Genomic DNA, 143,345 nt, shown 5'->3' with positions numbered 1-143,345 from the left:
CAGGATAACTTTTATCCTTTGCAATATAATATTGCACTAAAGAGATGGAACACTGGCCATGTTTTGCCTTCCTTTACCAGGCTACAGTGGGCTCCCCAGTATCAGTGGAGGCAGAGTGGATTTAGGACACTCATATTCTAAAGGTTCAGTGGATTTGAAGGCTGTTATATATCAGCTTGCACTGAGTTTTCCTTCAGGTCTTCATACAGTCACTATGATTTTTTGGCTCTAAGCACTAGTGATTCACCTGAATTGAGTCATGCACAAGGCAATGCGGCTCTGGAAGGCTTCCCACTGCAATTGCTGTGCTCAGCAAGTCCATGAGGTGAGTACAAAGGATCTTGCAACTGCTAAGCCTTCTAGGGAAAAGGAGAGGCTTAAAAGAAGTTGAGCAGTCACCTGCACTGATCACAACCATAGAGTTTATAAATCAAGTTTAGCTCCTTTGCTGGAGAAAAGCAGCTTCTGGATATCTAAGACTTGAAGGGAGTGGCATAGATAGAAGATTAGGTTTGGGGGCCAGTGCTGCATGTTGGGAAGGTAGGATGGATTTCCACAAAAATGTCAGAAGCCAAGGAGCCAGAGAATAATAGAGGAGTGACTCCAGAGCCCACCCTCCTGCAGCAGGCATAGGGCAAATAACATAGGCTGGAGGGATGGGTAAACCCCGGTTAGAAAGGTGGAAGACAGAGATACCAAGAAGGCAGCAGAAGCAGCACCACTCAATATCTAAGGAGAAAACTGGCAGTCAGTGCTGCAGGTGACATTACTACTTAAAACAGAGAGTTGAAGGAAATACAGCATTCACCAGCACCTGGGGTCCAATGCCCATTTCGACTGGCAGCTAAACTGCTGCTCTTTTCAGTAAGGAGTGATAGAACATAGCAGGGTATTACAAGACTATACAAGAGATTGGATAAATAACTCCAGCAAAACCTCCCCTCACCACTGTTACGCAGCAGCTCTAATATCTTGATCAAGTATTAGGAAGAGGCTTTCTACTCACCAAATGACACATCATTTGGCCCTATCTGTGTCTATTCATGATACACATTTTTTAAATGCTTCTACTATCCATACTGTCGTACTGAAGCCACTGCCAGTTTGAACAGAATGCTACCTGTGTGCTATCAAGGTAGGATTGCAATAGGTTACACAGAGGATACAGGATCAGAGCAGTGCAGGAGGTAAGCAATTGCAAGTCCATGGGTGAATACTCACACACGCACTCCCAATGCACAGAACCACCCCAGCTGCAGATGGGAGGTCGTCAGTCCACAAAACTCGGCAACCTGCAATTCAGGTAGCATCCTGAACAGGCAAAATCCAGAGTGGCCTTAGGTGACATGAACATTTCTGGTTTGATTTTCAAGATCTGTGCTGCTTTAACCTGTTTATCTTCTGTTTAGTTCTCTGACCTGATTAAATCACAAGTCAACCAAAGAAGTAAGCTCAAAATTATGGTGCATGCCCAGCAGTTCTCTTTAAGGTATTATAATAGAATACTTCCAGTTGGAAAGAATCTACAATGATTATCTAGTCCAACTGCAATATTTGCCTATAAAAAGCTATGCATGTTCTCTCCAGAGTCACCTGCCTTGCCCAGTAGATACTCCCAGTACTTCCTTGTAGATTAGGCTTTACTCAGTTAGTTGTAGTTTTATATTCTCTTACTTGCAGTTTCATTACAAGAAGAGTTTATTTTAAAACTTGACATGCCAAGCACATGACTTAGATTGAATTTACTTAAGTTCTTTGATGCCAGTGAAGATGGCTTTCTGGGAAATCCTGCTTTATTGTGGCTTGAAATGGTGTAAAAGTCGACAGGGACCTGAAGCCTGAGGTGTAAGGACTGGGCCATATTCAGTTGCTCTGGGTTCATCCACATGCTCTTTCACTCCTTCATAATCAGAGGATCATGGAAGCCTTTTGAGGAAGAGCTTCACTGTGAGCGTGATTGACCATTGGAATAGAGTGTCCAGAGAGCCTGTGGAGTCTCCTTCCCTGGAGATATTCAAGAGCCATCTACACGCAGTCCTGAGCAGTGTGCTTTAGGTTTTAGCAGGCAATGAGCCTGCTTGAGCAGAGAGGGTGGACTAGTTCACCCCCAGTGGTTCCTTTCAACCTCAACCATTCTGTGATTTAGGTTGGAAAAGACCCTTAAGGTCAGAGCCTGCTCTGAAGACTCAGGCAATGAGAAATGGAAGGCAAGGGAGCATAGGTGGCAACTTGGCCTTCTCCATTTGATTATATGTCAGTGTCTGACTGAGGAAGGTGGGTCAAGTGTGGAAGAGAGGCAGCCATGAAGACCAAGCTCCTGCCACATCTCACTGTATTGGTGAAACACAGCACATTGCTGGAGTTTCTGAAGAGAGTGAGTTGCCAGCATTTCTTTTCCCTTCTAGTCTGTCTTAGAAGTAACTGAAAAGAAACTTGGATTCAATTCTGGGCTTGAGGCAAAGAGAGGATAGAGGGGGTTAACCCAAATGACTATGCCTTAAAACAAATATTACTAAGTGAAAATGGGTTTATGAGAGGAAGTTAGCAATAGCACTGCCAACCTCACCTGTAAAAGGTATTATGTCAACTTGTGGTTTCAGTCCTCTCTGAGATATGTAATAGGCTGCGAACTTGTTCTTTTGTTATTTGATCAGATCAAGAGATACTGATAAATAGGAAATCGTTTGGAGAGTGTCTAAATGAAATAAGGGACTTTAGGACTCCCTCATATAGTGGACTCTCAAAGTTCCTGCTTATGCTGTGATTCCTTCAGCTGTTTCAACACTAATTTCGTACGGTGCAGCACATGAATACCACCACGATTGGCTTTAAATACAAATACATAAATATTTGTATATACTAGTGTGCTTAGTTGAAAGGAAATCTCAACTGTAAAGAACCTTTGAGAATGTGAATTCTCTTTTTTTTTTTTTTTGAAAGCTAAATAAACTTGCTCTAATGCAGCCCACCAGTATAAGGCTGGCTTACCCCTGCCTAGCCATCTTCCCTTCCAAAACTAAATGAAAGAATTATACTGAAAACTGTGCCTGAATGAAGGAGGGAGGTGGGTGAGGAATTATCTCTCATGTTGATGCCAGTACAATTAAAGGGGTAGAAATAGAAACAGAAATTGCTTCTGCACCTGAATGACTGTGTCTGGGATGTGATACAGGGGTAAAACAGGAGCAGGGAATGCCTTAAAATGATCCTCCTTTGAAGGCCATTCTTGCTGTGGGATACACAGATGGTAGTTCCTTTCAGAGCACTCACTCAAAATTGTCTTATTTGGCTTTCTTACTGCTCAGTATTTCATGTTCCTCCCTTGAAAAACAAATCCTCTCAAATGTCAGGTCCTTTTCCCTTCCCCATTTCTCCTTTTTTAGCATGGAGTTCCTTAGGTGTATTATAACGCTTAGCTACCTCCCAGGTTGAGCCTGGTCCTCTGTTAACCTCAGGCAACTACATCACAACACCCCGCATATATGCAGATCAGGCTCTACCTTGAACATCACTTTAGGCTGCTCTTCCTAATGCTCATCCCCACAAGGGCGGCAGAAACTCTGTTACTACTTCATGACCTCAGGCTCACAGCAACTGAATTTTATCCCTTTCTCTTACTCTCTCCGTCTGTGCCCCACTGGGATGTAACAGCTCCCCTGTACTGGCGATGGTTTTCCAGTCTCCTTGAAGAGCTGCTCCAGCAGCTACCCTGAGGTGTTCTTTACTACTCACATTGCCCTGGCCAATTCCTTACCCTTCCAACACTCCTACTAATTTCCATCTTAACACATAGCTTCCCAAATGGCACTTTATCAACTGCTCAGAGACTCAAAGAGAGTAATGTACGGATACAGTAGCTCTTGTCTGGAAGACCAGTTCTCTTATCAAAGAAAGCTAACAGGTTAGGCTGACATGGTTGAGTTTGGGTAAACTCTGTTGCATGTTATCTCATTTTCTATTTGCTTCCACATGGGTAAGTGCCCATCCCTTCAAAGTTTCTTTCAAAGACTTTCATCCCACCAAGGTGAGATTAATCTAATCTGTGGCTGTCCTGGTCTCACCCTTACTCTCTACTTGTTTTAGGTTTGCACACAAATGGAGTGTGTCACTTGTCCTAATATTTGTGCTTCTCCAAATCAGAGGCTGCCTTCCTTTCCTGCAGAGGTTTTCAGCAGTGTTTTGCCTCAGGCTTTTAGCAGACACCAGCAACAACCAAAAAATCCTGCAACCACCCTGATAACAGGATGGTTTCAGTACTTAATGGGGGCCTGCAGAAAAGATGGGGAGGGACTCTTTATCAGGGGATGTAGAGACTGGATAAAGTTTTAAACTGAAAGAGGGTAGATTTAGATTAGATATTAGGCAGAAGTTCTTCCCTGTGAGGGTGGTGAGGCACTGACACAGGTTGCCCAGAGAAGCTGTGGCTGCCCTATCTCTGGCAGTGTTCAAGGCCACGTTGGATGGGGCTTTGAGCAACCTGGTCTAGTGAAAGGAGTTTGTGACAATGGCAGGGGTGTTGGAACTGGATGAGCTTTAAAGTCCCTTCCAACTCAAACCATTCTGTGATTCTATGAACATATGCATACACAGAGCCAGGCTTGCAGTAGACTTTCTGCAAAAGGAGGTGGCAAGTAGAAACTAAGTCTGTGCCGAGACTTTACTGGCAAGGGGTATTTTGCTAGCTGAGGAAAGCCAAAATGCTAACATGCAGTGAGATGCAGAAGAAAGTATGGCATAATTTCTCCTGTCCAGACATTGGGAGGTAATATATCGTCACTGGCCACATGTCCACTTACTTGTAATATTTATAAAGATTCCCATTGTCTTGTAGCCGAGTCTCAGGATAACAGGTTTGTTCCCTTCTGAGGCATGGAAATTAGCCTTTTTTTCCTATTTTACAGAAGAAAAAAGAAGGCATGGGGACAAGATTTGTGTCATGTAATATCATACTAGCATAAATACACATAATAGCTATTTTAAAATTTTTAGCTGCAATCTTCATTATGCACCATTTTTCACAGTGCAGTGAAAATTGCTTACTGTTACCAAAAATATAAAGTAGGTTTCATGGCAAGAGAAAAAAAATCCCACAACCCCAAAGATGGTTTCACTTACCTTTTCTAATTAGCAAAATACTTTTATAGTCAAAGCACACCCCTTACAGACATTACTGTAATCTGTAAGCACAAAATATGCATTTTAATTCATTTTAAGGTGTTTTTCTGCAACAGGTCTTCCATATTCAATATACCCAACCACATCAATGCATTTAACATTATGAAATGGTTGGCTTTCAGTTTTGCTCAGAGTTTTAGAGATGCGAGCTACTCAACCATCCCATAGAAAGCACTGTGGGCTTTTCAGCGCTATTAACACCTCCTGAAACCAGCCTTGAAAGGATGCAAGCACTTACTGCCTGTGTTTGCATTTACTTCCTTAGCTAGCATCTTGTGCTGCTTTTTACCATGAACTTCACGCAAGGCTTTTGATCCTTTGCCCTGATAATACAGTTTTTCGTTAAGGCATCCTGGCAGGGGATGTGTAAGTATTACCTCAAATGCACACTAGAGGATGCTCATGGGTCATCAGTGAGAGACAAATTGCTTCCTTCTACTCAATTTGCAGCGCTTCAAGGCTCAGGAATTGTTTCAAGGTGTATCCAAGGCTTAAACGGTGTTTCAAGGCTTAGAAAGGTAAGACGAAAACGTTCACGTAGGGACAAAAGTGTAATGTAAATGACAAAGTAGTGACAAAAACTACTCCCCCTTTCTTTTGCAATGCTATTACTGCTCAATATATATTTAAAATGTGCAGGCAGGCAAGCAGGGACTTAGACAAACCCAATAGTTTAGGGTTGAGGGCAGACGGTTAAATCACCTATTCATTATACTTTACACAGGACATAATTTTGACAAAGAATATGGAGCAAATATCAGATAGAGGACATTTCTAAATCCTCAAGTGCTGTAGCCATTATGAGAAACAACAAAGAAGGAAAGGAGGCAATTTGGGGCTGCTGTGCATTTCTGCAGTGCTGTGGAGAAGCACACACCCCACTGCAGCACTGATCTCCCACTGGGCAGTAGTTCCCAGGGCTCAGTGAAAATCCATTTCAGGGGCTCTCAGCACTCAGACTGCTGGGTGCAAGCGGGTGCTCCGTCATCCCCACCACTCTTGAGATATAGTGGGGGCATTTCTGGGTCCAAAACATCCTCATACAACAGCCTGGAGCACAGAGGCCAGCAGAAAGTTTGCAGTGCCTTCTCTCCCACTGGTAATCAGGGATCTTCTGCAGAGATTTGTGTTGCACCCAGAGCTTGTTTATATCATCAATAGTGTCTCTCTCTGCTGTGGGTTTATTTTGATACTTTGAAAGACTTTCTCTAAAAGCACCCATTTCAGCAAACAGGATGAAACCCGTTGTGGCACACTGGAACAAATCCCATGTAACAAAACACCTGGATGCAAATTTAGACTGTCAAGTTAGATTTAAACTAATAACAAACAAAAGGATTTAAAATGAAGGGCTTGCAAGTTTCAGGGGGAGTTGGAAAACCCAGGGGGGATTTTTTGGGTGTTTTTTTTAAAAACGGTTCTGGCACTCTCAAAACAAAAGAGAAAGGAAAACCCACTGTAAAAAGCCACATTCATTTCAACATGAGGTGACTAAAGGATGTCGTGTCCGTCATAACCACACTAAAACTCTGGCTCAGGTGGCTCTTCAGGGCCCAATGCCTCTGAGGCTACAGCCAGGAGAAACCTTTCCCAGTAGCAAGGCTTGCTCCAGCCTTCAGCCTTTTCATGAAGAAAAACTTTCTGTGCTTGGCCATGTCTGAAGGGAAGGTAGATTTCAGCCTCTGCCACAGTACAAAGTCACCCATCAGCTGGAGTGATGGAAGAAGCTACCAATGCCTCTGATGCCCACAGACAAAACCATCAAGCCCAGCCCATAGTATGGCCCCACGGAGAAAGGTAATAGAAACTGTACCACTGCTGAAACTTCTCTGGTGGGGAAGTTCGTGCTATTGGGTGAACTAGTAGTAGAGAAACCAATTATAAAAGCAAATTAACAGTGCTACTGGTAGTCGTGACACTCACCTAGGACTACAGGTTGCAATTCAAGACCTTGCTGCAGCCCAGAGAGCATCCTAATCCCTCAAACTGAAGCTGAAACTCCTGCTCTGAACTTCAGACCCCTCGCTCAAATTTGAACCTTTTTCCTCAGAAAATCTTTCATATAAATCTCCAGATACCCTTTCCTCTCCCAAAGATGTGCAAAATTTTTGGCCTAAGCAGCTCCATGTGGTAACAAATCCCAAAGGCTAATTGTGTGGAAAAGCTTTTCCTTTCATCAGGTTTAGATTTTCTGCCTTTTAGAGTTGACTGCACCCTTTTCCTTGCATCATGGGAAAGCAGTGTTTAATGCACAGAGCTGGAAAGAGCCCAAGACCACCGAGCCGTTGTGTGAAGACCAGCGGGCTGCCAGCAGCTTTAAACAACTGTTGATCACCACCACCAAATTCCAAACAGATTACCAAAACAGGCCAAGGCCAAACCCCTCTTTCTAGGCTATAAAAACAGATTCTTCCAACTGTTGTTACGGTGAGGAATTCAGCTTGTTTGCAGATGACAGGAGGAGCGGAGCTGTCAATCGTTGGCAGAACACCCAAGGCTTGGGAAGTTGTACCTTTCTCCTTTATTTTGCCTAGGTAGTTGCTAACATTGCAAGAAGCTTTTCAGAAGAAAATGCCAAATCAATCCTCTCTTATTTTGAAAAGAAGCAGTAGTTACTCTGACTTTCCTCAGCAGCATCTCTATGATGTCTTTGCAATGTGAAGAGGTTTCCTCCTCCCTCCCCAACTTCATTTTGTCCTCCCAAGCATCTGCTTGGGAACAGCCAGACCAAAGGATGAAGGGAAAAGCTGGCAGTGCCCCTGCTTTGCTCTTGCTAAGGAGCAGCAGCAGCTCTGGACAGAATTTGGTTCAAGCCCACCAGCCTGCTCTGGTCTGAATGGCTTCAGGTCCATCTCTCACAGGGAATGAAGCTGGGATGGCAACACAACAGTCAACTTCAAACCACATCAACCTGTGGGCAGCAGCTGAAGGACCACGGATGTGGCTACAACCATAGCAAGGGGAGTCCAGGCCCTGTCACCCTTTCCTGCTGCCACCTCCTAATAAATGCTCGACCCTCAGCCTACAGCAGAGGTGGTCTCCAGGGATGGGACAGGGTGGAGCACACCCATCTTCTCCTTAAGAAATCCAAAAGCAGCTTTGAAGAAGAGGTCACGCACCCAAATCCAGCCTTTCCAGGAGCAAGGAGAGCACCAGCTATGCCAAGTATCCCTGTTATCAGGCCTCCAAATACAGTTTTATCCATTTTTGAAGGAGGACTCCTGTATCTGGGCTCTGCAGAGCTTAGGCAGAGAACCTGGATTTGTCCCCACCAGGAGAGCACTGTGGCATTAGTGGGGAAGGCAGGGGATGCCCTTGTGCATGTAGCTCTGCCCACCTTCCTCCCTGCCCAGCCACTTCTACAGGGATGAAATAACTAGCTGATAACCCTAATGAAAATGCAATTTAAAATTAAGCATTACCACTCAAATCCTTTGCCGTAAGAATGTACAGGGTAAGCAGATTAGTCCACAGCTCTCATCTATCCTGTATTCACATGCATAAAATACACTTTTCTAAATGGCCCTGAAACTTGCATCCTCAGATAAGGATGAGACTGCTTTGCTCCCTTCCCTGAGAAGACGTGGCATGTGGGGGTCAAACGCTTGTCAGAAAGCTCTGGGGTAAATCCCCTTATATTATCAGTAGGTGTAAACAGAAGTGCTGAAAAGAAGTCAGATCAGAAAATATCTGGCTACTACACATGAAAAAGCGCTGTTTGGAGAAGTTACGTGAAGGGCAGCAGCCTTCCCAAGGCTCAAATCTGCTTCCATTTAAGTCAATAAACACAAACCTCAGCTAAACTACCTAGAGATTTCTTCACAGATCCTTCGTTCAAAACCATTGGGTGAAAGTAAGTACAATTATGATTTTGGTAGGTTTATGGCCAAGAAAAGGTAACCAGGTTATTATAATGGAAACACTGTCACTCGTATAACCACAGAGACAATGCTGAAGTTGTGGTTGAGATGAAGCTATGAACATGCATTTTTGGGGTAAAGTAGAAAGACCACACTTTTGGCTCTACAATACAGCCCATCGTACAAATAAGTAAATTTCAAAAGTCAGAGTTCTGCTTTTCTTTTTTTTTTTATTTTTTTTTTATTTTTTTAATTTCTAAGGTTGGTTTTGTTTTGTTTTTGCTACTGAAGTTTGAAAATGGCTCCTTTTTTTTGAGTGGGAGGAGGGAGGGGCCTGGACTGGCTGAATTACAGTTTTGAATACGACCTCCTTGTTTAATCAGTCTCATTTCCTCAAACAGGAATATAGGATATAAAAATTCTCAGTTATCTTTGCTTTGAAAAAGTTTTCATGTCAAGTTCAACACAAACATCTTTTCTGTACACGTCCTACACACATTTGGATGGGCAGTTATGCACATTCATAACCTCAGCAGTTAAAATTTTGTTTAAATACAACTCACCTCAGAGAGATCCAGAACAAGAAAAATGTGTTGGCCACTGTACATAGGCTTCAAAGCAAGGTCTGTTTGCATTCACATGTCATTAAAGACAATATTGATGAGTTAATGAAAGGTAAAAGTGGACCAATGCATCAAACACTTGAAAGTAAACCAGGGACAATTTTATATTGAAAAAAGAGATGCTCTGGTCTAAAACAGCAAAAAAGTTGAAGTAGCAGCAAAAGTGCAGGCAGATGCTAAGGCAGACTATACGTGCAGAGGGGAAGATGAGGGAAGAATCCAAGCTACAGGTTCTGCTTGTTGTCAGCTAAAACCATAATTTTCCCATCCCAGTTTATTTCTCTTTCTTTATGCTTATGATGCAAATACAGATTAACATGATTTTAAACAAAACCACCAGAACTGCTGCATTATTTCAAGTTCTACAGATAGTCTTGAAGGAAAAAGAAAAAAACCAATGGGGATGAGTATGTGAAAACCAAATATTAATACAACTGGTTTCTTTAGGAGCATGGAGGTGATGTTTCTCTCTAACAGACAAATGGATATAACTGCCTTGTACCTCAAAGGGTAAAAACTTGACTAGACTCAGCTTGAGGCTGGGGGATAACCCACCTCCTGTCAACATTCACCTCTGATACACTTTCAAATTAACTGTCATCATACTTTTTATGCTGCCCTCACACAGCTTTTTCCCAACTGCCTTCTATAAAGAGGTCTGTAGTCATGGCACCCCAATATCGGGGTGGAAGGGCTCATCTGGGCTTCCTAATAACCAGCTGACCCCTTCATGCTGGAGTTAGGAGCTGGGTTTGGTTTAGTTCAGCTTGTTGCACAGTTTTGCACACGCACAAGACTTGAGGAATCACACAACAGGCCTAGTTTGAGGTTTTTAAGGGATTAAGAGTTAATATAGAAAATAGCACATCAAGAACTCTGACCTGGGTTTCCTTCTCCCACCATCCCAAGCTACAAATATTTCATGCCCTCAATTCAGTTTCTGGGTCGCTCTGTCACTTCTTCCAGCCCCAGCTTCAGCAGTGGGGTATGTGAAGGAGCTCAGCTCTGTCACCCTACCCTGTTCAGGTGCTCCCAAACACACACACAGAGCCCAGTTCAGCTGAAACTCAGTTCATGCAGGGAACATATCCACACTGTCTCACCTTGCTCCGTCTGCACTTTCTGCACAGCTCTTCCCAGGTGGGTCTGCAAAGTCAGGTGCCCAGGGTAACATCCCATCTTACTGCTGGGAACAGCAGAGTTCTTTACTTCACAGGACCCAAGACTTCACCCAAATACCTTTTGCTGTTTGTTATTCTTTGTAAAAGGGGCTTTCCATGGGAGATGACAGTACTGCAGCAGTGACTTCAGCATTGTTGGTTCTGCCAGAGCCAAGAGACAAAAGCTCTCTGCTATTTATCCTTCAAACTCTGGGCAATATTTACTGTATTGCCCTTAATGCATTAGTGAAGACAGTCACTCACATTCTCTGCTTGCCGAGAAGCAAGTTAATTTAACTTGGTGATACAATTCAAAGAGGCTTGAATCATCTACATCCCTGGCTGTTGGTGTCTGGACAGACACTGCATCCATCCACATATGCATCGATAAAGACTTAAAAATAGATCATTGATTCCTCTAGACTTGAAATAACACATCTGATTCCAAGAAAGCAAAAGGCCCAGCAGGGACAAACACAGCCAAAGGGGTGCAATTCGGTGGGTTTGCCTAATGTATCTTCAAGTGGTGGTGGTCAGGTCTTCCTGCTCTCCTGGAGCTCACGGCTAGGCAGGGGACACTGAAGATGCTCTGGCAGTGCCAGCACTGCTGCCTTGGCAGGGTTTAGGTGCTGACAAACAGTGGATCAATTATTCATCAGCTAAAAGGCAGACTTCTATTACAACAGATGTTTCTCCGAATGTTTGACACTGCCCATTAACTCACCCTTTAATTTTAATTGCTTAACTAATGACTATGTTCAAGGTTAAATGAGTTTAAATCTTCATTCTTCTCTTGCGCCATTTAATATAAAGACACTATCCAACCTAACAGGGAAAAAGGAGGGAGAAGGAACCAAACCAAGTACCATCTTTGATTGGATACAAACAAGTGGCCAGTGAATCCTCTGTGTGCCTGCCCCAGGGGTAGGCATATCACTCATAACTGGTTTTCTTTAAAGCAGAGGAGTGATGGAAAGATCCCTCAGGCTGAAGGTGGCCATGGGCTGGACCTGAGACCACAGTCAGGAAGGAGGCATCATGGGGTGAGCAACCACCCTAAAGCCAACACAGAGAGGAAGTGCCTGCTCAAGGAGCTAGGAAGTACTCATTTCAAACACACTGTTTAGGTAGCCTCCAAACTGTGAACTCAAATTACGTGAATAAATTAAGTTTGCAGCTTGCAGTGGTGTTGGCCTGGCATGGTGCACCTAGGCTTCCTCCTATGCACATTTAGAGCCCATCTGAAGAGTAGAGTTTGCTGGCCAAATGGGGAAGGAGCTCCCGAGGAAGAGGAGAGCTTCACATCCCTCCCTGGGGAGACAGGGAGGGATTCATCTTCGAGGACATGACCCTGAAGAAGTTCTGGGCTGCAGGGCAGAGGATGCAATCCCTGCCTTTCTGCTGCTGTTGCATCCTTCTGGCAGATTTCTCCACTCGTTTTGTACCAGGCAGGACTACACAACTGGTGCTCAGCATCTTGGTGAGATCACAAACATTAATTTCTACAGCATGTGGAGCTACAGTCTTGCTATCTGCCAAGGCAGTAAAACCCATGCATTTTATCTCTACAACTTGGTACCCACAACGAACAAGCAATGTAGGTGCTGCTAATGCCATGGAAAGAAGCATGCCCCTGTCCCCTCACTGCTTTCCACTACAGGCACTAGAGCATCCCCACAGTGGTACCCACCTTCACTGCCAGGATCAGTACGCTGAAGTCACACTAGAAGAAAACATATGGACACGTCCTGGAGAGGCCACATCACCAGGCAGGAAGCTTTTCCTCAGCTCAGGCAAATTCACATCTGTTGATGTAACTCAAAAATAAGTCACACCATTTTTCCTGCAGAGCCAATGGATTTAGTTCAGATAGTTCAGATCTGCTCCTCACAGATCGCCTGTACCAGTGGGAATAACAAGAGAGGGAGCACCAGACTCGGCCTCCCCAGCCTGGGGAGCAGTAGCATCACAGCACTCCCATCCCAGGACAGAAACCTGACACACGTGGCCAAGGAAAGCACTTTTTAGTCTCTGTGTCTCACCACACTGAGGACATAAGGGAAGGAAAGAGGAAGCAGGCAAAAGAATAAGCACATTTTTTCAACATAGAGGAGAGAAGGAAGCATGTCTCCTTCCTTTCTGGCTTGCTTTCCATCCTTTTGTCCCTCTTTCAAAAAGTGAAGGATTAGAGATTAATGCACACCATTCTTCACATTGTTCTCAGCCTTCAGGATGTTGGTCTAGATACTTCTTGTCTGTTTTGTGAATGATTTGGAGACTGAAACGGAAGCAAACACCATACTAGAGCTACAGGAGGCCAGGGCCTGGTCTCTGCTTTGCTGCTGTGGATCTAGCTCAATTCAGCCATTGCAGCCAAACCAGGCTTTAACACTACATTCCTGTCAGGATTTTGTAAAAACCCTTTGGCTACACCCCTCACTCAGACTCAGGAAACCTAGTCCTCATTTTTTGTCCCGGAAACATTCAAGGTCAGGTAGAATAGGGCTCTAAACAGCCTGATCTAGTTGAAGATGTCATTGCAGGAGGATTGAAACTAGATGACCTTTAAAGGCCCCTTCCAATCCAAACCATTCTGTGGTTCTATGATTTACCAAGGAGGCTATAAGCAGTTGCTTCATTGCCATCATGCATCAGCCACTGCTACAATCATGACCTAGAGCACGCCCAGGCCTGGTTGTCCGTGTGTGAAAAGGGAAAAACATTAAAGGGCATCAGCCTGTCCCCCGTTGCCACAACCAACATTACACCACAGCTGTTAAAATTAGGGCTGGCTATGGTTAAACATTCCTAGGTTCCCAGGGACAGTTTAGCACAGGAGTTGCTTCCTCCTTCCTGTCAGAGTCTCCTGCACCCTAAAATGATACTGAGACAGCTGAAAACCTGTGACTGTTCAATTTCACATGCAGAAGAACATTTCCCAGCCCTTCTTCCCAGCTAAGCAATTATAAAGTGGAACAAGCCTCTTTAGTCTAGCTTCTAAACTGAAAAGAAGTTCTTAGGTTTTTCATTTCTTCCTCCCTCAAGCAGGCTCACGAGGCCATCCACTCATTTGATTTTGGCTCCAGCTCAGCAGTGTTCGGTGGTGACAACCATCAATCCTGCCAGACAGCCGATGGCACAGCCTGCTAGGAGTGGGCGATCTCAATTTTCTGCAGCTACACTGCAATTTGCGTGGCGGCTCAATGCTAGCTGGCAGGCAGCCGGGCGCTCAACATCCTCCTCCTACCCAGAAAGGTGTCTCTGCAGAGCAAGGTGCCGGGGCTCCACCATGGCTGCCAAGACCACGGCATGAACTGTGCCAGTCCTGCAAATAGATGCCAGATAGGAGCTGTTAATCCTACACATTTTGGCATCGCAAAGTTCACCACTGAGATTGATTTTTTTCCCTCACCCACCGAGTCCAGCCTGAGTGGTACCAAGCTTAATTTTACAGATGTGTCAGTGCAGCCCAGTTTTTGGCAGGAAAGGGGAAGGTTGCACCAACCACCGCTAATGTCGAGGTCTGATTACCAGCTCACCCCTAGCCTTTGGTGAATATCGGATTTCTGAGTGCAGAAGTGAGGATTCATTCTTTGTTCTTGAACTCATTCTTTCCATCCCAGGGGCCAGTGGAATGTAATCTCTCCAGATGCCAGCACCTCTTAGGAAATTGTAATATAGCAGCTATGCACTGTAAGTGGCTTATTCATACATGGAGAAAAGAATAGTAATATCCTTGGGGGATGGTTTTGAAACAGCGCACAGTGACACAATCCTGGGGACAGGCGGGATTCGCTTCAGCTGCGGATCTGTCCGCTTCAGCTGCGGATCTGTCCCCAGACACACTCATTTTCAAGAGGAGAAGCAGAGCTGGCATTTCATATTTTACTCTTGGTTTGTTTAAAGTCTTTTCTTGCCGTTTGAAACCACCAGTGCTTCCTTCCTGGGGAGGGAGGCAATGCTTTTAGGGTTTCTGTAAATAATCACAGCCAGAACAATCGGCTGAGTAAATTACCCTGTCCGCTGACACTAACAGACTCCACTGAGCTACTAGGAACTTGATCAGCTTTTTTTCCCCCCTCTTTCTACTGTTATAATAAAATAAAGATTTGCCAAAAGTCTCTCTTTGGAGCAAAGCAAAAGAAACGCCTCATGGAGAGCAATTCCAAGGAGCATTCTCAAAGCTCTCATTGACCAACTCCGAATTAAGAGGTTTGTTAAGAAGAAAAGGCATGCAGGAGAACAAGGGAGCCCGAAGAGCCAACTGACAGATTACCACACGACAAAGCTAAAAGGGAACTCCAAACCCTGCCAGCACGGCTGCCCGCAGAGCCTGCCAAGAGCCAGATGCTGCCATGGGGATAATATCCTTCAGGGTTGGGGAACTGGGCGCTTCTCAGCCTACCAAGCTGAGGACAAGGGGATGGAGGGGAAGCTGTACACCTCAATCCCATCATGTCTGCAAGAAAAAGCCTGGAGAGAGGCATAGGTAGGTCTTGGAGGGAAGAGAGAAGAAAAATAGACCCCAGGATCCCAGGGTATCTGCTTCTCACACAGAAACTGCGGGGGGGGGGGGGGGGGGGGGGGGGGGGAAGAGGAAGCTGCAAAATACACTGAGACCTCCTGAGTAGGGTCTTCCCTCCTCATCCAAAGCAAACAGCCACTCGCAGCTAGGCGACAGCAAACAGGTCAGGCAGGGGAAGAAATGACACATAAGCAAGGGAATAACCAACATGCTTTGCAGAATTAGAAACCAAACTGTACATGTTCGGGATCTCAGCGCTCACCCTGCTGCAAGCAGAGTTTTACAAGTAACCAGCTCAGATGGCTCTGTAGCGGGGTTATGTTGAGAAAAGGGCAAGTTAACACAGACACATTGGTGTTAATATTACCCCTGAATGGGAGTAGCGTAAACACAAAATATTTGTTTCGCTGCTACTGTGCAACATCTGTTTCCAATGACTTACTCATTCTCCACTCTCCCTCCCTTTGGGGTTTCAAAGTACACAAGGAAGAGGGAGAGGCTTGCAGGTAGCCGAAGCCGCTGTGCCTGCTTGGAAGTTGTGCAACATCAGAGCCCGTTCAACAGCCTTTACATGGGCAAAAGTCTGCACCACTGCACTGGAGTTTGCCCCACAGGGCAGGGCTTTGCGGGATAAGGCCAAAACCACAGACACTTTCTGTAGAAAGTGCACTGTATTTTCTGCAATTTGGTACCTCCACATGTGAACATCAGTGGGGATGGCAAACCTGAAGAATACCAGTGAAAGGCTGCAGACCTATTACTCTCCTGAACAGATTTATGAAGGGAAAAAAAAAAAAATCTTAAAAAAAATCATAATTTAAACACACATTCTAAAACCGACTGAATCAGCCAGCTTTGGCTGCAGTGCCAAAAGCCAGAGACACAATGAGAGCTCTCACTACATATATTTTTCTTCCACAGAACCCTTTAACACCAGAGAGTTGTAAAAGCTCAGGGAGTTTGTGCCAGGTCATGATGTGGAGACAGGCTCTCCCAGGGAAACTCCCTGCACAGACATTTCAGCAGTGAGGCTTTCAGATATGTCAACTTTAGAGGAGAATTAAGAGATCCAGATATCATGACTGTGCATGAGAACATCCTGAGGGACAAATCCAGGGTTTGTAGTTACATTCCCAATAACCTCCCTGCACTCCCCTGTGCTCCATCAACTGCACACAGTTGCATGACATACCGTGAAGACGCAGTAAACAGAGAAAAACACACATAAAAAGGTGTATTTTGAAAACCCATTTTCCAAGATAACTCTCCTACATTTCCCTATTCTGAAAGCAGTTGACATTTTTTACTGGGTTTGAAATAAGTGAAACAAAAAGTCAGAACTTCTGTTTTGAAGGTGAATAATAAAATATTGCAGGAACTTGCCAGTGTGCTACCAGAGGCACAGTAAAACACTGCAAGAAAGTCACTGGGCTCATACCCTACTTCAGAACAGTGTTCAGTGAGTTTTGGCATCTTGTGATGTTTGCAAATACTGAAGAACAAAGTGTTGCCTGATCTTTTACATTGTAGTTTTACAAGCACCAAGGCTTAAAAAACCTCAAAAAAAAAAACCCAGTAAACCAGGTGGCTTTTCTTGTGGAAAGTCTCAGGTGACATTTCAGGCTAATTTTAGAAGTAGCAAAAGTTTCTGATTCTGCTGATTCTGAGGAGTTAAACACAGCGCTCAAGAAGTATTGCAGTTTCTCTGCCCTATCAGAACTTGGGGTTCTACCAAGAACCACAGCATCTCGGCCCTGTTAGCACCAGCAACAAGAAGCATCAGCGCTATTACAATCATTTTCAGGTAAGACCACAGCCCAGAGCCCTGTGCTTTGATCCAAAACCAATCACCACTTTCGTGTTCAAGTTCTGCAGCCCCGGATTCCTCCCTCCCTAAAACTGTTCATTCACCAGTGCAGAGCCTGCCTCTCATCTTCACTGTCCCTTTGGGCAAGTCTTGCCCTTGCAGGAGGGGATGAAGTATCACCTGCAGGTACTGCTGGCTGCATCCTAGGCAATGAGGCACTCAGTAAGGTTGAGCACAGCAAGTTCAAGTCCCAAAACGCCTGAAGCTCTGCCTGCATCCCTCCTGGGCAAGCACTGCCACACCTGACTTACCGCACTGAGCAGGATCACTGGCTCCAGCTCCTTTCCTTCCCCAGCTTTTAGAAGGCTCAAACAAGACAACATCAGGTGCTTGAGGCTGTACCATCTATGAATATGTGGAACTGAAGAGAATTCAGTGCTTCAGTTTCATGGCACTGAAACTAGGACTGGGTGGCAGTCAAACAGCTCAGCAGAGCTCCCTCAGAACTGCTCTCCACCTAGAGCAAAACTCAACCCTCTGGGCAAGCTTGAGCTTAAGCAATCTTTCCACACTCCCCAAGAGGCATGCAGCTGAAAGTGTGTCTGCCAGGCACAGGAGAAGCACTAGGAGATGATGGTGAGCAGGTATTAATCCCACTTCACACTTCCATCAGCCCAGAGCAGAGCAGAGATATGGATACTTGCAGCAGCAAGTTGCACAGACCCAGCAGTCCCTGAGCATCATCACACCCTTACCCCTCCAGCAGTGATTTTCTCCACCATACTCTCAACATACATCAGCTGAAGCACTTGGACCTTACAGGGCAGAACACAGGAAGGACCATCATGTTCACTATTTCATTCACTTACCAACTTCACCACAGGCTACACTGTCCTACACCAGTCCAGCTCCAGTCTAACGGGTCTCACAAAGTTAATAACCACTGGTGTAGCCTGGTCCCTGCCCCTCTTTTCCTAGCACGACGTATCTGAACACCCTCCTTTCGAATTAATGTGAGAGAAATTACTTTCATTAGTAAGAGGCTAATGGGGTTATTTCTGAAGTCAGAATCAGAGGTTCAGTTTGAAGGCTCCAAGAAATGGAAGACAATGATGTTTGGGTTTTTTCCCTGAAAATTTCAATGTCGTTCATTAAAAAGAGATCAAAATTTTACCTTAAGCAAAAGGCTAAGACAAGCCCTAGGAGAACACAGCCCACTTTTGGCCAAGCAGAAGTTGCCCCCTAACAGTTTCCTAAAGAACAAACACAGCACTGAGGACTTAACCTTGCACATTTTGCAGAAGGCACTTCTGTGTGCATTGACTCAGTGGCTCACTTCTCATGCTGCCCACTTACAGACAGCAGAGTTTACAGCCTGGGGCCTCCTGTACCTTACTGGTCACGAAAAAAAAACACCCAGGGGATATTAGGATAAGCTCATTCTGCAGTTTGGCTCCTTTACCCAAGACTTCATCCAGGTCTAGTTTATAAATTGGGTCAGTTCCCCACAAAAGCACAGCTCTACAGTTCAGTCATCACGCTGCCAAGAGAGCCACCCTCCCTATCCACCTAAAAAGACAAAAGCATCAGAGATTATCGTGTGGGCTAGACATCAGGGAGAGAAAAAAGTCTTTGCAGGCTAAGTAAGGGACAGGTGGGTGCCACGTCACATTGCCTGAGGAGGTTCCCATGAGCAGGTTAGACACATACTTGTCAGGTAAAACTAACGGTGAGTTGGCCCTGCCCAAGAGCAAGATGACAGACTAGATGCTCAGACAAGGTCTCTTCCTTTCCTCTTCCTTTCCTCTTCCAATGATTTTGTGTACATTCTTTGCCAGCAACAGGGTGAAAGGCGTTGCTTACAAAATATTTTCAGAAACAGAACTGTTAGATGTGTAAGAACTTATCTAAGAAAATTATGAAAAGGAAGCCAGCTAGAGCAATCTCATCATCTGTCTTCTGACAGCTGATTAGATGTCAGAAGGGTTGAAATGCTAGTCACGGCGACTACTCCTAGCCTACCAAAACTAAGATACTTTAATTTAATTTACAAAGTAAGGGAGATAGACGCTTCTGCTCCTACAAATGTCGTTAGCCCTCCATAAAATAAAGATAGCTTCTGGTACATGAGAAATATCACAACTCATTCCTGGTCCTTGCTCAGTGCTCATTGCCATAACCTATTGCACAGATGTGATGCATTTCCTGAACACAAGATCTATTAGGTTTCCTGCCAGAGGCTCAAATGTGTACAGGCTTTCAACACCTTACCAGGTAGTTACTTTTTATACTGACTCAGTATTTGCCGCCAGTCACTGCCAAGCATTAGCTCTAGTCTTACTGATTGGTTGGTAAGTCAGTACTGCTAACAAAATTCTTTGTATTACCTGGGAGATCACACACACTTCCCACCCTCCATCCTGAAGCAAAACTCAAGCAATTGGCACACTCGAGGACCTACCCCAAAGCAAACGAATGGAATTTGTGATACCAAAGGCAGAATTGGCATCACCCTTTCTGCCCCTCTCGTGCAACCCAGCCCAGCCCCACGCAGCATTTGTCTGCAAAACCCTCATGGACTGGAGCTGCCTTACTGCCCACGGGGGAATTCAGACCCTTATTTCTTGCACTTCTGAGTCCAAGCTCTCTCACTGTGACTTTGGGAATGAAGATGGCAGTGTCTCATTCCCATCTTGTGCCAGCCAGGAAGCCCAGAGCCTGCCAAGCGCCAGCCAGACACCACTGAACATCACAAAGTGTAAGAGAGGTTCTTCAGTTCCATAGCCAAAGCCAAAACAGCCATTTGATAATTAACCACCCAGATCAAGCCAGACAAGCCATGACTATGAAGGTGAAGACCTCTGTGCTCCCCCCACACAACCTGCGGCCCTGCAAGGCAGCCGGGAGGAGGTTAGGGGCTGACCCCAGACCTTGCTCGCAGACACAGCGGCAGATGTGCCGGGCTTCCCCACGGTCTCCCCCTTGCCTGGCAGATGCTGGCCTCTCTGGGAAAGTGCTAAATGGATTCTGCTGAATCACTGCAGCAGATGGTTCGTAACACCACCTGGATAGCACAGAAAAAAAGAGAGAGATAAGGAAGGTTGGGGAACAGAGAGTACCATGTGCAGGGGCTAAGTTATCCCCAGGGATAAACAACCTATGGATAAGGTCGAAATACGAATTTTGTTTCCCCAAATTCCTATGTTATTAAGACTTACACAATCCTTTTCCTAACAATTCTGTCCCAAGGTCTACAAAACCTATTCCTTCAAAACGCATTGGGAAAAGCCTTCAAAACCCCTCGGGATGCCAGAGCCCACCTTCTGCCACTGGAAAATGCTGGCAGTACTGCCCAGCACAGGCTGCTTTGGCTGGCAGCAGCACCAGCCCTCATCCCTGCCTGTGCCAAAGTCCTCTTGCTGGGGTAGGGCACATGCAAGGGTGATGCACATAATGAGGCCCCAAAAATCTTAACAGAGGACTGGGGGAGATGTATGTGTTGGGGTTTTTGGTTTCACTTGGGGGGGGTGTATTAGGGGTGTCTCTTTTTTTTTCAAGCCAGGTGGGCAAGTACTTTACTTTTCTGCAACAGATCATTTTAAAAGGGCAGAGGAGCCAGCTGTGTACAGAAGCATGCAGCTGTAGGAGAGGAAACAACAAACAGGAAACAGGTAACAATAACCGATGTGTTTGTTCACTCTCCTCCTGTTAAACAGCATTAGCAATGTTTTCTTTTTTCTTTCTTTATTTGGGATGAAAGGAACTGCTCAGGAAGAGAACAGAGGGCTACGGTGCATACACAGAAGCTGACCGCTTGGAAAGTGCTCAGCATCCTTCCGCAGCAGTTCATCCCCACATATGAAAAGTAAGAAACCAGGATCCCTCAGTGCAGTTGCTGTGAAAGACACCGCTGCACAAAGCTGCTCAGTCTGCGGCACTTACAGCCAGGTGCTCCCCAGCACAAAACATGGAGTAATCTGAGACAAAACGTTCTCTAGGCAGGTCAGTCACAGCCCTGCTCACAATTCCTCTTCCTCCCAGGATAAGGCATTTTCACACACCAACTGCACTGTAGGCTTGACTCCATTTCACTTGAGCCCAGCTTTGTCCTACGTAGGCTGTTTTTGCTGGGTCACACCTGCCATTAATTTCCTAAGATAACAGCTGCTGCTTCATGTTCTCTGTGTGCCTTGCTCAGCAGAACATCGCAGAAAGATAGGGGCAAGCGAAGCTCAGGGCAGCACAATCCAGCCCTGGGCACCAGCAGAAGCTGGATGGCAATGGTACTACCAACAAGCTAGGCAATGTAAAGATCCTCTACCCCTCCACTGCATCTACTCCTCATGAGGGACCTCCCTCATTAACATGTCTGGAGGCTTATTTCACCTGCAAGAATCCAATTTAAGCAGTAATTATGGTCCATCTGCACAGTGCTTCCCACAGCATAGGATCCAGCTGCACCAGAGACCTTACCTGGTGACATCCCCATGAGTTAGCATGAAGTCTTTTCAGTAGTCAGGAGGCACTCAGTCCAAACCTGTGCCCCACCATCCAAACTAAGAAAAAGCCATTCCTTTGTGGTCTCCAGCTGCACGGTGGCATTCAGTGGCACATGGCCAGATGCACCCAGATATCCACAGCCACCCCTGTGCATACCAAGGACAGACCACCTTCAGAAGGCACTTAGCACTTCAAAACAAAAGCTAAAAATAAATAAAAGTGTTTCACAACACCCACCCCAAGGAGAACCAGGCTCTGCAAGGGTGGCAGGAACCCAAGCTGCTGGCATTGGAAGGACTGACCCTTGCCAACCTAAGGAGCCTGTTCCCAGCTGTAATCCTGGAAGGTGACAGCCCTTGTAGCCTGGGGTTTGGACAGCAGATGCTCCAGGGGGTCACCCCTTTTCCCATAGGGAAGGGCAGAATCATTCCCAGTATACCCTCCAGCTGGCAGGCAGGAAACCCTGCCCAGAGGGATCCCATTGCTTAGTCGGTACATACACACCCCATACCCCCCTTCCCAGTATCCACTTAACGGTCTGGTTTCTTCTCAAAGCTTTTTATATTTCACATTCCTAAGATTTAATTATGTTATCAGAACAACAGGCATCAGGATTTGGAGTGCCAGAATTCACATTAGCAATTGCTATCAACAAAGAAAATGGGCACAGCATGCCCATGCCAGAGTAGATGTGGGCTGCTCTCCTCAATCCACTCACAGTTATTTATAGCCTATTTGCAAGACAGCCACCTCCCAGGTTTAGCTTCAAGCTTGCTTTTTTCTGAGCACCCTCTCCCTCAAAGAAAAGCTTTTTGCTTTTGCACAGAACCCAGATTTGGACACATTATTGGGGGGGGGAAGGGAAGGGTATAGAACACATTTGAATGATCTTTCATACATTGACAACAGGAGGAAAAAGTGAAAACGGAGTGCCACAAATAAATAGCTGTGGGGACACCCACTCCCTCAATGGTAGAGATTTTAAATATATATATATTTCTAGTTTCTAACACTTTACCACATCACAGTAGTACCGCTGTGCATCTCCAGCAGCTTTCCACCCTCCCTGCAGACAGGGATTGAGGCATTACCTCTGCAAGGCAGGAAATCTGCTCGAACATACCTACCTTTTTTTGAGACAGTAGCAAAGCAGCAGCCACACGATAGCAAGACGGGAAAGAGCTGTGCCTCCACATCAGCATTAACTATGACTTAACCAGCCTTCAACCAGCACCATTTCCAGGCAGCCTGATTCTGTCAGGATCCTTCACCTCCAAGTAATTAAGAAACATAAGACACAATGCACGCAGTACAGGTGCAAACCTACCCACCAGCTTATTTTCCTCCCCTAAGGAGCAGCTGGCAGACACCTCCAGTATTCTTCCCCATAATCCCAGCTTCTGCTAAAGTCAACCCAAGTTTTAACATGGATGTTAGCAGGAACTGGGTCAGATACCAGCTCTTCCAAGCCTGGGAGAGATTTGGCACTTAAGAGAACCCACTCACCCAAGTTAGCTGACGTGGCTTTGGTCACACACCGCATCGCTTCTGCATTCACAGGCGTGTCACCCGGTCCCCAGCACCTGTCTCTGGCTGCAAAGCAGCATCGTCAGGGCAGGGGTGACCCAAAGCTCACTTGGGGCATCAGAGGGAGAGCCGAGGCCCTTCAAACCTCCCTGAAACTCTGGTTAAAATGCAGGAGTGGTGCTGGTTTTAGTCCTGCCTAAGGAAATGCTCAGTCAGGCTCTGACTGAGATACAGCAGCTCCTCACATGGCTAAAATCCCATGTGGCCCTGAAAAAGAAAGAAATTATTAAGAGTACATAATAGTTTTACAAACCACAGCACAAACCACCTTTAAAATATTAGTAATAATAATTAATAATAATAAACACCCGAACACCACACCCCTTCTGCTAAAGGGGGCAGGAGGAGGCTCAAGCTTACAACTCTAGCATGTTTTATTTTGTGTAAATTTATAAAGACAACAATCCTAGTCACGATTGTCACATTGTACAGCACATACCAATACAGTTGCAAACAGAACTCCACACAAAACTAAGCGCTAACAGTAGCCTGAATCACTCTTCCTGCGATTGTCATATCTAGACTAACAGTATTACACTAACACTGAGGAAAAAATAGTTCACTATAAAACAGTGATAGAACGTTTTTATAAAATATATTCCATTCCAATAGCTTTTCTACATACTGTATACTATAAAACTCTCCCACAAAAATTAGTGTCTTTAAATATACATATTTAATCTGAACTGCACCAAGATTAAAAACAATTAAAAATATCAATGATATTCTTTTTTTACATTAACTTCACAGTATTTATTTGTAGTAGAAGTCAAATCCAGTGTTTAAAATGCAGAGCAGGACTGTTCTCTACAGAGACAGTAACTGCCCCACAGTGAAACAGTTCATGAAGAGACAAGCGTTAAGTGTGCCATGTTTTTAGTACTTCTCTGTAGACTCATGAACCATTTTGAAAACATGCTCCGAGCTATTGCAACTTAAAAATAAGAGAGACACACAGAGAGATAGCCAAAAAAAGTCACCTTAAGAACAAAAATAAGTGCAAACATTCTTTTACTTTAGAAATTCAAGCTATGAGGAGTGGGAACACAAATATCAGACTATGAGAACAGCGTGTCCATGATGTAGTCAAGAACGAGAAAGTCTTTTTTTCCTTAAAGAAAAAAAAACAAAACACAACTTTTGCCCCATATTCACTGCAGCACAGAGCATGCTCATAGCATCAGTTTTAATGAATCATTTCTATACTAAGATCAGACACAAACTCATTTCAACTTTTCCCTGCTCCATATGCTAATTATTTTCTTATGGCACATCCTATTTTATGATCTTCTAAAAAAAAAATAAAAAAATAAAAAAAAACAGTAATTGAAGACTGAAATGCAAAGCAAGAATGCAAAATTAAGATTACCAGTTTCAGTAATGCTGACTCTACATTAAACCAGTTACATGTTGCTCAACATGGAAAACCCATTGTTATAAAATTTAAAGCGAAGTGTAAATTAACTAGTTTTGAAATAGATTAACAGTAATAATTCCATTTAAAAAAAAAAAAGAAAAAACAACAACAAAAATCTAATAAATACTATATCAAGTATTTTCAGGAAAAAAAAATAACTTAATTTTAGTAGAAAGAAAAATAACTTAATTTTAGTAGATTTTGTTCAGTGCTATTTCCAATCACAGCAAAAAGGAATAAAAAAAGAAAAAACTGATTAAGTAGAATAAGACCACAGTACCAAACCCACTTATGCTCAAGATACAGTACTCTCCCACAACTTTCATATGTAACAGGTTCAGCAAAAATATTTTACAGTTAAGAAATTAGAATGAAACCCCAAAATCTATAAATAGAAGCAAAATTTCACATTACATGTACATTCATATTTTAAGAGATGAATAACAAGAGGAGGCTGTAACAAGTATATCCTGATTTTCTTTAAGAGAGGAAGTACTTACTTAAAATAAAAAAATCCATCCCATATTATTTATGTAGGTAGTGCTCAGTTTATGGACCAGAGGGGGAAGGCATTGGGAAGTCTCTTCTTCCCAAGAAGAAATACAGTTATTTTAAGCACAACTTTTTTAATTAATCTATCTCAGTGCTTCAAATTAATTTTAAAACAAATGCCTAAGTTTCACAAAAGAACTTCAGGAGTGTCAGGAAAGCTGGTGAGGCAACGCTAACGCAGCAGAACGGCATTCAAAACCTCAGATATTATTATTATTACTACTATTTTTCAGTCCCATGTACATGTACCTTGAACGGGTAATTTGACTGGAAGGGAATAATCTGGTATTTACCAACATGCACAGACCAAAGGATGCTCTATTAGGCAAGTAATTCAGTTATTTGGACTAAAACTTGTTATAGTTAGAAGCAGCCTTAGTTTACAACTAAAACTGGAAAAAAAAAAAACAAACCAAAACCCAACACCTGAAAATACCCCCAAAACCTCCCCTGAAAAGATGGGACATGGGGGAAAATGCTGGGCCATGTCTTTGCTCCAGCAGTTTATCTTCATAGTGCCCCTTCGAAACACCGGCAATTGCACAGAATTTGGTGAAGAGGAAATCACCAACTTCATAAAAAATAAAACAAAACAGAATTTCAAGCTGCTGATGTTAGTATAGCAGCCAACTCCCCAGACAAGACATCAGGGCACCTCCTAACACACATGGTATGAGTTACCTTTTATTACAAAACCCCAGGAGTCCCATACTGAGAGGAGTTATTTAACTGCTGTAGGGCTGCTGTCTCCCTTAGGGGGAACAGGATGAGCCCCTGGGTATTGATATGGGAATGATAATATTCACATACTGTATTTTTCTTATGTCCTAGTGTGCATCCTTCTACATTTCAGGAGTGAATACGCTGCAGACAGAAAGAATTTTTCCATTCACATTCTATACTCAAAAGCAGCTTTTCAGTAAGTCAGCCCAGGGAGGAGGAGAATGGGTGGGGAGAGGAAATTTAAGTCAAGTCCCAAGGCAAAACCTTTGCATTCAGACTTCAGGAGCGATGCAGAACTATTCTACTATAATAAAGAGAATAAAAATGACCAGTACCAAAGACGCCGCCAGGAATCCTCAATGCCCTTTTATAATTTGGGCCAATTTAACATCTCGTCTAGCTCTATAAAATAAGAGTACATCCGCTTACTCTGCGATATGCAGACAAGTTTCTCTACACTGAAATGCATTTAAATCGCAGCTCATCTCTTTGGATGTTTCTATGCAACACGCAGAGAGCATTAGGAGAGCTTAATGGAATCCAAATTTTTCTCTGGAATTTGCTGATCATCTTTCTTTAAACTAAATTAAAAAAAAAAACAAGAAAACAAACAAGCAAACAAAAACCCTGACCACGAAGTGAATACTCCCAGTGTGAAAACAGATGCTAAACCACTGCAGAATTACTTAGATCATTTCACATTAATAATATAACATGGGTGCGCACAAGAGAAGACCTAAAGGACAGTGCTGGGAAGGGAGGGTGGCAGGGGAAGAGATGGAGAGGTGGAAGGATTGCATTAAAAGGCCTCTGGAGTGTATAAGTGTATACCTCTCCATCTTTTAAAGATCATATACCTGAAGTGAATATCACCAAAATAAAATAAGGGGGGGGAGGGATAATTCAGATGCTGCCTTTTCTTCCTGTTTTGTTTTAAAAGGGTTGGGGGGATAACAACAAAACTAAAAGTTAAAAAAAGAAATGAAAAAAAAAAAAAGAAGGATCCCACATCTCAAACCACCAAGGACTTTACAAGGCCACAATGAAATTTGCGGATATGTCTGTACAAATCCCCAGACTGCGTGAACCGTCTCTCGCACCACTTGCACCCATGGGGTTTCTCCCTGGTGTGCACGACTGCGTGGCGGCTGAGGTTGTGGGAATACTGGAAGCTCTTTCCACACTGGCCGCAGGTGTAGGGCTTCTCCCCTGAGTGAGTCCTCTCGTGCCTCTTTAACGTGTACATGCAAGAAAATGTCTTTCCGCAGAGGGTACAAGTGGGGACCGACCCGTCGGGGGACAGGCGGGTCCGGGAGCCGTCCTTGTCACGGAAGTGCGAGCTCAGGTGCAGCTGAAGGATGTGCGGACTCGGGAACACCTTGCTACAGAGGGGGCAAATGCAGATATGCCCTGCAGGCACAAGGACACCCGCAGAGATGTCCGCCGAATCCATGTCATCCTCACTCTCATCTCGCTCTTGATCTATATCCTCCTCTCGGGCATGAGAGCTGCCATTCCCCACGAACATGTGTCCTAACCCTGTCACTAGACTTTTGGCTGAATTCCCAAAATGCTGACTCTCCGGACTCCTGGCTTCACCATCCTCCTGATCTGACAGCAAGTCTTGTTCATCTTTAACAAGTGGCTCGGTACCCTGCTGCTGGCTGTCGGAAGCCAGCTGTCCAAAGACATAAGAGGGGTGTAAGGAATCTCTCCCCAGCACAGGCTTGAAAGACAAATCCAGCGCGCAGTCCACATCACTCGAAGCCAGGGGATAGTTAACAGACCTTTGGGACAAAGGTCCTGTGGAACTATTGACATTAGCCTTTGTTTTTCCAGCTGCTGTGGCGCACGGTTCTGCCTCTGTCGGCACAGAGCTGACACTTATATGATCAGAGGACCAGGCGGGGTGACTGCTGACCTTTTCTTTGCCTGCTGCTCTCTCGTATTCTGCAACGCTGAATTTTTGTTTGTTTCCTGGGTCAAACTCGTGGACCTGGGGCACTCCAGCATCTAGAAAATGCTCCGCTTTCTCCAAACCAGCCGCCTCATCATTGATCTTCTCTTCCGAACATAATTCTTTATCTTTCAACTTGCCCTTGCAGACTTTCACAATGTCATACATGTGAAGGTAGCTAGCCGCAGCCAGCACATCCTCCACCGGGAGACTGTTGAATTCCAGCTTTCCCTCGTACATGAATTCGAGCAGCAGGCTGAAGGCTGGGGCTGTGACAATGTCACTGTTCAGATGCACAATATCCCTTTTGTCTAACTGGTCCCTGTAGAAAAGATGGAAGTACATACTGCAAGAGGCAAGAACGGCTCTGTGAGCTCTGAATTGAGCTTCTCCAACTAAAACAGTACAGTCACACAGGAAGCCCTGGTGACGCTGCTGACTCAGACACTGCAGCAACTGGCGGCTATGGTCTGGAAACTCCATTCTTCCTTCATAACCTGTTCAAAACAGGAAAAACTTGAATGCTACTGTAAACTAAAGCCTCCTAGCAGCTGTAACAAACAGATCGGCTTTTTGGTAACACAAGCCAAAGAAACAGCCTTGGAGATAACGTTTACTGTTAATTGTCTGTAATAGTTCTATTAAAGCGGGGGGGGGGGGGGGGGGACACGACCGACACAACATGTTTCTCATCCTTTCGCACCTGCTCCAAACAGGAAAAACTTGATTGTAAGTAAACAAAAGCTAGTAAAGCAGCAGCCCCTCCAACCTTTGTTTCTGCCACTAAGCACTTTAATAAAATTAAGAGCAGGAAAGCGCAAACACGGGGGGGGGGGGGGGGACGGGACGACACCACCATACACTCCCAGGCTGTCCTCCCAGCAATGCTAACTCGGGGCATCTTTTAATAAAGCTTATTACTCACGTCACGCACATGCACACACGCATATTTAAACTTTAGCCTCTATCGTTATGCACCAAATCACAACAAAACGGTCGCGGCCGGCGCCAGAGAAGCGGCGTGCTGGCGGCGGGGGGGTGTGCGGGGTGCAGCGGCCGTGGCCCCGCATGCGGAAAGGGTAGAGGGGGATAGAGGGGGAAAAAGTTTCCCTTGAAGTTATTAAAAGCCAGGGAGTAAACTCAGCAGCGTGAGGACAGAGGGAGGTTAGGGCTGAGGCGGCAGCCGGCCACCCGCCGCGGTCGGGCTCTTACCTTCCCGCGGGGCGCGGCGGAGCGGCCGCGGAGCCGGGCGGGCAGGAGGGAGCGCGGGTGCGAGTGCGAGCGAGGCGCGGCGGGAGGAGGGAGGCAAGCGGGAGGGAGGAGGGAGGGAGGGAAGGAGGAGTGCTCGGTTTGCTAATTACACCGCAAGCTGGAGAGTCAGCTGCTCTGACTTCACTGCGATGGAAATGCTACCTCCAGCTGTGCGCCTTTTAATGCCATATGTTACTCCAAATCTCGCTACCAGCCAACCACAGCTTGCTGCCTTTTAAAGTTCCAGCCGCCCCATTTATAGCCCGCGATTAAATCCCACAAACTTGCCCCGAGCCCGCCCCCCCCATATACATTCGCACCCCCCCCCCCTACACACCCCCCCCACTTCCAGCCGCAAAGTTTCTCCCCGCAGCCCTCCGCGGTGACCTTCGCCGGTGCCCGGCTCCGCGCAGCGCGGAGCGGGGGGGGAGGGGGTGTGGAAACACACCGCGGAGCCGCTTTTGGGAACCCTCCCGGCCTGCAGCCGCGCTAACTTTGCAGGGAGGACTTTCCCTTGCGGAGGGGGGGCACGGGGGACCGGCCAGCTCACCGCTACTCACCGGCGTGCGACGGTGGGGCTCAGCGTCCGCATGTGCGCAGCGCTCCGCGGGTGCGGCGCGGGGCCAGCGGTGCTGTGGAGCAGGTTGTTAGCCGGCCGCTCTCGCGATACTTTCCCTCCGAGCCGCGGGTGTCTGTGTGTGTGTGTGTGTGTGTGTGTGTGTGTGTGTGTGTGTGTGTGTGTGTGTGTCTGTGCGTGTGTGTGTCTGTGTGTGTGTGTCTGTGTGTGTCTGTGTCTGAGCGTGTGCGTGTGTCCCCGTCTGGCGCACACAATAGCCCCCGCCGCCCCGGCCAGCCCTGCCGGCGGCGCCCGGTGTGCGCTGCCGGCTGCGCCCTCCCCCTCTCCTCCCCCTCCTCCCGGCCGCTGCATTGGCAGCTCCGCCGTCCCGCTCCCAACTCCGCTGCGCCGCCGCGGAGAAGGCGCGTCCGACCGCCCGCTGCAGCCCGACGTGTCGGGGGGGAGGGGGCTGGCCGCGGAGAGCGGGGCCGGGTCCGCGAAAGGACGGGGTTGGGGGAGGGTGTGAGCGTGGCCCCTGCACGGCGGCGGAGATGGGGCGATGAGAGGCGAGGCGCTCCCCTGGATTTATTTGTAGTTGAGCGTCAGCTGATAAATACCAGATGCCTACGGATTTTTCAATATGACCTTTTCGATCGTTCATTTGAATTTTAAATTTTAATTAGCTGTAATCCCATCAAAAGTGAGCGCCTTCGGGGGGGGGGGGGGGGGGGAGCGGAGGGGAGCGCGGACGGGGTCTGGCCGCGGTTCCCCCAGAAGCGCCCGGGGACAGACCCAGCCACCGCAGGGATCTGCCGCTGAACTCCGGTTGCCGGAGTTCCGGAGCCTCCGCGGGAAGCTGGAGCGTGGCTGGCGGTGGGGATACGCTGAGGGGGATGTCCCGGGAGGCTCCGGCCATGTCAGCACTAGAGCGGCTGCAGGCGTGAAGCAGCGGGTTGGGGGTCCGGGTCAAGGTTGGTGCTCAGGTTTTTGCTGTCCTTGGAAAGGAAAAGGGACGAGTTTGGGAGTCCTGTTGGGTTTGGGGGGAGCGGAGTTCTGGGGTTACTTCAGAGCTCCCTGCGAGCACCCTACGAGGTGTTGGTCAGAGTCTCTCTCCCATGTCTTAGCCGCCAACGGGTAAAGCAGGGAAACTCCCTTCCCCTGGGTTGCCTTATCTAGATCATAATAACCGCAGGATAGCAGCTTTTTGCCTTTTTTTTTTTTAAATATGTTTTCTCCAATGCACAATGGTAGTATCAACATCTTAATACATCAGGTTATCAAGTGGTACATTTGTTAGTAACTTAATCCTGGGTTTGGTTATTTTATCTTTGGGCAGTTTGTGAGAGAAGTCAGGGTCCGCACTGCTGACACCACTTTTTTCTCATGGATCTCAAGCTGTTGGCAGTGAATGTCAGGATATTTTGGTGGTTTTGAGCATTGACTGCGTCATCACAGAGCTTTTAGGTATTTGGTAATACTATCATCCATACAGTTCAAATTGTGAAACTGCAGCCCAGAACGTAAAAGTGCCCAGCTCCAGCAAAATAGTTAAAGGTCCTGCGGTTAAATCTGTCACCGTTCAATAAAGCTGAGAGCTTTTATCATTTTGTCCACAATGGCAGACAGAACCAGGGAATGGAGGTCACTCTCATGTTGAAGATGGTCTTATCCCGCAGGTGCAGCCTGATAATACAGCCTGTTTCAAAAGCAGAGCAATTTCTTCCCCAAATTAAAAGTGCTGCTTCCAGTAAGTTACTCCGAGGATTTGTTGCCTTGCAGAGTTTCACTGTCTTCATACACTGGAAATGTGAGGCAGTCTCTTGTATTCATATAAACTATGCTGCTTAGCAGAAATCCCTTATTTTGTGTAATTCGTTGTTGATTTTTCCCTCTCCCCTTTAATAATATGGGGAGAAAAAAGAAGATTAAAAAAAAAAGAACTAAGGCTCTAAGTCCTGCTTGGGTGCTGTAAGCTAGGAATAATTATCTACAATTAGGCAGTGTCTTACTTTTAGTAAACCAATTTCAATTTCACAATAAGCCTGTGGTCACTACCGAGTTTGACATGTCAGAAAACACAACAGCATTCCCATTTTCTCTAGGTATCCATTTTGTGCATTGCTGGCTTGCTTTTCCAGTCCTCAGAAGTGCTATACTCACTTTCACACCAAGACAACGATAGATACAATACAGGTGTTGTACTGATTTAACTACAGTTGTATAAAATACTGGTAGTACAACTCTCTAATGTAAACAAGCCTGAAGTCATTACTGGAGGCAAGGCAACAGGAAGAACTGCCCCAGAAACTTTGAGTGCTCCTGTGTTTCTGAAAGCCCTTGTGAAAGCACGACACGGGAAGCAAACCCTCAGCTTTCATCTCCCTGGCCCCTGAGCCCTTTGAAGGCTGACAGCTCCCCGACCATGAAGCACTGAAGAGGCTCCGTTTTCAGTCCTTCCTCGAGGGAACAGAGCCAGGCAGCAGCTGTTCGGACGATACAGAACTCTCCAACCAGTGTCTGTGCTCAGGGGAGATCAGAATCATCACGCTGCCATTAGTATGGCTGAAAGTGAACAGGAGCTGATGGAAGACATTGGGAGCCACTATGTTAGTCATCCTTGTGCAGCCACGTGCGTTCCTGGGTCTGGCTAAAACCCTCTTGGGTGCCAGTGAGCCTTATGCTGCTTATGGAGCCTTCTATAGTTGATGATGAAGCCTAGGTTTAGGGCAGAGAGAGTGAAAATCAGTGGTGCTGGCACAGCTTTCATTTGCCAAGCAAGGCTAGCCTCGCTCCTGGTTGTTTATGTTGCCTGGACACCAGCCAAAGCCCACAGAAATTAGTAGAAAACCCAACTGGATCAGGTCCATAAAGCCTGAGGACTCACTTCCATTCTTACCCCTTTGATCCAACAAGAATATATATTTACTGAGCAGGGCCTCTCTAGCCCTCTTTGTTGGCCAAATGCAGAAGTGGTAACAACAGGTTTTTCATGCGATTTAATCATTTTTTCTCTCACCACATTGGGCAGAAGCCTCTTTGTGTTCATTTCTACATGATTTTAGTGCTTTTATGTTGTTCATTTGCTTTGTTTTGTTTTATTTGTAGGGCAACTTTGTGGTAGTCCAGTCACATTTCATATGGAGAGTCAGGGCCTGAGACTGTTTAATACTTGCAGGATTAATTTAAGTGCGTTGGTCATAGTGAGGTTTATTTGCTGATGTTCTTCCAAACTTTCCCAAAGGTTGGTTTATCTCGTGCAGACATCAAAGGGCATTAGAAGGACTGAATGTTTCATTCTCTCCTCTGAAATGGAGAAATGTAACCCGAAAGGATGCTGAGCCCTGGGGTGGTAAGAGAAGGAGCTGCCATCGGTGTCCATGGATCTTCCCCAATTAGCAATCTACTCCAGTACTTACCCTGCAGTCAAATCCAAGGTCAGGATTCAGGGGGTTGCTCAGTTTGCAGTCACGTCATAAAAGTGGGCATGACCTTCCCAAAGATCTTTTCAAGCAGGTCATCTAAGACTCAAGGAAGCATTAACTTGCACTATTGCCATTCCAGACATTAATCAGAGCATACGTTGCAGTCTCCTCAGAAGTGTGCTTATGTGAGTCGTATTTTATGGCTGTCCTGCTTATTTCTCCCTGATAACAAGACCCTGTGTGAACTAGAGTATTTGTGAGTACGTATTGTAGCAGCTAGGGCCATTGTCAAATCATTCTACCAAATAGATAGGCTCACAGCACTAAGCATATATAAATTACATATTAACTTGGTTTTGCTATAACACAGCTGTCAATCAGAATGCACCAATCTAGCGACATACATTAAGAGCGCAAAGGACTCTGCAGAGGTACTGCTGGCACAGGTAGTGTTCTACTCCACAGCAAGAGCTTGCAACATCCCCGTCTGAACCAGCCAGGCATTTAATGTTACACCTGTACTTCAGCTCCCTTGTCAGCAGCTGGGATACAGCTTCCTTGCAGTTACTCATCTTCAATAGTTGCACTCAGCTTACCAAACCCTCAGCTTCTGGTTGTTTTTGTTACAATCTGCTGTGTTCTGGATTTCTAGAAATGGTAAATGAAGGTATTTTTTCAGCCTTTAAAAATACAGTTTTTTTTTCCATAAAGGGAACGCTTCTTGGTTTGCAGTGGTGAAGGAAATTTGCATGGCATTGATAAAACACACTCTCCTCTTTGAGAGGGTTTTTTTTCCTCTTTCACCCCTGCTAATCACCCTGGCAGCCATATTTTAATGTTTCTTGGGTTTCCTTTGGCACATTCAGAATATAATGTGCATCTACTTAAAAAAAATCTAATACAATGAAGCCTGTTATTTAATTCTTACGATTTGTTTTATTTAGCCACCCCAAGAATGAAATCTGAGAGCCCATGTTATAAATTAACATGTATATAAAGTAATGTGTATAGAAGTTTGTAGTGGGATATATGGAGAATGACAGTGAAAGGCCATAAATACCAGTGGACAGTAGGAGACAAAATTGATGTCTGCTTTGGGACCAGGCATAAGATTTAGCAGGCCCATGCAAATGTCTTTAAATCAGATGTTGATATTTTCTCAGATCAGCAGAGCAGCACTGGTAGGGTCCAGCGTAGTTACTAATTTCTTATTAAAGGAGAGGTTCTTAATTGGCATTGCTCTATTTGTAAACAAATAATACACTGTGTTAACAATGCACTTTATTTTAGTAACTCCCAGGAGAGGGCTAAATACTGCAGAAGTGTTTTGCTAGATTAGGCCTGGGAAATCTCACAATGGAAATACTTGCTAAGCGAAAGTATAACCTAGAATAAAGGGCTTCATACTAGCAGTGTTCTGGTGCCAGTTTAGAAGCACTCCCTCAGAAAATGTTTTTTTCCCAGGATAAATCAATTTACCTCTAACAATTAGCCTGAGCTTTGTATGTCAGACAGTTGGCATACCTATCCCACTGTCTGTAAAAGGTCTCTCAAGCAGGATCCGTTAATCTTTTGGGACTTGTGGGTTTGGCTGACCATATTCTTATAATAAGTTTTGTGATCCTCATTAGATAAACCAGCAATCTGAGGGCATAAAAGACTCCTATCTTTTCCCATGTGTGTGGCATGTAATCTCGGTCTTCTCTTGAGTTTTGCTTTTCCATGGGGTTTCCAAATCCACCCAGCCTGAGCAAATATAAACAAACAGAAGCATCCCAGATGCCAGTTAAAATAATAAAATCCTAATAATCTCACTTTTCTCCATTCCCCATACTAAAACCTTCATGAGCTACACAGTCCTACGTGTACTACATTGTCATTGCTACAGTTTCTTTGTTGTTGGCCTTAGTGATTCCCACTTCTGCCTTCTCAAACCCATCTACATAGCTGCAGCAATCACCTCTATTGCTTCTTTATCGTTTTATCAGGTACAGAATGAAAACCAAGCTCCTTGCTCCCACCTCCAAGACCCTCGGTAGTTTGGAGTGATCACACTGGCGTTACCTTTAACCCCATTCTGTACCCTCCCTGGACATTTTCTTTTTCCCTCACCCTATAACATTTTTGTGTTGTCATGTGAGGCCCCTTCAGCATGGACATCTGTCTTGCTCTTTGCCATGACTCAACCTTTCTTTGGTGTCATTCACAGTGTAGTCAAAAGGAGCATGACCAGCAGGTCGAAGGAGGTGATCCTGCCCCTCTCCTCTGCTCTCATGAGACCTCACCTGGAGTATTGTGTGCAGTTCTGGTGTCCTCAACATAAAAAGGACATGGAACTGTTGGAACAAGTCCAGAGGAGGGCCACGAGGATGATCAGGGGACTGGAGCACCTCCTGTATGAAGACAGGCTGAGGAAGTTGGGGCTGTTCAGCCTGGAGAAGAGAAGGCTGCGTGGAGACCTCATAGCAGCCTTCCAGTATCTGAAGGGGGCCTATAGGGATGCTGGGGAGGGACTCTTCGTTAGGGACTGTAGAGACAAGACAAGGGGTAACGGGTTAAAACTTAAACAGGGGAAGTTTAGGTTGGATATAAGGAAGAAGTTCTTTCCTGTTAGGGTGATAAGGCACTGGGATGGGCTGCCCAGGGAAGTTGTGAATGCTCCATCCCTGGCAGTGTTCAAGGCCAGGTTGGACAGAGCCTTGGGTGGCATGGTTTAGTGTGAGGTGTCCCTGCCCATGGCAGGGGGTTGGAACTGGGTGATCTTAAGGTCCTTTCCAACCCTAACTGTTCTATGAGTCTGTGATTCCATGATTCTAGTTAGAGGAGCTGGGATGAGGATTTTGAGAGAAGTGGCACTGGATAGGAAGGATTTTGGGGTAAGTCAGGGAGCTCTGTGCAGTGAGAACCTGGGCTTGGTATGCTCTCAACCTCTGCTTGACTCCTTTTGGAGCCTGGATGCCAAACCCATGCCTCTTGCAGCAGCCCATCCCCCAGGGATGGAAAGAGAAATGGGAGGCTGGGGAGCAAGACAGAGTTTTTTTTCTGGTCAAACAGAGCTGCTGTTTCTTGGGGCTGTATAATAGTCATCACACTGGTCGCTCTACTTCCCCCTGATGTATTCCAGGTGGAGGGGAAGTCCAGAGAGTGTCATGTAAGAAATGCAAATAAAAATATCTTTCTAGACTTCCTTCTCTTACGTACTGTCTGCCAAAAATCTTCACTCCCCTTTTTTACTGTTTTGCCTATGGATGTGCTTTACAGTTTTATCTTGCTTTTCTGGTAGAAGAAGAAGTACTTGCTGTGAGTTTACATAACTTGCCTTTTACTGCTCTGGAAATGCATGTGGAACTTTGGTCTTAATTAAACTCTCAGTGTAAGTCCTGTTTTAATGAATCACTAAAATATGTGAATAGCATTAAACTTCAGAATATGGCTGCAGGTCATGGCTGGTCACCTGGCTGGGTCTGTGGAGCACTGAGCACCTAGGTGAAGGGATGCTCTAAAACCTGAGTAGGTTTGAATTTAGCTTCAGGTAGACCCATCGGCCTGTGGAAGGTTTTGTTCCTGTCTATTGAACACTGCTCCTGCTTTATGGCTTCACTGTGCAACTAAGTGATGCACTTCATGGCATTGGGGGTTCAGGCTGCAGATTGGGATCCCAGCTATTATATTACCTAGTTCCTCCTGCACCACAGCTAAGAGCCTGAGCTCCACCTGCACTCATGGAGGAGAATGTTTTTAGTAGGTTGCTTTTGGTAATGAAATGGATGGTGAAGATGCCAGAAAACATGCAAAACCTTGGGAAAAAATACCAGTTCTATAAGACATACTCCTGATGTTCTGCAAAGTGTCAGTCTTGTCTGGAGAACCCAGTGACACTTATTAAAGAATATTTGAAAAAAAAGGCTTCCAAAAGATGCTTAACACCATGCTTAACTGGAGGTTAGCCTGTAACAGTTAATAAGTGAAAGGAAACAACCTGGAATGGTAATCACCTGCTGGGGACCTTGGGCATCTCTGGTAGGATGTTGTCTGGTCAAAGCAGGATGGGACAAAGGGACCACTGTCATGGAAATGGTGCTGATGGCAGCATTTCCATGTGCTATACAAAGGGGTTTTGCAGAAGTTGGCACAACAATAAAGTGTTCCTTTGCAGGGGAAAAAAAAGGGGGGGGGGAATTAAGAGTACAACTAAATGGACAAGGAGATTTGCAGAAGAAGTAACAGTGAGCCAAAACCCTGTGTTTTTTACTTCTCTCAGTTTGGATGACCTTCAAGACCCAGACAAGAGGATGTGCCTTGATGGTCCTTTTGGCCGGTATGACCATAGGACTTTAGTTTCTGTAGCCAGCAGCGTACACAAAGTGATGTGCTGCTGCTCATGTCTGCTTTTAATTCCACAGTCCAAAAGGCTAAGTACTTATTTTCAGCCAAGTGAAGCAGAGATAGCTTCCAGTTCAAGTCCAGAGCAACGTTCAAACTACACCTTCATAATAGGGATACTCACCAGCTCTCTGATGTGTCTTAGTGATGAATATGGGGGAAGATTTGTGACTACACACGTTTAGACCAGACTTGTAAGAAGGCAATGCAAGAAAAGTAAAGCAGAGGTCCTTTTAAGATCAGTTATGATAAAGAAACCCCTGAAATTTTGGGCTTTTGTTTGGTTATCGGAAGTTACCGAGACTCTGCCAGCTCTTCCAGCACTGCATTTGATGCAGAATCACTACTGAGAAGACTGACTCTGATGCAGAAACTGAAGTCCAAACAATCTCTCTCTCCTAACAAGGAGATCAGATTGCCAATTTAACTTATGTCTGCTGGTAAGGTGGGCAAATGTAAGGAGATTTCTATAAAGCAGAGATTGGAAAGAAAGAAATTGCAAGTTAAATGGTGTTTGAAGTGATAGGGAACTCTGGGGAAATAGGCAAAACCTGAAGAGCTGCGAAAGAATAAAAATGGTGAAGCTCTCCAGAGAGGCTGAAAACAGTACATTTTATTTACTGGAAAAGTAAGATGGGTAAAGGCTAAATCCCACAATCCCTTACTCATTCAAGGAATCCTGTTGACTTAAATACTTGTGCAAAAGCATTTTTGCGGGTAAAGGATTTGTTGGACTGCGTCCAAAGCTGGGTTAAGGCTGGTGTTTTCACAGAGGTGGCAGTCTTCCGTGCGCCAGCCCAGGCAGCGAGCGGCAACCAGGGGACCCTTTTCACAGGGCGCACCGGATAAACGAAATACCCTCCCCGCCGCTTTGCCTAAGCGTGCGGGAGCGCGGGGCAGGCGGGGGCTCGCAGGAGGGTGGCGCAGTGACCTGGGGCCGGGTCGGCGGTTACAGCTCTGCCGCGGCCGAGCGCGGACCCTCTGCCGGAGGACGCGGCTGCCAGCGCAAACTCGCACAAGTTGTTTTGGCGCCTGGCCTAGAACAACACGAGGCTGTTTTTTCCCTTCTGTGCTCCACTCAGTTGCACCGGGACAATGTGAGATTTTTAATTTTATGCACAGGAGGAAGAAAGAACGCGACCTTTTTATTTCTTTTTCTTGTTGTTTTTTGGTTGGGTTTTGGTTTTTTGTTGTTTTTTTTTTTTGTTTTTTTTTTCTCTGTACTCATCTTTATGTGTGGTGGTGTTACAAAGCCAGGTCAGCAAATACTTTATTCTGGTGACAAGTTTTCGTGCAAAGGTCACAAGGGGCAGCTGTGCGTGACCAGGGCACCTGAAATAGTCACAGACAGAAGAGAAACCCCAGGGTGCGCTGCTCTGATTCGGAGAAAACTCCCCCTTTGTCTCAGCCACCACCTTTAGCTTTCTGCAATGGGCTCCTTAGTTGAGGGCTGCTGGGTCCAGCTGAAGCAGAAAGAGGAGGAGAGCAATGAGCAGAGCAGAAGGGAAGTTTTAGGTGCTTAAATCCCTGCAGACGGATGAGACAAATCTCTCCTGTGCCCTGCTCTTGACACCAATGACTCAGGGAGCCAAGATGCAAATCTTGCACTAGTCCAGGTGTGCCTGGATGGAGATGAGTGACTCTGGACATGCACAACTCTTTCCACATCTTCAGTGCAGCCATCAGAGTGACAGCAACACCAGGAAGGGCTCCATCTGCCTGCGTAAGCGCCATCTGAGAAAAATGAAGGATGCTCATCATCCTTATCCTCCTTCAGGACTCTGTAGAAGATGCCATGAACATGCAAAGCCCCAGTGTCATTGAGGCTTAGCGCTAGACAGGTGCTCCCTGGATCAGGACCTAAATGGTTAATTTTCAAGTGTCTTCTTAGAGCAGATGTTCCCATGTGTATCCCCTCCTTCCCTCTTCTGACACATTTCCTACACAAACAGCAGATTGCATTGCTGCTGTCCTTTTGATCTGCGGGAGGGGAAGGAAAATCCCACACAAATGATATTAGTTTGCTTATCAGGCAGGCTGGTGACGGTGCAAAGGGGCATGAACCTCCCACCTCTCCCTGCCCAGATGTGTTTTCTGGGACTTTCTTCTTCAGCCTCTCCCCACTTCTGGAGCTGCTTTTAAGGTTGCTTCCCTTAAAGTAAGTCTGGAAGGAAAGAGAAGGTAAAGTTGGGCAAATAGTGAAAAAATTACAACTGCAGAACGTCTCTGTCTCTCTAAACACATGCAGAGGCTGGGTACAGGACGATCCGTCTGGTGACACACTGCTGGCACTTGTGTCCCTGTGCTCCTTCTGGGTACCAATGAATTAAGCCACACTGCCTGGTAAGGCTTAAGATCTTATCAGAGAGGAGACTCTCTTTGAGCTTGTGCCTGAGACCATTCCCAAACCCAAACTTACTGTCCAGGTTGGTGGAATGTTGACTCACATGTCTGCCTTGCCTCAGGGTGGTTGCAGAGGGATGGCTCTTGCAGCCTCCGTGCAAAGCAGCTTGGGGAGGGCTGGCAGGAGCCTATAGGATCAGATCAGTACAGGGAGATCAGTCCTTCCCTCTTTCTTCCAGGATAAGAACCAGGAACAGCAGATGAACTTGGCAAGATGGCAGATTTGGGATGAATCAAGGTGATTTTGTATGGGATTGTACTTAACGTGTGGATCTCCTTGATACAGCATCTTCAGTGCACCAATACTGCATGGTTTTGGAGGACCATGAGAAAATTTAATGGTCAATAAATTCACCAAAAGCTGTTAAATTCAGTGTTCTGGTTTTGGCTTAGAAAGTCACATAGTGTTGACAGCATGAAGAATATTCCGGGGAAGCATCACTGATTGCTCACCCTGATCTTACATCCATCTCTCTATAATCACTGCTGTTTGTTGAAGAGAAGGCACTAGACTATGTGTACCTTTGGTCTGCCACAGGATGGCCTTTTTTATATTACTATCTTGAGATAAGGCAGAAAGCTTGCTTTTGCTCTGCTGCAGGTGGTAGTTCTGAAAGTCCTCTAAACTTGGTGGAGATGATGGAGGTAGGTGTGGTGGCCACTGATTTTTCTAGCATCGTCCTCTTAATTCCTTCCTGTGACTTGACTGGTGTGAAAAAGGCAAATAATTCTGCCTGAGCTCTTTCCTAGAAAGACCAGACATCATTGTTCAGGAAGACCCTTTGGGATGCTTAAAGCTGCCAGTGTCACTGGCCTTGCCACAGCAGCCAGGTGGATGCAGTGACATGGAGCAGGACACATGCATGAACTAGCCTAACACAGAGCTGGCTGCTGCTGAGAAACCTAAACATAGCTGGTGGAATTTGGGAAATTGGATCTTTTTCTACTTTTAATTTTGTCTTCTTTCCCTGCTTTAGCACCATCCTCATTTCTAACCCCTAGCGGTAGGCTCATAGCATCAGTGCTCTCTCCTGTTTTATTTAGAGGCTTCTATAACAAACACCTGATTATTATGAAATAACGTTTCTTGAGGCAGGGATGGGGAAGCTCAAACGTGACACTGTGACCAGCCAAAACAGCAAGCCAGGGAGTGACTGGGTTAAATGCTCTAAATAACAAATTCTTTTAAACCAAAAACAATTCCAAAGAGATTCAGCATATTTGCAGATGTTATTCATATAAGAGGAGAGTCAAATATCATTAAATAACTCACTAAGCCTGACTGGCTCACTGGCTTAGAGAGGATACACCAAGCTTTGCTCTCTATTTCACTTGGTTTCTTGAGCTTTTAACCAGAATCAGGCAGTTTGCAGCAGTCAGCCCACATGTTCAGTTCAGCTCCTTCTTCTGTGGTTAAAATTTCTCAAAAGTATATAATGAAAACAGCTCTGTGTGACTGTTCACCAGCATTTCCACAGAGGCATAAAGTACTCATGGATGCTGGGTGGGCTTATGTGGCTGTGTGCATTAGGGAGAGTACATGTAGTGATGCAGGCTGGCATGGGCAGTGCCATCACCTCTGCTTTCCTAGCATCAGAACATCTGCCCCCAGTGCTGCTCTCGGAGTGAGCTCAGCCCTTTGCAGCAGTCAGGCAGAAAGTATGCACAGGCAGCAGTGGAGAAAGGGAAGAACAGGTTGTATTTCTTTCATGGCATTTCAAATGCAGCAGCTTTTCCAGTTGCATTTGGGATATTCCTTGGATGGCAGTTTTCTGATATCCTTGGATTTCATAAATTTCTGATGTTTAGTGTTTCATCTTGGCTCCAGGTGAAAAAAAAACCTTCCCAGTTCTTTCTTTCCATTTACATTTTCTTATTATTCCTCTATTGCAACACATCAAGTGAGCTCTCATTTCAAAAAGTGTGGGGTAAAAAATCTAGAGTTTAGTGTACTTTAATTTTCCTGTAACTTTTCTGAAGCTGGTAAAGTTATGAGAAGTTAGAGACTGAAAGAAAAGCAGTTGGGAAAATGGGGACAAATAAATCATTCCCATTCCCCACCGTGGCATTTCCCCAACATTTTGTTCAGCAATAAGAACAATAGGAAACAGAATTATTTATTAAGTCACCAAATGTCCTTTGTGAATGCTAAAGAAAGTGGGTTTTTTTAGTTTATTTCCATTAAGTACTGATCTTCGTTGCTGTACATTCTCAGGGTATTCAAAAGGAGGGTTGTTTTTTGGGAGCATACATTTAGTTGAAAGGACACCAGAACTGCCTGAAGCAAATTTGTTTCAAATTCAGATGAAATCAGGTGAGGGAGGGGGGAAAATGGGAAAAGCTAAAAATAAAAGCTTTGGAGAAAAGCAGGTTATGGTAGGCTCATTCCCAGCCATTAGGAGTTCAGGCTAAATATGGGAAGCAAGGATTCACCTAGAAGTGTGAGAAGAACAGGGTGTCCATCAGGCCATAATCACTCTGTGATATGAGTAGAAGCTGAAAACAATTTCTCTGTGCCTTTCCCAAAGTTGCCAGCATCCCTCATTCCCACCCCATCGTTCACGTGGTACAAGCTCCCTTTCCCAGCTGCATTTGCAGGTCCCACCAGAAGTGTTACCAGAGCTCAGGCCTTAGGTGGTTGCCCTCCACATCAGTAGACCATATGATGTCTTTCAGCATTTAAATAAATAATTTTGTCAGTTTCATTGCGTTGTGTGTAATATGTATTTATGAAATGTGTGTCCATATGATTTCTACCACTGAGCTTCTAACCCTGTGGCGGCCTTAAGTCTTAGTAGACTTACACACAGCAAGACTCAAATTCTTTAACATCAAATCATTCATTGCTTGTTGTTGGCAATAATATAATCATATGCAGGGCTTAATCCTGTAAACATACACAAGTAAAGTTACTTACATATCTTAGACTTTGGTGCATGCAGCCATTTGAATAAACTCCTCAGCCTGAAAGTGCATCTGTACAGTATTTAATGCGAAGGGTTTAAGCCAGCCTGGGGTCTTTGAGCTAAATATATAATAATTATTATAATGAGAGTATTAATGATTTGTTTGTGTGCTGCTCTTGCATCTAGTGCCAAATATTATATAGAATGCGTATCTGGGAATAATTCAGCCCTTTGTATTTTACATCTGTAATGATCCATGAGTGAGTTGCTGGATTCTGTCTCATTTGTATATGCCGTATTTTTTTCCAGAACATCTGTTTAAACCCACACTGGATAGCTGCCAGATTAGTGGAAAGGATATGATATACAGAAGACTTTTGTTTCCTCCGAGCAAGGAAAAAACCCAAGTTACAAGTTGGTGCATATTGCCGAGAAGAAGCAACTTTTTCTCTCCAGAAGCAGATGTCCTGTAGTGTTTGAAAATGAAATGTTTTTGTGTCTTGCAGGCAAAGGTTCTGTGCTTCAACAATATTGATTGTCAGTTAGTACAGGCTGTCAGCCTGCCGTGGTTAACCTACCAGTTGTTGGAGAGACAATCACAAGCAATTAAGAATCACATTTCGCAGTTTCAAATGCATCCATATTGCCACTTTATTCAAAATCCTTTTTTTCATGTTGGAAAGTACATTGGTGAGAGAGAAGTTTTCTTCTTTCCCCCTGCCAACCATATTTTCATTGCTGGCCAAATTAAGAGAGATATATATTGCTCATAAACTTGCTGCAGCTTCTTGATTAAAATCTTACATCCAGCACTCCTTTCAACATCAATCTATAATAATAAGGAGGGAGCACATTGCCTTGCATGTCTTTGTGTTGTGCCTCAGATGCAAAGCACCAGGGAAGCATCAGGGAAAGATTCAGCTGCAGAACAAGCAGTAGTGCAAAGATAAAAGGACAGACCTTTGAGGTTTGAAACATGGAAAAGAATAGTAAGATTAAAACTAAGGGCCAAAGGCTTAGCAGCTGCAGGTACAATGGTGCTGGCTATGCAGTGGTTATGGGGTAGCAAAGTGCTGAAATCAATACCAAGAAAAACATCCTACGTGGGATGAAACACAGAGTGCTATACACCCCCTGAATCAGCAGCACCTGGAGAACTTGTGGCTCTTGTCAACCCTCTGCCAAGCATCTTTCAAGGCTTTGGTAACTGGAGGTCTTTTACTGGTAAATATTGGACACTGGGCCTTGGAATTTTCTTCCCATAACTCAGTGTGTTACAAAGCCTAGTTGCCAGGCACTGTGCACATTGTGTTTGACAAACTGTGCATACAGTCACCTTGGCTGGTGGTTTTGGTCCAAACATCTGGGAACCATCTCAATCTCATAAGCCAACATGACTTAGAAGGACTTCAGGCAAAAACAAATCCTGTCTCCTTTTCCAGAACTCTTCCAAACCAAATCACTTCCTAAAAGTAACAAAAATCCATCAGTTCTTCCAAGAGAGCACACCACTCACAGCCTTGAAGAGATTTCTGACCAGCAGATGACTCTCCCCATGGGGTTTCTCAGCACCCTGAACTTCAGAAGCCCTTCTCATGCCTCAGCCATCCACCTCTCATGAGCTCCATATGTGGTCTGGGTCCATAATGCCCAGGGGAATGGGATCAGAAGCAGCACTGGCAGGTTTTGCTGGCGGGAATATGTCCCTTGAAGGACAAATGAAGTTCTGCCTTACACACAAGAAAGGCAAGTAAATGTAAAGGCCTAAGCAAAACCCTATACATCAATCAGAGATGATTGGCAAGACCTCTAGTAGAAATGTCAGCATGCACTTCACAATTGAGAGGCTCAGAGAAACAAGTTGTCTGTGAACCTGTCCATGGAAAGGGTTTCTTTCCCACCTCGCATTCCCCTCCATCCCTTCATCATTACAAAAACCCCAAACCCTGAGCAACATTCAAAGCAGAGCAAGCCAGCAATGGACCTGAATCGAGTCCCATGCTGCTGCCTTGGCAGTGAAGCACTGATGGATTAATCAAGTGAAATCTTCATGATGTAGGATCTCAGCAGAAGTATTTCAGAAATGATCAGCGATTTGGGGCAGCAGTACTAACAAATAAAAGGTGCTGAAAATAGGGAATCACAAGAGAAAAGGGAAATTATGTGGCTGAATAATATTGAAAAGTCGTTTCCCACGCACGAATGTACACAGGTTCTGATACCAAGGCTGGTATGAGTATAAAACTGAAGAGTTTTGCCTTAGTAAGACTTTGTCAATTCAAAACTTAGGTAAAAGGGGTTCCTGTGCAATAGCTCTCTTATTCGTCTCTCCATATTCATCTCTCCATATTCATCTCTCCTTCATACAAAACACAAGTTTGTGGTTTCACAATCACATTTTCCCATTTTTAAAACACATTTTCTCTTGCTTTGTGAGAAAGATACTGAAACTGCAAATGAAACTGTCTTGACGGAGGAAACAGAAATGGTTTTGTGTAGGACACATGAACAACGGAGCAAAGTAAACACTGACGAAAATAGGAAAGAGTGGTTTATTTTCTCTCTGATCTTTCATTTTTAGGGAATGTGGAGAACTTCCAACATTTCAGGCAAATGGGAAATTTGTAAACAACTAATGTAATAGCGAGTTTAGGTGTTAGCATGCAATGAAACAGTATCTTATTCTTACTGACAGCAGGATACAAAGATTTTTTGTATTAAGGACTCTTCCTGAAACTAGCAAGAATGATGGACAAATATCTTTAAATGGACTGCAGATCTTTGCATCACACTCAGCAACTGAATGTTCTACCTTTTTAATTCTTCTAGGATTAAACATTCAAGAAAACTAAACATGATTTTCCCCCTCTCCTATGTTTGCCATTGAGTTAAGTAGAAGGTTTTTATTGAGTGATTCAAGCTATGGAAAACATCAAGTACCCTGAGCATCTTATTATGATTTACAATCCCCAAAATCTTGATCCTGATACCAAAGATGAGAAACTTGGATCCATATTGAGAAAATAACTTGGATTTATGCTAATCCTGATCAAACTGTTGACATTAAGCAAAGATACTAAGGTGTAATTACATTTTCCACTGATCTATGAAATATTCATGTAATAATAATGAATACATACATGCAATCATACAATATCATCATCATAAACTGTGGTCAAATACATATGATATTTGCAATGCTTATACCTTGCTCATATAAATAAATATTCATTAGAACTAAAACTAATTACTGCATGGTTGGTGACAGCTGAGAATATTAAGCACTGCTACTGAATTACACCTTCAAAGGCAATTTTGAAATGACATTAATTTTCAAGTTGTGGTTCAGTTTATTTGTCCAGCTATGATAATACTTTTTCCAATGGAAAGAGTAATGTTTATACTAATTGTCATGAGAATGTCTAAGCATTTTCTGTGACTAGTAATCAAATTAGGGAGCTGTGAGTGTCTGTAAGTACACCAATGTTATTCTATTTTCATATTTAAAACTGGCCTTTCCCACAGCTCATTGAAGTTTATCTTCTAGCCACATGTCCCACAGATAAATAAACAGATGCTCTATATAAAGAGTTAGATCATATTTTGAATGAGTGAGGAACGTATATCATCATTAAGGGAAGCTTTGGTGCCAATGCTGGCATTAAGGTAGAGGAAAGAAAACAAGGAAGAACTTGAAATAGAGCAACATAATCCCAAGGAAGTTGTCAAAACCAGAAGAGAGGTTATTTGTACTAGAGTTGGCAAGAAAACGTTGTTTGGCAGGTTTTGCTGAAAAACAAAAGAATAACAAGAGAAAATTTTGATTTTTAATTAAAAAACATCCTTTGTTGTTGGTAGTTTTGGGCTGAAACCAGAAAATATGTTTTCTTTACCTCAATGTGCCAAGCCCCTAAGTTTTGTTTGAACAGAACTTTTTGTGAGGGATTTAAGGTGCCCAGTTTTCCAATTAAAACAATGACAAAACGAATAAAACTGAAAAGCCCCGAGAATATTTCTCTCTGTTGTAAATCTGATGTTTTTTTCTTAGTAGAAAATTTTCATGCAAGTTTTTTTTTTCACATGCCACTGGTGAAAGGAGGATATCCAGATATAGCTGATAATAGATCTTTACTGTCTGAATGCAACTAGATGACATTGTTTTTATTGTTACTGTTGTGTGCTTCATAAATAGAGACTGCAAAGACAGTTCAGGCCCAAGAGATCATTGTAATCTAAATATAAGTCTAGAGACTTTATTTATAAAATGTACAGAATCAGGGTTTTTTAATTGCAAGCAGAAATATTGTTCGTAGAAAAATACCGTGTTCACAAAAAGAATTTTAGTTTCCAGGTTTGGAAAAAACTCATGATATAAAAAAAAAAAAAAGAAAGAAAACCAAAAAAAGGAAAATTTATCTGCAAAGGCCTCGTTAATTTATCTGCAATTTGAATACAGGAAATGAGCAGACAACTAACACTGAAAATCTGGAAAGGACCAAATTGCTTCTTGAAGTAGCAGAAGAGGCAGGGAAGTGTGTGAGGGGTAGAGGGGTGATCACTGATGCAATTAGAAGGCTTATGTAGGATATTGTTTCCAGGTGATGGTTGATTTTCTAATCACAAACTTCCTAAGATACATCTGAAAGTGCAGTGTATAATAATACACAAGGCACTGGAAGGATACAGCTGCTGTTACACTGATTTGTATCTCTAAAGTACCTAGAAAAGGGTTTATTTCTGGGATGAAATCCACAAGAACCAGGGGAGCCAAGGATAGGAAGGGAGAGACTGTCTCAAGGAAAGGAAAACACCCATTTCTGTGCTATCAGTGTAGCACAGTGGGATCAAGAAATCAGGGGACATGCTGAGGAGCCTCTACCTGGTGGTACACAGGGGAGGTGGGATGTTCTGCATCTGCACTTCAGGCATCACCTCTGGAGGAGTTTGCTGGATTCAGTGAGCTGCTTTTGGCTGCCAGTTGCATTGGCCAGTGGCAGTGTGTAAAGATTTGGCAGTACGCGGCCGGATCCGTGTGAGACTTGGCTGCCTGCACCATCTTTTTATGCACTTAATTTGAGAAATAAGTACGTGACAGAAATTTCTAATGGTGTGACACAACAGAAAACATCCATTGCTCCATAGGCTGAAAACCTCCTATAAAGCCCCACATCCAGCTATTCCTATCTGAAGGAAACACCTACCTGGCACTCTGGATTTGGAAAAGAAACTTTATCAGGGAAGCTGGAAGGTTTGGGGTTTTGGGTTTGTTTTTTTTTTGTTTGTTGTTTTTTTTTTTCTGGAACAGACCATTCACACTGAAAAGCTTTGAGTTATTTCTTGTCCACATTGTGCAACTGCCCTTCTGCCTAGGTTTTCAGCAGTGCCTCTAAATGAGGCACCCACACCAACCAGCCCCTGCCAACGGGTCCTGAACGTTTAGGAGTGAGGGGCAGCCTGATCCAGGATAGCCACTTAAATTGTCTTCTCCCAGTCGTTGGTCCCATCACCACTTGCTCTGGATCTCCTGGATGGGTAGGTCTTCTGAGGGTGACTGGAAGGAGAGCAGAGGCATGGTTTGCCAAATGCAGTCAGTGGGCATTGGCAGCTGATCGGCAATCAGGTACATTCCTACCTTGCTCCAGCTCTTTCATTTATGTGACAGTTTGTGGGAAACATCTGGCACAGCAGCTGACTGACACATTTCCAGCTACAGAAAGCTGAGAAAAATCAAAGCAGCCACCAGGGATAACAAAACGTGGGTTTATGCATCTTAAGCCTCACTCTCTTCTCTCAGCCACCAGACCTGAGCCAGGCGTAATTCAGCTAAGGTCACTGAAGGACAAGCTAAAGATAGCATGAACTTTGGTTAAAATGTTCCTGACTGATGAGACAATCCATGAACTAGGCCATCCAGGTACCCCTACTTGCACCATCACTGATTTTGTGTAGGACCTTGGACAAGTCATTTTTCTTTCCTTCTCCTCCGTTTCTCTCTCTCAGTGAGGGAAACAAGACAGTGTCACACATTTTGATATCTGCCAGTGCTGTCTATAAAAGTTAAACATAACTACAGTCATTCCAGTTCCATCAATGACTGTATGTAATTCTTGGTGATTATCCAGCAGCCAAAGGTAAAACAGGACTAGGAGCTGGAAGGTGAAATGTTTTCAGTTCAGCCAAAATGTGTAAAGCATGTTTTTATGGCAGATCATGAAACACTGCAACAGCTTACCAGTGACTATGGCAGATTCTCCACACAGAATACCTACAGGCAGTCTGGGTATTTTTCTGACATGAAAGACAGAGGTTCTAGAGGACTAGAAATATGTTTTAACGTTCAGCTTTTGAAAGAACATCCAACAGCTGATGTCCTTGCTACCATAAAGATAATACTATTATATGAGGGAAACCCAGGTCTCTGCAGGGCTCAGATGAATAATCCCGTTACTGTGAGTGACATCAATTTGATGGATGGACCACTCGGTGGATAAAGAACTGGCTGGATGGCCGCACACAGAGAGTTGTGGTCAATGTCTCAATGTCCAGCTGGAGACCAGTAATGAGTGGTGTCCCTCAGGGATCGGTGTTGGGACCGGTCTTGTTCAACATCTTTGTCACTGACATGGACTGGGATTGAGTGCGCCCTCAGCAAGTTTGCCGATGACACCAAGCTGTGCGGTTCAGTTGATACGCTGGAGGGAAGGAATGCCATCCAGAGGGATCTTGACACGCTTGTGAGGTGGGCTGATGCCAACCTCATGAGGTTTAACCATGCCAAGTGCAAGGTCCTACACCTGGGTCAGAGCAATCCCAGGCACAGCTACAGGTTGGGCAGACAAGAGATTCAAAGCAGCCCTGCGGAGAAGGACTTGGGGGTGTTGGTGGATGAGAAAAGGAACATGAGCCGGCTTCAGTGTGTGCTTGCAGCCCAGAAAGCCAACTGTATCCTGGGCTGCATCAAAAGGAGCGTGACTAGCAGGTCGAAGGAGGTGATCCTGCCCCTCTCCTCTGCTCTTGTGAGACCTCACCTGGAGTATTGTGTGCAGTTCTGGTGTCCTCAACATAAAAAGGACATGGAACTGTTGGAACAAGTCCAGAGAAGGGCCACGAGGATGATCAGGGGACTGGAGCACCTCCTGTATGAAGACAGGCTGAGAAAGTCAGGGCTGTTCAGGCTGGAGAAGAGAAGGCTGCGTGGAGACCTCATAGCAGCCTTCCAGTATCTGAAGGGGGCCTATAGGGATGCTGGAGAGGGACTCTTCATTAGAGACTGTAGTGATAGGACAAGGGGTAATGGGTTAAAACTTAAACAGGGGAAGTTTAAGTTGGATATAAGAAGGAAATTCTTTCCTGTTAGGGTGGTGAGGCACTGGAATGGGTTGCCCAGGGAAGTTGTGAATGCTCCATCCCTGGCAGTGTTCAAGACCAGGTTGGACGAGGCCTTGGGTGATCTGATTTAGCATAAGGTGTCCCTGCCCATGGCAGGGGGGTTGGAACTAGATGATCTTAAGTTCCTTTCCAACCCTAACGATTCTATGATTCTATGATTCTATGAACAAGCTACCTCATGGCAGCTGAGATGCTGTAATTCTGTGGGTTCTTGCTCCTACAAGCAATAACAATGGCTCTCTATAGCAACTCTGTGCTATTTCAGATTTGCATTCTCCACCACAAGAAGTGCGGCTCCACTTCCTTTTCAAGAGATGAAGCATGCACATGGTCATAACAGTCCCCCACTCAGTTGGGCTGAAAAGCATTAGCTCGTCAAATGACAGTAACTTGATCAAATGTCTGAGCACTAATATTGAAACTCCACTAGAAATGAGCAGACTTCTTTGGAGATGTGCTCATTCTTAGGACATTATAAATGTGGATGTGATTTTACGAAGTTCAAACAGGTAGACTCACATCTTCTGCCTTTGTCTACGTAAAGCTCTCCAGCTTCATAGCCAGTTACTGCTGCTGCTATCCAAAGTTAATGCCTAAAATACCCTCTGCTGTTGGAATACACCACAACACCCCTCCTCCCACATCCAGCCCTCATACAGAATGATCTAAATGCAAAAGAAATGACAAAAAGAGTGGTTTTGGAAATAATTAGGTCAATTAGAATGTAACAAGGAAAGTGGTCTAGACATAGATGGCATTTAAATTAGCAACAAACTGCTCCATTTGGGTTCTTCAGTTCAATCAGCTATTTAATCATCAATCCATCTATGTGAATTCCTAGCAAATTAAAGAATTTGCTAATTTAACATACCCTGAAGGTGGTGACTAAATTATGTATCAATGTCACTGATGCCTGCTCTGTCTAAAGCGTAAGAGAAACGCAACCAGACTCTTCAGAGGGGGGTTTTGGTGTCATACGCTAAGGATCATACAGAATGCTTCATTTTAGAAAGGTCTGTAAGTTTAAAAAAGACACTTTGGTTCTGCATTAGCCAATCTGAATTTCATTTTAACCTCCCTCGCTCAAACCTGAGGCCCATGTACAAAGCTGCCGATAAAAGAGAGGAAACTGAAATAAATTTCATTCTCAACATGTTCTGTACTCCAGAGTGGCAGGTAGCCCTTTTAAAGCCAAAAGTAATGAACAATAACCACTTCTATAAGTGGCACAGTATAAGCAGATCTAAAAGTGGAGATGATACTGGGGACAATAGAGTTCTCTTACATGATATGCTAAGAGCCTAATCCTGTGGCTTGTATAGGACTTCTCCCATACAAGATGCAGTCAGTCTCTCCTAGTGGGGCTAACCCTTCCCTAGGTGAAACTGGCCCCTATAGAAAGCCTGTGCAAGAGTTATCCATCACACAGGTCACTATTTGCAAGCAGCACATTAAAAAAAAAAAAAAAAAAAAAAAGCATTCTGGCTTTATAATTGATGCCCTGCCAGAAGCCAAAGTGTCCTTCTTCCAGGGCTCAGCTGTGATCCTCTCATGTCCTCCTTCAGAACTGACACAGTGAGGCTGAAATCAAGCTCTGAAGAAAACAAGTATATGGTCCATCTCTGAAAGGGATCTTTGCAGAAAACGTGGGTGGGGAGGGAATGGAAGATGAGGAAGTTGGGTGGGGAACAAATGGAAGGAAAACAGACCTGGAATTTTTGAAAACTCTAATTTTATGCTGTTCAACCTGCATGTTTTGTCCTCTTTCTGGTTCACTTTCATTTTAGACTCAGCAATATGAGGAAGCCCCTACTGTGTAGTCAGTAACAGATTGAGGATTCAATCTCAGGCCCTGCCTAGAGCAAAAAAGATGGTATTATTTGTCACACTCAGTAGCTCTGCTTAGACATACCCTAGAAAAGGGCATGCTCCTGTCTGATGAGGCTGACAGTCCTATAGATCCTTTCAGGTATGGTGAATGGAGCGGTACTTCTACATGTAAGAGGCAGCATAGTTCCAGTGAGAGGTGCACTTTGTCAGCACAATGACATGGGCAGGGGTTTCTGAGAGGTCTCTTGAAAACAGGCCTACAGTCAGAGTTCACATGCTTCTTGCGTGGTATTCAAATGCCCAGAAATATAGGGATGGGTGCAGCTTTGACAAGATTTTAAAAGCAAGATAAGGAGAAATGAATAATTAGGCATCTGACTGGAGCTGAAAATTCACATCTCTCCTCAGGATTGGTGAACTGCTTTGGCTAAAATAAGATACAATTTGAATCTTTGCCAGTTGCCTCTATTAAATTGAACCTTTTTTTCCCTTAAGATCAGAGATTGCTTTGTTCAATGTTGGAGCAAGTCAGAAATTCTTCTGTGATCCCTGGAAGTTTAAGTAAGGGGGGTGGAGAAGGAGTTACCATATTGCTGCCTTTGGCACCAGATGCAACCAAGTGAATACTGCCTCCAGGTCTGGGTCTGTGTTTCATCAGGGATTCTGATGAATTAAAGAGGCTGCACAGATGCAGGTACCCACCTCACTACCTCTCCATGCCTATTTTAGGCCATTTGGCTTGATTAAATATAAACTCCAAAGAGAGGGTCCCTCTGCCCACCCTGGGGCTGGCTGCTTTCACACAGGTTTTGCCCTTCAGCCCAGGACCTTGCACAGAGACCAGCTTTCCTCCATAGCCACTTGCTGGCTTTAAAATGACTTGTTGCCTTCCTAGATGGGCCTGATAACAACTCAGAAGTGGCTGACCACAAGCCTCGCGGGTTGTTAAATCAGATCAAGCACCACCACTGCAGCCCAGAGTAGAGCCAAAAGAAGGGTTACAAGAAAAAACCCCTTTGACTTCAGCCAAAAGTGAGATTATTTGGGCAATAAATGAATACAGCAAGCATATACTAATGTGGCCAGATCTGAAATGAAAATTAAGACAATTTTAGCATTCCTTTACAGTGCCTGATTGAAGAATTTGGTCACATGGCAGGAAAGAAGGTCACTAAAGACAGCTCTTTTAACTGAATCTCATTTGTATTTTAAATTGGTCATATGCCTTTTCATTTGTGTCTTCTCGGATGTGAGTCTCCTCTTCGTCTTTATTTACATTGATCTGTTTTCATATTTGGCTTTGAATTGCAAGCAGACTTTTCTCTGCTAGCCAGTTTGAAGGGGCAGCAGAGGCATCCCCACTTAATTCCCATTTGCTTTGTGCCCAAGAGAAGTAACTTTTCTTGATGAAAGAGCATTACGGCAATTACATTGGCATGACGCATTTTATGCTGACTGGTCAACATCAGTTCTAGAAACAAACTGTAGCATGTGTTTCTACTCTTCCATTTGTCTCTGCAATCAGGGACACGTCAAATACATTCCATGTCACATCACGGACCAGAACAAAAGGTTTGTAACTAAAACAGTGGGACTCAGCCAACATTATCAGAAGTGTTGCATAGTGATGTTACTATAGCAAAACAGAGATTTCTATCAGAGAAACATATATCACACTCAAAAGGATAGCAGTGTTTGTAAAAATATGCACTACATAACATAGAGAATTTCATCATACACAGCAAGGAGATATGTTGGCGGCTACAAAGCAATATATTTAATTCATACCTGAGAATAATTTGATTTTCAGTTTTCCTCCACACTAGTTACGACATCCAAACAGCTTGTACAAGCTACTGACGGGCAGAAATTGTCAGGGAATTATGTTTTTTTAAGATCTGACTTTCTCAGCAGTTGCAAATACAAGAGCAGAATGCTGATTAGCAATAAGATGACATACGCATAAAAAAAGGACCCCAAGAATATAATAATTCAGTGCTACTTAAAATGAAATGTGGTTTTGTAAACATTACGCAAATAATGATTTGGGGAATCTAAGCCCACAGCCAAAAGTCAGGCTAAATGCATTTCCAGGGAATGTGCTGTTAGTACCTCGGCCATGATAAGATTACAGTGAGCATTTTCGACTATTGCTAACTATAAACAGAAATTTGAGCTGTGTGGGTCAATGTGGTGACTCAGCAATCAAAGTTACTTCATCCTGCTGCAGTCAGAGGACTGCAGTTTGGTTTCCAGCACCACGTTTAGGGTTTTCAGGGGGAACAGGAGATGAGTCAGGGAATTAGAGCAACCTTGCATTACTTAACTGGTGCTTGTGCCTTGATCAATGGCCATGGGAAGGCTCTGCTGTAGGGAACCCCTGCAACAGTGTCGCAGTGTCCTCCCTGTTCCAGAGCGCTGTGGAGGCTGCCAGTGCTGTCAGATGGGGGGGGGTGGGGTGGGGTGAGGGGGGGTGTGGAATAGGAGAAAGAAGGAAAAAAATATGAGAATTTACTGCAGCATCACATGGCAGATAATATTTACCTTATTGTGCATGAAGTGATGCATACTGTGTCCTAGCTGTGATGCAGGTAAACACAAAACTTTATACCCCATGGCTCAAAACCACTGCTGTTTTCAGTCACTGGTAAACTAGCATGCACACAAACCCCATGACATTCCTAGAGCTGGAGTGTGTCTTTACCAGTGTGCTGCAACATCAGGCAGGTAATTAACAAATGCCTGGATAAAATGAGCAAGGTCTTGTTTATCAATCAAGGTACCATTAATTAGCTCACATGTCAATTTTAATTGGAGTTATTTGTATTAATAGTGGTAATCGGTGTAAGTTCTATGGCACACCTGCAGGGATCTGTGCTTGCTCCTGGGCTTAACTTTTGGCAAATATACTAACCTAGAAAATATCTTCACAATTTCAAAGTACAATTTTTTCGAGTGATAACTAGCTGTGTAACTGATGGCTATTTCCTAATAGAACCTATACATGGAAAAACATCATCTAACAACTGCACCTGAAATAAAAACAGAGTAACAGTGTTACGTTAGAAACTGTCTAGCTGAAGCTGTCATAAAAAAGCTCCAATGACACATATAAGGGGCTAACATTATTTGCAAATTATAATAATAGCTTTCCACATCTGTTCTCATGAAGAGGGAAAGCTGTGTGGCTGCTGGTATTTTATTTAAGGTTTGAATACATCCATATTGCTTTACATTTTGAAAAAAAAAAAAAAAATCCATGACTCTCTTCATTATACCTTTTCTTGCTTTGTTAAAGGCAATGCTGTAGCTCAGGTTACTCTGGGGTTGCCATCATCCCAGGATCAGCTTGGGTCTCTTCTGGAACTGAATCGTCTCAGGTGTGCCTTCAATTTAAAAATGTCTCTATGAGGACAAATATTAAGGCAACCACAGCTGCTTCTGTGCTACTGAACACGCTTGTTATTTTATAGGATTGCCAGAGCTCCCTGGTGCTGTGCGGTGTCCTGGCACCTCACAAGAGGCAACATCTGCCCCAAGGAACCTATAATCAAAAAACAGAGGAGGGGGTGGGGGAAGGGAATTAATCAATGATTGACTTTCTCTGTGTCAAATAAAGGAGTGCCTGAGGTATGGAGATTCAGCGATTTGGCTAGGTTATTCAGAGTCTATAAAAGAACTCGGAATTGAAAGTAGCCCTCTTCCATCTAAATTCAGCCATGTTGAGTCATCAGTCAATAACAAGACTGATTTCCATGGCAGTAACGTTTGGAGGCTTTAATCAGGTTTCATGTCCTATTATACTGGGTACTGTGTAAATATAGAATAACAGATACTCTCTGCAGGCATGTCCTTAAACAGATCCCCGCTGATTTCAGTGGAACATTACACATCCAGAAGGATATCCTGGGGTAGATCTGATTTTCTAAATAGGGATGAGCTGCAGTAGCAGGGAGTAAAACCTGCAGGATTTATGGGGAACAGATTATAGGTAATGGGATCACAGGGGTGCCAGTGTAAGGCATACGGTATAGCAACTCTGTTGATCATTTGTTTTATTTTGGAAGAGGGTAAGTGAACAAGGAAAAATAAAATTTTTCAGCGGGAGTCTGGTACCTATATGCTTTGTATCTGAGTACTGGTGTTTTACTGAATTGCAAAGTTTTCCTGCCCAAGGATAAATAAAAAACACTTAACTGCAGCAAAGCTCTTCCATTCTTTTCACATGAATAGTCTTTAGCAAAGAGTTATCCTTTTGCTAACTTAAAAGGTGGGACAGTGAAAGGTAATTGGAAAACAAAGATGCTATAATGGGAAGAACCGTGAGCACATTTGGAGGACATCTGCTGAGATGTTATCTGTGGCAAAGAAGCCCTGCCCATTCAGTGACATCATTTTCTACACAACGGCCAGCCTGTCCTGGCAGGCTCAGGGGCTGCAGTGGGACACTGTGTGAGAGCCAGGCTGGATGCGGCAGAAAAATACAGTGAGACTGATTCCCTCCATGCTGGCAACAAGTATCTGGCCGAGGAGCAGCCACTTCTCTTTAGCCAAATGGAGATGATGAGGCTGAGGACAATGGAGACTGCAAGGCAGGTCAACAGGTTGATTTCTTTCACAGTTGCCTTCATTATTTTAATACTTAGCGTGTATCTTAGATAAGCACCAAGAAGCTCCTGCAGAGACTGTGCTTGGCACTGGACACGGACATGCTGATAGGTAGATCCTGTTCCACACAGACCCAAAGGGATGGTTATACCAGCTCTTGGTGAACCCAGCTTAATGCATAAGCCATTCTGTTCAAGGCTGGGATAGCAAGTTCAACAGACAGGAAATGCTTGATGACTCGAGGTCCAAGAAAACCAACATTATGTGCTGAGTACAGTGAGGGACAGGGTAGGGAGGGCAACTAAATAGGTACTTGATATATCAGCACGCATGTAGGGTTTTTTAGCCTGAATTTTGCAGTGTCTGTGGAAATGCCTGATTTGTATTCCTAACATCTTCTTAAACTTCTCCTAATACCTTCTTAACTTCTGGATACCATCAGTTTATGTGGCAGCAATGTTTTCAATACCTGAATCTACATTAGCATGTTTGAATCAGGAGTGTGCTTTTGAAGCAAATCTGATCATACCAATTTACTGTGCTTTGGTTTGTATCATGGGCCAGTCTGGGAGTACATAAACTGGGCTCCCTTCCAGTGAACCTAAAGCAGTGAGATCCTCCAGACAAGTTCACATGAACTCTGGCCACCACTCAGCATGAAGTCATGGGACCCCATTACAAGCTAGCCCAAATCAGCCTCACTTCACTGAAACAACTTTGGTGTGGAGGCAGGGTCTCAAACACCCCAGAAAACCAGTCCTCCGGGGCCACTACTGCTCACGAAGCCTGAGCACGTCTCAGCTTGTTGTCCACAGGAAACTTCAGGCTGGTGGGAGAGAAAGAGGGTTTGGGCTTGGAGAGGAGCCCTGCCCCTCAAAGCAGGATGGACATAACTCACTCAGGCCAGAGAGTGCAGTCACAGTTCTATCTGTAGGCACAGCTAACAAAACCAGCGTAGATGTAGCCAAAGGCTAGAAAAAGCACCTGACAGTTTTGTGCAATAAGAAATCAGGCAGAAAATAAGACCTCAGTGACTTCACTGAGTACAAGTGGTAGCATGAGCTCAAAACTGGTTAGACATTGAAGAATCACAGGAGAGAGATGCTCAAACAGTTACACACCCTACTTCCCCCCACCCCCTGCAATATATATTATATATATAAAAATATTTATATTGTATATAAATTATTACCAGGATTCTTCTTTCATAGGACTGTTTCTTATACTATAAATAAAGCAAAAACTCCTCCCTCTTATTGCTTCATAAGCCATTGCTTTTTGGTTGATGTCTGATTGGCATGACTGCAGAAATGAGGACACAGCAGGGCCGTGAAGTAAAGAGAACACTAAAGATACTAATTTATCTTTCCTCTCTTCTCCTGCTTTTATTCATGGTAGTGTCATCTCTTTTACCTATGAGGTGTGAATACAGATGAAGGCATCACTAAGTGCAATTTTATGGCTGCAATAGCCAGAGGGTCAGACCAGAATGATGCTGAAATGGTCACTTCTGCCCTCAAAAGTTCCCAGACTGTACATTTTTGAGGAGGTGATTCAAAGTTTCCTCCCACAGGTCATTGGAATTTCAGCATTTTCAGGTATCTTTCCAGAACTAAGAACTCATGACATGCTACTTTATAAGCAAGGGGGAAAAGTAGCAGACTTCAGTTCCTTCAGATCAAAGACTGTGCCTTCTGATGTGTCTCTACAGCACCTAACAGCTCCTGGTCCAGATTGGGATTTGTGGTTATTACTGTAACAACAAAAGCAGCTGCGGTGGTGTATGGGACAGAACTGACATATTTGCTATTTTTGTATGTTCTGTGTCTAACTAGCACATTTTCTATGCAAACCAATTTGGTTCCTGTTTATATACCAAATTCCCCATAGCACGTTTGCTGCCTCTTGTCATGGCTATCATTATTCCTGGTGAGGAGCACTGTATTGATCCCACTTCAGTGTTTGTCAACAGCATTCGTGACCAAGACAGAGAAGCTCTTTGCAGACTGTGAAATGTGCCTTCTTCCTCCAGCTGGAGAAAGCACAAGCATGCTGCCATCCCAGAGCTGTCCAGCTTTAGCACCCTGGAGACCAGGAACAGAAGCTGGAAACCAAACGTAAGCCCCCTGTCTGACCTCTCCCAGGGCTTTTAGCCAGCTAGTGGGAAGAGCTCCCAAAAATGCTTCAGCAAACAGACATCTTTCAGTTTGTGACTCTTCATGTTACCAGATTAGTTAACACCTAGTCTTGTACGAAATTCATTGGAGAAGTACAAACAAAATCATACATTTATATATTCACAAGACGTATTCCTAAAAAGAAAAATGAAAATTTTCAATATGATGCATTTATTGTTTTTTTCCAGATAGCCTGCTACTGTTTTGCTATTGAGAAGTACACCTTCAAACACTGGGGTTGTTTAATTTCAGAAGCATGGCTATGCTTATTATATTTGCTGCTGTGAAACACACTTTTAATTTGTATTTTTATTGAGCTAGATTTTTGACTGAGACCAAACCTGTTTCTTTAAAAGCTGTTAGTGCCTAGACTGAGATACTAGCTCTGTAATTCCAACACAATGTCATACAGACTCTTCCTTTGAGTACAGCCCACCTTTTAAAAACAGAGGAACAAACCCACTGTTGGACCATGAAGGTGTTGTCATTACTTGCAGTCATGGATCAGAACTTAAGTCTACTGGGGGTTACCTCAATAATTCCACTTCATCTTACCATACTAGAGCTTCTTCTTATGCCTGACTGGCTAAAACCTATTTATATCCAAAGTTGCATAATTTCAGTGTTTTAAAGTAACTTTTAAAAGTTACATTGAATTATATGTTACCTATGTAAGTGTTAAAAATGGATAAGAATAGGAGTACCTGCTCTTCTGGCGTGGTATCGATACACTGGCAATCGATTCTTTGCCACTAACCATCACATTCATTATGTTCGGATAACATAATATGAAGTTTAAGTTGATACACCTTATCTTGAAGCACTTAATAAACTAGAGTCGACAGCTGTGAAATTTGAGGAAGCACTCAGGGAAACCTAGGGACTTCCCTAAAAATTACAGTTTAGAGACTATAATCCCATTGATGATAACTGAGTAACAAAACCAACATTGTCTGCATTCATAACAATTCTTGAGTAATTTCATTGTTCTCAAAGGAAAAAAAAAAAAAAAAAGAAGCTGCTTTTGTTCATTGTTGATACAAAGTCACTTTGTTGTTGCAGACCAGGCACTTCCTACTTCACCTGGGTATTTTTATCCACAGTACTTTGCTGTGTTTGAGAGATAAGTCCTTACTCCAGACTGTGAATCACACTTCCCCCTCAAATTCAGAGAATGTCAGATCCAGATTGGGATCCAAACTTTCTAGTTTGGGCCTGTTTTTCATCATGGTAAATCAGCAGTCAGAAATTTAAACAATCTGTTCATGTTGAATTTTTTTTTTTTTTAATTGCACTTCCTTTCTAGCAAACAACAGAGGTTTATTTTCTTCTCTTCAGGACAGAAAACTGTTTACTCGATGACCTTATTTTTTAAACTGCTGCTTCATTTGTAGGGGGAAGTCCTAACGACCTTGCTCACCATGCAGCCTGGGAGCTTATCAATCAGGACAGGGATTGGCAGGAAAACAAGAAAGCTTTCCTGCAATCAGATCTATTATCAGAGATCCCCCTGCCTGGGCAAAAGTGTCTTAAACCAGCGAACATGCTCTATATTGCTACACGGAACTGCAGTCTGAAGACTCAAAATTAGTTAATAAATGAATTTTCTTCTTGTTTTTGTTAAGTTCCATACACATCCTCTGAACTGCCTACAGGCTGTGCACACTGGTGATTAATTTAAATCGTATCTGTAATGCCTGCCTACATTTTAATTTATACTAAATATTCTGTACATAATGCACGGTAGGTTGAAATGTAATTACAAACCCAGATTTTTCCTTTCCATTACCTTTGTGTCTTACAGGGTTCTCACAGCCAGTTCATTCTGCCCCAATATCAACAGAAATCTTTCCACTGACTGCAGCAGATGAAGATCTGCCCCTAAACTAGGTAACTGGGCCTGTACCACAGGGTCTGCTTATTCCACCAAGTTGCCCAAATGGTACATTTTTAAAACCGTGCTGAAATATGTCCTAATAAACCTTAAAGAGAGATACAAAAAATACCACACTGGTGTGTCCCAGCTCTGCCAGGAGGAACTGGTCTGTTCCTTGGTGGGAAAAGAGGCCTTGCTGTTTATTTCTTTGCCATGAAGAAAAGTGAAGCTGTTCCGCCTCTGAGTCATCACTGACTCCTCTAGCACACTGGCATATCCAGTGATCCATTTGATGCTCAGGAACCGTCTTGACATATATTATTAGACAGATGGAGTTGACCAAAACAGAAAAAGAAAGTGAATTTCACTAAATGTGTACAATCATTCAAATTATGTAGTAGAAAAGCCTCTTATTAGATCAAATAAGTTTGCTACTAGTGCAAAGCAGGGTCATATTCCCTAGCTTTACTGCTATAAATGCATTCTATGTACCTTTGTGCTGTTAACAGTGCGAAGCTGTGGGAAGATGTGCTGTTGTCTAAATTCCAGATAGCTTGTGATTGCAGAAATGCGATCACTAGTGATCATATGTTTCCGAAGAAATCCAATTAATTCTTATAACCCAGTTAGTGTTTATGGCACCGTCAGTTAGAAAATAAAATCCCTTACTGACCAAAGAGGGCAAATTTTGATACTGGAACTGTGGAGATATAATAAATCTGACAACACCGTTTTTCAGAGCTCTTTAAAATCTTACAATATATTGCCATGCTGTAAGCAACAGTTCAAGTAATTTGTGATTTTGAGACATTCCTGCTGCAAGAGCTGGATGGCCTCAATCACAGCAAGGCAGTGGGAAGCGCACCATCCAGACTTGCCACTCGGGCCCCTCTGCCACCAAGTCCTTGGAGAATTGCTTAACCTTTCCACACCACGCAGCCCGCCTGCTGTGGAAAAGGATATTGAAATATCCTCCAAGGTACAGTGATACCCGATTATTTATTCAATTGGTATTTCGTGGGTGCAAGAGAAAGCTCTGAGGACAAGGTAAGCGGACTGGCACCCCATGCTTTCAAGGAAGCTTGCTGGTAGCATCCCGAGATTCACAGGTTCTGGCCCTTCCCAGAGGCTGAAGAGCCAGGGGCTGCCCTGGCCTCTCCTCTGCGCAGGGGTCGGTCCCCTACTTTTTGGGGTAAACTGTCCACGTTCTGGGTACCAAGCTCCTAATGCCGGCGGTTCCCGCAAAGCCAGGTTAGGAGGGGCCGTCACACCGCGCGGGGCACGGCGTCCCAAACGCCCAGGTCAAGGGCCGGGCCGGGCCCCAGGGGGTGACCCTGCCGTCGGGCCGCCCGGAGCCAGGACGCGCCAGGGACCCGGAAACACCGCCCTCAGGGCCTGGGCCCGGCCTGGTGGGTGGGCGGATGGGGGCGGCGAGAGGGCCGAGCCGCCGGGCGCTGCCCCGCAGCGCTGAGGGGAGCTCCGAGGGCGGCGAAGAGGGGCTGGTCGACGAGGCCCCGGCGGCGGCGGCGGCGGATACCCCCCTCCCCGGGGAGCGGCGCGGAGCGGGACAGCCCCTCGGCACGGTGGGGCGGGCGGGCAGAGGCGCGGCGGCGGTAGGACCCGGCGGCCGCTCCCCGGAGGATGTGAGCGAACGCTGCGGAGACGCGTGTGGGACGAGCCCGGCCTCGGCTGCGGGAGCTCGGCCCGGTGGTGGTGGGGAGGCGGCAGCAGCGGGGCTGCTGAGCGAGACGAGGGGCGGCCTCCCCCTCCCGGCCGGAGGCAGGGCAGTGGCGGAGGCGAGGCGGAGCGGCGGGGGAGGCAAGCCGGCAGCCGGAGCGGGCGTGTGAGCCCCATGGGCCGAGCGCCTGCGAGAGGGGGAGGAGGAGCCGCCCCGCCGCCCGCCGCCCGGGGATGGTGAGGAGGCGGCTGCTGCCGGGAGCCCATTGAGGCCTTCGCTCCGCACCCGCCGGAGAGCCCGCCTCGCCAGCCTTCCCCTTCCCCCCGCTTGCTCGCTGGCTCGCTCCCCCCTTCCCTCCCATTCCCCTGCCTCCTTCCCCGGCTCCCTTCCCCTGCCGCCGCCACCCTCCCATCACCTCCTCCCAGGCTCCAGCCATGTAAGTGACCCGCTCCTCCGCCTGGGAAGGGCTGGGGAAAGGAAGCGGCGGGCCGGGGCCTGCTCCGTTCGGCCGCGCTGTGCCAGCCGCATTGTGCGGGGCCGGGAGGGGAAGGGAAGGGGGCGGCCGCCCTCCGCCTCTCCCGGGCGGTGGTTGCAGACCCGCCTAGGCCGCGACGGCGGGTGAGGAGCTGCCCCGCCGCTCCACCTGGGCACCGCGGGGCTGCGGCTCTCCGGGGTGGCCGGCGGGGTGGAGGGGTGAGGGGACCCGGGCTGCGGGCGTCCCCGGCCGGCGTCCTGCCGGAGGCGCCCCGGGCGGGCAGGAAGCTGTTGGCTTCCCAGGATGCGGTGGATGAGAGGGCGGGGGATACCCGCGGCGGCCCTCGGGCCTGTCCCGGTCCCTTCGGAGCCACGGCTCTACCGTGCCGGCCGGGGCTGGGGTCGCCGGGGACCTGCCCGAACATCCCACGGGAAAGAGGGGGTGGTGGTGGGACATTTCGTATATTGTGGGAAATAAAGTAGCCAAGTGTCCCCTCCCTCCCTCCTATTTCTACCCCTTCCCACGCCCCCATTTTTTCCCCTTGTCTTCTGTAGGCGCGTTGTTCAGCCTAGCTCCGCTTTGCGGACCACTAAGTGTTTGCCGACGGGGGTGTGATTATCTCCGTGGGCATTTGGCGTGGGTAGGTGGCTGTGCGGCGTTTGTGGACTTGATACTGTTTTTTTTTGTAGTCGTGTTTTGCAGAACTGTAGGAGCTGTGTGCAGCTTCCCCCCCTGCCCCTCCAGGTGGAATTCTGCATTTGCCTAAATGTTATTTGAGAGTTGTAGGACTTTTTGTTCTGTTCCTCTGTAAAACGCATGATTATAATAAAGTATATGAACGTGCTGGGGCTTACATATTTTACTGACAGTACGCTACTGATGTTAATGTAGCTTGCACCTTATAAATATTCCCACCACTGCCCGTCCCCCGGGGGGGGGGGGGGGAGTATTTAACTGTTTTTGCTTTGTTTTCCTACCACCTCTAACACATAAGGAGCAAATCTCTGATTTGCTCGTTTGTTTTATTTATGCCACGGAGGGATGTACATTTCAAAATACAGTTATAAAGGGGAGTTCCTAACACTTAATTCAGAAGAATATTTGTTTACAGGTAAATAACATTGACATACTGCATGACTCGTAATTACTTTTATGTAATAGTTAATTTCCTGATGACAGCCACAACATTTGTCTGAGTTAACAGATTTAAAGACACTGTGAAACTACTTTTGATTTTTTAAATAGGAGGGTTTGTATTGTATGCAAGGTTTATAGAACTGTTTTTTAGTGTGCAGCAGTGGTAAATTTAAGAATTGATGCAGTCTCAGGTAACTTGTAGCTCCAACATTCACTTGTCGTCTTATAAAAACGTTCTGTAAGTGATTAAGAATTAAACAGGTTCAGGACTGGCTTGATTTGTTTGGGGACAGAACAAAACTTCTCTTACAAAAACTTTAAAATGGAATTTGATTAAATGCATCTCATATTGGTACAGGCGTTCTTAGCAGCATGGTTCTTAAATTGCATAAGTGTAAACTATAAAAGGACTTGTTCTTGTTTGGGAACATAAAGAGGATTTTGTCTGGGCTCTGTCTTTGACAGAGAGGATATGAAGAAGTCTCTTACCTGGCATCACTCAGTTTTGAAATAGGCAGTTTAGTTTGTCCTCTTAAACTGTAGCTGTGGTTGTAGCTTTGACAGCTGCATATGGTTAACTCTGGTCCATCACCTGAACAATATTAACCTCCTATGTGACAAGCTGTACTTGCTTCTGTGAAATACCAGTTTAGACATGGTGTCATTTGTTATAAAATATCTAGTAGCAAATACAGGTGGCCACACCTAACTTGGGGCCCACAGTGCATTTTTGTAAAGCAAACTAAAATGGTGGAACAACCTGGTCCTTCTAAGCTTTCTTGAAAAGCTATCTGCCCAGATTTGGTAACTTTGTCATGGTGCAAAGCTACTGGGGCTTAGAGGGCCTTGAACGTGCTGAAGCCACTGCTGCTCCTGCAAAACACCCTGTGCAGCATGGGAGATATACTTTACTGGTTGAGGCCTGGTAGGGACACCTATCTGTACTCAGCTTGAAATGTTGGCTGGAGCCCAACACTGTTGTGTCTGTGATGTTCAGCTGCAGTTGACTGTCAGCTGTGAGTTTACCCTGGGATCTGGGGTCAGCTGTGGTAGGAGAGCTTGGGTTGCTCATGATATCCCATGTAATGGGCCTGAATACACGCCCCATTCTCCAGTTCTTGTGTTTCTCATGACAGTGTCATGTGGCCAAGGTAGGCACACGCGGGCAGCTGGATCCTTTTTTGCCTGGTCCTCCTGCTGTGTGTTGTAAGAACATGTAAGGATGCACGTTAGGGCTTGGGGTGTCCTGGGAGCATCAGGATTGTGCCAAACCAGGGTGGTGGGCATTGGTAACTGATAGTGTGATGGGCCAAGTATTAATCCAGGAGCATGCTTTGCTGTAGCCTACTTTCTGATCTGGGCTAACTAGTACAGCCTGGATAGTCTAACATGCCAGGTGAGGCAGGGGCAGGGCTGAGGTTGGTGGGTCTCATCCTCCTTCAGTCTCTTGCTTCCTCTCCTTCATGAAGATGAGGTGATTATCATGGAGGTTCCTGCATCCTGTAAGGTTCGGTTTCTGCTTCAACATTATGGAAGAATTACTTTTCTTCCCACCCTGCTTCAGGATGTGAGTAGAAATTAATATAAATTTCATCTTGGATAGAGGGCAGGGAGGACAGATTCATGTCTTGATTTTTGTAGAGACAAAAGAAGGCGAGCATAATAAACAAGAGAACAAGAGAAGGAACCTTAATGCAACTCTCCCAAATACGGAAAAGATGATTCTGCTCCACCTTCTGTTGGGTGGTTGGTTTGACTGATTCCTTAAAGCAGGTTTTGCTGCTGCAGTGTGTAGGGAAGTGAGTTGTTATTTATGAAAAAGTTAATAACCACTAAGGAATTAATATATGCATAAAACCAGCAGCACTGTGATAGGATGCTGATGTCATGCCATTCATGACTTACTCCACTTCAGCTCTGTGAGGATACTTTGGTGTTGAAATAGGTATTACAGAAACGCATATTGAAAAGCAAGCAAACAGAAGACTAAGAGAAAGAAAGAGTTATTTAGCTTTTGACAGTATTCAGTCCTATGCAGACACAGGCTGAAGCAGCCAGGTCATACTTACCTCAGATGCCCTCTGTTCACTGGGAACCATTCCTAGATGGCCATACATGAGGACTGTTAATCATTCCTCTCTTTTTTTTTTTTTTTTCTTCCCCTCTAAGGATTTTATGGAAAAGGAACTTTCTCTGGTTTACACATCTTCAGTAGTACGTTGACCTGGAGTTAACTTGCTCTTCTATTCCGAGAAATTACTCTTACTTGTTGCCACTGTCTTGAATAGAGTCTTTTACTAAAACAGATATATTAGGCACAGCTTGAATGTGTGTTTTGAAATATACCAGGTACAGCAGGTTTGCTGCTGTTGGAGCTGTGTCTATGAACATCTTGTTAGACAATGAGAAGGGATCCTCTGTTCTTCACAGTGTGAATTAAAAATAGCTTAAGTTCCCCCTTATAAAATAAGTGCTCTGGCATAGCTGATTGAAGGACCCAGGTGGAGCTCATGCTGCAGGTTAGTGCTGGATGACGTTTAATGTTTTCCTGCTTCCTTGTGCTGTGGTACCAAACCTTCTGTGCATGGCTCCTTTATAATACCCCTTTACCACCTCTCTTCCTTTGAAGGAGACAGGCAGATAAAGACACAACCCTGATAGCAGGGCTGCAGTAGCAAGCGGGGAGTGGTTTTTGGGTAGATATTGTAGGGAAAAGGCATTCCAAACTTCCTTGACACAAAGAATAGAAAAAGTAGTTCCTCTGGACTTTGGATTTTTTTGTTGATGTGCTTTTTTTGGGCTTTATCGTCATTCAAATTCAGATTACCAGACGACCGTTTAGCCCATAGAGCAGGAGGCTGCCAAGTGGCAATCTTGGCAAGCATTAACGCAGAAACACCTGGAGTAAGTTAGCTGCAGATTGCAGAATTTTGTGCCTTTGTGCTTTTTTCTGGTTTTAATAATAGGATTGTCCTTTCTACAGACTAGTTTGGCTTGTAGCTTCTTTTTTTACTTGTGGTTATTGGAAAGGATATTGATTTTTTTGAATTTTTTTTTTTTTAATCCCCCCAATGCACCTAGATTGCTGAATTCAAGACGCAGAGGTAGGTTGCATGGTCCCTGCATTCTGTTACAGCACAAGGTTAGAAGTGTTAACTTTCACACTTAAGTGTTGTGTTTCCAGACATTCAATCTTAGCAGTTTTGTTCAACAGTTTGCAAATTGCTCAGTGCTTAAACCAAGCCTCCAAACAAGGTCTAGTCTCCTTTTGACATTAACAAGTAAGTCTAGCTCACATGACTACTGTGCATGCAGTTTTGAAGGGAGAATGAAAGCCTTGAATGTTCACCAGGTTCTATCCTAATTGCTCTGGAACTAAAGGAGTTTGTTCCAAGTAACTCTGGTAGCTGTGGGTTATTGAGCTTTATTCTGCAGGCTATGGTGTTCTCATATTTATTAATGAAATTAAGGAATCCTTACATATCTCTTGTGCCAGCATCAGTTTTCATGCATTTCCCCTCTCTAGGCAAGCATCTATTTCTTGGAGTTGATAATTATAACCGGTGAGATATATCAGCTTTGTAATTAAAAAAACCCAAACACTGAACACCTTGTTTCTGGGGGGAAAAACAGAAAATAAAGTGTTACTGGAAAAGCCTGAGGAATACTGATAAACAATAAAATTTCATGGGCTAAGTATGAGGGGAATGACCTCCCTTCTCCTAGTCCATTTCTGCTGGCAGTGATGGAATTTGTTCAGACTTCACTGCTTTGCTTTGAAGGCTGCCTGTTTCAGAGCACTGATGATGTATGGTACAGAGCCCTCAGTTCGTGCTGTGGTTTCAGTTCTAGGTTGGATTCATTTTGACCACCTGTTTCTTCCATCCAGGGTTGTGGCTTAGTGAGTTACGGGGAATTAGTTGCTTTTTAATCTAGTATCTGATGGATGGCTATCATCTGCAAGCTCAGAGATAATCGATGCATGCGTGCCAGGTGCATACAGAGACTGTATATATTTGTTAGGTGGGAACGTGATGACTTTCTGGTTGGAGAGAGACTCCGGTAAAAGTCGGGTCTTCGGTGGTGGGTTACAGATGCTTCTGGATATTGTTTTATTAAACTTCTTGGTTATTGCTGGGAACTTGTCACCAATTACAGTTTTTGATCACCCAAGTAATACCAAATTGAATTGCAGTATGGACACTTTGGAGAGCACAGATGTCATTAAAGAAAAACAAACCTAAAATTTGTACTGCAAGAAGAAAAATAATCAGATCCAATTTAGAAAATAATAAAAGCTAATGCATTTGGGAAGAGATTACTTTCAGTGAGGGAGAGGAGCGCGAATAACGTTTCTGTGGTAGTCAGCCATGAGCTAGACATGTTTTCAATAAGATATGGCAATTTTGAGCTATTTAGATAAAAATTGCCTCTCATAAACCAGAGGGCTAAAAATCCTAAATTGTGTTTAGGTGTCTTTCATTGCAAGAAGACAACAGCAAGCTGCAGGCATGTTTGGGGAAACGCAATAGGAGAGGTAGGAATTACAAATGTGAGAGAAGACACTTTTTGAGGAGTTTTGGAGATCTGAGGGGGATTAACAGGATGATGCCAAAGGTAGAAAAATCTGTAGCAGAGTCTTGGGAATATTTACTGTCAGAGTTTATCCCCAAGATGCACTGTGTGCTAGTTGATAGACTGCTACGCATCAGACTGTAGAGCAACCTTCCAGAAGAGGTTCTGGAAATTGTCTTTCTGGGAAATACTTGAAACTGGACTTTCTGAAATCTCGGAACTTTTGTTGTTGTGAAGAGTGAGGTACTGTTAGGAAGGTGGAGGTCTGCTGGGCAAGGTCTTATGTCCACCTCTGATCCAGATAGTGTGTGGTGATGATGAGAGTCTGACCGCGACTAGCCTGCTCAGTGAAGGAGCAGGACTTTAGCAAGTACATATTTTGGTACCTCCGTCTGCCAAGATATAAAAATCTTTGTGAAGAGCTACAGCCCTTATTTAAGATTTGTAATAATAGTAATAATAACGCCCCACACACACCTCCCTAAACCAGCAGCCCAGCAATGAAGGCTACTCCCTGTTGTATCCCTTACTGTACATATGTGACATACTTAAAAATGATGGCACACTCTTCTTTTGATCTTTTTAGAAATAGCTGAGGAGGAGAAAAACAGAAAAGAAACTTCCGTCCCTTTTGTGGAGCCTCCTGCGGAAGTTCAGGAATTTCAACAGAGTGATCTTTGGGCATAAACTGGTTTTTCAAGAGACATTCCTGCCATTATGAATGAAGTAGCAATAGTGAAGGAAGGGTGGCTTCACAAACGAGGTAAGTGTCTCTTCGCTTTAGGACAGCAGACTTTCTCTTGTGCAGCCATCTGTCTTTTAGCAGCGTATCTTGAAATAGTCTGTTATTTTCCTCTTCACCCTAATAGGAAATGGCATATAAGGAGCCTGTGTGAGTTGCTCTCGAATTTGAGAAGACGCACATACAAGGGGTTTTCTTTGGGTGTGTTCATGTCTGTGTGTTCACCAAAATCTGTGTTAACTGCTTTGAAAATGGTGATAAAGATAACAACTGAAGGAGATGGTACTTAGAGTGTTAAGGGTTAAACTGTAGCAAATTATTTTGGTCTATATGTAGGTCTGTAGCTTTTCTTTCTGTGTTAGAAGGTAGAATTGTCTTGAGGTGAATCTTCATTTGAACAGTGAAAAATACACCTGTGTTTTGTGAGCAGTGCTGTGTTCTTGCAGAGACTTGCTAGGAAATGTGCTATTTTGTTCGTATTTGAACCGCTCTTGGTACCAGTGTCCTAGATCAGAAGAATAGCCATGAAATTATGCATGCTGTACATTTCTGTTGCGCCACTAACGGCATTTGATTTTTATGAAAAGTCTTAGTTTTTAGCTGGGTTGCAAAACTGAAGTAGTGTAGTCACAAGGTACCGTTATGCTTTTTGTATTCTTAAATGTTTTATTCCCCAGACGGTGGGTTTGTTCTTTTTCTGGGGATAGAGGGGTGCTTGTTTCTGAGTACTACAGCATCGCTTCTATAAGCTACTTACCCGTTTCTTTGTATTCTGTGATAGTTACTTGGAAAGGAGAGAGCAGTGTTAGGTACTTTCCATAATATCTTATTTTTGGACCAAGAATAGAATCTGTGTGCTCCAGCAGTAGGAAAGCTTGCATGGTTTTGCAGACTCAGGATTTTTCTAGAGGGTTTGCAGCAACTTGCCTGAAGGTGCAAAGGTGTATAATTTTTCTGGAAGAAAAGGGAAATAAGTTATCATAACCTTGATAAAGGCTGATGGTTCTTCTGCAATCGTAAGAAATTTCTAAGAATTTAGAAAATGTTGATAATCTGTGTTTTAAAAGGTGAAAACATTTCTAACAGCTGGATATACAGCTTAGTTTAGCAAACTCAAGTCAGCTGATGCTTGATGTAAAAATGTTTTGATAAAGTTGTTTCTGTTGAGTGTTTGGGGTTTGTTTTGTGTGTGTTTGGGGTTTGCTTTTTTGTTTTGTTTTTGTTCTGGTTTATTTCAGTTAAAAATGCCTTTTCACTCATTATTTAAATAACTCATTTGATAATTCTGTTGTACGAAGTCTACCTTGTTCTGATAACATTTGAGAATTATGCTGTGTTTGAATAAAGCAGGAGAAAGAAACACTGAATTATGCTTCTCATTCTCATTTATGAATCTAGAAACTCTTCAAATGGGAGATGTTTTTATTTATAAATGACGTTTTAGGCTGAGTTTTCTTTAACTGCCCATTGTTACAATTTTTCTGCACTTACCTGTAACTTTAAAAATAACTATTTTGTTATTTTCAGGAGCACTGTACAAACATTTGGGGAAGAAACATCTCTTTTGGAAAGTATGAAAATGGAATTGTATTTTTAGGGTGATTCAGAAGCAGAAGTGTCTGAAACTTTAAAACAGTCATGTTGTATTTCAGACTTGTCTGTATTTACATTTGAGAGTTGAATTTTCTTTCTTTCGAAGTTTGCAATAAAGCTACTTTCAAGTAAGACCTCTGGAAGAGGTCTTAGTAAAAGATGCCCTGGTTTTGAATGCTAGGTTTCCTAATCTTTTTAACCTGCTTCCTAGTGCCTTTTTGCTTTCCTGGTATGTGTGGTGATGCCTATTTCATTCCACTTCATTGACCTTGCAACTATTAATTTGGCATTGTCCATACAAAGAGTGTTTTAGAAAGCAGTGCTATCTCTCCTCCTTGGCTTGCCAGTGTGAGCTCTATTACTCTCTCGGTGAGCTCTGTTACTGTCTTGGCTTTTGTAGCTGTTTTGGGATCAGTGGACAAATTCATTTTTTTTGGCTGGGGGTGGCTGTGGGGGAAACTGATCCACTTTGTGCGTGTGTTTTGTAAAGAATTTTTTTTGTTTTTTTTTAATCACCTACATTTATTGCCAGACCCTATCAGTCTGCTGGCTCTGCAAGATCAAGTGCTTCAACCACAGGATGTTTCCAAAACTGATGTCTGATATTGTGAGCTTCTGAAGTTAAGGCATAAACAGTAATTACTGCAGGGAGGGACTGCTAAAGGAGGCGTTTAGATACAGGAAATGTATATTGCTTGTCTTTTGGATCATTTATAAAACTGAAGGTTGTACTGCATGTGTTCTTTAAAGATCCTAGGGCTTTCCACATGCAAATACAAGTAGTGACTGGCCAAAATCCAGACTGGGCAATGATCTTCTCTTTACCTAACCTTCCCCCATAGCTTTAGTTGGATATGGTGGCTCTCAGTTCATATCATGAGCAGTTGAACAGAATGGCTGTGTGCAGTTAAACAGTTGATACATCTCACCCCAGCAGTGGCTTAATTTTGGTGGTTTTAATGATTTGTGTATGTATAAATCAGGCTGCAAAGTGCTCTGGAGCCCTTCTGGATGGCAGGTGTATATAAGCATAAAGCCATCATTAGCAGAAGCAGGTGTTTTGGCCTGGCAGGGAACTAGCAGGGCTTTGTAGAATTGTGGGGTTGTTTTCTTCTGTCAGCATGCTTTAAATTTCTGTTTTTGTTTCCAAGATTAAAAACACGAATGGAGAAATGAAATTAAACATTGGTGCCTGGCCGAGAGCTCTTGGCAGTTCTGTAAGTCAGTCACTTAAAGGAAGCTTGACTTCCAGTAGCGCAGATGTTTGTGCAGGGGCCAGAGTCATCTCTGTGGCATGTCTAACCTCAACCAGGCAGAAATAGAAGAATTAATGAATGAACTTTTTTTTTTTTTTCCTTTTTTTTCTCACTGGCAGTGCTCGGTGCTGTTACTGTAGTCACAGTGAGGTGATAGATTCTTGTGTGAAGACAGAAACATTAGTTAAAATACTATCCACTCTGCATAACTGCATGGCTGAAGAGTTCAACACACATGTAGAAAATGTGAAGAAACTCAGATTTGGTGTATTGTGTGTAGTCTCTGGTTGTGTTACATTGAAGGTTTGTTAAGTGGGAAAGGAGGGGGGAAATGGGTTGATGCAGAGGTGCTATAATTATGATTGAATATGAGGGGAGAAGGAGAAAATGATCTGACCAAATTGCTGCTTGCTGAGTCCTGAGATTATAGCTTTTCTGGATGTATGTTATGAGTACCCTTAAATTTGATTGTGTATGGTGGAACTTTTTGGATAAAAGAGGTATGCCTGAGTGTATTTTGTTTGCTTTACTGATCCATTTTAAAGATCTCATTGTATTTCTTGCATCTTTCTGCTCTGGTCCCTGGTTATAAAGGTCCTTCTATTGTCTTCAGCCTTCATCCTGTTTTTTCTTTTTTTTTTTTCTTCAAAGTCTCTCTGCAAGGCTAACAAAGAGAGGGATTGTGCGTTTTGATACTCTGTCATCTCTGTCTTCCCTAGTATGTCCGGTTTTCTTACTAGGGCATAAACTTGTATGGAAAAAGGAGTCTTTTGGAGGCAGGGAAGGAGGGGGAGGGAAAATGTATACTGACATTTAGAAAAGGAAATAGAAATCTCAATTTCTCACTCTGAGAACTCTGAAACAATTATAAGCAGTGGGAGAGACCCGTGTATTCATGCATTAATATTTAGCAGCAAATGTGAAGCTACTTCTTGCTTTTGTTTTTAAATTGTGTATAAATGCCGCACAGTAATTTTAACCCTGCAAACCAGCGTCAGTTTGTGTGGACTTCAGGTCACTATTTGACTGGTTGAGAGTCGGGCTTCCAAGCTGATTGAAATTAGTAGAGGTCCTTAAATAAGAAATTACACAAAAGATACTTATTCCACTTACGAAGATATTACTTTTGTTGTCGAAGAATTATTTCTGTATTGAAATGGAGTGACACAGACATCCTCATAAATAACTGTTATAATAATATGAGGATAAATAATCCTCATAAATAACCGTCCATTGTGATTTGTCTTCTTACGGCTTCATTGCGTAAAATTAATGCAGGATCTGTACATAAAATAGAACCCAGGAATTAAATGCCGATTGTTGCCCTTTTAATTTACTCTAGCAGAATAGCATAGACAGTGAACTTCAGCTTTGCTATTTTGAGGTTCATACTTTAAGTATTCTGTTAGTATGAGTCAAAACAGGATCTTACGAGGTATGACCAGTAGTTAACTCTTTTAAGCCAGTAGGTGTCTTGTGTTGCTGTGTTTCTTCACCTCTCCTTTCTTTTCTGTTATCACCATGTTCCGACCTCTTTTTGTGTGTGTGTTTTATTTTGGGGTGGGTTTTTTTTTCTCCCTTTGGTTTCTGTCTGTCTCTGGGACATAGCAGTGCACTTTCTTGATGACCTTTGTAGGCAGAACATCCAAGGTTTGGTTTAGTCTGGCTTTCATGATACCACAGGGGAGTAGCTGTGGCACTTGATACAGAGGTTCCTAAGACACTTTGAAGATGCCGGCTATAGAGGGCATGGCTGTTCTAGAGGAAGAACTGGGGAGAAGAGGACAGGGTAAGAAGCAAAATAGGGGCTGAACAAAGAATGGAGTGGGAAAATTTTTAACAGAGGGAAAGAGGCTGATGCTACTTCTAGAGCTGAAGGGTTGGGTTTATAGGGAAATCTGCTGCTACTCTTATTGGAAACAAAAGATAAGCTGTGTCAGTTTGTGGTTTTTCTTGTGTCTTTTTTTCAACACAAGGGGCAATAATTTTGCAATGCTAGCTCGCAGTTGCTTTCATTTTGCTTGCCCTGTTCTGGGAAAAGGAGACTGGGGAGGAACCAGGAAATAGTCGACCAATAAATTTGACCTTGGTGGTAGGCAAGATGCTAGAGACATTAAGAAAGGATGAGATCACAAAACAGCTGGAGAAATACGAGCTGATAATGGCTAGTCAGCTTGACTTTTCGAAGGTAAATCTCATCTGATGCAATTATTTGTGGAGAGATCATGGGGGGGAGGAGGGGCGCGGATCCGCAAGGTGTGATGTCACCGTCAGCCGCGGTGACGTCACGCCGCCCCTGTGATGTCATGGCAGAGTGGAGGCGCAGGGAGGCAATCATGGCCGCCACTTGGCTCACACAGGCGCTGGTGGATCACCTCAACGTGGGCGTGGCACAGGCCTATGTGAAGCAGCGGAAGCTGGACCACGAGGTGAAGACACTGCAGGTCCAGGAAGTACAGTTTGCCAAGCAGATGGGGCAATGGATCACCATGGTGGAGAATTTCAACCAGGCCCTCAAGGAGATCGGTGACATGGAGAACTGGGCGCGCAGCATCGAGATGGACATGAGGACCATTGCCACCGCGCTGGAGTACGTGTACAAGGGACAGCTCCAGCCACCCTGCTCCTGACACCCCCGGGTCCCGCCTCCCACCCCCCCCCGCAATAAAGGCTGCTTGTGCCATGGCCCCCTCAATTTATTTTTTTTTTCAAATTTTTTTTTTTTTTTTTTTTTGGTGGGATTGAGTGTGCCCTGCAGCAAGTTTGCCGATGACACCAAGCTGCGTGGTTTGGTTGATACGCTGGAGGGAAGGAATGCCATCCAGAGGGACCTTGACACACTTCTGAGGTGGGCTGATGCCAACCTCATGAGGTTTAACCATGCCAAGTGCAAGGTCCTACACCTGGGTCAGAGCAATCCCAGGCACAGCTACAGGTTGGGCAGACAAGAGATTCAGAGCAGCCCTGCGGAGAAGGACTTGGGGGTGTTGGTGGATGAGAAAAGGAACATGAGCCGGCTTCAGTGTGTGCTTGCAGCCCAGAAAGCCAACTGTATCCTGGGCTGCATCAAAAGGAGCGTGACCAGCAGGTCGAAGAAGGTGATCCTGCCCCTCTCCTCTGCTCTTGTGAGACCTCACCTGGAGTATTGTGTGCAGTTCTGGTGTCCTCAACATATAAAGGACATGGAACTTTTGGAACAAGTCCAGAGAAGGGCCACAGGGATGATCAGGGGACTGGAGCACCTCCTGTATGAAGACAGGCTGAGGAAGTTGGGGCTGTTCAGGCTGGAGAAGAGAAGGCTGCGTGGAGACCTGTATCTGAAGGGGGCCTATAGGGCCTATAGGGATGCTGTAGAGGGACTCTTCATTAGGGACTGTAGTGACAGGACAAGGGGTAATGGGTTAAAACTTAAACAGGGGAAGTTTACAGTTGATACAAGAAGGAAATTCTTTCCTGTTAGGGTGGTGAGGCACTGGAATAGGTTGCCCAGGGAGGTTGTGAATGCTCCATCCCTGGCAGTGTTCAAGACCAGGTTGGACGAGGCCTTGGGTGATATGAGTTAGTGTAAGGTGTCCCTGCCCATGGCAGGGGGGTTGGAACTAGATGATCTTAAGGCCCTTTCCAACCCTAATTATTCTATGATTCTATGAAACAGGCTGGCTCTAGTGTACTTTAAAAAGTCTGCTTTGGATGACAGAGAAGTCAGATGCTGAGTATTACCTAGTACACTGTAACTATAGTGTACTACATCTTTGAAAGGGATGGCATAGCCTAAAGATTGCTCATCTTCCTTCCACTGAGCAGGCTACTTAAGTCTTTGACCATCTTTGTTCCTTTCCAGTGTCCTTTTAGAAAAGTCTTTATTCCAGAATACTTTTTTTGTGTAGGAAAACCCATTCTTTAAGCCATTTTTTGAAGGGTGAAATCTAAATATTTGTCTTTTTTTTTTTTTCCATAAAAATGTCTCCCTAAAAATCATTCCAATGATTTCTCCACCTTTTTTTGCAAAATACATTCAGTTCTTTAGAGAAGTTGAGCTGTGTTAGATGTTTTTCGCTGTGTGTGTAAACTGACTGTTTGGAGTGACACCAAGCACACTCTCGCTTTCAGTGGCAAAGAGGAAGAGCTCAGATGTTGTTGCCCACATTATTTATGTCAGTCCTGGAAGTTTACTTTCATATTCTGTTTTGTTGTACATCAGAAGAGAAACAAACAAAGTCTCAATTTTATCTCTAAAAGTGGGGTAGAGTAAAAAATTACTGTTACTTCTTTGTTAAAAGAGATCTGAGATTGAGAGATCTAGGACGTTGCAAGCCCTGTTAAAGTGAGCCTGGGAATGTGTGATGCAGTGGATCATGCAGAAACTGCCTGCATTGTCTTTTCATCATCTTTTTCATAGTTCCTTCATTTTCAAGAAAGCAAAGGTAGGCCTCTGCAAAAAGTTGTCCACATACGGGTTTTCTGTTCTTTCAGTAGGCAAACTGAGAAGCCATAAGGTTTGGATTTAGGAAGAAAGAAGTACTAAATGAGTATGATGGTTTGAGGTAAAGAGAGAGCAAGAGAGTAAGGCTAGCTTGTTGCTCTTGCAGGAGTGGTTTATAGCAAGGTGCTGTGCCATGCATTTTAAATTTGGCGCCTTGAAAATGTCTTCCCCTGTAGCCCCTGTGTGGATGCCAGCAGCTTCCTTCCCTTGCAGCATTCCCTGCTGGTGCACCCCCTGCTTAAGCACCATCATCTGCACCCCTTGCATGTGGCTGCTGCTTCCCCTGCCTGAACTTGGTCTGTGTTAGCACTCTTAGCCCTAGACTTTACCGTCTGAAAAAACTGGTGAGGACTTCGATCCTCTGAGAGCAGTACATGGTGACATGTAGTGTATTTCCTTTTATCCACTTTTTATGTTTATATTACTAATGATTCCCTTAAAAATTACAGTGGTGATTGGTCTCAGTCTTATTCAGGAACAAACCTTACTGTGTATAGGAAAGAGGGATTTGCTTAACATTTGACCATTTAGTTTGAATGTGTTTTAAAAGACACAGCATTGTAAAAAAACAACTGTTAGCCTTGTGTTTTTCCCTGTTTTACCTATTGAAGTAACTGATTTGCTAAGAAAAAAGATTGAGTTAAATCTTCTTTCAAAAGCCATCTCTCATGGGGGGAAGACAGAGGGGGGATTATTATTTTCAGACATATTATGTCGCAGGTACAATGTGCCTTTTATAGGGGGGAACAAAAACCAGGAAACTGTGAGGAAAGAGGAAGAAAAAGAATGGAGAAAGAATAGCACCATATTAGGTGTGAAGTAGTGTGCTGCTGGTAGAAATATTTACTGCAGCTGAAAGAGGGGAATAATGAAGACCAACAGGGAGTGCAGTTAGAACACATGTTATGGAACTCTGGGATTATCCTCTCACCTCTTCAAGTTGAGCCAAAAATGTGAAAAGGATAGCTGGTCAAACAGTATTGTGAAATTTGTCAATTTATTCGAAAGTGCATGGTCATATTTGAGTACAGCAGAGGTAAACAATCATCACAGAGGGTGTCAGTTACTGTTTTCCTGAGTCTCCTGGGTGAGTCAGGAGAGTGTGTTTTGCAGTCCAAAGCCCAGGCCATTGGTGAACTGCGTGTAGAAAACCACTGAAATCGGTGGTTCTGTGCGTGACTACAGTGGTATTTCAAGCCAATATTGAGACGGAGTGCAGCATCTGAATCATTTACAGGGCTGTCAAATCAGTCTCCTCTGCTTATTGTTTATTATTGTGTGCAGTTCTGGTGTCTTCAACATAAAAGGGACATGGAACTGTTGGAACAAGTCCAGAGAAGGGCCGCGACGATGATCAGGGGGCTGGAGCACGTCCCGTATGAAGACTGTCTGAGAAAGTTGGGGCTGTTCAGCCTGGAGAAGAGAAAGCTGCGTGGAGACCTCATAGCAGCCTTCCAGTATCTGAAGGGGGGTTATAAGGATGCTGGGAAGGGACTCTTCATTAGGGACTGTAGTGACAGGACAAGGGGTAACGGGTTAAAACTTAAACAGGGGAACTTTAGATTGGATATAAGGAAGAAGTTCTTTACTGTGAGGGTGGTGAGTCACTGGAATGGGTTGCCCAGGGAAGTTGTGAATGCTCCATCCCTGGCAGTGTTCAAGGCCAGGTTGGACAGAGCCTTAGGTGACATGGTTTAGTGTGAGGCATTGTTGCCTATGGCAGGGAGGTTGGAACTGGATGGTCTTAAGGTCCTTTCCAACCCTAACTGTTCTATGATTCTGTGATTCTATTAACATACTCTTAATGAAGACCACAGAACATGCATGTCAGAGAAATGGGTTTTCTGATGGTTGTGAGCCCCAGCCTTTGTAGGAGATAACTTGTTCTGGGAGGAAGCTCTAGTCTTAGAATAGTTCAAGTTGGAAGGGATCTTTAAAAATCATCTAGTCAGCCCCCTTGCCCTGAGCAGGCATATCTTTCAGTAGACCAAGTTGCTCAAAGCACGGTCCAACCTAGCCTTGAGCCCTTCCAGGGGTGGGGCAGCCACAGCTGCTCTGGGCTACATCTCACGGTGTTTCACCACCCTTATAGTAAAGAATTTTGTCCTTATATATGCGCATTGTAAATTCACTTCTTGCAGTTTAAAACCATTACCCCTTGTTTTGTCACTGTAGGCTCTGTTAAAAGGCCTCTCAGTCTTTCTTATAAGCCCCTGTTATACGTTCAAAGGCTACAATAAAATCTCTCAGCCTGTCTTCCTAGGACAGGTCTTCAAGATACGTGTTACTGAGCTGGTACAAGAGTCAAACTCATGACATTGACACTGGTGTTACTTGGGTGGACTTCAGATGCTGATGGAGGTCAGGGCTGCTTAGGGCAATCACTGCTAATTCTCAAATTTTAAGTGCAGCCTTTATGATGTTTATGATGGCTTTATAAATCAGTTTTCTCCTGTAGAAGTCACAAGATTTTTAAAGTTTTGTCCTTTTTTCTTTGTGAAACAGGAGCTTGCTAGTCTTAATGACATAGAGAAAAACTGGAAAGCATCACCCGTGTGCCTTCTTCGCTGTTTAGACTAAGGAAAAGGAAAAGGGCCATTTAATTGCTTCTTATGAAAAATCTCAAAAATTAGAGGATTTAAAATAATTCTCTGAAGTCTTAGCCTTAGCAGTATACCGTGCTATATCTGCAGTTGCATCAAAGGATCTGCCGATCAAGAAGTGTGTCCTGATTACGCTGCAGAAAGCAGTGATAGGAAAGGATAACTTGCATTTTCTGTGAGAAGCTTGATGGGTCTAATGGCTAATAGAAACATACAAACAAAACTATAATTGAACTGCTTCTTTATCCAGCAAACTCGAGTTAAACTAGATCTCAAGATTTAAGAGAAAAAATATTTAATTTTTTTTTTTGCCGTGTGTTTCCACAGGAGACTTTGTACATGCTGTATTAAGGCTGCCATTGTAATGCTGTCTTGTTCAGAATGATGTAATTACACTGGTGTGGGAAATATTTGCACTAAGTAGGGTTTATGCACTGAAATACAGGGGTACACACTATTTTGTATATTCTTGCCATTATGCCTAAGTTGGTGGTTCACAGTTGGGAGTGTCAGTAACAAGTTACACCTTTGAACACACTTGATAAGCAGTTCAAAATCCACTGTCAGTCATCTTCATAGTTGCAAAGTGTGAATACCACCGTTTATTTGCTGTTGCTTTTCAGGGCTTCCAGGCATGGATTGCCTGGACTGGTGTGTTTTAGTGTGTCATACATATCCTTGCCCTTGTCTGTGGTCTGTAAAAACCTTCTATAAATAGCAGTCAGTTAACTAAATGAAAGTGTTTTCTTTGTAATGCAGATTTTTTTGGGGTTTTGTTGTTTGAATTTTTAACTTTTGATCAGGCAGTCTGCTTTCCCTCCTGTCCTCTTTAAGTAGAAATGAAATCTGAGAACACCAAGAGAAAAGGTGGCATTTATTTCTTAATTCAAGACTTGACTTAAATGTGTAGTTGCGTAGGTTTAACTATATTGTATGTTTATTATTCCACTGCAGGTTTATGCATGGAGCAGACTGGAATCCAGTTGTGATAATCTATGGTGGTAATGCTGGTTTTGGGGCTTGGAAGGAGTTTTATAGGTGGAAATTGATTTCTTGACATAGGGTATGAATCTTTTGCCACTATAAATTCAGTAATCAAGTCATTCTGTTGTAAGTATTCTTTGTGCTGGTCTGGCAGCATCTTGAGAAAACGATGCTTTAGACTGAGAGGTTAAAAGCCACTAATCATGGCTTTTTCTTCAGTGATTATTAAAAAAAAAGAAATCACACAGTATCACAGTATGTTAGAGATTGGAAGGGACCTCGAAAGATCCTGCCTTTTTACATGGTTTTAATAGAAAAATGGTTTTGCTGCTTTAATACTGCTTCTGGTGATGTGTTTCAAGCAGTGAAGGACTAGGATAGTGGTTTTTCAACTTAAAATTTTCTTTGCATTGGAGATTATTGTAGTTCTAGGTCTTCTTTTCTAGCCTAGGCAGAAATGTTAGAAGGTATTTAACTGCTGTATCTCCTAGGGTGGAAGTCAAAGTTGACTTGTTACTTGGATTATAGGAAAAGTACTTATTCTAAATAAGAATTAGAGAAGAATTACTTTCATGTGCAGAAAATCCCTATAAACTTGTCAGCAATAGCCTTTAGCTGGCTTGCAGAGATACTGCCTGTTGAACTCTATTGTGGCAGCTTGTTTCTGACATTTTGCTGAAGTTTAGCCTGTAAAGTCAAGATATCTTGATCTGAGAAACGGGGAGATGGTTAAATTACATCATCATGGAAGAATACCAGCATACTTAGCTTTAAAGCCATTCAAGACTACATTGGCACCCCTTTGTTATACAGTGTAGCTGAAAAAGAACTGCAGCAATAATGAACCAATCCATCTAAATCACAGCAGCTGAACAACTGACTGTTCTATCTCAAAATGCAAATGCCTTGTGTAGAATGGATTTAATTGTAAATGTTTGCTTAGTAGGGAATATGAGCCTTTTAGTTTGGAACAATAATTGTGAATACAAAGACCCACAGAATTTTAGGGTTTACATAGCTTGTCCCTGTTCTCATAACAATATTTCAAAGTCAGTTTTTAAAATGTACCATTTGGCTTTTTTCTAGCCAGTGAATAGAACTCTAAATGCCCAATCTCTAGGCGGCATTTCGAAAACTGAAAGATAAATTTAGCTCTATGTATTTAGATCAGGCAGGATTTTCTGTTATATTTCTTTCAAATCTATGCTAGGGCTTTTATATAGCTTCAGATAATAAAAGGAAAAAGTGCTGACTTTCAGAGCTTGGATTTGGTTTTGCAGTGCAGAAATGCTAAGTGTAACTTAGAATATTAGCATTTTCTCTGCGGTTCTAGTAAGGTGCCTCTTAAATGATTAAAAGGCTACTGTTAGGAATTTCTTTTCTAGCCAAACATTCTCCTCCCCTACACCCCCCACACCCTCCCAATATTAAAATCTTCATTCTTTGTTAAATTCTTGAAACGTAGCTGCTGAATGAAAGTCATGAGGATGAATTTCTGTCACTGATTTGGATGAATTAAAATAAAGTAGTTTTTCTGTTTTGGGGGGAAAGGGGAAAGCTAACTGAGCTTCACTAATAGAGAGAGAAAGAAGAACTACCTCAGCCTCCAGGCTGTTCCTAGGTATCTTTCTGTGTAAAGAAAGATAAAACTTTGAAAAAACACACACTCACGGAAAAAGTGTGCATGTTTATGCTTCTGTTGGCATTTTGTGTGTACTGTAATAGCATTCACATGTGGATTAGTCCTGAAGAAAAGGCAGCTAAGCCCCCTGAAGAATAGGCCTTTGTGATGCTGGAGAAGTTTACTGCGCCAAAGTTATGGTAAGAATTTGTAAATTTTGGCTGCTGAACTACTTCCTTCCTCTGCTATGTTTTTAATGTTACAAACTTGTGAGAGTGCAGTAGAGGGTGTTTTTTGGTTTATTTGCTGTTGTGTTTTTTTTGGTTTTTGTGTTTTTTTTTTTTTTTTCCCTAAATGACAGTGCGAACATTCATTTCTCAAACTAAACCACCCGTTCACATGAGGCTGCTGGTTGTATCTAAACACCCTGTTGATCTTGTTCTGCAGAAGTCTTCATTGGGCTTCCTGAGTCATACAGAAATGCTCTAGTGCTCTTATTGGGGCTGTGCTGGGGATTTAGGCTGTATCTGCTCAGATTTAGTTTGCCAAATTGATGTTCCTGAAATAAATGTTTTTACTTGGAAAAAGTAAAAACAGCTCAAAGCTGGGATGTTTTTCTATGTCTCTTTTTCTAGCTGTGTTTAAAGTAGTTCATTCTGCTGTCATGGGAGTGGGGTTTGTTTTGCCTTTATTCGTCAGATAAAGCTGAACCTGTTGGAGAGATGGTTAGTATTTCTTAGTTGCAAAATTGTTTTCCTCTTACGTATGGCGTTCTTTCTTTACACATATCTCATGTTAAAAGTCTTAGTTTGTGGGTAGGCAAATCAGCTTGGGATGAGGCCCTGCAGATCGCAGAGGGCCTAGAGATCCTGGTAGCTACACTGCCAGGTGAACTTTCCCAGCAGCCCAGGACATGGCTACAAGCTGTACAGCACATTTGACTTCTTGGGGGTTTTCTGGAGTAACCAAGGACAGAATTTGAGTCCAAGGCTAGACTGTCATGGTGACAAAATATTTAGAAAACATTTTCTTGCTTGAAACAAAAGCTTGGATTGTGCAACACCAAGTAGCGTCCCAGTGCAATAAATGATGCTGTGTATTTTTAAAGAGTTCTGTGTGTTCCCTGACCATCAGCTCTTGCCAGATTTAGCATGTTCAGGTAAAATGAGGAATTTTTCCTCTGGACTGTTCCCTTCACAACCAAAGAGGGTTAATTCTCCCCCTTTACACACTGGCATTGCAACAATGGAGCAACCAGATCTGGCCTCAGATTTTGAACACAATGAAAAGCCCTGTTGAAGACAAGCAGTGGAGCAGCTTCTTCTCTTCAGCCATGGTGGCTCAGCTGCATTAAGAGCAGTTGCTTAAAACTTACACTTTGTCTTTGGCGTAGGCTGATCTGATCCTGAGTGAGCTCTAGTCCTAGACTTGATGATTGCTTTTATTGGGTTGGAATGTGCTGTTCTTGCTGCAGTAGAAGTCTTCTATATTGTAGGTGTTTAATCCTTCATAATAACTGCTATAACTTTTTTTTTTAATGCTTCATGTTTTGAGATGTCCCAGCATTACTGATATCTACCCTCTGACTTGAAAGGAAGCCAGAGGTCTAAAGTGGTTGTAGCAGATCATTCTTTGGGAATAATATAAAATGATTTCAAGGTGAGTAAACCTTGAAATGGTGGCAGCTGAGTGAAGACTACTTCAGTTCAGTTCAGCATAACTGCACCATTTGGTTAATGCATTTTTTTCTTCCCCAGTCTAGTCTGTGTTTCCTGGGTAATATCAGTTGTAATTTCAGAGAAAAGCATGATTTTGCATGTATACCTCCTTCTCTGCTTGGAGCAGGAGGTGGCCAGATTTCTGTCTGAATAGTGACTTGTCTTGGCTCTACAACAACTATAACCAGATCATCTGTAGAGACTTTTTTTGATCTTCAAGGAAGTTGATGTTTTCAAAGTTGCTGTAGTTGCTGGAGTATACTGTTATTCATGGAAATGGAAAACCAAAGCAAAGTATGGAGGAGGGGGAATATTCTTTTCTAAGGTTTGCATCATCTTGCATCTTTGTATGCTTGGCATGTAACAGTGTCCCATTCAGAGTGCTGCTCTGAACAGGGCAGAGCTCCTTCTTTCCTGCTGCTTTGTTGTTTCTCTAGTTGTATTGAGCTGCAAAACCAGCTGCTTTTGCTTTTCATACCTATTTTTACCATCTCTAATTTGCTATTAAGATGTTAACTTCTGCCTCCAGTTAGCCTAGCATGTTTCTATACTGCAGCTACAACGTGGGGGCAAGCAGACACTTCTCTGCTTTCTCTTGTGCTACCCTTTCACACTTGGGAAATGGTCCCCCATAAACAGCTGCAGTACTGCTTTATTATCCTCTTTAAAAGCTCTCACTCCTTGTGTTCTTTATAAAAGGAACTTGCAATGCATGTGTACTGAGAGCGCTGTTCACTGCAGTGCCCAGTATTGGTCCTCCCTTTTTTGTGTATCTGGCCTTCTGTTATCCTCTTTCTTGTGACAGTAAACTCTGCAGAACAGGGACTGTTTCACTGTTTTATTTGTACAGAAGGTGGCTTAGCTGCAGGTATGTATCTGAAGCTGCAGTGTACTGCAGTAATACAAATCATTATATTATAGAAAGCTGTATTTAGTATAAGGAAAGAAAAAAAAGATCAGATTTACTGTGGTGAGTTTTACACTTTTTTAAGGGTTGTTTTTTGGTGTATTTTCTGTGGTGATTTTTGTTTTTTTTTTGTTTGGTTGGTTTTTTTTTTGTGTTAATCCTCTGACAGGTTACTGGCAGGAATGTGCAAAGATCAGTATATATATATGTATATATATGTGTATATATATATGTGTGTATATATATGTATATATGTGTGTATATATATGTATATATGTGTGTATATATATGTGTATATATATATGTGTATATATATATATATGAAGTTTTCTTGCCGTTTTGAGGAATCCTCCTCCCAATGGCCAGAGGAAAGCTTTCTTAGCAGCTACTCCAGGCTACTAGGAATGGGCTATTTCACGGCAGCTCTTGGTGTCTTGGAGAGGTTTGCTTACTCCTGCAACTAGACTGAGTGTGCTCATGGCAGAACCTTGTGTTTCTGGAGACTTTTCTGTTTTCAAGGCACCATTTTAGAAGTGGAATGACACACAATAGGATGTGTGGTTGTCGATACATGTTCACACTTAAGAGGCTGTGCATAGCTTTTTGACCATGTACAATCCTTTGCTATTTGTCTCATCATTCGTGTGGTGAAATAAAGGATGGAGGAACACAGAATTCATTTTTCCTTTTTATGCCAAGTACACACACAGAATGTTTATTGATATTCATCTTTCTGCTAACTCTCACAATCCTCAAACTAGTTTCTGGAGGCAAGGAGATTAAAATGAGGGCGCATGGCCAAGCAGACTTGAGGTTTTGTTCCTCAAATTTGATTTGAAAATTGCAGTTTGATAAAGTTGCATTCTTTCTGGGTTTTTGCCATGGAATTTTTATAATTCTCTTGAATTACCTACATGTGCTGTTAGTGTCAGGATTTGTATGTAGAGTTTTGAATGGCCCTTCTTTGAGTGGATGATTAGACCACATTGTCTCTAATGGCTCCTTTCAACATAAAGTATTCTCTGATTCTTGACCAGTTTGATATTGGGAGTCTCATGTAAAGCCCAGCCTGATTCTGAAGGAGAATAACCACCCCATTTGTAGAGGTGTTACTGTGGGTGTTTTGTTTTAGTTTTGGTATTCCTTGCAATGGCTGTCAAACAGAAAATAAATACCAGTTCTGTGTTACCAACAGGCCTTTTCACTTTTCAGTGTTCACTGATCTATTCAAATACAGAAGTTGGGTTTTTTCAAGGGAAAGGTTCAAAACATGGAATAATAAATTGCTAATTTATAACTTGTTAGCATTCTGGGTCTGTGCTTTGGAACCAAAAGTTGCTTTTTTGCTTTAATTACTAGAATGTCTGGTTTACTAAGATTGCTATATAGCTGTGATGCTGATGGGAATTTTGCTTTCTTTTGGTTGGTTGATTGGTTGTTATTGCTGTAAAGCTCGCTATCAGAAAGTAGAAATGTTCCTAACGTCATCCCAGCCTTTCACTCTTTTGTAGTCTTGGTGTAAAAGAAGGGGGAGGAATCAGGGTAACAGGATGCATGATGGGGCTAGCTCTGTTCTTTCCCATCGTCTCCAGGCAAGGCTTCAGTTATGTCACTGATGGAAGTTGAATTAGATGCTTTGATAGTCACCTTCAGCAATAGCTGGTTGGCTGCAGTTCTTTGGGACTCTGATCATGGCAGAGGAGGTGGGCTTTAGGTTCACATTGTGTTGCTGGTGGCTAAAGTTTACAGCGTCAGCCTTATAAAGGTAGAGACCTGGGCCATAAGGTCCAGCTATCATCAGTGGTGGATGGCATAGCCTACTGATAGCTGAGGTGACCTGGAAGCTGAGTGTGAGCTGAGCTGATGCCCTCTGCTAGCACCAACTTGCAAATTTCTTCCTTTGTCCCAGTCAGTATAGTGACTGTGTCCTTCATCAAGGCCTGTTTGTTATGGTTTAATAGTGGGCTGTCATCCTTTGGCTGTTGAGCAGCCACTTTCTGGAGTCAGACTCAATAAAGCAGATGATCCGTAAGGTAATGGAGCTCTGCTGTTTGTTGCAGGGTAATAGTCACCTCAAATGGTTGACATTAAATGCTGCTTTATGAATGCTCTTAAGTTGTAGGAGCTTATTTTGCAACTGGTGCTCTGGATGGCTGCAACTGGAGTCCCAAAGGACACAGTAAATTTTGGACCTAATTTGCCATTTCACTTAGAAAAGAGAGCCTTTGAGTGCAGGGTTGAAGTTTGGCTCAGCCAGAAGTGGGAAACTTGAGCAATCTCCAGCCTCTGGAATTTGTTTTATCTGAGACAAGATTGTTGTGTGAAGTCTGAAGCCAAGGTCTCCAAATGAAACTACATCAAACCTGTGTTTGAAATGGGAGAGCTGTAGTTCACAGAATCACAGAAGAGTTGCAGTTGAAAGTGACCCCTGCAGATCATCTAGTCCCCCTGCTACAGCAATTCCAAAGGTTGGGATTTTTTTATTTCTTACTGTTTTATAACCTAGAATCTCTAGAACAGGGAGGTTCTAGAAGGATGCATGTTTAATACCAGCTTCCTATTAAAACTTTCACTCATTATTTTAAAATTGTACTTATGACCTGACATGGATTTTTTTTTTTTTTTTTTTTTTTTTTTTTTACTTCAAAAACTTGATCTGTCTTCCTTCTTTTTCCCACAATACCAGGAAAGTGCTAACTATTTTGGATATTGTTTTCTTTGTTCAGATTTGGACTTCTGAATGCAAACAACACTTGAATCTGATATCCTTTCCCATTTTTGCTAAGCTGGAAATGCTGTTAATAAAAGGCATAAGCATTCCCCATTCCTTGTTGCTGAGGGCATCAAACTGAAGGCAGAGCATCTAGGAGCTGAAAAAGTGGCTGGTGTATCAGAGAACCAGCCTGGAACTGAGAATCGAAGCCAGTCCTCCCCTGCTCTGACACAAACTTCCTACTATATGATCACCTCGGATAAGGTTATTTTTATCTCTCTATGCCCCAGTTCCCTATCTGTAAAACAGTGATAACGGCACTTCCCTACTTCACAGGGATGTTGTGAGGACAAATGCAGCTAAGGCTGAGAGGCTTTTGGAAACTTTGGTAACTGGGAGCACAGATGGAAGAAGGGAAATGTTCCGCATAAAAGCTTTCTGTTCTTCAAGCCCAGTGGTAGGTTACAGTGCTTATGTGAGCATGACTTCCACTGAAGTCATGGCTTGACTGGTGCTGTCTTTTCTCTGACTGTTTCCTTGCTCACTACTATGTGCATACCAGCAAAGCACTTAACGTCCTTGCTAAACACTATTGTTTGCATCCTTGGCTGCAGGCTCTGAGAGCCCAAGAGCCTGGGTGAGACTTGCTGCTTGTGTGTTTGCCAGTGTGGGCTGCTCACAGTGACTGAATGGAGTATGTGCTTCTGGCAGCAGCCACCCAGTGCATTTCACAGCTCGCTCAGGCACTGGAAGGAGTTAAAAATATGTATGAATGGATTTTCACTTGCGAAATTCAAACTACTTAGCAGTTACTCTGAGGAAGCTTTGGACTGCAGTCTGACCAGAAGCAAGCAATTGTCCTTGATATAAATGGTTAAATTTCATAGAAACCACATCCCTTGTGATACTCCTGACAGCGTAACATTCCTTAACATTTGATTTCAAGTGGTGCTTTATTATCCAGCTGTACATGCAAACATACTTTCTTTGGAAGAATTTCTGTCCAGAGACACCACAGAAAAGTGCAAACCTCTTTCCTTTTTGATGTGGACTTCATAGTACTTGTTTATATATAGTACAAGCAGGTAAGAGACAGGAAACCCTATCTGCTTAACATTTACATTGTCACATGTCCAAAGGCAGGGATGTGGTGAGTTGAATATTTGTTCAATCAAATCTCGCTCATGCAAATTGAAGTATGTTTTGGGGAAACTTTCAGGCCAGGAGGTAGGAGTGTACTTTGCTTATTGCTTGCTCCTTGAAAAATATGGCTCATGTCATCTTCCTTCTTCACCTGCTTTGATAAATTCTATATTTAGTTGACTCAGCCCATCCACTTGAAGAGGACAAAAATAACATCAGTGTAATCCATCCTCTCTGTCCTTTCCTCTCCACCCCTTCCCTCCCCTTTCCTTTCCTGCTGCTGAGTTTAGGGCATTCAGTTGTTTGGGAAGAGATGGATTTTTTTATTTGCTTTGCTTTGTTTCCGCACAAGTGGGGTTGGGGCAGAAGAGAACATTTATACCCTGCAATAAAATTGTTGTGAAGAGTATGCAAACTGTCAGAAACACTTCCTCATCTCTTACAACATTTGCTGAGGGGTAAGAGTGTGCGCAGAGTGCATGGAGGGAGGTGGAGCGGAGGGGTTGGGAAATGACTTGCATGTGGCATACATCTGTCTGACAAAAAGCCAACCGTGCCAGGGGATAAATGGACAAACAAATAGTGTTTCTGTTCTGAACTCGAAGGTTGAACCTGAAGTTTGCACAGGAGCAGCTCTTCAGATAAGTTTCCAATGGACCTTGACTCCTGTTGTGCAAACATGTAGAAGCTATCACAGAGGAGACTGTTCTCTAAATCCCTGCTCTGGAGAGGATCTGCATTATAGGCTCTGCTTTATATGGCTTCTCCTGTGTCCAGCAGTGGACATCTAGCTGTCTGTCTATATCTACCTAATCTGTCTGTCTATCTCAATTACAGAATCATAGAATGGTTTGGTTTGGAAATGACCTTAAAGATCATGTAGTTCCAGTGCCCCTGCCACTGGAAGGGACACCTTCCACTAAGCCAGGCTGCTCAAAGTCCCGACCAACCTGGTCTTGATACACTGTCTCACAAATCAACACTGACCAAAGCCCCCAGGAGTATTTAAGTAACCTTGTATTTAAGTATTTAACCCCCTGACTTTAGCATGCATTAAAGACAAAATCAGTTCAGCACTTAATGCTAATCTAGCTGTGGATGCTGACTGTTTTTTATCTGCAAATTGGATAAAGAATGTCCACTGAACATAACCAAAATATTTGCTGCCTGTGTTATCTGAAATATTACTGTCTTCCACTATTGAGTTGATAGGGATTTGAGGGAAATTATTGTTTTGGTGAAACTGCTTTGAAATACAGCTTGGCAAATTCTTGTATCTTGAGCTGAGTGCTGGGTATGTTGTTGTTCCTGACAGACACATTGTCTGGGGATGTAGAGGTAGTAATTGTTCCCGCAAAAAATTGCCACTTTTTGTAACTTCAGCAATTTTTAGGTTGTGTTAAAGGTGGTGATGAAGAGCAGAAAGATTGAGGGGAAAAACCTTCAATTGGTGCCTAACAGAACTCAAGTTGGTTTTCATGATTTTTTTCATTCAATGTCTACGTTTCAAATGAAAGTAAGATTATTTTTTTTTTTCCTTAGTTTTGAGTTCATGGAATTACTGTAGGACAGGATGAAGAAAGAATTGGTTTAGAAAATTAGTCACTAATTTAAGACTAAAATTCTCCTTCCTTCCTCTTGCCTGTGTGCCATGAAAGCCTGAGCCCCATGGCAGTATCAGTGGTAGTGCTGCCCCATTTTGACTTGCAGCACCCTAAGTGACACAGGTCTGAAGGACAACTAATTGGATCATGTAGGGACTTCTTTGACATGAAGTGTGTTGGGCAGTACAGTGGAGCCACTAACTAAACCTAGCTTTCAGTTAGGAGCCTAAATCCCAGTTTGAGCCCCCAGGCCATAAATTTGTAACAGGACTCACTACTGGAGCCTGCCTTGCCACCTCACCTCTGTGAGGTGGCATCCGGTTGCCTTGGCTCCTGTGCTCTATCCTGCTGTTAAAGCAAAAGACACTTTAGTTTTTAGGCATGTTAATTCCTTACTTTGCAAGCACAAATACGTGCTCTAGGTTATTGAAAAGGAGCAGGTCCCAAATTGAGAGTGCACTTCTTATGGTTCCAGGCATAGTCTGAGTTGCATGATGGTACTGGGCAGGCCAGCCTGCCTAGCAGGCATCTGCTTCTCTGCCTGTTAAGTCAAGTCAATATTCTCCAAACTGTAATTTGCACTGTAATGATGGATTACACTTGTCACAGTTTACAGCATTTTGTCTTGTGAGTTTAATAAAATAAAACAGATTCTAATGCTTATTATTTCTGAAGTCCAATACGTCTGAACTAAAGCTCAGCATATGCAAGACAAACTATGCTTTAATTTTACAATTGTCTGATGGGACTTTGCGATTTATTTGTTGTTACTTCCTTAATGATGTTGCAGTCAGAGGCACTGTTTTGCTAAATGTTGTGTAAAAAGTAAATTGTAGCACAGCAGATGTTGGTATTTGGATGGATGTCGGTGCAGTGGGGGGACAGCAACAGTCATCTCTGTCAGCTGTCTTCAGGCTCGGCAGGCCTGCTGTGTGGTTACTTTGGTGTGTAAAAACAGCTCGTTTTGCAACTGGGAAGTTTGGCATTACATTTGGCACTGAGCCATGTAACTGGGTTAACACAAGTGTTTATCCATGGATTTTCTCAAAATTGGTAACTTGGAGGAAATTTTTATTAAACTTAAGTACAAAGGAAGGGGGAAATATGACTGGATCCCTTTTTTTTAAAAAGCATTAATGTTTGTAATGCTAAACCCCATTTTTTTAATTCTTTTTATTTCCCCCACCCTGTCTGTCTTTTGCTGTTTCATCATCAGCATTTTTGCAGCTTACTGTTTACAGTTTCCTTTTTTAAAGATTAAACCAGGGAAGCATACCTGATGAAATGCAAAGTATATACAGTTCCATAACCATCTTTCTCTCCATCCTGTGTGCTGTCATGAAGTCGGTGCAAAGAACTGAGTACTGCAAATGAAGCTATTTAACTGCCTCCACCCCCTGTTCAGTAGAGATTCTAACTGCAGCATGGAACAGGAGCCCTGATCTGCAGAGCGTTTGATTTTTGTATGATAAATTCCTGTAAATTTTATTTTTGGGTTAAGTACAAGAATCCTTGCAGGCCATTAAGAATTTTTCGTAGATCTCCTGTCAATATTGGACATACATCTTTATGGAAAAAGCCATTTGGACTGCATTTTCAGTAAGGTGGGGCAGGAGAAAGCAGTGGTTTTGCAAATCAACAGCAGCAATTTCAATTGGATTTTGTACCTGAAATTTGGAACCTGTTGATTAAAGGTTCATTGAGAAACTTCATCATAATGGAGAAATTTTGGATTTATTTTTCTAGTCTATTCTAATCTTGTACTGCCACTATGATGTCTTCGTTGCTTGAAAAGGCTCCCATTTCTCTTGGAAAAGGGAAGGTGATTAAACTAAGAAATTTGGATTCTCTGGTGAGGGGAAGAAAAGTATGTAGATGAACATACTCTAAAACCAGTGATAGCGACCTGGTAGCGGACTTGTGCTTAGCTAATTTTGTAGTCAAACTGCAGTTTTATCATGAAGTACAGTATCAGGATGGTAATTTTCATGTGGGTCCTTTTTCTCTCTGCCTCGCTCAGCAGAGGGTATTGCCTGTACCTCCTGATTTCTGTACCCAAATGTGGGTTCATTTAGAAAACAGTAATTTGCAGGAAGGTCTGCCCACAACAAAGATTAATTTAGTTTGTTGTGGATAAATGATACTGCTTTTTGGAAACATTTTTGTCTCTTACCTTGGTACTGAAGCTGATGTTAAAATAGTTTTCACCCACTGTGGAAGGAGAGGAGGAAATAAATGCATGAAAGAGTTAATTTGGGAATAAACTAAAGTTTATAGCTTCCAGTGACCAGAGGATGGCTTGAGTTTTGGAAGATTTCCCTGTGGGCACTGGCTCTGCCTGTGAAAGCAGCAGGGTCAGTGCAGCGATGTGTGCTCATGGCCAGGCTCTGTGCTGGCTCTGTTTAACATACGTACGTGTGTGTGTGTGTATTTACACGATGTAGCTTTGCTATTTAAACTTGCTTTGATTGGCTGTGTTTCAAGAGGTCCTGAATGGGGAGCAATATTCACCGCATGGGCTGGGCACATCCTGCCCTTCCAGCTGCTCATGTTTCTGCTGGGATGGGACCTGGACCAGGACTGGTGATGGCTACAGCTGGTGTGGCCTAGGGTGGGAGTCAGACTTCCACTTCTCCCTGCCCTGCCTGTTCTCTCAGCAGCCCAGTACCTTCCTCCCTGCTCAGCAGAGATCCAGCTCCAGGGGCACCCCTTTGTCAACACCCTCCTTTCTGATGCAGCCAGAGTGCATCATCTCCAGCCAGAATGGGTTCATCTTGGCTCATGTCTGCCACACTGTTTGCCCTGTGCAAGGTGCCTCTATGCTCCCCCTTTCTCCTGCTGCTTCCCTCCTGCCTTGTTGGCAGCAGCAGCAGGGTTTTCAGGGTGGTTTTGCTTGGCTTGACCCGTGGGGCAGTAGAGGAGTCCCTAGCAGCTACTGCCTGAGCTGATAGCATCAGATCAGGGACCAGTGGAAGAAAATGCTGTAGCCAGAGTGCGCACTAAGCATAGAACGACAAAGCAGGGTGTCCATGCAGAGTTTTCTGTACATGTGCATCTACCTTCCCTTGCAGAAGTCCCTGAGGCATGACATAGCCCTAGATGACCTTCCTCAGGAACGTTACCCCAGGTGACCTGTAGTTTGGTTTCTCCGTCTCTCTCTCTCTCTCTCTCTTTCTGCCTTTCTCTATCAACAAGGCAAACCAAAAAACCTCATATATGTGAGTTTGAAGCTTTATTTACAGCTTTCTGGTGTTCTCATTCTTAAAGTGTGGGAGCATAACTCTCGTGGACAGCTGCTGAAGTTGTTGGAAGTTCTTCTACAAACCCAAAACATAGCTGTAACCTGGCTAGGCAAATGATGTGTTTTGGTGTTTGTTTTGCTTCTGTTCTTTGGGGACATGCAAGTCAAGATGAGCTACAGAGAGCAGAGTGTGCTCAGTTGTGGGACGGGACTTTTGGGATTCAGGTGGTAGAGGGGATGTGCATGGTGAGGAGCAGTCGTATGGTGTGCTGTGCTTGAAAAATCAGGTGCAGAGGAAAGCTGCGACCCTGACCTCTAAAAATGCAGTGGGGCAAGTGCCAGGTTTGCACATGGGAACTGGTGTGAGTTTAGGGATGGCTGGGGGTGCAGAGCTGTCTTTGGTTTTCCCTTGGGAATGGGAGAAGTTGCAAAAGAGGACATTGGAATTTTTGCCCTGTCTTCCCAAAACAACAGTTCAGGTCACTGCAGGCTGGAAAGCATTATTCAAGCTCGTGTCTTCCTGTGCCCATCTGTTTTTTGCTTCTGTGTGGTATATACTTCTAATTTTTGATGCCTTTAGAAAAAATAGAAAAAGAAAATTGTCTTTAACATACTGAGATGCTGTTGCAACATTAAAATTAATTCATGGTAACAGTGTCAAGGTAGGTCAGTCTTTATTCAGGTGGATCTTTATTTCATTCCTGCTTGTGAAAGGAACAGCTTTCCATGTTACTGTCTAGAATGCATTTCTCCTGGAGCTTTGAGCAGCTTTGAGAGGTACAGCTTACTAGAATAGATGACTTTGGGGCTCAAAAATAATAGTCACAATTATAGGTATGTGTTTTTAGTAGTGCATACATATGTTCCAATATTACAGGGCTAAACTGTGGTACCACTGAAATCCAGCCTGATTATACTGAGACTAAAGATTTTTGCTGGTTCTTGTAAAAATAAATGAATTTTAGTAGTGTTTAAAGTGACAGAGGTGTGTCCAGCTGAGTCTGTGTCCCTGTTGAGGCAGCATTGTGGATTGTGCTTGGCTTTACAGTGATGAGACACCTAAGTCCAAGGCACAAAAATTCTTCGCAAAGTTTCTTACACCTGCGTTGCTTGGCTGAGCTTAGCACCAGAGCTGCAGCGGCTTTGTGCTCTTATGTTACCCAGTGGTGAAGTTGCTGTAATAAATTCTCAGTATGCAATTAAATTATTTTGCAAAATTCCTCTGAACTGAGGCAGGCACTCCTGTTATCTGGAGGCGACTTTCCTTTCTGAGTTTGGGGTAGTGACTCAGTGAAAGTTATCTCTGGAATACTAAATTTGGAGGAGTAACCAGGAGGTTGCCATGATAACAAATATTAGAACTTGCTTTCTGGGAAGTGCTTGTAATTTTTCCATTGATTGCCATTAAATGGCTCAAGATAAATTAAACTTATTAGAACTAACATGGTCTTCATGTACTTCTCCAGGGTTTTGCAGACTTGGTAGTGATAAAATGAAGAAGGGAAGTCCAAAGTAGCCTCAGACATATAAATAGCACACCCTTTTTTATGTTGCTTCTTATTTTTGCCCTTGAAATATTTGTTTAACTTGGCTTTTATGCATGTTTCTATAAAATATTTACCCAGTAACTGTCTGTATAAACATGTTTAAAATTCTGCATTGATTTTTTTTTTTCCTTGGCACTCTTAAAAAAATTTCCTGATGCACAGCATGATCACACAATTACTGCTAGAGCTTTTATTGTAAGTGGCCTAAAACAACTCTGTATTTATGTTGAAAATTAGGACTCAGACCCAGAAGCTGAAGGTTGGCAATACAATGTGCTAATTTCTCACCCTCCATAAATTGTTCTGCAGCTTAGTTTTCACAAATAGAGCTTTTTTTTCTGTTTCAAACTGCTTCTGAAGTTGGTCCATATCGTCTGTTTTGGAAAAGCTTCTGTTCCCATAAATCTCACCTGATGTCCTTTAGCCCTTTTTTCACCATTTCTTTACCATTCCCTGAGTTTTTGATTTGCTTTGTGAATGACCCAATGATCTAGTAATGGGAGCCTAGAACAGCGAGCCAGGGGCTCACTGCGAATGTTTTCTGCGTGGTTGCATCCTGTGTTTTCCCTCCTCTGCTCTTGCTTTCCCATGTGCATCCACCCCCAAGTTACCAGCTCACCTCTCAGCTTCACCAGCTTTGGGATTTTAATGGGGAGCCTCTGCTGTGTAATTTCCAGATTTAATGTTCGCAAAGCAAATAAATGCGTCATGAAAACCACTCTTGCCTGAGTGTTTGGCTCTCCTAATCTTTTTTTTAATGGGGCAGAGTGGGGGAAAGAATTAAAATCAATTTTTAATCAATTAATGATGCTTTTCCTGAATATCCTCTATGTGTTGGCAGCCCTAGGAATACAAGCTAAAACTGTGCTTTCAGACTGACTTTGTTTAATCTCTGGAAGAGCTTTAGTTTGTGTGTGTTTCATTGCTTTGTCCCCTATTACACTATCTGTCAGTCCCTAGACAGTATTTACTGAAGAACAGAACTGGGTATATCATATTCAAATAAGGCATGTGTTCAGATAAACTCAAGAGTCACAACTAAGGATGCTTATGCTAAGAGTTAAAGTAATTATATCAGCTTTTAGATAATGTCTAGAAAAGCCCTTCATTGTTCTAATAAACCAGGGTGTGGTATGTTTGGTGTTTTTGGTTTGGGTTGTTGTTTTTTTTTTTTTTCTCTGTATTTTTAGTAGAGATCATAAAATCTTTGGAGGATTAAGTCACACCTTTTATATAAATGCATGGAATGTATTTAAGAGCTGGATTTGCAAAAATACTGATTGTATTAACTTCAGTATGAGCTCGAGGAATAGTTGTGGGTGCCTCTCTCCTCTAACGGAAGATATTTAGAAAGTTGGAGAGGCTTGCTAGTTTCGGTGCCTTGTTAGCTGCTTGTGCTGTTTACCATCATAGGTAAAAATTACCAGGGGAGAAATAATTGTTCCAAGCATGCTTAATTCAGTTCAGTGAATCTGACACCTCCTCTGTCATTTTTGTGTATTTATAAATATTAGAGAGTTGGGCATCTGTCAAAAGCAGAAGATATGTGATGACACTTTCTGTTACAGGAACTTACTTTGTTAAAATGCTGTAGCTGCTTGCGAGTATACTACAGAAAAGATTTCCCTAATTGTGTTGGATGCCTCATAGCATCATAGAATAGCCAGGGCTGGAAAGGACCTTAAGATCATCAAGTTCCAACCCCCTCTGCCATGGGCAGGGACACTTCACACTAAACCATGCCACCCAAGGCTTTGGCCAACCTGGCCTTGAACACCACCAGGGATGGAGCATTCACAGCCTCCCTGGGCAGCCCATCCCAGTGCCTCACCACCCTAACAGTAAAGAATTTCCTCCTTATGTCCAATGTAAACTTCCCCTGTTTAAGTTTTAACCCGTTACCCCTTGTCCTATCACTACAGTCCCTAATGAAGAGTCCCTTCCCAGCATCCTTATAACCCCCCTTCAGATACTGGAAGGCTGCTATGAGGTCTCCACGCAGCCTTCTCTTCTCCAGGCTGAACAGCCCCAACTTTCTCAGCCTGTCTTCATACGGGAGGTGCTCCAGTCCCCTGAGCATCCTCGTGGCCCTTCTCTGGACTTGTTCCAACAGTTCCATGTCCTTTTTATGTTGAGGACACCAGAACTGCACACAATACTCCAGGTGAGGTCTCACAAGAGCAAAGGGGCAGGAACACCTCCTTCGACCTGCTAGTCACGCTCCTTTTGATGCAGCCCAGGATACGGTTGGCTTTCTGGGCTGCGAGTGCACACTGCTGGCCCATGTTCATTTTCTCATCAACCAGCACCCCCAAGTCCTTCTCCGCAGGGCTGCTTTGAATCTCTTCTCTGCCCAACCTGTAGCTGTGCGTGGGATTGCTCCAACCCAGGTGTAGAACCTTGCGCTTGGCATGGTTAAACCTCATGAGGTTGGCATCAGCCCACCTCACAAGCATGTTGAGGTCCCTCTGGATGGCATTCCTTCCCTCCAGCGTATCAACCGAACCACACAGCTTGGTGTCATCGGCAAACTTGCTGAGGGTGCACTCAATCCCACTGTCCATGTCAGCGACAAAGATGTTAAACAAGACCGGTCCCAACACCGATCCCTGAGGGACACCACTCGTTACTGGTCTCCAGCTGGACATTGAGCCATTGACCACAACTCTTTGTGTGCGGCCATCCAGCCAGTTTTTTATCCACCCAGTGGTCCACCTATCAAATTGATGTCTCTCCAATTTAGAGACAAGGATGTCATGTGGGACAGTGTCAAACGCTTTACACAAGTCCAGGTAGATGACATCAACTGCTCTACCCCTGTCCATCAGTTCCGTAGCCCGATCATAGAAGGCCACCAAATTCGTCAGGCAGGATTTCCCCTTAGTGAAGCCATGCTGGCTGTCACCAAGCACCTTGTTGTTTTTTATGTGCCTTAGCGTGCCTTACAGGAGAATCTGCTCCAAGATTTTGCCAGGCACAGGGGTGAGACTGACTGGTCTGTAATTCCCCGGGTCATCCATTTTCCTCTTCTTGAAAATGGGGGTTATATTTCCCTTTTTCCAGTCATTGGGAACTTCACCTGACTGCCATGATTTCTCAAATATAATGGCCAGTGGCTTAGCAACTTCATTCACCAGCTCCTTCAGGACCCGCAGATGGATTTCATCAGGTCCCATGGTAATTTTAAGTCCTTTTGCTCCCACCGTGAGGTAGTGGAGATGCAATTCACTCTGAAATTGTTTTCAGTGTAGCCAAAGAAGTCACTTCATACTTCCCTGTAATTTATGTAGCTATCCTTAAAACTGCTGTTTTTTTAATGAAACTTCATTTACATCTTCTCCCACTGGAGACAGCTGTAGGTTAGTACTAGCCTGACTAAGCTGTGCCAAAGGTAGGAGTAAGGAGTTTTTTACATGCTGATTAATTCTCTTTTGCTCCTTTGGGAATATCTGGTATTGCTTAAATTGATTGCTGTAAGCAATATGGCAACATTTTTGACCTTCTAAAGCTGAAATTCAGCAAAAAAAAAAGGGGGGGGGGACACGACACAGAAAAAGAGGAAACTCTGAGTTTTACATAACCATACAGTTGAAAAACAGTGATTAAAAAATACAGAGGTGTCATCTTCTGTAATGGTGGTGTTGGCAGTGATCTCAAACCTTTTGACAGAGATGGAACTGAAGAACGCATTAGTTGTCCATCTCCTGCGTGGAGAACATACTGGGTGAGAATTTGTTTTTCTTTCTCCGTAATCTGCCTTTTCATCTCTCCCGTGGCCTAGCTTTGTGAATCAGAGCACCCATTCCTTGCCTTTGTTAGGTGTTCCCCATCTGCACTGTTGTGTAATTAAAGACAGAGGTAGCTTCCAATACAATTATTTTTCTACGCAGTGCACCCATAGAGCTTTGTGGGAAGCGACAAGCCAAGGCTGTTGCTTTCTGAAGTTAATTTAGAGATGTGGGGTGCCAGGTGACCAGGAGTAGTCCTCATGGGGCTCCCTTTGTTGCTTGAAGGCCAGGCCGCTCAGCCATCCCCCTTCGTTCCCCTCTTCCCTCCCCTCCCATATTCCCCCAAGATATGATAATGAAGCAGGTGCCCTGTATGGCAGCTTTCTGTGAGCGTGAGAAACGACAGTAGGTTTAGAAAAGGCAGAGCCGAGCCGGAGGAGGAGGAGGCATTTCTTCTTAACCTGTTGGCAGTCACATCACTCACAGCCATGTGGGCTGCCGGCATACTCCACAACCTTCCAGCTGCCTGAGGGAGAATAAAGTGGGGAGTGGATTTGCTGTGCCCCAGATTATCCCATTGCAGCCACGGGACCCCACATTAGAGGAGCCAGCCTGCGAGCTGCGGAGCCCTGGCCTGGTGCAGGCGGGCAATGGGCTGACCTGCTGCCCTGCCAGGGAGCGTGCCAGCAGCAGCCCTGGCTGCCTCATTGACATTCAGGGCACAAGCGGTGCCTCCGCAGCTGTACGCTGGAGGTGGCGGCTGAGGAGGCATCCAGAGAGGGGCCCAAAAACATCATCAAAGAAACTGCCCCCCTTTGCTGTGCCTCTCAATAGGCAGACAAACCAGAGATCCTCTCACTGAGCGTGTTGGGAAGGACATTAACATAACCTCCTTTCCCCCCCCCCCCTTCTTTCTTTTTCTTTTCCCCAGAACCTGGCACTGTACTTAAATATCTTGTTTCGACAGTTTGTTGAGGAAAGGGAAGAGTGGTGCACCAGCCTGGTGGGTGTCTGTGCAGCTATTTTTAAAAAACAACATATTTGAACTGAGAGTTTTCATTCGGGTCACCCTAGACTTAATTTTTTGGTGTCAAGTCGTTAAGATCCAGAATTAGCTTGCTGTGTTTGGAAAGGGCTTCCTTCCGAGTGCTTTAGAAATGCAAAGGCAAGTTTTCAAGCCCTGCTTTCTGTTTCCAAATCTGTTTTGATTTCAGCAGGTTTTGAAATGAGCGGACGCTTACCCTATTTACTCAAGCAGCACAAACTAACTGTAAATCTGTCCCGCTCTTCAGCACACATGAGATGGCAGGTTTGAAAGCTTCATATCTTTAAGGAAGCTGGCATCTGGTTCACCAAAGCCTTATTAGGCTGACAGGATGCAGACCACTTCTCATAGACATTGAAGGCTCAGAAATGAGTCACTCTGCCATTGACCAGTGGCACGTTAACACTGCGATTGGCGTAACTTTCGTGTTTCCCTCGTGCAGATCAGGGCAGTATAATCAAGGAATGTCATACATCTTTGGAGTGTGTGGGAATGTAGGGAAAGCTTGCATAACTCAAAGCTCTAATATTTTGAGCGTTACACTTAATTGTAATTCATGGTGATAGTTTGGATGCTCAGAGCAGAAAGTTTAATGCATTATTTATCCATGGATTTGTGGTGGTCACTTGAGTGCATGTCGTATAACTGAGTCGTTGTTTTCAGTTGGTTCTCCTGGGCTTATTCGGGTTACTTTGGAGCATAAGAAAGTTAATAGTTGGTCCAATGCTTGTGGAAATATCAAGGGTATCACTGAACGCTGACTTAGTTAACCTAATGACTTTTTATTTTCAAACCATTGGTATGTATAAGTTGATTTAAAAAAAAAAGCAGAGGCTTCTTAAGTATAGTCTGTTCTGAATTAAAGGGTGTGGTGTTGGCTTTGAATGAGCTTGATGCAGCAACAAGCATGCAGCAGTTGGTAAATAAAGATGGATTTTCTTTTGTTCTGCTGGTGCTTGCTGCTCATTATTCTCCACTTACCCTGTGAGCTTCCCAGGGAGTGGCAGCTGTTTCTGATGTTAGACACTCTATCAGTGGTAGACAGCTCCAGATTCGGTGAGGAGAGGAAAATAACCTAACCCTGCATTATTGTAAATCCTCAGTAGAATTAACTTTTCATGAACCAGAAGAGTTTTGTGTTTAACTTTTTCTGAAATATTCAGTCGTAAGCATGCTTTGCTGTATGTGTTACTGTGAAAAAGCTTTTCTGGCATGAGATGGATTTACATTCTAAGTGTGTGTTAAGTGTTATAATGTGCAGTGTGTGGGCGCAGACACAAGGCAATAAAGGGAAATTGGTCTATAACAATCTTCATGTATATTTCCAGATATATACAGTTTGGGAATCTTTGCAGTTTGGAAATTGCTTGGAGTAAACAGAATGGTGCATAAAGATTTTAAATAATAAAGCTAGCAAGCTACAGAGGAGTCTGTTTGGTTCCAGGATTTTATATGTAGGATTTATAACCCATGCTTTTGCTTTCCTGTCTCTGCAGTGTTAGCATTCTGTTACTGAAAACAAAGAAGGCTTTGCCAGGGCATTACACAAGCAATGAATCAGAGAGGAAAAAATGTTTTGCTTTGTAAATTGTTCATTTTTCCATGGTGGATCATTATTATTATTTTTTTCAGTGTTGTCTGATAGCATTTGCTACACATGCTTGCCTTTACTGTATTCGGTACAGTTCTGGTGTGACTGCATAACTATGAGTATTGGTGACTTCAAGTAGCTTCTTGTGATTCTTAAAAACAAAAACGCAACAGGAGCAAAAAAACACAGGACAAAAATTGAAACAGCTCAGTTCACTCTTCAGGCATGACATCTTAGTGTATGTATCAGAGGAAGGAAAAGGTGTTAATGTTTTTCAGTCAGCTTTGTCCAGGTGGTTCCACAGGATTGTTTTTTTCTGTATTGACCAACCCCTTTTCTGCCTAAAATACTCAGACTTGCTGTCATGATTAATGTGGTCCTTCTCACATGTTGCAGGAATTTTGTAGTGTTTTTGGCTAATCGTAAAAATGTAAGTTTGTTTCTCAAGAATACATACTTTGTACATTTTCTTGATGACTGTGTTGTTCAATTCATGTTTCAGAACTTCTGTAGAGGAAGGACAGTTTGCTCTGGCTTTAGTGTAAAATTATGCTTACAGATGATCTGATTGGGAAGTCATGCACCAGGCAATGTCTTACCAGTGTGCTGGAAGATACAGAAGTATAACCTTAGTGTGTTATACAATAAAATTTATACCTCTGATACTTCAATGTGCCTCATGCTGCCCTTGGCAAGGGCAGTAATCACTAGTATGTGTTCTTGCCATATTACAGGTTTCATTAAGCTCCAGATATGTGGAAAAAGAAGTTTAAAATCACGTTACTTTTTTGCAAATTGAAAGGTGGATCAGGTCCCAGAACCAGCTAAAGCAATAGCTAAGGGAAGGTCCAAGTAGAATGGGCTTTGCAAAATGCCTGGCAATAATGAAATCCTTGAATTTTCACAGAGAAAGAGTGAAGGAAGAGTGAATGTGGAGGAGGATGCTATGTATGTATGTATGGAATACACCATTTTAAAGACTGTGTGATTAATTCTGTTAGATGATATGTTTCTAACAGAAAAACAGATTGGTGGAATAAAGCTGTAAGAGAGTATAAGAGCCAAACATAAGCATCTAATCTAAGAGGAAGAGTCTCTTGTGACATTACAGTGTAATTTTGTGCAAAGTTATGCATACTTAGTGAAAATAACCAGATAATAATTTCAGAATCTGCAAAAAAATATATGTCTTTATAAATAGGAGGAAGATGCATAGTGTAGATTAGGAAGTAAGAGAAATGGAAACTGTCTTGCCCCTCTTATTTTTCATCACATCCAATTTGGATTTAGTCCTAAATGCAGGTATGATAAGGGGTATGTGATGGTGCCTAGGTCTTCTGGGTCTGCCTTAAGCAAGAGAGGAGAGTACTGACAAGTCAAGTATGTCAGTGTGTTCCAAAATCATGACAGTCTTGGCAGCTGTCTCCTTACCTGCAAAACCTCTTCTCAAGAGCTATGCTGAGTATGCTGTGCATCTTCTTGTCCCTGTAGTCACATCACTGGTGTAATAGTGAGGTTGGAGTAATCTCACTGACCTGGGCTGAGGTGGACTGATAATTTAAGTGTGAAAGGCTTCATAATCTCCTACTGATCCCAGAAAGTTTTCAGCTTTTAATTAAGGTCAGAATTAAAAAGATGTTGAAAACAAAACCTTTTACGCTTACTGCCTAGCTTATAAATGTTAAACCATGACAGCTATAGGTGAGGAGTTCTGAAATTCATAAAGCAATGATGACATTCTTGTAAACCCCTTATAGGTTAGTATAATGCAGCTGTAACAGATGTCTCAAAGAAAGACTGAGGTTTGTGCTCAGAGATTCCTTTTTCTCTTTTCCTTGCCCTGCACCCTGTTTCATCAGTGCAAATAGATGTTTTCTGCAGACATGGCAGCTGGAAGGGTGGCTCTGTGTGACTCTCCACCAATTCAGTAACTCTGTTTTTTGCTTTAGATGAGAATATTCAAAGCCTAACAAGGGCTGAATAGGTGAAAGCAGCAGCTAGGGGTGCATGTGCCCCTGGCCATGTGGTGTTGGTGTTGGGATTGCTTGTGCTTCTGTATGCAGAAGAAGAAATGGTACAGCTGGTGCCCAAAGCAGGTTGAAACTGCACCACAGAAGGAGAGGAGGTCTGTGAGGAGAGGAAGGAGGCAAAGCAGCTGCAGGGGAGTTGCTGGGGCAGGGTATACATTGCTGGGAGAGAAATTACTGGCGAAAGAGAGCTAAGCAGCAGGGAAACAAGTGTGAGCACAGCCTGGGAGAACAGAAGAGCAGCAGAAGGTTGCTGGAGCCAGTAAATCTGGGGAACCTTTTCTTCTTGCTACTCCTGGTAGTTGTTTGAAGAGCTCACTAGCAGAAGAAATTGTGGGAACTGGGTACCAGCCACTACAAGGGCAGCATCACAGGGTGTGCAAGTCTGCTCCTGCTGCAGCAGACCAGAAGGAAGCTTTTCTCCTAGTGTGCTCCCTCATCCTCTCCCTGGTGTTGAACAGACAAGTGAGAAAAGATATAGAGGGAGGAGGGTATAGGGGCTGACCAGATGTGGGGGCTTTGTAGTGACTGCTTCTTTATTTAGTATTTTAAAATCAGTTATTGTTGGGGTGAGCAGTGTTGGAAATGTGTGGCTGGTATCCTGGTTTGAATAGCACCTCAGGTGGGACTTCTGCGATTCACCTGAGTAGAATCATTACTGCAAGACCTCGTAGGACCTAGAGAGCCAGCTTGACAGCATGTAAAGCTGTTTGAGGTTCTGGAGAGACTGCCGCAGAAAGTGACAACAAGGGCAGTGAGCAAGGGGGAAACTGAGGTATGCTGACAAAGTCCCCCAGAAGAGCCACAGGTGGAACCCCTGTCTTCCTTCCCTAAAGCCCAGCTGAGTAAATCAGTAAATAATTGAGGGTTTGATCAACTGTTGGTTTTACTCTGCTGCTGGACATTTTGAATGTGGCTCTGTCACAGTCATGTGACTGTCACCTGTGCAGGTTACTCAGATGAACAGTAGAATGGTGAGAGCAAGGGATGTTTTTTTCTGTCAGAGAAAGGTGGAATATCTTTCACAATAGATGCTTGTTTTCTTCACTGTGGTAGCTATACATCATCCAGTGTTTTCCCCTTCATATTGTGATATATCATCTCATGTTTCATGCTTGAGATGTCATAAGAGGAGTGAGTGATGTTATGTAACATAAGCAGAGAATTATCTTTTTGTGGTCTAAAAGTGACTGTTGGTTTGGTAAAGCAGTTGACTAATTAGTAAATTACCCATTGTTGTTTAAAATACTTGCGCTGCTAAATGTAAGTGAAAAAAATTTCTCCGCTTGTCAGTATGAAAAATGACAATAGCAAAAATAATACATAGGACATCTGCTCTGATTTTTTTTTAAATTTAAAATGCATTTAAGGCAGATGTTGCAGAATTTGAATGGAAATCGGAGTTGATGGAAGAACAAAACATAGCTGTTTACCTTTTATGATTAACATCTGATAATCATCTGATAACCATTTTATGGTTAACATCTGACTCAGTGCCTGTATTTTTCCGCTGTTTGTATCAGAATGAACTGAGTGTTCTTAAAACTGTTGCTATGTCAGGGTGACATATAGTTTCAATATTAACAAAAACCTAAGTATTGGCAAGCCAGTTTGGGGTGCAGATTATGGGGTGTTTTTCTGATCTTCTCTCCCTTTTCCCATCCTTTCTTTCCAGGAGAATACATAAAAACATGGAGGCCGCGGTACTTTCTTCTAAAGAATGATGGTACATTCATTGGCTACAAGGAACGACCGCAGGATGTTGACCAGCGGGAATCGCCTTTAAATAACTTCTCAGTCGCTCGTAAGTGTTTTTACCTGCTCTCTCATCCAGTCTGGGGGATGATGTCTTCTTTTAGTCATAGCACTGGTAAGCTGGGTCAGTAACATCAGAATCTGCCTACTCAATGTGTTTATTTGAAATGATAACCCCTTCATGTGTTTTTCAGAATGACTGTGGTGTGAAGTTTTTTCTACTAATTTACTATTTCTGGGTATAGAATAAAATGGGTTTATTTGTTAATATTTTGTATGTCTGTTATTCAGCAAGTTGCTTTAAGGTGAAAGTTCACCCAGGTGCATGTCTTGATACTTGGCAGGTAGGCACAGCTGAAGTGTTTCAGCCTCTGTTCTGCCACCAGTCTGGATTCTACTGGCATTGACATAGGTCGAAGTTATTTGATTGGTAGCATAAGAGAATGCAGAGCAAGTGCTGTTTTTAATGAAATGCACTCCATTTTTCTGAATTTTGAACACAAACTAGTATTTCTTCTATTAGAGCCAACGAAATGGTTTGGAAATAATGACATCTCCTAACCTCTGCACTCTGTCCCATGCAAACATTTCCGACTTTGCTCAGGTGCTGCAGTACAGGATGTGACAGAAGACTCTGAAGAGAATTTCCTTTTCTTGCTCGTGTTTTTAACCTTTCGCTGTATACTTCCAGCTTTTATTTTTCTCCTGTTCTTAATCTTTCCTGTCTCATGATTTCCCTGTGTCTTGTTCTACCACTTAAAAATAGATCATTGTGTTACCTGTTATTAACAACAGTCTGTTCTGTGTTCCTGGTGACTAGTGGGAGTGAACCTCTGCAGAGAGAAAGGGTAGGGACTTTCCCTCTCCATTACAGGGTAACTTGAAATATGTGGGGTTCATCTTTGTAGTTGAACTTTAAGCAGACAGAATTATTTTGGAGCACCCTGGGTCTGGAAGAGGGCTGGGCAGAACTAGGAATTAATGCAGATATTCATTTTTTTCCACTGGTAGCAATGTATACCAGTTCTGACTGATGATGGGAATAAATAATGGATGTGCTGTTGCCTGGTTCCTCTGTGCAGGATGCCAAGAGTGCTTTGGCGTTTTTGTCTCATTTTATAGAGGGAATTGTTGTAGTGGTTTTGTTTCAGTAATGACACAGTGCTTTCTTCTTTAGACTGGTATCTCCTTATGGATCAAGAATGTAAAGAAAGGCAGCAGAAAGCCATTAATTCATAAATTAATTCAGTACTTGGTCTGTAGCCAGAAGCTTTTAACAAATACACTTTTTGCAGGACACTTCTATACTGTTGCAGCCAACTGCATTACTTAAAATAATTAGTTACTGCAGCTCTGTCCTTAGGAGTAAAAAAGAAAAGATGCATCTTTTGCCTTTGTCCAAGTTGCCTTCAGAATGGGTTAACTTAAGTCGGTTTTTACAACAGGAATATGGTGTGCTTTGTTTTGGCAGATTGAGCCCAAGTTTGTTACCATGGTGTCAGAGCGTTGTCGAAAAAGACTCAACACATGCTTTTAGAATAAGATGTAGCCGCCGTAAGAGGGATGGCGGGGAGGGTGCTGAGTGGAAGGATGTTCCTACCAGTGGGTCTTGCCTGGTGAACCAGTGACAGGTCAGGAAGCTGGGGGGAGCTCCTTGCTAGAAGTCATTATTGCGGTTTTGGGCTCATAGAAGCAGCTGTTGCCCCACCAGGATTTAATTTCTCATGTAGGCACAGGCATGCAATGCTGCCAGCATCTGATGTGCCGTTCCCTTCTGGGTACCCTTCACACTTGAATCATTTGGATGTGTTTTGCACCACGAGTTTTCCCTTTGAACCTTCTTGCCTGGTACTTTCATTTAGGTTAACTTGTCGAGTTAGCATGAGTGAACTCAAGCTACCTCGAGGAAGACTCAGGGCAGAATGCAGCCCTGTGCTGCAGAGGCAGCCTGTAGAAGCCTCCTGCCAGTGAAAGGTGGGGAGAATTCAGATTAAATGTTTTGTAAAAATGAATCTTTTTTTTTTTTTTTTTTCCCAAGAGCTTTTGTTAAAAAAAAACCCTGGCTTTTTTGTTAATTAATGAACTAGATATTTTTTATTTTTTTCCTCTCTTTTTTTAATGAGATGGCAGGCTGTCTCTGTCAGTCTGTTCTTTGGAAGTGCTCCCATGTTTTTGATTAAAATCTTTACCCTCTTCTGTTATAAACTAATGTAGGCTTTTTCATCTGTGAATGTAGAAGTGTTTTTTTTCATAACTAGGGGACTCTTCTTACTTGTAGTGTAAAACTCATACTAAGTGATTTTTGTCAACCCATGAGAAAGAAATAGTCCGTTCAGGCAAAAGCAGTGCAGAAGAAAACATCTAATTATCATCTGTCTTTTCCTGTAACAGGCATGAAAACACTATTGGTAGTAGGTGGAGTGTGTGTTCCATGTGCTTCCTGGTCTCTTCTTTCTTCTGCATTAGACTTCTCCTTTCAGTCAGTGAAGGTTTTGATGATACATCTTTGAGAACTTGTGTGTAGGCACCCCACGGGTAAAGAAAGGCTTAGGGTTTTTTTTAAGTACCTTTTTCTCCACGTAATTTTCAATTTAAAGTAGCTATATTTCTGTGTTTGTAATGTAATGATACGTTTATTTTCCCCAGAGGTTACCTATTGGTGATTTATTAAAAAAAACCCCAACCAAACAACAAGAAAACAAAGCAAATAAAACAAACAAACAAACCCAAACAAAACCCAGCCAACCCAAACAAAACTCCCACCAAAGCAAAATTTAGGAAAGGTTGTGCCTGAGCATTTAACTGTGATTTCCAAATCATATTTGTGTTCATATTCTGTACTTCACCACTAGTAAGGTAGAAGGAATAAAAAAGCCTGTAACTAAACAGTTTGCTTCAGAGACCCTGTAGATAAACAACCAGTAGAGCCTGTGTTGTAAATCTATGAGATAAGTAGCCTTCATACTGATTTTAATCTCAGATTATCATGTATGTCTGCCTGTTAGGTTATAAGCCTTTAAAACCATAGCTGAGAAGAGCAGTATATTGTGAAAAACCACATGGAGGGCGAGGCTATTCCCGTTAGAAAGAAGGGATTATTTCTCCTGACTGTCAAAAAGGAGGGTGAACTGTGGTGGTTTTGTTGTACAGCTGAAAACATAATTGCTCAACAATATGAGTGCTCCTTCTGGGACAGGACTGCATGTCTGCAGTCAAGCATTTATCAGGGGGCACGGGGTGGCCAGATCAGCAGACAGATTTTTTTGTCTGCTGTTACGAGGGGCCATTTTAGTCCAGGTCTGTAACTCAGGGCTCCCAGCTCCTTCCTTTTACCAAGTTTGGGAGTGAGTCTGTATGGCAGTGCCAGCAGAACAAGGGCACTTCAACATAATATTCCTGTTTGCCTTTCCAAAGTTTTATTTATTCATCATTCCTCTTGCCTGATTTACCTTCTTCCCCCATCCCCATCACCTTCCATAAGGAAGTCAAAGCAGAAATGGGAAGCATTCTTCCTTGACATTATTGTTTTAAGTGTGATGTCATTATAGAGGAAGCAGAGTTTGACACTTCCATCGAAAGTAATCTGACTCTTAGCTTAAGTGCTGGGGAAGCAAATATTGTGACATTTTAGAAAGTCACTGGGATAATACTAAGTGTCTTTCAAATACAAAATGGTAATTTACATCTGAATGCCTTGGTCTCTATTCCTGTTAGGAACAATTTCTCTGTCCTACTTACTTTAAAAGACCAAATGCCAGGGAAGAATCAAGAGGTTCTTTAGAGCAATTTAAATAATTTTTAACAGGCTGCTGTACTTACTTTGTTTCAAATGTGAAATACTTATGTTGGCCTGTTTGACAGGAAAAACTGTCTTCAGTGTGGATAGTCGACCGTATTTGAAATGTGAATATTTTTATAGGAGAACCCCCAAACATGCCACAAATTAGACGTAACATTATACAGCGTTTGTATCTATGCTGTAGTGGCGCATGTTGAGGTACATGATATAAGGCAAGTTTGGTGCTTCTCTAGCTTGCCAACTACAGTAAAGAGCACAGAGTTGTTTTTAAAAGTAAGAAAAATTTATGGCTTCATTTTTTCATTGGTAAAATCTATGTGATTATCGTACATGGGGAGAGCGAACTGGTAGCTTCAAACTTCGTGAAGCCTATGTTTTGCAGCACTTTGGTAAAGCAATTTAAAAATAAAGCCGTCTGTATTTCTTGATATGTGCTGTTATGATTGAGCAGGGTAATTAGACAGCATATTGTTCACTAAACAAAACGCTTCTATGTGACATTCTTGAATTATAGTGGTTATTAACTGACAAATCTCTATTATTCATCTTGCTGTATGCCTTAAAGATTGCTGGATCAGCAAACTTAACAAATATCAGTGGACAGTGCTGATTTAGGGGAAAAGTGGTGATGTTTAATTGGTCCCCTTCTATGACAGAAAATGCCTTTTGTGGTTTATTGTGCTGAAATTAAATGGTTAAAGTTTAGAGCTTATGGATAGTTTAAATATCTGTACTGCTATCTAATCTGGAGCACTGAGTCTGAATCTAAAGTCTTAAAAAGGTAAGCAAAACCTCTCAGTTTTTTTCTTCTTAATGTTGCATTTGTGGGTAAGTACAAACAACTTTGGATTAGCATGAGGTCAGAAATAGGCTGATTTTCTTCTTCAATTCTTCAGCCAAATTCAGTATCTGTTAGGGCTGCATTATGCAGGGTCATAGGTAACAACCCCAGCCTTAATCTAATCATGTTAAACAGACAAAAACGGGAGACATAACAAAGAAATAACAAAACCAGAAGAGCAGCTAAGCTAAGGTGGGTGATCTGGGAGCATGAATGAGATCTTTTGAGCTGAATTTATTTATCAGTACTGGGCTGCACCACCTCTAATACATTTGTGGTTGGTTTTCATTGCCATTCTGAGAAAAAGGGTGGAGGTGGCTGGAAGGCTAAATAAGGCACTCACTGTGCAGCCGCGGCTGTGTCGCTGTGTGGAAGTTCTTTAATCTCGGGGAATAAAGGAATACCGTTCATCACACTAAAACCTTTTCATGACTCATTAATAAACTTTCTCTTATCTAATTGCACTGTTTTAGTAGGATGCAGTATAACCTCAGTGTGCTATTAAAGAAAAATTAGATTTTGTTGTCATGAAAAATGCGAAGTTACTCATTGAAAACCTTATAATTCCAGTAGCACATGAGGCATGAAATATATTGCCAAAAATACGGTGCCCAAAACCACTGTCAGTAAATATTTTATTTTGGTGCAAATTAAGAGCTTGAATTTAAAACTGAGCTTTCTAAATGTCCACAGTAATAAAATTAACGATATCAGTGTAGCCTTAGTAACATGCACTGTTACCCTGGCCAGATTCTGTCCTCAGCTTGCACATTGCTGATGGTGGAAGATGTTCACAGCTCTAGCAGTGCGCAGAAATTTCTTGTGTTCATAGTGCCTTTTTACTTACTTGGAAGTTGATACAGAACATGAATACCAAATAATAGCAAGCTTGTGGTTTCATTAACTGCAAGAAATGCTTAATGTAAGAGGAAAAACAACCCAGTCTCTTCTTTGGCCCCGCTCACTTGGTTTCTTAATTTGACTTCACTTTAACAGGGGCTGTTTAATTAGCATTAGATTTTTCTATTAATATAAAGCTGAAAAATGTGGAGTTTTGGCTTCTGTTATTATTTCATTAATTATTTTTTTTTCTGATCCTCTCCTTTAATTTAGCTAGTGGACCCTTAATCAGGTGCATTTTCAGGCCAAAATTTGAAGGATAAACACTCATAACACCCAATGAAGCTTAAAATAGTAGGTGTGATTAAAAACCAAGCAAACAAAAAATGCTCAGCGCTCGAGACAGCATTTTTATGAAGGAAGTGGTGGTTTTGCATGTAACCTTACTCCTGTAGCCTTTTTAGGTTGAGCTTAAATACTGGCAATGATGGAAGCTGTTAGCTGCGTGTCCATACAGCATCGCAGCTGTCCCAACAACAGTGATTTGAACAGGGTCTTTTCAGGGGGTGCCTATGCAGTTTGATGTTCCCTCTAGTGTTTGAGGACTGGAAATGCTAAGGCTTAATTTTCATCAGGTTGCTACAAAATAACTGAACACCCTGCTAGCAACCCTTTGAAAGCCAAGGGCCCGTTTATGCTGGGGAAGTCAAAGGGAGGCAGTGTGCAGGCTTGGCTTTGGTTTCAGTGTATGTAACTCCTGTGTTACAGCATGACTTTGAACATGCGCTCTGCTCTGAATGACCTTCAGCGCGCAGGGTCTGAGTCGGACCAGCTTCTGTGTCATCCCGTAACTTTTGTACTTACTTTTATGAATAGACCAAATGCAGAGCCTTTCTAAGCAGAATTTGATTTCAGTGCTGCTTAGATGACTACCTCCCAAGCTATTTATTGGTTTCATCAACACGGTAAATTGTCTCAAGTCTCCTAAAGAAGTACTTACAGAGATTTTTATGGCTGATTAATTGCAACAGTTTGCTAGATAGGAATAAAGACAAAGGATTATTTAAACCTGTTTATGTACCATGACTTTCTTCCTTGATTGTGGTAGAGTGCCAGCTGATGAAGACAGAACGACCTAAACCAAACACATTTATCATTAGATGCCTCCAGTGGACCACAGTAATTGAAAGAACATTTCATGTGGAGACTCCAGAGGAGCGGTATGTTTCATTCATATTTAATACATAAACTATTTGCAAAAGCAGATGCAAGTGTTCAGCATTAATAGCAAGTCCTTTGCTGAAGCTCTTATTTATCAGATGATGTACGTCTAGACTGAAACTCGACAAATAATTTCTGAGCGTCTCTGTTTTAGTGTGTTCCAGTATAAAAGATACCTCAAAGGGGATTTCATAGAGTGGATTTTGAGTAGTATCTGTAAATGAAGTGCTGCTAGGTTGGGTATCCAAAATGGACGGGTGCAGCTGTGTACCAGCACATAGGTAGTTATTTCTGGAAACCTAAGGCTCAATTCTCACTTTAAATGTTGTGGTATGTGAAATGCAGGGTTTCTTACCTGAAAGTTTCTGGAAGGATGAGCACAAGTGAAACAGAGATTTGGGCAAAGTTGTGTTGTATGAAAATACTGACCTTTTAAAGTCTTTAGCACACTTTTTAAAGGAAAAAAGTTAGTTGTGTCACTGCTGATTTCTAATGTTTCATGCAAATTCGATAATAAAGGTGATAGTTATCTGCTGCAGATGCAAATTTCTGTTTCAGCTGTTAGGAAACAAAGCTGAGAGCATACATCCTGTGCTCTCATCATTGGAGAATTGATCTCTTACCTCCTGAGAGAACAGTTTTCCAGCACAGCTATTCTACAACTACAGAGTACTTAAATATTTACTTGCTCTTCAGGAACTGAACTTAAATTATTCCAGTACTATTGCCCTAGGGAAAGAGGTATTTTAAAACCCTTGTCCTCCCTAGATATGACACTGGCACATGTTTATTTTTAAGATCAGAAAATTCTACCTAATCTTTGCTTTTTTTTTTTACTTTTGTAGCCTTTGCATGCACCAATTTAAATAAGGTTCCTGTTTATTGCTGTTGATTCTATTACAATGATCAGAAGAAGGTAAAATCAAATTAAAAACAAAGAAGAAGAGACTGGTCCTTGTTTCTTTTAATAGCTTTGTGGTCAGTGACCCTAAAGGGAGTGAATAAGAGTTTCCACTTGGGGGAAGATTGTATTTCAGTCTTGTTTTGTTCCCTCCTAACCAATTAAGTCAGCTTTGTGACACTTCAGGGCTCGGAGTGTTAGTCACCTCTGTGTGTATGCCTGAGACATAAAAGCTGAGGGTGAAATTCTGGTCTCCCAGAAATCAAAGATAACTTACTTCAAGAAGGCCGAGATCTTAACAAGTCAGTAACAGATCTTAAAAGAGATGTGAAGGTAGATATTCCTTTAGCTTTCTCTGTGCCTTGAAAACCATTCTTTGTTTTTTGAGAGAGATGGAGAGATAAAAATACAGCAGAAAAAGGTTTTTGTAATCTGAATATGACAAATGACTAGTAAATAAAGGAATGTGTTTGTGATGGTGAATGAAGTAGTCTGTGGTGGGAGGATAGGGAGAATGTTCAGAATGTTTAGCATTACCTTGCTGCCCCAGATAGGGCTGGATAGTGCATGTTCAGACAAAATCCAAAATAAAAAATGTACAGGGCAGGAAAAACCTAATGTGTATTTGGTATAGTTTTGATTAGAATCTTGTGTTGGGTACTATTTCCCATGGACTTTGCTTTCTCTGGGGAATGATCTCCCTGTTCTGTTCATCAGAAAGTGAAATTCGCATGTTCAGATAAGATTTTTTTTAATTATTTTCTATTTTTTTTTTATTTCCAATAATTTTATGGACTCAGTGAAAAATTTTACATTGATAGAAGGATAGTGTGACTTCATTACACACAGTGCATAGAGTTGCTTAACGTCGGCTACTCCTGTTCCTGCTGTAGTAGGAACATGTTTTACCTAGGGTGTCCCTGGGAGAAGAGTTTAGCCACTGTCCAGAAAATATCAACTAAACCATTATTCTGTACAGAAACAAAAGGTAGTAAAATGCAGTAAATTCATACAGTCCACTGAACATGTCTTCAGACCAAGTATGCCTTAAAGCCTGTCCCAAAACCCTGTGAGTCCTTATGAGCTGTATGCTTTATGTTCAATAAATTTGCAGTGAGATGAAGTGAAGGCCAAGAACTTTCACTTCAGTAGTTTCCAAAGGTGTGAGATTTCCCAAAGGACACTGGAGTGGAAGTGGTCTCCATGGGAGTTGAAGGGGTCAGTATCAGAGCACCTATTGCTGAAACAGCTGTGGAAATTTTCTCATAACCAAGACTTGTGCTGAAGATAAAATGTTGCTGCTCTGGCTAACATTCTGCTAAAACAAACACGGGAATTGCTGTACTTCTGTCATCATCTTTACAACACAGGAATAACCTAAGTATCCTGGGCTTTCATGCCTTCTTCTAGAACACTCTTTGCCATTAAAATTCAAGATATGTGTTACAAAGAGAAGGCATAGTGCCCCCAGCAGTTTGATATATGTGTTTCAGTGCACCATAGGAATGGCAAAGCTGTGTTGAATTGTTTTGTGCTGCATGAGAGCCTTTTTCTTTTTGGTTTTGGCAAGTCTGGTTTTGTTATGTAAATCTCTGTATCACCAGGTCATATCTTGAGCTGACTGAATGCCTATTAGAAATTCTGTTGTCTGAAAAGCCTTATATTGTATCCAGACTATGAGGACTTCAGTTGTCTCTTGTTTCTGGTATGATTAATAAAGATGTATGTTAAAAGTGCTTTTAAAAATGCATTTTTACAGTGCTTGAAAATGCACATAATTCATTGTATGTTGCATTGATTCATCAGAAAGCATTAGTTGCTCTGTATTCCTTGGTGGCTTTGCCGTGGCAGACAGTAATCTGAAGTCACGAGTAATGGATGTCTTTGCTTATATTTTGCCAGGGAAGAATGGACAAAAGCCATCCAAACAGTAGCAGACAGCCTCAAGAAACAAGAGGAAGAGATGATGGATTTTAGATCTGGCTCTCCTAGTGATAATTCAGGTGCTGAAGAAATGGAAGTTTCTATGACAAAGCCAAAACACAAAGTGGTAAGTCAGTGTAACTATTTTTTAGGTCTTCTGAAATGTAGGCAAGAAATAGCCGTTGAGACACCCATAAAAATAACATGGTTGTAAATGCAGCTTCTGGAGGAAACAGTTGTCTGAGCTGAGCAGGTACCAGACAAAGCCTGTCTGGGTCCCCCAGTGTTCCGAGTTCAGATGTCCTTGCTGGATGGCTTTCAAGGCCAGCACAGGTCTAAATCTGATTTGCCTGTTTTCCTGTGGTACAGAGCCTGAATTCATAGCTCCTGTTGGACAGTGTGACTGTGAAAACTCTTTGCAGGCTGGTGTAAAGATATTCCAGTGGATTTACAGGACTCAGGGTGATCTAGTGGATTTAATTGCTCTGGGTTAAGGGTTTAGGCTAACTCCCAGACAGCTGCTGCATCATCTCTCCATGGTGGTCCTAGAGCTCAGGTCTTTGCATCAGGCTCAGCATTGTCTGAATGCACAGGGCCATCTCAACAATGGCCTCCCATGAAAGAAGTATCTGCCAGAGGAGAGCTTTACCTGTGGGAACCCTTTTAGGTATCTGTCTTCTAGAATTATGGAATGGTTAGGGTTGGAAAGAACCTGAAGATCATCTAGTTCCAACCACCCTGCCATGAGCAGGGATGCCTTACACGAGACCATGTTGTCTGAGGCTCTGTCCAGCCTGTCCTTAAACACTGCCAGGAATGGAGCATTTATCATTTCTTTGGGCAACCTGTTCCATTGCCTCACCACTCTCACAGTAAAGAATTTCTTCCTCATATCTGACCCAAAGTTCCCCTGTTCAAATTAAAACACATTACCCCTTGTCCTATTACTACAGTCCCTGATGAAGAGTCCTCTGGCATCCAAGACCAAGGAATGTCTTCAACCTGCCTTCATTTCTTTCTACTTCTCTGTGGTCTCCCATTTGGGTTTCCATTTTCTGAGTGTTCCCACCTGTAAGAGAGAATCCCCAGACATAACAAATGCTGCCTGTGTCATCACTAATTATGTGTGTCACCCTTTTGTCATGTCAGGGGTTTTAGACTTATGTGGGTGGCTACTTACATGTCACTCTGAATTGCAATTGCCATGGGCCTTCCGTGACCTTGAGTGAACAGACACAGCTCTTGCTGAGCAGCTCTTCATAGAAATGCAAGAGCCACCCTGTTGGTCACATGCATGCATTCTTCTGAGACAGTGACTCTCTCTAGGCACGATAGTGAGGATAACCAAAATTATTACTGGGGTCCTGGCATCAACTAGGCAGTGATTAGCAGAAAGTTTCCTAAGCCAGTTCTCGGGAGGGATATGGAAGAAGTTTGCCATGTAGAGCAGCTTAAAATCTTTCCCCAGCTGAGGCTGCAGTAGCCTTTGGCTGTATGTCTTACTGTTGCCATGTTGGCAGTGGTCATCGATATGACAATAGACTGTTCTTGGCCTGCAACAGATCTTGATTTTCTCCAACATCTTTCCTATGAATAAGAGTAAGTGGCTAATTTGTGAGGTAGTTCTTTTTTCCGTGAGTTTTGGTGCTGCTTAATGAAGCACAAGAAAGCTGGTCTCCTAGAGAGGTGGGGAACATGAGAAAAAAAAGGTATGGGTTTAATCCCTGGAATTAGAGTAATATGTGTTTTTTTTAGTGAATGTCTGCACTGACAAAGTGATCAAAATGCCAATGGAGTAATAATAGTATGTTGTGTGGTATTTACACAGTTGAGTGTTGAGTCGTGAAAGTGTTCTGTTAATTGAAAACTTACAGCCGAAACAGCCTGGTAGATTATCTTTACGAGTGCACTGGTATTCATTTGTATGGAAGAAGCATTTCTGCTCCTGAATTCTGCTAAGCAAAAGGATTAAAAAACCCCACATATGCAACATATACAGTGCATTCTCACGTGAATGAGAAATTCTAGTCTGAGAATAATATACTTATTAGCTTCTGTAATTCAGTTTTTGTTTTATCTGTACCATTAACAGACCATGAATGAGTTTGAATACCTTAAACTACTGGGAAAAGGCACTTTTGGAAAAGTCATTTTAGTTAAAGAAAAAGCAACCGGACGGTATTATGCTATGAAAATTCTGAAGAAGGAAGTTATTGTAGCAAAGGTGAGTAGATGGGAAACTTGGGAATGTTGGTACAACCTTTGGGAAATTCATACCAATGATTCTCTGAGTGCATGTAAATAATTGCTCTGTTAGTATTTGAAATGGATCTGTGGTCTCGGGAATCACTTTGCTGATTTCCTTCTGCTTGTGTTTCAGGATGAAGTAGCACACACACTGACAGAAAACCGTGTCTTACAGAACTCGCGGCATCCATTCTTAACAGTAAGCATTTCTCCCTCTGCAGAGTGTAACTTGACATCATGACAGCCAAGACTTCTCTTACTTTTTGTTACTTATGCAATACTTCCAAGATCTGTGTTTTCAGAGTAGCTTTGTATTTTTGTACCCTTCCATTTTTGGGAGGCAGAGATTAAAATGCTTTTTTAGGTCTTCTGATTCTTGCAGAGCAGGTCCTCAGTACCTCTTGAAGACAGTGTTTTGGGGTGTGGTTTGACTTTATGGCTCACCCACTTAATGGCTTGCTATTTCTGAGAGAAGTATCTGCTTCCCTTGTCCTCCAAATGTTTGGTCTTCTCCTTGTAGCAGAGATCAGGGTGACCCTGATCTTGTGACAGACAAGTTCAGGAAGATATACTTGGGGGAAAACCCTTTAATTTTGCCTGCATTTGTTTTTTTTTAAGCTCTCAGAAGCAGCTCACTGTGGAATCAGAGCACTGGTAATGCCAGCTAAATGATAGTGGTGGGAGCATGTGGTGTGGGACAGGAAAGAGCAGGACTATGCTTTATCTGCTTTTCTTTTGGATTGGCTATGCTGTAAAATCAAACCATACTCTCAGTTTAAACCTTTAATGCCAGCAGTCTCTCTGGTTTGGGTTCAGATACGTAAGTTCCACCTCAACATTTTGTTTCCAGTATTTATTGCAAGTTGGCTGTGAGTTGTTTCCAACTGCTTAAGCCCTGTAAGAGACTTCTGTGGGATCCTGGTTGTTTCCTTTGTCCAGGTACACAAAGGCCCAGCTGGGATTCAGACCTGTTAAGCGTGGCCTCTGGAAGTAAATATTGGCTGTATTGGGTATAATCAGTAAATGTTTGTTGACATGTCTAAAGCCAGGTCCTCCCTTTCTCTGTGCAAATATGACTGGTTTAAAAATGCCACACTTAGTAATGAAGACAACGACATCATATGTGGTATTTTCTTTTTAATGCTTTCATAAACCCAAATATCCAAATCAGGAGCTGTCTTGAGAAGTCGGCCGCAAGACTGGGTTTATGACCAGAAAACTTAAGACTCTGTGAAACAAGCTGATGTTCCTCTAACCACAGGAATACACGTGACAAGACTCTACAAAGGCACCTTGTGATGCTTCATCACACCCTTCATCTAGTCTGGTTTTGTAAATTGTTCACAAACTGATATTGACAGCATTGCTCAATCCTTTGGCAGGCTGTCAACTGGGAGCAGTTTCAGGCAGCAGGGCAGAGACCAGGGGGCTGATGTGTATAAATACATCTGTGTTTCCTGTCAGAGAGCTTGTAGCCAGTGCAGTAAAACCTTGGGGTTTGGTTATGGCCTCTTGTCTGTGAGATGAAACTGTGGGAGCTTATGGCCTGGGAAGGAAACTTCAGAGCCACTATTGGTACTTCTATGTCACTGTTAATGGACCAAGACTTAGTTTCACAGGATTATAGGTGTTACTGATAGTTTCTGCCAGGGATTGTTTTAATGTTTGATTAAATTTATTTAATTAAATAAGTTAGCAGTGTATCAGTCTTCAGCTACAACAAGGAAATGTAAATATTATATAAGATCCAAGGACAAAAAAAAAATAATCCACTAGAATAGGAATTTTATGTTTCTGAAAATCTATTTAAAATGCTCTTATAACTGTTAGTGTGATCTAAGTTTTGATTTAAATCTGTTTTAGGCTTTAAAGTATTCCTTCCAGACACATGATCGCTTGTGTTTTGTCATGGAGTATGCTAATGGAGGGGAGGTAAGGGAAATGTAATAATGTTTAATACTTTAGGACTTTCCTGTATTACTACTAATTCTGCTTGATGTTATTTAGCTAAGGTCCATGTTTGCAATTCTAGTTAACCCAAGCTGTCCCAGTTAAACAGAGCTGTTTGCAGGTTTAACTAATATTAAGACTCTTAATTTTCTTAACTCATTTTCAGAGAATAAAAGTTTTGGGTGTAGCTTCAGAGTTTGCATGATGGCAGCATATTGTAATCTGACACATAGTAATTCAAGAATACAAGGTTGTTTTCTGGTTGCTCTTCAGACAAGTATTAACACTTTTTAATGAATATTGTGAGTATGTGTTACTTTGGAGGGAAAACTAGGAAAAAAACAAGCTACTGTTAGTCAAGAAGAAAAGGCTGGAATATTAACATGTGAGTGAATCATGTATTGAGCTGTAGCTTTAGTATGTAATTGTACCTCAATCAAAATGGGGTTTTACAATTTTCTGTACATGCGAGAGTGTGGAGCACACAAACTGGTTATCAGTGTGCAGCTGTGAATGTGAGATACAATTGTCTAATCATTTAGTTTGATGCTTTTTAACACATTTGGGCACACAGCTGGGTGCTGGGTGAAGATGGGAAGAGGTTTTCTCTTTGGTAATATCACATTCCAAGCAGGGTGGCCTGCAAAATGTGAGACATAATTCAGAAACGTGCAATCTAACAGTAACAGATTACTGTTCTTGTAGTTATTTTTCCATCTGTCAAGAGAGCGTGTCTTTTCTGAAGACCGGGCTCGGTTTTATGGAGCTGAGATTGTTTCAGCACTGGATTACCTGCATTCAGAGAAGAATGTGGTTTATAGAGATTTGAAGGTATGTAGAAAAACAATACTGTAGGCTTTTTGAATTTGGGCTTTTTGTTCATTAGTCCAAAAGCAAATAAGCCTGAACTATAAGAAAGCCTTTCGCTATTGAACTTTAACATAACAGTTATTGCAGCTGTTGGACTTGACTTTACAGGATGCCTAAACACTTCTATATTAGGTTGTATAATGCATTTATGAGGACCCTGGCAATGTTTCAGAGAATATGAAGGGGTAGTGAGCTGCTTGAGTTGCATTTACGCTTGCCTGCTTATGTTCGAAGAGAAACCCTGCTGGCTCTTCTGCATGGTGGAACATAATCCTGGGCTTTTCATGCCAGGTCTTACCAGATAGATGCAAATTTATAGTACGTGTATGTTGCACTTCCTTGCGCTGTGCTGCGCAGCACTACCTTCGTAGTACGTGCTTGCAGTTAGAAAAAATTGGATAAGCCTCAAGTTGCTTATTTGTTTGGTGAGCACAGAAGGAAGAAAAATAAGCAACGCTTCTAAAACCTAACCAAACAAGAAATCTCAGGGCAGGCAAACTTGGGAAACTGAGGAAAATTAAACAATAGCTTGGTTACTAGGTTTTTGTTGGTTTTTTGTTTTCTGAGAAGTGTTTCCAGGTGAGGTTGAGGGGATACTGGTAGTTCATTTAGGAGCAATCTGCAGTGAAGCTTGCTGTGGAATGTTTTCAGGTTATGTCATTTTGGGATTCCTGCTGGGATTTTATCTCCCGTATCACCATGACTCCTTTGAAGGTGTGTTTTACTTCATACACAGTGGAAACTTTATTCTGAAATCTAGATGGCATTTTAAAAAAATTAGTGGTGCAGGCTAGGATAAATACCACAACCACATGCTGGGTAAGTCTGTATTCTCGTGTAAAGGGTCTCCTTGGAGGTTGTTCCTTAGCCTTGCATTTGATTTTTGTTTCATTTGCTGTCCTTTACTGGTACAGTGTATTTCCTAAAATCGCTTAGAGTAAAAGCAGGGATGAAGTTCTGTGAGGCACAATACTTAATATATGTTTAAAAGAAGCTGTGTTCTGTTGGCGATAATACTATAGAAGCGTTAATATAATGTCTACATTCTGTATTCTCTGTGTATATATAATCAGTTACCAGAGACTGCAAATTGGTGACCTAACGTTTCATAAAGAACTAACGAAAGTGATAGAAATGCATATTTACATCATATGTGCTTTGGCAGCTACTGAGGTTCTGACCCCAGTGAGAAAGAGGTTGAAAACTGATCTGCGGAAATTAATTTCCTTCATGGACTTGCTGAGGAGCAGTGCATGTTCTGTGTAATGATGTCTTTCATTTGGATTGTCTTCCCAGTTGGAAAATCTTATGCTGGACAAAGATGGACACATAAAAATAACAGACTTTGGACTATGTAAAGAAGGCATCAAGGATGGAGCAACAATGAAGACTTTCTGTGGCACTCCAGAGTATCTTGCACCAGAGGTAGGTTTACGTTGGCTGTTGTACTAAATTATTTTCTTAAATGCCATCCATGATAGCAGTAGCGGTACAGAATAATTTCTGTACCATAATGTGTTCATACAGTAACTACTGTTACATAACAACGCATACTGAGAATCTTTTCATTCATCATGTTCTGGGACATATCTTTAGCATAACGATATGTGGCAGTTTTCAGGCACAGTAGTACCTTCCTTCCGCTTTAGGGAGTATTTCCATTTTACTGGAACAGTGCTTGCTCCTTGTGTCAGAAATATAACAACAAAAAAAAGCCCAAATCCTTTTAAATCACTTCTAATTCTACATCTTTGCTTAAGAAGTGAAAGTATTCTCCAGTTCTTTTACTCTTTGAGGACAGCATAAGGCAACATGTTTTAAGAACAGAACAGACCAAGTTTTTTCACAGCATATAGTATGGTACGCAGTAGAAGCATGGACTGTTTTGTGACTGTTAAGAGCCTGAGGTATTTCTCAGTCTTAATTTAAACTTTTTGGTTTCAGAGGAAATATATCCAAGCAGAGGATCTCAGTTCCCAAACCTGATGTTTTGGGGATTTTTTGTACAATTTTTTTTTTGTAAGTGTAAAACACAAACATGTGTTTTCAACTTTCATTCTGGAAATACTCTTCCTGAGAGCTGTGCAACACAGGTGGTGTTATAGCTGTGAGTTAGTTACAAGAAGATCAAAAGGGAAGTTGTGTGATAGAGGATATATGTATATGTGGTATTTTTCAGGCAGACTCTGGTTTTCTCTGCCCACGCTCTGAGCTGTCTGGAAGCAGACTCACTGCATTAGCAGGGCATGGAACCTGAGCTAACCTCATGTGCCTCACAAGAAGGGCTGGTTGCCTCGAAGGGGTGCATTGCTGCCCACGGCGTTAAGACTTCCATCCAGCTTGGAGCACAGGCAGAAGCAAGTCTTGGGGTGCTGGCAGATTATATATTGTTGGCACAGCCAGGATGTAGCCTTTCTTTGAGGCGGGAGACTTGGGCATTGCAAACCTTTCTTCAGTGAACTGTGCAGAAGTACAAAGTATGGAAAGTTAAAGTGGATGAGGAGGAGGAGCATTTCCACTGAAAGCTGGTGCCTTTGCTGATCAGCCTTTGCTGATCTCTGCTTGAAAGCAATGGCAGCATGCTCTTGTTTTTTGTTTGGTTTTGTTTGTTCTTTTTTTCTTAACTGCCAGCTGCTTTCAAGGGCTTCCAGTCTCTGTAATAATGAAGAACGTGGGCACCTGTCAGAGTAGCTTGCATCAAGGAGGTGGAGCCAGTCTCATGATAGCTGCCAGCTCTCCATGGATCACCAGAAGTCTTCAGTGAATCTAAATTGGGGTCCATGCACCACAATTTGAGATTTACTGATGCAGGGAGTAATTAGCAGCATGACAGAGTGTTTATTATTCATAAATAGGGCTTTTCTTTTAGCTTCTTTCTTAAAAGCAGTTGCTGAACTTCAGTTTTTCGTCAAGGATTTTATGAGGAGACTAAAACTATTTATTGTTTTGGTTTTGTTTCTTTCTAACTAAACTCTGGAGGCTTTTGTCATCTGGTTGATAGCATGCAAAAAATCTGGAAATTGTGTGTGAGTGATATTCCATGCATTTAGGGTCACACATCCTTAAAGCAGGGTCTCAATCTTCTTGTCTGCATTTGTAACTTGACTCTGGCATAGCAGCGTGTCTGTACAGTTGTTACATCGTTGGTTTTAGGTTCATACTGGAATCTCGTGCATGGATGACAGTGACTGAACCATGTCAACTTTGATGTGTCAGATGCATCAATGGCTGTGATGTTTACAGCTGTTCTTCCTTCTCTTTCAAATTCCATCTCGCAGCAGTGTAGAGCTGCTCGTTAGGAAATGGTGATCCTATAATGTAAGTGAAATGACCTTGTTACTTTACTGCCCCCCAGCTATTCTGCGTGTGGTAGTAAATCATGAATGAGTGCAATACCTGTTTTGTTACGGTGTATTTTTCATACTAAAACCATTGCTGTGTTTTGTGCAACATGTGTAAAACTCACTAACATGAGTATATGCTGGTTGTGATAAAGAGATTTGAAGAAATACACGTTTTACATCCAGTTTAGGATTAACAGAGGTGAAGGCAAAAGTTGTAGTTAGTAATCTAGATTATAATTCAAAGTATTAATGCGCTTTCTGGAGTGAGTTTCAAAGTATTTGCTGTATTTCAGAAGCAACTGTAGCATTTATTACACACACAGCATAGGCCTTTGTGTTTTCTCTTTCAATCTCTCCTATTGCATCTCTTGCAGCAGTTTAAAAAATAAAAACAAAAATTGGAGGCCTGTGACTGTTTTATTTTCAGAATCCCAAGTGTAGGGTAGTGTGAACAGGAAGTGCTCATTGAACGGGGTAACTCAGAGAGCTGTAACTGCATTGTCACACAATATCTCCTGCGAGCTGCAGGGCTGCGATGCCTCGGGAAGGACAGGGCTGGCTCCTGGAATCCTGTCCGGCTGGCAGCTGTGTCAGCCATATACGTATATGGGGCAGCTGCACAGCCAGCTGTCGTTTAGTGTGAATCATACAGCAGGGGATGCTGTAAATAGACCAATGTGGGGTAATCTAATACCTGGCAGCCTTTTGATTTTACTGCAGGCCCTTTCCCTCTTTCAGATAATTAAGGGGAATAATTAGTGAATAGAGAGAAGCAGAGTGCAAACAGTTGTTACATGGAGTGTCTCGATGCCTCTTTTTTGTGTGCAAAACACCTTTAGCAAGGTTTTGAAGAAGTTCTAATCCTGCTTTTATTAAACTTGCCTCAACTTAATTTGGCTCTTTCACCCTTTTAATTTTGAGCGTACAGTATTCTGAATTGTAGCAGTGTAAAGTTTATGCTGACACCATGCAACAAGAAGACCAGATGGTGGTGCAGTCATTATTTGTGCTCTTTACAAAAGTAAGCAGCTCACTGCAAACCCATGAAAAGAGTAAAGATGACAACTAAAACCTGAGGACAGGGGAAAAAGTAAAGATGACAACTAAAACCTGAGGACAGGGTCTGGAATATGAGACGCTTGGTGTCAGCTACAGACAACTGCACAGGAGACACAAAGTCTACAGAAGTCCTCTAACATCCACTCCATAAGCCACAAAACATTCCCTTCAGCAACCTGCAGTGTGGAAGATCAGAAATGCACTGTGACAGGGCTTCTCCCAAGCAAGCAGGAGAGATGGAGGGCACTGCTGGGGTCTCGAGTCCCTGCACCAGCCGTGGCTTTGTTAGGTTAAAGTATCAAGGGAAAACTGAACTGGGTTGGACTTCTGCTGTGAACCCTGGAGAAGTCCACCCCAGTGACAGATCTTGGGTTTGCAGCTCTCTAAGCAGAGGCAGGAGTGTTAGAGCTAGCGAGTAAGTACCTTTGGAAGGGGGGGGGGGGTAAAGGGAAGGAGGAGAAACATTTCCAGACAATTTGACTGCTGTTTTATGGCCTTACAGCCGGTCAAATGTAAGGACTGGTGTTCTAGCTCTTAGTGTTTAATGTCGACTAGTCATTTAGTATTTGTGGGTGGTCTTTCAGGATGTGCAGAGCCACCATTTGGGGGGTGTAGGTTGATATGAAGATGATGGGAATGTTTGGCTTGTTGCTTGTGAAGTAACAGGTTGACGGTCTTCTCCCTGCACTGGCTTCATGGTAGGTTGGGGTTTTTCTAGAATACTGGATCCCATTTGGAACAGGTTGTGATGAATAAGTGAGAATTTAACAGCTGGCTCTGTAAGGTGAGAACAGTTCTTAGCCTTTGGGGCTTTTGAAAGTTGTACTTATCACGACCATAATGTGAGGGAGGGTGGGAGGGAGAAGAGAAGGAAGCTGCCATAATGTACCCGCTGCTGCCTTTTTCCCTTCTGCTCACCTAGTGCAGTGAACATGGATGCCAGTTCTTTTCAAATGGATCTTCTGCAAATACTCCGCTGGTAGATTTAGCTGTGACATGAAGAGATGAATTTAGTGGAGTAAATTTTCCCTCTCAAGTTCTGTGTTCATGCCTGATTTGAGAATGTCTTCTAAAGCCTTTTCCTTACATTTCTGCAGGTGCTGGAAGACAATGACTATGGTCGTGCAGTGGACTGGTGGGGTTTAGGAGTTGTGATGTATGAAATGATGTGTGGCCGGCTCCCTTTCTACAATCAGGACCACGAAAAGCTCTTTGAACTCATCCTTATGGAGGAGATTAGATTTCCACGCACTTTGTCACCTGAAGCAAAATCTCTCTTGTCAGGTTTGCTGAAGAAAGATCCTAAGCAAAGGTGAGACTGTCGCAACTTTTAAGCATTCATGGCCTCAGAAATACAAAAAAAAAAAAGGGCAAAAAATTTTCTTTTAAAGGGTTCACAGAGAAGTTAATGATTGTGCTTTGCAGAGGCGTGTCTGTGAAAGGGAACTGTTCAAGACAGGTGACTTAAAAGTGACTGTTTTTGTGCCACCATATGAAGTGCCCATATCATCATCATTGAAAAACAGCTGCAAATGGTACTGCACAAAGGGCTGTTGCATGCACACATGTGCTAGCTTTGGTTTCTTTAAAATTGAAGAAGGTATTTCTACAAAAATTGTAGTTTTGTTTCTAATCCATTCAAAGCGATCATCTACCAAGATGCAGCAAGTGGACCTCTTTGTGGTTTAACTTCTGACATGAGCTGACGACAGAAATAGTGACATGGAGCAGCTTTGATCAGAAGGGTGAACTTCAAAATGTGGTGGCTGCCGTTAGCTCAAACTATAGCCTGGGACTAAGCAAATTAACCTTGCCTCTGGTTATAATGAATCCAATGGCTCTTGTGGATCATAAGCTGCTCTCCACTCTCCCTGTTATTTTTTTTGTTTGTTGTGGAGCGGGTTTCCTGCTATGCTGTATTATTTAAAAAGTAACCTTCGATCTAAAAACATGAAAAAACCCCAACAAAACAACAACCAAGAACTCCAAGCCTGTAATGGCTAAATAAAACAAGATCCAAAAAGGATGTTGACCTTTACACAAAGATAAACATCAGTTTTAAAACCTGCCATCCTGTCAATCCAGACTTTTTTAAAACAAATAATGTGACACTGCCTATGATCCCTTGCCCTGAAACTTCCCACTGTAGATGGGCCCCATATAGGAAATCTTTCATGTGAGGTGTAAGCAGAGTATTCCAGTTTGCTTTCTGATGTTTGTTTAGTCTGTATGTGTGCGTGCGTGCACATAGCAGGAAAATGTTTTTTGCCGTATATACTTGTAGCAGGGATTTGTCATCACTGTAGGCTATTTCCATCACTGTTTTTGATGGAAAACCCTGTGGAGATGTCTTGTAATGCAAATCTACAATTTGTACTACCAGAGGGCTCAACTTGGTGATGACATAGGGAACCAGGAACAGCTGTAGTCAGGAACGTGGCCAGCCTTGTACTAGGTGGCAACAGCTGCACACCCCTCCTGAACCCAGTGCCTGCAAGGGAACCTCCAGGAGAAGGTGGTGTAATTGATTAGCAGCCTCCCAGTTTGTTGCTCTGCGAACAAATGTGGCTGCAGCCCCTGCCAAGAGGATTCCAGTCCAGGAAAGCACTGGTTTAAGTACAGTTGTGACCCTTCTGTAGCTTATTCAGGTGGGACCTTTCAATCACTAGAAACACAAGCGGCACCTCTTGTAACTTGTTCTTAAAGGAGCATCTCTGATGACCAAAAATGCAGTTTGTTTACAAAGAATGCCCACTTGTTTCTAGTTACAAGGTTTTCCCAATGCAAATAATTACTCCACAATGTGATCGCTTTATATAGCCACTTCTTCATGTGTATCTTCTGCAGGCTTGGAACCTCCGATGCTCTTGATCTTTTGGACAGATGATTTTTCATGCTGCTGATAGAAATAACTATAGACTACAGACAAGCCTGCACACATGCCTGGAGCTTGCTAGTTACACTGATGCTTCCCAAGCTTTTTGGATCATGGACCATTCTTAAATACTGTTTTTTCACCAAGCACTCTTCACCCAACTGTTTAAAAGAAGCTACAGTTGCACAAATCCCCTACACTTCATGGTGTTTCAGGCAGTACAGAGAACTGAGCTGGGAGCCCAAGGTGTAGAAGTCCTGAGTCCTGGCCTTGTACTTTCATGTTCTTTTTGCGGTGTGATCTGTGTGCTGGGGTGGTGTCCTGGGTTCAGCTGTAAATGTTGTTTTTCTCCTTCTTAGTAGCTGGTGCAGTGCTATGTTTTTGACTTTAGCCTGAGAACAATATTGATAACACACTGTTGTTTTTAGTTGTTGCTAAGTAATGCTTACACTGATCAAGGACTTTTCAGTCTCTAATGCTCTGCCAGTGAGGAGGGGCACAAGAAGCCGGGAGGAAGCAGAGACAGGACACCTGACCTAAACTAGCCAAATGGGTATTCCATACAGAGCATGTCATGCCCAGTATGTATACTGGGGGGAGTTACCCAGAAGGCCCAGATCACTGCTCAGATCGGGCTGGGTATCGGTCGGCAGGTGGTGAGCAATTACACTGTGCATCACTTGTGTTTGCTTTCTTTCCCTTTTCCCCTTTTAGTTTTATATTCTTTCCCCTTGTTATTTCCCTTGTCATTATTATTATTGGTGGTGGTAGTAGTAGTAGTTTTATATTATACCTTAGTTAGTGGACTGTTCTTATCTCAACCCTTGATTCTCCTCCCCATCCCTCCTGGGGTGGGGGAAGAAGGTGGGGAGTGAGCGAGCGGTTACGTGGTTCTGAGTTACCAGCTGGGCTTAAACCACAACAGGTGGGTGCCCGGCATACTTGGTAGTTGACTCATAGGGAGTTCATGAAGCCATACTGAAAAAACCCCAGCCAGATAGCTACAAAAATCCATTGAGTGAAAAGTTAAATAATGTGCAATAGTCTGGTTGACATTAGCCTGCTGATGATGCTTTGGGGAGCCACTGTGTAATTCAACAGAAATTCTCTCTTCCACAAAGCCCAGTGGTGGACAGAAGTTGGTGTCATCGTAACGCTGTCTGTGTCAGAATTGACAGCATTTAGTAACTGCTGATGAACTTCAGAGTGGGACAGAGGAAACGGTGAGAACCAAGAAAAAAAAATGAAAATGGGAGATGTCCTTTCCTGTAAAATCCTCAAAAAAAAAACCCCACCAACAACAAAAGGTTGATATAATGCAGTTCAGTGATGTGGATATTTTAAGTTAAATGTCAAGGAGCTAGGAAACTGTGACCTGCATCAGTGAATTAATTACCTATTGTAACTGAGCTGGTTATATAGAAGCAGTCTTAGCATCTGCCTTCAGCAATGCCAGTTCAGTCTCAGACTCAGGCATATGGGGAAAATGTGGAGAACAGTGAATTGCGTTCTGCTTTTAATCATGGTGTTTCCTAAATTTGGTCATATAAAATCCATTTTGTAAGAGAAAAGGAATTTTGAAGTTTCTTTTGGGATTGCTAGAAGTTTGTTAATCTTGTAATGTGAGCCCTAATTTCCCTAAGAAGGAAAAAAAATCTATTCTGTAAATATTTCCTGTTCTTGTGACCTAAAATTCTCCTTTGTTGCTTTGTGCCATGTATCACATGGAAGGAGGCAGTCAACATTTTTTCACACAAAAACCAGCATATCTTTTAACTTTTCTTATTCTTTTGGCTGCAGATGCTCAGCAGTATCAGGGTCAATCAAGCTTTTACCTGTATGAAAACCAAACTCCTTGTCTTTTTAAGTTGTGAAAGGAGGTGATTTGTAGTTACAGCATTATGTCTGCTTGTGGTGCTCTGCTATGGGAAGGGTAGATGGCTTGAGCAAACCTCTTGGGTGAGAACAGTACACGTGTGAATTTGTAAACAACAGAAATCTGTCACCTAAAAGTGTGACAGTGTCTTCAGATTTGGCCCCCAGTCAGCGTCTGTATTGTGGCTCCTAATATGGTGAAGCACAACCTTATGAATAGGATTATTTGGCAGGGCAGAGAGAAAGTGGTGCTGCCCACTCTCCTCCACTGGGGCTGCCCTTGCTGTAGAAGCTTTTTAACTCTAAAACTAGGAGCTTGTAGGTTTCTTCTTAAAGAGCTGGGAACGGACTTGGGTGCTGAGCACTGTTTACTTTTATGTGGAGAAGCAGAAAAACAATATTTTTCCTGTGATCCACTAACTGCAATCTTCTGGCCTATGATAGCAATACTTCCACTGCTGAATGTGTGTTTAGATGCTATATTTATATTTTTATATATATATAAAAATACAGTACATAAATTTTTAAAGATATTTGCACATGATCTCTCTGTGGATTCATAGCTGATTGCCCTTAGTTTGTGGAGTCCTGTTTATACTATTTTTGGTTCTCCCTGTAGACTTAAATGCACAGAATTTAACCTGATTTTACAAGAATCTTTTCAAGAACTGTTACTCCTGATGTATTTTTTTTCAGTATGTCCTTAGGAAGGCAGAGCTGCTGCTCGTTCAGCTCTTGGTGCTTAACTGCAATTTTTGCATTAGGTGCTGATTTAATTTTGTTCTCTTTGAGAGGATCCTTTCATAATTCTGAAAGGAAAGAGTGTATGTTGGAATAAGTCCATATCCAAAATATGAGGTTTCTATCATTCCCCTGCTCATTTTGAATGGATTTGTTTAATAGTACAGATTTTTAAAAGGTAAGTAAAACATCTGGAGTTTTTCTTGGCATTTCCCTGAGTATGTGTTTGCCCTTCATGGAACGAGGGCTCACATTAGCTAACATATCCTCCAAAACACTCATACGTGGCTGCAGGCAGCCAGCCTTCCTGGTTGCTTCTGCAAAACACAATTCAGGTTCTTTTTAGCTTGTAGTCACTCCCGAATTTCTGTGCAGAAGGGCAGTGTGTTGGTATCTGTGGATAAAGAGGATCAACTCCTTCCTCTTCTTCACTGGCCTTCCTCTTCTTGCACTGGGGAAGCAACAGGGAGCCTGCTAGAGGTTTGGCAAAGCCTCTAGGTCTGTGTGGAACCACCCGAGAGATGATTACTCACAGAGTTTGTCTCTGTTCCCAGGCTGCCCTGGAGTTTGTTTCTGTTCCAGGCTGCTCTGCAGCTGTATAATGTGCTGCCAGGCAGATGGGAGAGCCATCATCTGGCTTGGTTTGGCCTGTGGGGCTCTAGGGTCAATTTAGGCTTGTGGGGCTCTAGGGTCAATTTAGGCTTGTGGGGCTCTAGGGTCAATTTAGGCTTGGTCTTACAGCTTACCTGAGGAAGGAGAGCATCACCCTACACTTTGCTACTGTAAGACTGGGGTACACGTTCCCTCTACTACTGCGCATTTCATGAAGGAATGTGAAGAAGCAGACCCCTTAAGTTACTGTGCAATCATGGGTTCTGAACTGCCAGGCACCTCTGCTGCTTGGTCTCTCTGGTATAGCTGTGGCCTCTTTCAGCTTGCATTCTCTGAAGATGCTGTTTGGGCACAGCTGAGAGGGTTGAGTGCACCAGGATCCATTCCCAGACAGCAGTTTGGACGAGGTGTCACTGAATTTGACTCCTCTGCACTAAATGATTATCCAACATTTTCTCAGTAGGGTTGTCCCTTCAGTGCAGTCTCAGGCTGTAAAAATACCACTTCAGTGGGCTTTAGCACAGCCATCACGTTATCTTTGATATTTTGAACCAACATCCTCCCCTCTGTTCCCAAATAATTATGTGTTAGGGCAGCAGGGTTACCACATGTGGCCTGGAGGAGAGTCAGAGCCAGCTGTTGTGCAGCACGGATGAGGTCTGACCAGGCAGCTTAGCTTCAGGTTCAAAGAACTGTCCTTGGCCCTCTTTCTGTAGCAGTATAGCTCTTGCCTTGGTCACAGAAAGCCATTGTTCCAAGCTCTTAAAATAGGGATAATATCTCAGTTTGCCAGTGGCACCAAGAAGCAGGGAACAGGCAGATCCTAGAGGTCAGCCTGGATGAACATGGTGGCACCTCTTACACTTAAAATCCTGAGCGTCTGCTTAACCTTGTTACCTGAAGTAAGTCTCCTGCTGATTATTTAGTATGTGTGTTGTTTTATCAGTGCATGCCTTTGCTTGCAGATGTGGTTCAGTCTTCTGGAGAACATTTTAACCTCCACAGCAAAATTTAAGTATCTGTTAGCTCAAGACTGCAACTAAACTGATTGCATCTATAAGCTGTGTGGACAGTTTTATTTTGGAATGAAAGTGCTTTATCCTGATAAACCTTAAGTCAATAAAACACCGTTTGTGCTTTTGTGAAGCCAGGGAGGAGGAAAGATTTGCATACAACACGATACTATCACTGCAGTTGTCAACTGTTTAATGGAAATTTAAATCAGGTTGCATAAATCAGTTTGTCTTAAAAATCCTTGCCTCTCTTACACTTCAAAATCAAATTCAGTTTTACTGCTGGCATCTCTCTGCTCTAGAAAATTGTGAGAGGTTGTCACTTGTTAATTTAGAGAGAAGAGTCTGTGGCTCAGACCTTTTATTTGCAGCATCTGCTGTGCTCCCTAGGACAACATCATTCCTGAAGGGCAGGTCTTTGGAATTGTGATTTTATATTTTTTTCCCTTTGTTTAAGAGAGACCTTTATTCTGTGTGTTAGCATGTTTTCAGATCTTTGAGTGGAACTGTGTCGAAGCCTAAAATAGACTCTCCTGCAGCCCTTGCACACGAATATGAAGCAAAGGCTTCCAAATCTATTATATAAACTCAGAATTTCTTTGCCTACTGTTCAGTAAAAATTGTATGAGGAAAAATAACTGTACTCAAACATCTAATTACTTATTTTGCCCCAAACAGGTTAGGTGGCGGTCCGGATGATGCCAAGGAGATTATGCAGCACAAATTCTTTGCTGGCATTGTTTGGCAAGATGTATATGAGAAAAAGGTACTTTTACAACTGCTCTCCTACAGTGCATTGTAGCTGTGGATACACTGAATGTTTCACATCTTGTTGTCCTCTCTTAAGATACAGAAGCCCTCCATGGAAGAGGTTTACAGTTGTTTTTAGGAAGGCTAAATTGTTTCATGTTTCTTAAAATACTGTAGTTGGGTTGCTTTTGAACCAAAGCTGCTTTTCCACAGTGTAGCTCAATGAGATCCTCATTTCTGTGACTAAAGAATTGCTTCCAATCAAAATTGCTTAGAAACTTAGGCAGTATATAAGCTTTTAAAATGGCTTTTCATGTGAATTCTTCTTGTCATTCCTTGCCATCAACTGATGTATCCCTTGTGAGCCCAGGAGCTAATTGTTGGTTCCTAAGAACCTGAAGGGAAACTTAGAAGCAGTAGTGAGAGATGGGCTGTTTGTTCTCCTTTGCATTTTTCCAGTCGTCAGTGATAAAATCAGACTGCATAAGCAAGTGCAGAGCAATGAGGGCTCTTACGTAAACCCGGGGGTAATTTTTTTCCCAACACCCCAGCCAGGACCAGGGTCACCTCACATTAGACCAGGTCCAGCCTGGCCTTGAACACTTCCAGGACTTGAACAGCCACAGCTTCTCTGGGCAACCTGTTCCAGTGTCTCAGCACCCTCACAATAAAGAACCTCTTCCCAATATGTGATCTGTATCTATCCTCTTTCAGTAAAGCAGTTTCCCCTTGTCCTGTTCCTACATGCCTTCGTAAAAAGCCTCTCTCCAGCTTTCTTGTTGGCCCCCTTAGGTATGGAAAGGCTGTTACAAAGTCTCCCCAAAAGCCTTCTCTTCTTCAGGCTGAACAACCCCAGCTCTCTCAGCCTGTCTCCATAGGAGAGGTGCTCCAGCCCTCTAATCATCTTCATGGCCCTTCTCTGGACTCACTCCAACTATTGTCCTCTCAAATTTGATTCTCAGCAGCCACATTTTCCATAACATTATTCAAAATGGAGTGAAGTATAATGTGGGTCTGGTGATTAAAGTCTCCCATCTACTGGTGCTACATGATCTCACTCAATCCCAGCCTTTCCTGATTTCATTCCTTCCTCCTGCAGCCCCTTGTGATACCAGATCCCATTTGATCTCTAAATACAGTTTGGTTCTCCCTCCAGTCAGTTAAAGCAGGTAAAAAACTTAGCAGAAACAGAATTTTAATTCTTTGGATTACTAATACAGTGATCTATTAGCAATGTTTGTATTCTTAAGAAAATAGAGTGTAACACCGCTGGTTCCTGTACAGTAGTGGGAGACCTGTCCAGCGCCTGTATGCAATTATAAGGAGTGTTCTGTTTCTTTCTCTGCTTTCACTTCCTCACAGGTTTGTGTGACTAAAAGGAACCGAAAAATCATAAAGTAAGTTTTTGTGCCTTGAAAGTGTAGATGGAGTTTAGACCTTCAGAGCACCCCTCGAGAGAGAGCTGCGTGCAGTCATGAGGGCAGGAGGGATTTGCAAGGACTTTATTCAGTGTAACCTAAAAAGTAAATCCAAATTACTTTTCTAAATAGGAAAGTATCTCCATTTTCACCCAGCTGAATACTTGAGGATTTGCTGCTTTTTTGCAGTTTTAGGTAAAAAGTTGATAATGGCTCAAATGTCTTAAGTGAAATTACTTGCTCTTTGATGGTAGTGCTGGTTACCTGAATGGAGGAGAAATCACATAGGCTGGAAGCAATTCATTTAGTCATAGAACTGAGAAAGCCTTCATACATTGTCCTGCAATAGCACCGACTCAGTTTGTTGCGGAAACTACCAGGAAACTCCAAATGTTACGTATTTTTGGAGAAAGCAGTGTGCTGAGACTTATTCTCACCTTGGCATATCCAGGGAGGCCAGATTCTGGGTTTGCTTCTATCCCATTAGTTTGTACATCTGAAATAGGTATGCTGTGCAAATGAAGAGATTCCAAAAAGCCTGTGAGTAATTGCTGCCTATTCTCTGGGTGGTCCAAAGAGGATCTTACAGCATTTACCTGAAGTGCAGTCTCACAGATAAAGGCTGAATTTTGTCAGCTGCCTAGAGGTGTTTGTGTGCTAAGCTTGGTTACCCACTGTCTCCAGATAATGTTGAATACATTTATGAACGTAGGCTTGGGGTAATGGGGAGAATGCTTACTTTGTAATTAAGCTTTTTGGAAACATAACTTTGCTTTGAATTATGAGTTTTGAATAACTGGGGTTGTCCCAGGAATTTAAAATATTCATTAGACTCTCCTGGAAGAGGGTTATTTGTCTCTGGTGCAAAGAAAGGTGCATTTTAATTTACAGTATTTTGCCCACCCACAAGCAAAACTTACACAATGAGATTTTAATCACGTCTCTTTTTCTGGCTTTTTTTGTCTCTTAAACCAACATAAGCCTGCGGGTATCATGCTGCTCTCCAGCAGTGGGAGGCTACAGGTGGTACCTCTCTGCTAGTTGGACTGCAGAGCTATTGCAGTGACAGCTTTTCACTAAAGCAACATCTTTGCTTGGTAGAGCCAGCATTAGAGCTTTCTGCGGCTTCCCCTCTGTTTCTAGCTTAATGTTCTGAATTTAACAGCTAGGGGTAAAAAAAGTTGTCTTGTGGGTGCATCATAATCTGTCTCAAATTGCTTTAACAGATACTGAAATAAAAGGGAAAATGATACAGGCAATGCTAGCCCATTACACGTGTTCTGACTTAGGATTGCTGCTCCGAGCCATTCTGATGTGTGTAGTTCAGGTGTGTGCTGCAGTGCCCAAGTCTAAATCACTCTGTGCTGTGCACAGCAAGCCAGAGCAAGCGGAAGCATTGTGAGTGCCAGAACCACCATTAGCTTAAAAGGACAGACAGAACTTCACACACACATGTACGCACAACTAGTCAAAGGCAAACCGGGGTTGGCTTCAAGGAATAGGCAGAAAACAGCTGTAAGGAGAAAGAAAAGAGAGCTGAAATGTGAAATAAGGAATACTCATCCTTAACAGGGTTTTTACATATAATATGTTTGTGTGACTTGATTGAGAATAATGTTATTACCATTATAATGTAAAGCATTCCCTCTCCAATAGCTTCAGGAGGAAGGCTTAGAGTAGCAGGTGATTTTGGGATATCCTCTTTCCTTTTCCATTTTAAAATCAGGGTGTTAAGACAACTTCTGAATACTTGTGTTTTTTTGACAGGAACATTTTCCAGGCTCCTCTAAGACATTTTTGGGCACAGAGGATCATTAGTAATTGAAAAAAAAAAAAAAAAGACAACAACTACATACTATAATTGTGTTTTCTTAATAATAAAATGTTTATATACCTTAATTTTTAAAGATGGATTTTAAACAGCAAACGTTGTTTTGTAGTTGGAAATACTGTTGTATGTGTAGATTACATTTCTTAAAGTTTTTACATGGAAAATGAAGGAGTTTCATTGCATTGTTGTGTGTAAGTCAGCACAACACTCTGTTGGGTGCTCTCGAAACCAATCAGAAAGATCATTCTGGTGACAGGGAGCTTGAAGCTAGTGCTTTTCTTATTTACCAACTTGCCAAGCAAATGATTCTTCAGATCTAAACAGGACGAAAGGTTAGGATGGGAAAGAACTGTTTTGTATGTTCAAGCTTTGTTGGTGTTTTCCAGGTAGTGATTTCTGTCAGGGTTGTTACTGTTTCTGTAGGAGCAGAAGTGCAAGTCTGGGGATCACTGCTTACTTCCAGCTGGAGCAATTTCCCATTTACCTTGATAAACCTTTCCCTGCAGTTCCAGATTGAAAGCTGTATACTTCCTCAATCATACTTCTAGATTGTTGCCTGGCGTGGCTCTGTGATACTAAAAAATGGCCATGCTTAACCCCAGTGGTGGGCGAACTTAAGCCCAGTGCTGAGCTATTTACGTGTCCTCTGTGGGAGGGCAAAGAACAGTGTTTACATTCTGTTTCTAGCCCACCGTGCAGCAGGGAGGTGAGTGAGGTCTGAATCCCCTGCTCCATTGCCCTCCAAAATCGTATGTGTTCCAACTCTGTGCAGCTGTATGCAGCCAGCTCTGCCACCCACTTTCCAGGTGCGCTCCTCCTCCAGCCCCAGTCAAGCAGCTCCACTCCATCTGGAGTTCTTCTTGCCAGAGCTTTCCTAGGTACACATGGATGATTTCTAGCCTGTCTGCCCAAGTGAGTGTCAAGAATAAAAACCAAACAGTGCCACTTGTGGTGTAACTGGAGGAGGATGTTCTTTGCTAAGTGTGCTTGGTTTTTTGTAAGCACTCCGGTTTTTCTAAGTTCAGAGTGGGTATCAGACTGCTTTTGTGGACCAGGCGTATCAAAGCTTATTGCCGCTCCTGCCTTGTCCTCAGTTCCCCTGGGCTGGTCAGTCGTGCAGCACAGTTGTAGTCAGAGCTGCATGGGCTCAGTAATGTAGCTGAGATTTCTTTTGTGACTGTTACGACCTTTGTGATGACATGCAAGTCTAGCTGATCAGTTTGGTATCACTGAACATCTTTATTACTCTTTTCATCCTTCTTGAGCATAATTCTGACTAGATGCAGTTGATGATAATTTCTGTGTCATTAGGTGGGAAACCAGTATATAATATTAAACATCTGTAAGGATGTTATTTATTAGGATGAAGTAACGTTAGGGTTCTAGGCTTTTCTTCCTGCAACTAAATACTAGAGTCAAAATGCCTCAAATGCCCCATAAGTAGGAAGTGAACACCTTTTTTTTACTCTGTATGGTTCCTTCTTTATGAACTGGTGTTTTTTAAACTTATTTCAGGAACATAGGAAAAGGCACTGTAGCTTGTAACTCTCTTGTCAAATTCTACCTGTTTAAAACTACTGCAAGAACCTGTAAATGTATGGTATATTTTTAATTCTTTTCACAGCTTGTACCTCCATTTAAGCCACAAGTTACATCTGAAACAGATACGAGATACTTTGATGAAGAATTTACAGCACAGATGATAACAATCACTCCTCCTGACCAAGGTAAAGTTTTCCGGAATGTTTCCCACTGTATTCTCTAGACCACCAGAAAGCATATGCTGTAATGTCACCTTGAGGTTACTCTTCAGACCGTGTGAAAAAGCATTAGTTTGAACTTGCTGGTTTTCCATACGTGCATCTGACCATGAAGTTGGTAAATTGATGTGAAACTTTCCATGTGTCTTTTCAGTTGGGAAATGAAAAACCTCTTTTAGAAGACAGTGACATTATTTGTACTGCTGTCTTTTCCAAATCTGCACATTCCCATTGGAAAACAATCCTTTTCACGAGTTTTGCACGTGTACATCTCTGCACATGCACTGTCTATGCAAGCAGTCAATTGGATATGGACCAGTGTCCATATTGAATCTAAGTACCCTTTATTATCATGGCAACTGAGCATGTTTCATGCTCTGAAATAGAAATTACTGGAAATTCAGATCACTGAGTATGGATTTAAGTAATGCAGCTCCTAGCAGTTCTGAATGCACATCCGAATAACTGTTTATGTACAACAACCAGGATCTTCTCTGATGCCCCTATTCAGTGGGATGAGATTTAAGACTTCTGTTTCTTTGTCCTTTCAAGTTACGAAAGAAAAAGACAGTGAAATTTTCAGAAATACCTTTACCATGCATTATCTTGCTCTTTGTTTCCTTAAAATAGAGAGCAGGAAGCAAATGTTGTCTCCTCTTCATTTTTCAGATGACAGCATGGATTGTGTAGATAACGAGAGAAGACCTCATTTTCCTCAGTTCTCCTATTCAGCCAGTGGAACCGCTTAATGTTTTGCAATGTTTTCCCATTCAGAAACAAAACAGACTGCATTTTGGGGACCGTACTTCAATGGACACTAGAGAACTTTCTATATTATCTGAATTACAAACTGTGTTTGTATTACGATTTAGATGAATTTGTAGGAAGCCTCACAGATCCTGTATTTAAAACGATTCTTTGATGCATTTTTTGAGAAGGAAAACAAATCCATTCTTAAAGTATTACGTCAAGGCTTTTATGCTGAATGACTATAGGTTTTTAAGAATATACACCAAAACTGTTTACTTTAGAAATAATTAAGGTATTCAACATATCAGCAACTCTGACCAGAAAATCCCCACTTTATTTATTTCATACAGTTCATTATCTAAATATAGAATCTGCACTCTGAACAATTAGATTTATATAGGAAGATATAAGACTTTAGTAGCTAGTGCAATAATATAAGCAACAAAGTGAACAAACTCTGGAGGGTTAAGGTTCAAACTCATTTTGGACAGCAGTGAAAATGTCATCCAACTCCAGAAAACCAACTTTAGGAACAGCATTAATGGCCTCAGTGAGGTAAATCAAAAAGCAAAAGTTATTTTTGTTATAACATCTGCTACAAGACATTACATATCAAACTGAATCCAGTGGAATTGCCATGTAGTACAGCTGAGTATTCCATTTTAGACAGTGCGTTTATTCCATTTGCATAGTGTTTAGGAATACTTTGTAGGATTGGCTTCTCAGATCCTAGAAAACACTTGATTTACCAATATAATATGAAATGCAACAATGCAAAATCACCCACTTTCACAACTGTATAAAAATGCTACCCAGGTCTCAGTGAGAAATCATCTTAACCAGTGAGTCAGGCAGGCAAAAGGACATTTTGGCACTGAAGTAATGACTTGTTGCCACTTTTTTTTTTTTATGAAAAGATATATGAATATATATAAACACTTAATGATTTTTTGCATCATGCCAGATCATTTCTTCTTTCTTGAGTGTGCATTAAAGGTATCAGCCGACAGTTCATGGTGCCTTCTCACTCTTGAAGATTCACTTTAACAGTGTTTCCCATGTATAAGAAACAAACTAGGTTGAAACTTCATATGTGTTTGAATAATAATGGTGTTCAAAAAGTTACTTTTTTTTGGTTTTGTTTTTCATTTTTAATCTTAGTGGAAAATTCCCCACACCCTATTTTTGTTGTATCATGTTTCTTTGTAATTTTCATAAAAGCAGTCTTACTCTGCCTCTGCTGTGAATGAATTTATTCCATTGTAGGTTGCGTTCTCTTAACTTACCTTTTCTTTTTCATTCTCTTGCGTGTATAAAAATGATGACATGTACTGCAGTTAACTAGCATTTAATTTTTTTACCTGAAAGGGAGTATGTTATGAAACCCTTCGCTTCCCCTTTCTATCAGAAACTGCTATGTTTGCACAGAGAGCCCATTACCTTGACTCCTTTTTTTTTAGTAACATTCAACTCTAGTATTTTTACTCATGATTCCCTCCAAATACTTAAATAAAAATTGCTTTAACAAGTTAGGTTCTTATTTCTTGTGGTAGGAGCCTTCTGAATCTGTAGAAATGCAAGAACTGCTCCAGTTTCTTGAGTTTGATGTGCCTGTCACCGAGGGATTTTTTGGAGGGATTCAGGCTTTTCTGCCCCTCCTCCGTTGTTTCATCTCTGTGCTGATCATTATGCAAAGATAACTTTGGAAATTGTTTGTTAAAAGAAGTACAGCCTGTACCAGAAGTAGTTTTGTCTTGAGGTGAATGAGGACAGGCCTCATTTTGCTGCCCCCTGATGCCAGTGAGATTGTGTTACTCAGGCCCTATCTTCAAAGTATTTCTATTCCAGTCTTTTGGGCCAGTGTACAATATATAATACTGTGCTTCCTTTCTAGGGACTAGTATGAATTGATTCTAGGAGGTAGTTATACAAGGCTGGAATGTCTTTTTTCGAACAAGGATACAGAGAAGGATAAAAAAGCACCCAAGAACAACTGCAGTGTGCTTCAAACTAAGCACAGATGTTGCAACATTATTAAACCATTAAACATCCAAAACATTTTTTTGGTTCAGGGAATATGCTGTAATTCCAAGTACAATTTACTGCACATTTATGCCAGGAAGGTGAAAGAAGGGATCTGTGTCTCTGTATGATGCTGAACAGCCTGTCCCATTCTGCAGGTCTGACCTCCTAACTGCACTGCTTCATTTGCTTCCAAGCCTTCATCTGACTTTCCAGCCAGCCCAGGGATGAAGTCCAAAGAGCTCTTCTTCAGATCTACATGCCCTGACAAGTTCTGAACTAAGACACTTCATGCATCCAAATATAGGCAACATGAGTGAGCAAAGGTTACCATTAATCTGCTCCAGGAAAATCTGGTCTTTCAAACGCGGGAAGAGACATAGATCGGATTGTTCTGTTCAGACTGATTATGTCTCAGAACAGTGTTTTTCTGCCAGTTGTTGCTAATGGATTTTTAATTCCCACATATAAAATGGAACTTCACAAAAAAAATGCAGCTGTCAAGAAGTCTGGGAATCGTAGTATTGACAGCAAGAGAGCTGTAAGGGCACACCTGAATGCAGGGTCTTCAGGTCTTCTGGATATTTTCCCCCATTTTGCCTGTAACTGTTCAAAAGGCTCTGCCTGTTGTCTATAATTGAATGATTACTGGTGTTACAGCTCCTACCTGCAGGCATAAAACTTGTTCTTTAGATTTGGCACAGAAACGTTAATCCAAAAGTCAGTGACCTGAGTGGTGTTCACTTCAGATTGTTTTTTGTACCATATATGCTGCTTAAATCTTTCAGCTTCTTCAGCTCCTTTATTTGAAAACCCAAAACCTTTCTAACTATCTGTAGAGCCAAAACCTCCTCATTCTTTCTTTTGGCACTGAAAAATGTCACCTTGCTCTGGCATTTGAACATTGCAGCAAAGATGGTGTTCACTGTGAGGTGTCCCTGCCCATGGCAGGGGGGTTGGAACTAGATGATCTTAAGGTCCTTTCCAACCCTAACTATTCTATGATTCTATTCTATGATTCTGTGGTGCGGCCCAAGTGTAGAACACTGGTAGTACACATATGGTGCAGCCCAGGAACTTGGTTGTAAGCTTGGACTGAGAGAAAAATAGGAAAAAAAAGAAAAAGCCACCTTTGCAAGAGCAAATAAATACAAAGAGTTCTCCATGTGCCTCTGACTTCAGTCAGAAGATGAGGTCAGCTAAGCACTGGCTGAAACAGGCATACGCTGCTGCTTGTGCTGTATGGCGTTAAGAGACATTGGCAGAAGGCAGGTAATTCTGCAAATTCCATTTTACATTCTGTCTGTTACTGAAACATCTAGTACAATCCCATTAGGATATGGCAGGCTGTTCTCCCTACCATGGATTATAGCATTCCTAACTGCACAAACTTGACCTCTCACCTCCCACAATAAACTGTTCTTTCTTCGTTTTACCCTCTGTGGCATCACCCCTCAGGCAGGTGACCTCCATGTGCTCTCCAGCTGCTATACTGCTCTCATGCAGGCCTTGAAAATCTCAGCTGCTGTTTGTATTCTTTCCCAGTTTTCCTCTGAGAAACAAATGACAGTAGTTTCTGGAGGTTTGAGGGCAACATCTTCCTGTGATTGTTTGATTTAGATGATCTTTGCTTCAAGTGGGGTCAATTTTTGTCTGCTACTTTGATTGCTTATGTGCATTTAAATGCTCAGTATGAGAGCACTGTATTCTTCATACTCCTACTTGTTTGTGTTTTTTTTAAATCTTTGTCAGAGAAGATACCCTTTGCTTTTTAGAGCACCTATGCTAATTCAGATTTTTATTTCCAGGAACAGGATTTAGGATAGTGGTCCCAACTGGAGGTCACAGCCGGTATTGGGAATGCAAACTCCAAGGAGATGGAGTTGCGGAAAAGAAGCCCACACACGTAAAGCACCTGTGGGAGTTGCGTGGGTTTCTGCCTGAGAACTTTGGGAAATGATAATTCAGGAGGAAGGTTTGATTTATTTCGCTGTATCTAAAAGCTTCAGAGGTGAAAGCGCATTCAAAGAAATGGGTGAATGTAAAAGGACCTTGTTTCTTTGGTGTTGCAAATTTGTGTGTTTGTCTTCCACATTGGCTCGTTTTTTTAATAACAGGGAGGTTAATTGCTACTAGAAGTAAAATGAGAAGAACACACAGTGCCTATAGCAAACGGGAGCTTATTATCCCCGATGCAGCTGAGTGTACAGACGTTTGGTAGCTGTCTAATGGAACATATGTTGCATTCTAATCGGGTGATGACTAGTTGCTCTCTGTCTGAAATAATTTTAAACAAAACCACTGTGTTACACTAGTCCCTGTGTGCTACTTCTTTCCCTTTTTTCAATAATTTTAACTTTTGTAACTGCTGGTTGCCATCCTGGGTTGTGAGCATGGTGGGTTCGTTCTTGAGGACCAGATCAAGGACTCTGCATGTGAAAACACTACATTCTTCTGTGGTTTTTCAGCAACCTTGTTGGCTGGTTCTCAGCTTCTCCTTCACTGAAGCACGGCTTCATGCGTTTGTCTGCCTGTTACTGCTCACTACCTGTGTCTCTAGAGATGGACTTTCTGAACTTCTTCCCAGGTTTAATGTAACCCCCATCTATGCTAAGATTCCATTTTTATGATTTTTCCCACACTGTTTCTTCATGTCCTCAGTCATATACCATAACTACTTGTATTTTGCATCTTTGTCAAGTTTTTGAGTTTATTTCAAGATGACAACACAGATGGTAGCTGCCGTGTCTCTGAATTCTGGGGGGTCTCTCAAGTTCTGTATGTTTGAAAATAATGCATAATCTTTCACCCAACAGAAGATGTTATAATTGTTTTGAGTACAAGAATGAAAGTTCTTCACAGAAACAGGAGCCACAATTCCTACCCCAAATGTTGTGATCTTTAGTTATTCATCAACTCTACCATATCTATTTCCTTGCCCTATTGTGTTCTTACAGTACTGATGCTGTTAGCCAGAGAACTGTTGTGTAATACTGAGAAAACTTCTGTTGGAACAAAAAATAGTGATTGTGATCTTCAGCAGTGCCTGGGAAATCATTGAAATCAGATTAAAATGATCATAAAATACATGCTGTAAACATTACGTTGTTTGGGGAAAAAGCAAGCCCACCAATACTGGTCTTCCTTCATTTTACTGAATTAGAGTGATTGGAACATCCTGGACTCCTCTGGGGAAGTCTTGCTGACCATGCTTGGAGCAGGGGTGCTGGGCTAAACAGTCTCCAGAAACCCAGCAAACCTCAACTCATCTTTGAGTCTACTTAATGATTTATTTAGGTCCTGGACTTCAGAGCAGGAGCTTTAGTGAAGGACATTCTTTGTGGGGGTTTTCTCAGTCATCTCTGGTATGTATTTGTACTTCCAGACTGACACAGCCTGTCTACTACTTTCATACAATCTATGTGACTCAGCACCAGCCTTGCTTTGAGATGCTTCCAGTAGTACAAATCCTGAGGGTTTTTCTCATTCTCTTTTGTCAGTGCCCCTGGTCATCCCAAGTTTACTGCACTTACTGTTGTAAGCAAAGTATTTATCTTTGTTGGACCTGTACATATTTTATTGCATAGTATTTTTGTAAGTAATTTTCTCCAGGGTATGACGAGTATGTGGTAATATCTGGTGTACTGTCACTTACTGGACTGGAGGTTGTCGGTGCATTCCTCTAAAGCAGGAACACCAACACTTGACCTTGAGACATGGGTCCTGGCAGGACCTTAGGTTTCCTCCTGGTGTGATTAGGAGAGAAAACCCTGAGTGATACTTATTCTTTCAGGACCCAGGATGCAGGTGAAGGATGATGTCTACTTTGCATTAGAATTTGCCCTCTAAA

General features: G+C 42.8%; 3 protein-coding genes and 2 long non-coding RNA genes across 8 annotated transcripts in view; 2 read left to right on the top strand and 3 right to left on the bottom strand.

Annotated features, from left to right (window-relative positions):
- LOC133274810 (uncharacterized) overlaps positions 1 to 880 on the bottom strand; it is a 6,485-nt gene extending 5,605 nt beyond the window's left edge. Inside the window, exon 1 of the long non-coding RNA XR_009745286.1 lies at positions 248 to 880. This is a non-coding gene — a long non-coding RNA (uncharacterized LOC133274810). The remainder of the gene's footprint in view (positions 1 to 247) is intronic.
- Positions 881 to 26,914: 26,034 nt separating this feature from the next.
- On the bottom strand, positions 26,915 to 29,859 carry ZBTB42 (zinc finger and BTB domain containing 42). 2 transcript variants are annotated; one of them, XM_061464155.1, is made up of 2 exons: positions 29,698 to 29,859; positions 26,915 to 28,383 (listed from the first exon to the last, which is right to left on the bottom strand). In XM_061464155.1, the coding sequence occupies exon 2, from the start codon at positions 28,367 to 28,369 to the stop codon at positions 26,942 to 26,944; it is 1,428 nt and encodes a 475-aa protein (XP_061320139.1). In that variant the 5' UTR covers positions 28,370 to 28,383; positions 29,698 to 29,859; the 3' UTR covers positions 26,915 to 26,941. The 2 variants fall into 2 exon arrangements, with proteins under 2 accessions (XP_061320139.1, XP_061320140.1); XM_061464156.1 differs by lacking the exon at positions 29,698 to 29,859 and adding an exon at positions 29,099 to 29,375.
- Positions 29,860 to 62,224: 32,365 nt separating this feature from the next.
- On the top strand, positions 62,225 to 138,707 carry AKT1 (AKT serine/threonine kinase 1). Of its 3 annotated transcripts, none has more exons than XM_061464152.1 (14): positions 62,225 to 62,330; positions 69,139 to 69,315; positions 104,774 to 104,902; positions 111,442 to 111,553; positions 114,358 to 114,505; positions 116,471 to 116,602; positions 116,759 to 116,824; positions 118,489 to 118,557; positions 119,281 to 119,406; positions 120,742 to 120,870; positions 124,946 to 125,160; positions 131,643 to 131,730; positions 136,588 to 136,690; positions 137,393 to 138,707. In XM_061464152.1, exons 2-14 carry the CDS (start codon positions 69,270 to 69,272, stop codon positions 137,470 to 137,472), a joined length of 1,443 nt encoding a protein of 480 aa, XP_061320136.1. In that variant the 5' UTR covers positions 62,225 to 62,330; positions 69,139 to 69,269; the 3' UTR covers positions 137,473 to 138,707. The 3 variants fall into 3 exon arrangements, with proteins under 3 accessions (XP_061320136.1, XP_061320134.1, XP_061320135.1); XM_061464150.1 differs by lacking the exon at positions 62,225 to 62,330 and adding an exon at positions 62,493 to 62,801; XM_061464151.1 differs by lacking the exon at positions 62,225 to 62,330 and adding an exon at positions 63,866 to 63,951.
- Positions 74,401 to 74,798, top strand: LOC133274809 (biogenesis of lysosome-related organelles complex 1 subunit 1-like). The gene has a single exon (XM_061464303.1). The coding sequence runs from the start codon at positions 74,405 to 74,407 to the stop codon at positions 74,771 to 74,773; it is 369 nt and encodes a 122-aa protein (XP_061320287.1). The 5' UTR covers positions 74,401 to 74,404; the 3' UTR covers positions 74,774 to 74,798.
- A 1,318-nt stretch (positions 138,708 to 140,025) lies between the features above and the next one.
- LOC133274648 (uncharacterized) lies at positions 140,026 to 140,893 on the bottom strand. Its single transcript, XR_009745201.1, has 2 exons — positions 140,543 to 140,893; positions 140,026 to 140,433 (listed from the first exon to the last, which is right to left on the bottom strand). It is a non-coding gene; the product is annotated as an uncharacterized LOC133274648 (long non-coding RNA).
- Positions 140,894 to 143,345: the final 2,452 nt, after the last annotated feature.

Source organism: Pezoporus flaviventris, unplaced genomic scaffold, assembly GCF_033815535.1.
Source record: "Pezoporus flaviventris isolate CSIRO_AGI_PZ_B2104156 unplaced genomic scaffold, CSIRO_AGI_Pfla_v1 ptg000036l, whole genome shotgun sequence".
NCBI classification, from domain to species: domain Eukaryota; kingdom Metazoa; phylum Chordata; class Aves; order Psittaciformes; family Psittacidae; genus Pezoporus; species Pezoporus flaviventris.
Note: the sequence above shows the minus strand (reverse complement) of the source record. Positions and strands in the feature narration are given on the sequence as shown.

Coding starts and splice junctions, on each gene's coding strand:
- ZBTB42 (XM_061464155.1), bottom strand. CDS start 28,369: ATGGAGTTTCCAGACCATAGCCGCCAGTTGCTGCAGTGTCTGAGTCAG.
- AKT1 (XM_061464152.1), top strand. CDS start 69,270: ATGAATGAAGTAGCAATAGTGAAGGAAGGGTGGCTTCACAAACGAG. Junction 118,558..119,280: donor AGTATGCTAATGGAGGGGAG/GTAAGGGAAATG, acceptor CTGTTCTTGTAG/TTATTTTTCCATCTGTCAAG. Junction 136,691..137,392: donor AATCACTCCTCCTGACCAAG/GTAAAGTTTTCC, acceptor TTCATTTTTCAG/ATGACAGCATGGATTGTGTA.
- LOC133274809 (XM_061464303.1), top strand. CDS start 74,405: ATGTCACCGTCAGCCGCGGTGACGTCACGCCGCCCCTGTGATGTCATG.